The sequence below is a fragment of the Spermophilus citellus genome (assembly GCF_964194105.1).
Source record: "Spermophilus citellus genome assembly, chromosome: 7".
Lineage (NCBI taxonomy): Eukaryota > Metazoa > Chordata > Mammalia > Rodentia > Sciuridae > Spermophilus > Spermophilus citellus.
In genome coordinates this window covers 161,772,146-161,914,046 of record NC_138188.1, presented here as the reverse complement: position 1 = coordinate 161,914,046, position 141,901 = coordinate 161,772,146, and the positions used below count along the sequence as shown (strand labels likewise).

General features: G+C 52.4%; 2 protein-coding genes across 2 annotated transcripts; one reads left to right on the top strand and one right to left on the bottom strand.

The window, feature by feature from the left end:
- The first annotated feature begins 21,583 nt into the window (after positions 1-21,583).
- On the top strand, positions 21,584-42,950 carry LOC308653713 (interferon-induced GTP-binding protein Mx1-like). The gene is made up of 14 exons (XM_081302384.1): positions 21,584-21,689; positions 23,823-23,959; positions 26,124-26,316; positions 27,867-28,004; positions 28,716-28,870; positions 29,727-29,865; positions 30,405-30,603; positions 32,359-32,437; positions 34,440-34,562; positions 34,949-35,090; positions 37,681-37,839; positions 39,459-39,535; positions 40,127-40,351; positions 42,400-42,950. Exons 1-14 carry the CDS (start codon positions 21,656-21,658, stop codon positions 42,628-42,630), a joined length of 2,031 nt encoding a protein of 676 aa, XP_081158510.1. The 5' UTR covers positions 21,584-21,655; the 3' UTR covers positions 42,631-42,950.
- An 8,885-nt stretch (positions 42,951-51,835) lies between these two features.
- Positions 51,836-131,949, bottom strand: BACE2 (beta-secretase 2). The gene is made up of 9 exons (XM_081301474.1): positions 131,255-131,949; positions 92,634-92,722; positions 83,672-83,888; positions 80,385-80,513; positions 78,991-79,125; positions 76,877-76,978; positions 73,472-73,621; positions 70,179-70,347; positions 51,836-55,256 (listed from the first exon to the last, which is right to left on the bottom strand). Exons 1-9 carry the CDS (start codon positions 131,552-131,554, stop codon positions 55,003-55,005), a joined length of 1,545 nt encoding a protein of 514 aa, XP_081157600.1. The 5' UTR covers positions 131,555-131,949; the 3' UTR covers positions 51,836-55,002.
- Positions 131,950-141,901: the final 9,952 nt, after the last annotated feature.

Here is a 141,901-nt window from a genome sequence, read left to right as displayed (position 1 = left end):
TGCAGGCTGGGTGCTGAATCCACTTTGTAACTGGCACTGAGTAGAAAGGAGACATGGGTTCATGCTGCATGTTCTAAAAATGGTTCTTTGCCATTGCATTGGAATTCTGTCCACAGCCATCTGCTACAGAGGAGGGATGCAAGCCTCTCACTCCCTGCCCTCCATCCACACCCTCTCCTCCTCCCCAGCAGCACTCAGGGCTTCCTATCTTAGGGTTTCTTTTTAAAGAAATTCTGTGCATATTCTCTGGATGCTCACCCTAGGAAAGAAGCCCCTCTCCAAGGACTAGTGTCTGCTAGATTCACAAGCACATCCCAGGGATCCAGTGCTCAATAAATATTTGTGAATGAGTAGAGGAATAATTACTAGTTCCTTAAAAAGTAATAAAGGGGCATGAGCCCTGGGAGACGAGGTTTATTTGCTGTCTGCTGGTGTGCAGATGTCACTGTGACTGATGCAGGGCTGGAGTGAACAGAGACAGCAGAGCAGCAAAAGATCCCAGTGTCCAGGTGTCCAGGACCCCATGGAGCTCTGGCATTGCTTGCAGCTCAGTTGTGATGGACCTGCCTATGTAGGGGATACAGATGGCCTTAGAGATGGCTGCTGCGCAGGGTAGGTCCTGTCCCTCATGCCCATTTCCACTTTTCTAAATTGTTGTGTTTACTTTCATCCTGACAGATTAAACTTCCAGACTCGGCAGGGGAATATCCTCTAATGAGAGGTGCTGGGGGACCATGTGTCCTGGAGAGTGCTGGATTCCCATTCTCACACCTGTCCACATGCCCCTGCCTCTCAGCCTCTCAAGAATTCTAGGAGAGGGGCTAGGGATGTGGCTCAAGCAGCAGCGTGCTCGCCTGGCATGTGTGCGGCCCGGGTTCGATCCCCAGCACCACATACAAACAAAGATGTTGTGTCTGCCGAAAACTAAAAGAGAAATATTTTAAAAAATTCTCTCTCAAAAAAAAATGTTAAAAAAAAAAGAATTCTAAGAGAGACAGACCAAAGGCAGCCTGGGAGGCGGACGGCTCCCCCTGCAGAGTGCCTGGAGTCCCCGCTACTCCTGAGCTCTGGGCCACACCCTTGGTGGTCAGGAGCTCTCTGCATTTCCGCCCTCCAGGGCCTTCCTGCCAGCGACGTGCACAGGGCTTTGGGATTGTAAAGCTGTGGCTCTAAGTATGCAAGGAAATCGCTTCCCCCTCTAGTTTCTGGACTTTTCCCAGCTTTTGGTGGGCCATACATACAAGTCTGAGCTTTCCTAAATCCCTTTGGCTGCCTGGAGACCCCTGGTGGAAGATGGAAGGAAGAGCAGGAGGTACTGGCTGAGCTGGAACTGACCAGGCTTGAGTAATTCAGTCAGACAGGGCTCCCTGGGAGTGGACAGCCGAGCAGGGCCACCACCCAGCACCACAGGGGCTGCCTGGTGGAGGGAGGTGGCACTCACAAGCATATTTTCTTGTTTCACCTGGTCCCCTCAAAAGTCCTGTGTTGAAGCCCTAACCCCCAGCACCTCAGAAAGTGGCCTCATGGGAAACAGGATCCTGTGGTGACATTAAGGTGAGGCTGGGTTAGAGAGACTGGCCCCCTAGCCAACACCACAGTGTCCTTCTCAAAAGAGATTTGGACACCCACAGCAAGGGACACACCACACAAGGACAGAGTTGCGCTGCCCAGAAGGCGCCTCAGAAGCTGGAGGGAGGTGTGGGGCAGGTCCTACCCACACCCACAGAGGCAGTGCGACCCTCACACTCTTGATTTTGAACTTCAGCCTCCAAGACTGTGAGAAGAGTTTTGTTCTGCACTAAGTATTTGGGGTACCTTGGAACACAATTGCAGGAGACCTGATAGACCTACATTTTGGCACATACTATACTAAGAGACCTAATCTGTTCCCCCAACACACTTCTCTTTGGGAAGAGTTGGCATCAATGTCCCCCTGTATGCAAAAATCTGAAGGCACAGTAATTTAACAAAGTGGTACAAGAGGTGACAGGGGCTTTTCTACTTGGAACATGGGTCTGAGAGCATGGCACCAAAGCACCACTCAGACCCTGTGAGGACACAGGACATGCTTGGGACAATCTACTGCAAGGCAATTTGTGATTTTCTATTCAGGAGATTAATAGAATCTTAATATGATTTCCTGATATTGTAGAGATAAAATAAGTCAATGGATGCATTTTTGAGGGCCACTTTGCCTAACAAAGGGAAAGCAGAGGTGTTTTACAGGGACCCTTGTTTTCTCTTCATCCTTCCTGAAAGGCAGGCACCTGGGAGGTGGCTGCAGGGAGCAGAGTGGGTGGGGTGCAGGACACGGACAGGACAGAAGGGCCCAGGGAAACCTAAACAGCAGGGACTTCCTTTTGTCCCCCAGCAGAGGGAAGGGCTTTCCAAGAGATTTTCCTTTTAAGAAAACATCATCCATGTTGATACCTGTTCTTGTTCCACTTCTGATTTATCCCGCAGTATCTCTGTCACACAGGCAGCTGCCTGGTGGCTCTTGACAAGGCCCAGCAGGTGGGCTCCCAACTGCCTTGAAGCCCAAAGCACGCAGGGGGACCCTGGAGTCACTTGGTCCTGTTCAAAGACAGGCCTCTGATTCACCTCCTCAGGTCTCACTGCTCTTTTGTTCTCACCCTCCCGACCTTTGCCCCCTCCTTGGATGCTGTCCCCTCTTTGGATGCTGTCCCCTCCTTGCTCACCTCTGCCCCACCTCTGACTCCTCCTCTGCACTTAGGCAGACCTGGCCGCTGGCCTCATTGGCTCTTCGTCCTGTCTTTAAGTCGAGGCCAGGTGCTAACTGAGACAGGACCTTCCCTGAGAGTGCCTCTGTCCACGCAGGGCAGGGCTTAGTAGAAGAGAAAGAAGGGCAAGCACCCTCAGGGAGAGCGTGGGGCCTCTGAGGGGAGACAGACAGCTCCCTGCTCTGTGCCCCAGCTTTTATGTGGGAGGATGGAGAATGGTGAGAGGGTCCTGCCCCAGGCCACCTCTCCGTTCTTGACTGACAGACTACACTAGCTACCAACCTGAAGGCAGCTCTTAGCCATCTCGGACTGTCCAACGGGTGCTCATCAGAGCGGGTTTTACAGAGCAGACATAGCTTTACCCTCCCCTGTGTTATCTACCTCCTTACTGTTGGAAGAGGAATGGTTTATAGGGCTGACATCAGGCAGGGATCCCAGAATAGCTATTTCATGAGACCCTGAGCGCCACCAACACAGGGCTGCTGATTAACTGATTTGCTTTATACTAAGTATTTTCTTAAACTCCCGACCCATTGAACACGTCTAATGGCTACCTAATATGTGGGCTCCAGGACTTTGTATTTGTGCCGAGTTTCCAGAAGCTTCCATCTGGGGATAGAAACTTGGAGAACAGTGTTTAGCACACTGCAGGGGCTGGTAAACACAAATGTTCTCTGGTCATGGTGTGTGTGGGGGGGAGTGGGAAGGGAATCCCCTGTTCCTGAGCCTCATTCCCCCTATCTCTGTGGGAGACGAAGTTGCCCCTGCACCCATGCACCCTGGCTCCTGGAATCCCTCTGGATCTGCGTGGACCCCTAGTCTGCACTGACAGGTGCTCCTGAAGACGCTCAGAAGACAGACGGCTGGCCAGGCACAAGCCACACACCTGGATGCCCCAGCTCCTTCCTAAGTGCACCTCCCTAAGCCACGGGAGGCAGGGGCTTCTCTTCTCCCCCATGCCCTCACCCCCATTCCTTAGCCTTCACACATTCACCCCTTGGAATTCCAGCTCCCTCTTCCCTGGAAGGCAGAAGCTCCAGGCTGAGTGGAGGCCTGGACTGCACCCCAAGGACGGGGCTCCAGCCAGCCTCTGAGCAATCCCATGAGATGACACTGCTGGCCCTTCTGTGTTTCCGGTTCCCAGAGCGTGGGAAACTGTCCTTGGCATGAGGACCAGTTCTGAACAAGGAGGTGCTTTGAGGTCTGGTGGCAGGTGGGGCTGACGGAGCGCCACCTGGGGCAGGAGGCTGACCGTGGGTGATCTGGGGCCACCATGACCATGTGGCTTTCCCCTTAGTGGGAAGCCCCGGGGGTGGGTGCTGGGCAGAGGGGCTGCCGCCCCGGCAGGGAGGCGCAGATCGAGGCTCCCTTGGGAAGCGCTGGACAGGAAGGCACCTGGGGGAAGTAGCTGCAGACAGGCGCCGCCTACAGCAGGAGGGACACGAGCCCCAGGGGCCAGCAGTCGGCGACCGCCGCTGCAGAGGGAGTGGGGCTGTCGGAGTGGGGCTGTCGGGAAGGCGTCTTTCCCGCTGCTCCGGAGCTGGGCCCCGGTCGCCTTCCCTGCACACGCCCCGGCAGCCACTGTGCGGGCAGCCAAGAGGCGGCGCAGAGCGAGGCGCCCCCAGGGGCCGCAGCTGGCGCCGAGTAGGTGAATGCTGCAGGCGGTCGGTGGAGCTTGGCCGCAGCCCCGTGCTCTGCCGCGCCTTTCTTTAACCAGCCCAAGAGATTGTTTCGCTAGAACGGCGAGAGTGACGAAGTGACGCGCTCCCCAGAACTCAGGGGCCAGCTGGTGTCGCCAAAAGCTGAGTGGTCATCCATCTCAGGACAGCGGGAGAACAAAACCCTTTGGCTGGGCCTATCTCTTTAGCTATTGTGAGGGAAAAGTGTCTTCTGACAACTGTGCGACCGGGTCGTGTCCCCCCCACCCCCTACTCTCCCAGAGGTGGAGACTTCCAGGTTCCCAAAGCTTTGCACTGTGCAGAGCACTAGAGGATGACAGGAGAGGACCCTTGCCCGGCAGTTGCTTGGGAACCCCACAGGCCTTGCACCTGCATGGGCACCTTGAGGGGACCATATAAGGAAAATGGCACTTGTGCGTGGGGCCTTGTGGAGAAGTTACTTGGAAAAAAAATTCTCATGACCTCTTTTTAAGCAAACAGCAAAAGACCACCTTTGTGGGACACTCCCAGCTTGCCTTCCTGCCCAGGGACATTCCCCTCCTCCCAGCTTGTCCTGCAAGTGCTTGTGGTGTTTATCCACTTGTATCCCATCAGTAGAGAAGAGACGGAACTCAAGATCATGATTATTGATGGAAAATGTGCATCTGTGGTGGCATCAGTCTTGGTGAAGGTTTGAGCAGATCTCAAGGAGAGTCGGAGGCCTCAAGCTGCAGCAATGGAAGCTGATCTTTCTCTTCCTGCCCCAGGAGCTGGAGCTGGTTGATATGTTGAATATGTGGTGATAGGTGACATGATGGCACCCTGTCTGTCCTGGTGTAAGGATAGTTTATTGGATGACCATAAGAGAATCAAGACACACTGAATTCTACCACGCGGCCTGCGCAATGGTTTCATTAATGAGGTTCTAGGCATAAAGTTAGTTAGAAGAGATCGAAATAAAACACACAGACTCAGTTACCTTATTTATATTGCTAGGTCCGAGACGGCTCCCCTCTCTGGTTCCCACCTCTAGCCGCCCAGCAGGGCAGCGAGGATTACTCAGGGCTAGCAGGAGAGAGAGAGAGTGAACACACCTGGGAGTAGCCCTTTATTGGGGAACAAGAGATTCAGGGGAGAATTCCATCCAATGAAGGTTGAGGGGGGGCTGCACTCCAAGGTCAGGGTCAGTGATTGGGTCCCCGGGGTCAGTGGTCAGGCACACCCCCACATGGATGGGCTCTCTCATCAGGAAAGGGCCGGGAAAGCTCCGACACAGCCAAAGCGCCTCAGGCCCTTAACGGGAGTCACCCAATCACGTGTCAGAATGGCTTCCCACACTGAATCATGCTTTGAAGAGAACACATGAGGAATTCAGTAAAGGGACTTCATGATGTCTCTGGTCCCTGCAACTGGCAAGTCCAGAAAGAGGTCAGATTCCAAAACAGACTGTCATCTGGGCTGTTGTTAGGGGTGGCTGAGGGAAATGCATGTTGGCTTAAAGGAAGAAGGAAAATGTTGGGAAAAAGTAAATTCTTGGGACATGGCTGTAGGATTGAGATCTGATCCTGAAAAGAGAGCGTAGCCATCAGTAGCATGCAAAACCCAGCCCACACAGAGGTCAGTTGGGTGGGCATCACCAGAGCTCCTTTATTCCTTTCCCCATTATCTCCAGTACAGACTGCCACTCTGGGCCATCCATCCACCTTCTTTTTGGCTCTGGATGCTTTCTGTTCAGCCTCGGTTCCAGGTCAGCTGGGTGAGCGCACCCACTGCTCTGGGCCTGTGGACTGTGGTCGTAAATACCTGCTTCACCCCTGAGCTTGACTGCTCTGCGGTCACAAGAAAGTCCTGAAGCGGCCCCCTCCCAAGAGGCCTTCAGAGTTTTTTCCTGGCTGTTTCTTCCAGGCAGCCCCGTTGCCAGACAGGAGGTCGGAAGGAGTGTGGATGTTATTTCCTTTTGCTGAAGACTTAGTATAGAAGGTGAACCCCCACAGTGTATCATTACAGATGCTCGTAACAGCAGAGCCAGGGGTTTGGGAGATGCTGCTGGTTACACAGCACGTCCTGTAATGATCTCATGGGGAACTGCCCTGAGTGGTCTTTCAAGCTATGCATAGCAGCCGCTCATCACCTATCTCAAGTATCTCTTGATGCAGGAGTTAAGGTGCTACCTTCTGCTTACAGGGCAAGCAGAAGTTGTGTGGCCGGTAAAGCCAGCTGTAAAACTTGAGGCCAACACAGTTGGGGCTTTACACAGTCAGACAAGTTCAGCCTCAGTGTCTGGTGTTTTTTTGTTTTGTTTTGTTTTGTTTTGTTTTTTGTGAATGTTGGTAGGGATTCAGACTACGCAATGTCTGTGGTAGAAGAAGGAGCCTGCAGTAGAACAAGTCCTACAGTCTCTAGAACTGCGTCTTGCTGGCTTGGGAAAATCCAGAATTGGAAATTCAAAATGCTGTTTCTGCTGAACAGGCATCTATTTTGCCTCATAATAGAGTCCAAAAATATGTGATTATAAAGGAAAAAAAAGATAGGTCTCTGGGTGTTATGAAATGGGTTACCTTTAATAGTTTTCAACAGATACAAATTAAAGTTTGGATTTAAAATAAAAACCAGAAGGATAGGGATGGAATCTATAACACTTGGGAGGGTTTACTGAGAGATTTTACAGAGGTGTAGGCAGGTGTGCAGAAGCAATAAGCAGAGGGGCTGGAGACAGGGGGAGCAGTGTGCAGAACCCCAGAGGTAGCACTGCCCAGGGCCCCAACAGGGGGCCATCAGCAGAGGGCGGCCATCCCCGCCTGCTCCCTGGTTCCTTTCTCCTGTCAGTGCTAACCATTGCCCAACCCAGCCAACACACAGGGCCAGCAGGCATCAATACTGTCCTCCAGGGCTGATCCCAAGCACAGAGTGGGTGGGCTGCTGGAGCGCTTCGGGGGTCATGCACAGCCCCCAACAGCAACCCCCAGGCCAAGGCACCAGCCCCACGGTTCCCTCCTGGCCACAGGCATCCTGATCCTTCCATTCCAGTGAGACCTGTCAGAGAGCTGTGGGATCTGTCACCCTGGGAACCTGCTGTGGAAGAGAGAAGAAGCACAGGATGCTTGCTCTTCTTTCAAGCTTGGGTTCTGTAGTTTGGAAATTAAGACATCAGGGTGGGCAATCTGAAGAGTCTGGATGCCCAAAGGTATGCATGTCACACTGGGAAATCCCCAGCAAGAGGGACAACCCACCTCCCCTCCCAGGCCAGGGGAAATCAGCAGTCCTACTTGGGACCACCATGGCTCCTGCACCATCCTACCTTTCTAAGTGGCTACACTGGTAGGTGATGATGTGGGGGCTCTTCCTGAGTGTCTCTTTGACCTCACATGGAAGCTTTCCTCTGGAGGTCTATCCAGAGGATCACACCATTGATTGGGAGTGGTTTCTGTAATGTACATACCACTTTATGGAGATGCAGAGCGTGGTGCAAGAGAGGACCCTGATGGAGCTGACCATGGTGGTAGAAGAGGACCCTGCAGGCTTCTAGGAGATGAGAAGGGAAAGAGGAATGTCTCATACATGTACAAGGTCCTGGAAATGTATTATCTTCCTTTTCTTCTCAGAATAGAGGGCAGTGACCTAGCTCTCATGAGCCATTGGTGGCCCCAGGGGAGGGACCTATGGGGGCTTTCTCCCCTCCCAGGGCAAGGTCCTCTCTTGAATCCATGGAAGGTGCACAGGTGGATTCAGAGAGACACGACTCTCTTCATAACATACACACCTTTCTTGGTGAATGTGAAGATATACTCTCAAATAACAACTTTTGGTAATAGGAAGATAAAACTGCTGAGCTGGGTGCCTAGAACGCTTCAGAAAGTGGTAGACCAGATGGTCAGAACCAAAGGAATTAGAAAGAGTATCAAAATAGCAGAAGACAACCTGGACAACACAAAATGTCACACAAAAGCAGTGACAATTCAGTCTTCAATCCCACGGGAGTGGGAAGACGTGGGGAAGAGAGTGGGAGAAGACAGAGAGGGGAGATGAGCAGCTGTAGGAGGTCACCCAGCACAGCAGAGCCGGGCAGGAACCTGGACTCTCCCTCCTGTGGGCAGCACGGAGTTCTTCAAACACGGTGGACAGAGCAGCGCTGTGACAACCAGCGCCCTGGTGCCTGGCACCCAGTGGGCACCCAAGACCCAGTGTGAAATAAACTGTGGGTGGGTGAATGGAGGGAGCGTGAGTGGGAGGCGCTGGCCAGGCTCCATCAGGAACCACAGAGGAAGGCTGCAGGGGAGCTGGGGGTCCCGCCAGAGAAGCTGGCCCTTCCTCGGGAAGTTCTGAACACTCCATCAGCAAGACACGTGCCCGGCCCCGAGGGTAAGAGGTCAGTTTGTGAGACCCAACTCTGTTCTTACCATCTCAAACCCCCGCAGAGTGTCTCTGCCAGCACTGTCTGCAGGGCAGGGGCCTCAGGCCGATGGGCAGGAGGGTTCCAGTGCTCGCCTGGACCTTGGCAGAGGAGGTGGAGCCACGGGGAAGATTTCAGGGGACCCTCAAGCAGAGGTGATCCTGGGCCTGGTGGTGCTGATGGGGGTGACAGTCACACAGCATGTGTCTTTGAGGGAGAAGCACTCCTTAAAGGGCACTTGGGCCTGTGTCCTTCAGCTCCGTCGTTAAAACAAAGCACCGGTGCTGGGCCATGTGCAGGGAGAGCCCCACCAGGGACTGATAACATGTTCCTCCTGTGGGGCGAGGGTTTCCCTGGAGTCCCAGGAGTCCTCAAACCCTCCTGGGTCACCTGGCCCCTTAGGTGGCCATGTCCTGCCTGGGTGGCCCAACATACCCTTGAGGTGGCCTTCTGTCCCCAGGGCCAGTTCTGCCCTCAGCTACCTTCCTCTCACCGTAAGAGGAGGTGATTGGTGGCATCTCCTTGCAGTCCTGGCCACAAGCACACGGCTGGCCCAGGCCCTGGCTCCTGAGGTGACGACAGCACAGTGGATGACTTTCCCTTCTCAGGAAATTCCGGTGTCGGCAGCACACTGAGAGGTAGTCAGTGCTGGTGCAGGGACACCTGGAAGAAGCAGGGGCTGGTCCCATGCACAGAAGACAAGAGGAAGCCAGCGTGGAAACCAGACCCTGGCTCCAGCCTAGGAGGGACAGAGGTGGTGCTGGCGGGGGCCTCTCCCCAGCCAGGGCAGCTCCAGAGGAGGACTCATCCCTCGGGGGCCCAGAGGAGGATCCGGGTGTGCTCTGCAGTCCCTGGAGCCCTGGGCATCCACAAAGCACGTCCAAGCCCAGGGCAGCACAGGCAGAGAGCCCCGGCTGATGAGGCTGCCTGGGCTGATCCTTATTGAGGGGGGGACAGGGGGTGGCCCTTCCCACCACACCACCCACTCCCCGGTCCCTCCCCCTCTCTGGGACTTAGGCTCCTGGCATTTCCCTTACAGCTGGCTCTTCTTTCTCAGGACCAAAGAGGAGAAAGGAAACTGAAAGGGAACGAGAGTTGGGCAAGAAACGGGATGTTGGCGGGGAGGGGGACCCAGTGGCTTCCAGTCGCCCTGGAGGGCCCAGGAGGGGCACTCTGCTGCTGTAGACCAGGCTTCCCTTGCCACCCTTCACACCAGGGACATGGGGACTCTTAGGGGCAGGGTGTGCTTCATGCCAAGGGCAAGAGCCAACAGCCAGGACCTGGTGGTGTCCCCTGAGGGGTCCTCAGCCTGGTAGCAGAGGTCAAGATGCTGTGATAGGGCCATGCTGCCTGGGGTGAGGGGCACCTGGCCCCGTGCCCTGCCTGCTCACTGGGCATGTCCTGTGGGAAAGCCTCCATCAGCAAGTGCACTGGGCCTGGAGGAGGACGGCTGAGGTGTCCAGGGCTCAGGGCCTGGGAGAAGGAGTGCCCCTGGGCTAGACCAAGTTCATGTGTGTGGGGGGGAGGGGTGCAGTGAGGAAGTGTGGGGGGGGCCCCATGGGACCAGCACAGTCAGGGCCTTGTGCACCATGCTGAGCAGAGTGCAGGGAGCTCTCCCCAGGAGTGGGACACCCTGTGCCGTTTGAACAAGGGCCACCAGCTTTCCACAGCGGTTGGAAGAGTGCGTGGGCTTGGAGGAAGGGGGCTGACTTCACAGAGCCCCCCTCAAAGGGCTTCCCTTAGGAGCTCCGCTCTCCCCTGTCCCTGGCGAGCCCAGTGCAGCCCAGGCTGTGCAGCCTGTGGAGGGCAAAGGAGGAGCAGAGAAATCGCCGCCACTCACCCAGGGCTGCATGGGCTGGAGGATGGCAGAGGGTCAGTGGGTGGTTTGGCCACTACTAAGGTTCCCCTGCAGAGACTGGACAGGCCAGATGTGTTTTACGGGAGGTAGGCAATCTCCTCAGAGGGCAGGACCCAGCCTGTGCCAGGGTGGAGCCACAGGCCCACACCAGGGAGCACTCAAGACAGCAGAGTCACCCGTGACCACGGAGCACCTGCTGCAGGTGTGCCAGGCTCAAGGTAGTCTCTGGGAAATGCAAGTGTGACCAGACCTTGCCCTGTCTCCACAGAGGTGACACCTCATGAAGGACGTGGTCATCTCCCCCACTATCACCATTGTCCCTCCAGATGCAACGGAATCTTGGCCTGAGTTTAGACCGCTAGGGGCCCAGAAGACACCTGAGCCAGCTTTGGAAGGGGCTTCGAGGGACAACTGCACAGCCAGGCAGACTTTGCATGGGTCTTGCCAGGGAGGGGACTTTCCAGGAGTCTGTGAGCACAGGGCAGCCCAGAAGGAGGACCTTGCTAAACAGACCTCAGGAGGCAGAAGCTTATGTGGTGGGCAGTGGGTGCTGGGAAAGGAACAGAAGTTCCCGGCATAGGCAGGGAGGCAGTTCTCCAGGGCTGGGAGTTTGAAGTTCTTTTGATCGAAAAGAGAGACCTGGCATTTATTTAGGAGGGAATACCTCCACAGCAACTTGGGTGGGAGGAGCTGGGGCTCCTGAGGGCAGGCGCTGCCTCTTGATCTTAGCAAAGGGGCAAAGGTGCAGAAGGATGCAGGTGAGGGGGCCACAGCCCTCCCTCCCAGCTAGGGACCTGCTCCATGGACCTCAGTCCTCTCCTGTGTGGAATAGGAGTGAGAATCTTCCCACTGGGAGTGTGCTCCTGGGGTGAGTGCCTGACTCCTATTCCTCTCTGAGGCTGCTGCCTAACACGCTGAGTCAGTACCCATGATCTGGGTCCAGGTGGCGGCCACTTCCCACTCTCTGGCAGGCCCTAATTCACTGTCATGGTGTGCTTATAAAAGTGATGTGGTTCCCGCACCAGAGACCGGAGGGACCAGGCCAGTGGGGGAAGCTCAGGGGCACAGACTGAAGGAGGCCTGCAGCACCAGCCAGAGGGGGGTTCCTTCAGTTTGGACCCGGGCTCCTTGTGGTCCTTCCTGTCACAGTCCTGGCTAAGCTGAGACTCAGCCCAAGTGTCAGTCGGGGGCTTTTATGAACTTTCCTTGCCATAGTCTGGCTGGGCACAATTCAGGAGCCACTTGTCAAAAGAAACGAACTTTATTTTTAGAACCACACAGGCCAAACAAAACAGCTCCTCAGGAAAAACCCCCAGAGCCCAACTGCCACCACTGGCTTCCCAAAAGCCTCTCACACCAAAACACAAGCCTCCCCCACTCCCACAATCCTCCTGCTCTTGAGGCCGATCGGCTGGGTCACATGGGCGGAGCCAAAGAAGTCCCCCAATGAGCAGCTCCGTGGTCTGAAAGGGCAGGGAAACAGCCCAATGAGCATCACTGCAGAGGAGCCAATCAGCTAGATGTTGCTGGGGCCGCTGTGAGCCAATCATCAGCTGGCAGTCTGAAGGGCAGGGAAACAGCCCAATGAGCATCACTGCAGAGGAGCCAATCAGCTAGATGTTGCTGGGGCTGCTGTGAGCCAGTCATCAGTTAGCAGCTGGAAGTTTGCTGGGGCCCTTTCGGCTGTGGCTCTCAACATCTCCCCCTCTCTGTTTAAACAACAAGCTTGTGGCTTAGGGACCGTGCCTGCCTTAGGTTGTCCAATAGTACATATGGTCCTTACCCATTATCGGATGAGCTGACCTCAAGGCGTCAGCCTCCTGTCTTAGGTTGGTACCATTGTAATTGGATCTTACCCGTCACTGACTACCGGTCCAGTATACAGCCACACCTGTGGAGAGGTACCAGCAGGAGGGGGGGGGGTGAGGTTCTTTGCCTCACCTCTGTTGGCCCCCAAATTTTAGCTGAACGATCATGACAAGCAGAAGGGAGGAAGATACACCAAGACAATTGTCGGCTCCTTTTGGAAAATTTGTACCACCGATGACATCATCAGTAAAAATACCCCAATACTACCACAAGTCACTGCACCAACAGATAGTTCACAATGCATACAGGTGAGTTCACAATGCATACAAGTGACACATAGTTGGGCTGTTTGCCATCCCTTTCCATTCATATCTCTGATCAGGACCTTCATGATTCAGTGCAGGGATAGTAAATGCAAAACGTGGACTATCCTCAGGATGAATTGGAATTGAAAAAAAAACAATCTTTAATATCTATAACTAAAACATACCAGGTTTTTGGCAAAGCAGACAATTGAGAAATCCCTGATTGAGCAGGTCCCATAATAACCATCTCATTATTAATGGCTCTTAAATCTTGCAATAATCTCCATTTACCAGATTTCTTTTTGATGACAAAAATGAGAGTATTATGGGGAGATACAGAAGGTTGTATATGTCCTTCCACTAATTGTTGTTTGACCAGTCATGGGCTGCTTGTATCTTTTCTTTAGTCAGGGGCCACTGAGGAACCCATACTGGTCTTTCTGATTTCCAAGTAATTTTTATTGTCTCAGTGGCCGTTTCTGAAAATCCAACCCATGTCTGTCTGTTCCTTGATCTATTTGTATTGGTGCTGCTATAACTTGTTCTTGTTTTTCTAATCTTTTTCCTTTCCTAAAACCTTGTCTAGCCATAATAGTGGGTGCATTTTGATTGATGTTATTTGTTAATGTCAAACCTAATTGATCTAGGACATCTCCTCCCCATAAATTTACAGGAAGATGATCCAATACATATGGCTGTATAGTTCCTTCACATCCTTCAGGATCCTTCCAATCTAATACCATTGCACTTCTATGGGGATTAGTCACCACTCCTAGGCCTCGAAGCGTTTGAGTGGCTTGTTGTAATGGCCAATGTTTTGGCCATTCTTGACGAGAGATGATGCTAAGATCTGCACCTGTATCCAGTAGCCCATTAAATTCATGTCCTTGAATATTTAGTTTTAACATGGGGCGAGAATCTAAATTTAAAGAAAGCATAGCCCAATCTACACCTGTGGAGCCTAATCCCTTGGAACCTCTTTCTACAGCACAACTGGAAAATTTATCATGTAGGCTTGGTATTATTAGTAAATGTGCTATTCTATCTCCTGGTGAAATTACAGATGTACCTCTTGGAGAACTGGCTATAATTTTTATTTCACCTTCATAATCAGGATCAATTACCCCAGGACTTATCATAAGTCCTTTTAGAGTAGAAGAGCTGCATCCCAATAATAAGCCTACTGTTCCTTTGGGAAGAGGTCCTTTTACCCCTGTGGGAATGATTTGTACTCCCATCTCTGGAGTTAGTACTGATCTGGCGGAGGCACAGATGTCCAACCCTGCGCTCCCTCTGGTTTGTCTGATGAGGGATCTGATGGACAATGTGTCCTGGGCACTACCCTGATGGGGTTGCTGGGTTCCTCCAGTGCTCCGTATATTTGTGGTTTGGGCCCCGGAGCATTGGGCACCCCTGTCCATTTTTTGGCAATGGAGCCCGATGCCTTTCTCCACGATATCGTGGATAAACACCTGGTCCTTGTTCGTTTTTTGATAATGGAGTACCCTCTATGGTGGTTTGAGAACGGCATTCATTAGCCCAATGTCTCCCTCTATGGCATCGTGGGCAAATACCTGGTATTCTACTCCTTTGATACCTAGTTTTGTTAAACCCTCCTCCTCTGGGGCAATTCCTTTTAAAATGTCCTGTTTGTTCACAATTGTAGCATGTTCTTGGCCTGGCATCTAAAGCCTGTTTTACTGCAGCTGCCACGACTTGCTCTTGTTCATTAATGTCTCTACATAATTTAATATATGTGTTTAAATCTTCATGTTTCCATGGTCTAATGATATCTCTGCACCAACGATTCGCTTGGTCATAAGCCAGTTGTTTTATTAATGGCATTGCTTGTTCTGTATTCCCAAAAACTCTGGTAGCTGTTTGAATAAGCCTATCTACAAATTCAGCGTAAGGATCATTAGCTCCTTGTATTACCTTAGATAATTGACCTTGTAAACCTCCATGTCCTTGTAAAGTCTTCCATGCCCTAATCGCCTCTACAGCAATTTGTGAGTACACGCCAGGATCATATGCAATTTGTTGCTGCTGATCCTCATAAGGTCCCTTTCCCAACAACATATCTAGATTTCTCTGAGGATAACCAGCTGCTGCATTTCGCCTAGCCGTCTCCTTGCAAAATTCCTCATTGGCAACCTTCCATAACAGGTATTGACCTCCATTTAGCACAGCTTTACACATATTAGCCCAATCTGCTGGCGTCATGTTCAAGTTGTTAATGGATTCGACCAAGCTTACAGTGAAGGGTGCTTGAGGACCATAGGTTGTTACAGCCTCTTTTAGCTGCTTCACTGTTTTGAAATTTAAAGCATGGTAAATTCGCTGTCCTCCTACCTCAAAAACAGGACATGTTAATACTTGAGATCCTGTCTCAGGATCCCAACTATCAACTGCGGGGGTTGGGGGCCTCCCAGCATATGGAGGTGGCCTTGTTAGTTGGATATTTACATCCTCTGGTGATAGAAAGGTGTTAGTAGCAGTCTCCTGTAGAGGTGATGCTGTTGGTTGGACCCTTACACCCTCTAGTGATATAAAGGTGTTAGTAGCAGTCTCCTGTTGTAACTTTTCCCCTGATGGCTTTTTCTGCTTTACACTTTCTTCCTCTGTCTGACTAGCTCGAGAGACCTTCTCTTTCACTTGAATCTTTTCCTCTGTCTGACTAACTCGAGAGACCTTCTCTTTCACTTGAATCTTTTCCTCTGTCTGACTAGCTCGAGAGACCTTCTCTTTCACTTGAATCTTTTCCTCTGTCTGACTAACTTGAGAGACCTTCTCTTTCACTTGAATCTTTTCCTCTGTCTGACTAGCTCGAGAGACCTTCTCTTTCACGTGAATCTTTTCCTCTGTCTGACTAACTTGAGAGACCTTCTCTTTCACTTGAATCTTTTCCTCTGTCTGACTAGCTCGAGAGACCTTCTCTTTCACTTGAATCTTCTCCTCTGTCTGACTAACTCGAGAGACCTTCTCTTTCACGTGAATCTTTTCCTCTGTCTGACTAGCTCGAGAGACCTTCTCTTTCACTTGAATCTTTTCCTCTGTCTGACTAACTTGAGATACCTTCTCTTTCACTTGAATCTTTTCCTCTGTCTGACTGGCTCGAGAGACCTTCTCTTTCACTTGAATCTTTTCCTCTGTCTGACTGGCTCGAGAGAACTTCTCTTTTACTTGAATCTTTTCCTCTGTCTGACTAACTTGAGAGACCTTCTCTTTCACTTGAATCTTTTCCTCTGTCTGACTAGCTCGAGAGACCTTCTCTTTCACTTGAATCTTTTCCTCTGTCTGACTAGCTCGAGAGACCTTCTCTTTCACGTGAATCTTTTCCTCTGTCTGACTAACTTGAGAGACCTTCTCTTTTACTTGAATCTTTTCCTCTGTCTGACTAACTTGAGAGACCTTCTCTTTCACTTGAATCTTTTCCTCTGTCTGACTAGCTCGAGAGACCTTCTCTTTCACTTGAATCTTTTCCTCTGTCTGACTAACTTGAGAGACCTTCTCTTTCACTTGAATCTTTTCCTCTGTCTGACTGGCTCGAGAGACCTTCTCTTTCACTTGAATCTTTTCCTCTGTCTGACTGGCTCGAGAGAACTTCTCTTTTACTTGAATCTTTTCCTCTGTCTGACTGGCTCGAGAGAACTTCTCTTTTACTTGAATCTTTTCCTCTGTCTGACTAGCTCGAGAGACCTTCTCTTTCACTTGAATCTTTTCCTCTGTCTGACTAGCTCGAGAGACCTTCTCTTTTACTTGAATCTTTTCCTCTGTCTGACTAACTTGAGAGACCTTCTCTTTCACTTGAATCTTTTCCTCTGTCTGACTAGCTCGAGAGACCTTCTCTTTCACTTGAATCTTTTCCTCTGTCTGACTAGCTCGAGAGACCTTCTCTTTTACTTGAATCTTTTCCTCTGTCTGACTAGCTCGAGAGACCTTCTCTTTCACGTGAATCTTTTCCTCTGTCTGACTAACTTGAGAGACCTTCTCTTTTACTTGAATCTTTTCCTCTGTCTGACTAACTTGAGAGACCTTCTCTTTCACTTGAATCTTTTCCTCTGTCTGACTAGCTCGAGAGACCTTCTCTTTCACTTGAATCTTTTCCTCTGTCTGACTAACTTGAGAGACCTTCTCTTTCACTTGAATCTTTTCCTCTGTCTGACTGGCTCGAGAGACCTTCTCTTTCACTTGAATCTTTTCCTCTGTCTGACTGGCTCGAGAGAACTTCTCTTTTACTTGAATCTTTTCCTCTGTCTGACTAGCTCGAGAGAACTTCTCTTTTACTTGAATCTTTTCCTCTGTCTGACTAGCTCGAGAGACCTTCTCTTTCACTTGAATCTTTTCCTCTGTCTGACTAGCTCGAGAGACCTTCTCTTTTACTTGAATCTTTTCCTCTGTCTGACTAACTTGAGAGACCTTCTCTTTCACTTGAATCTTTTCCTCTGTCTGACTGGCTCGAGAGACCTTCTCTTTCACTTGAATCTTTTCCTCTGTCTGACTAGCTCGAGAGACCTTCTCTTTTACTTGAATCTTTTCCTCTGTCTGACTAGCTCGAGAGACCTTCTCTTTCACGTGAATCTTTTCCTCTGTCTGACTAACTTGAGAGACCTTCTCTTTTACTTGAATCTTTTCCTCTGTCTGACTAACTTGAGAGACCTTCTCTTTCACTTGAATCTTTTCCTCTGTCTGACTAGCTCGAGAGACCTTCTCTTTCACTTGAATCTTTTCCTCTGTCTGACTAACTTGAGAGACCTTCTCTTTCACTTGAATCTTTTCCTCTGTCTGACTGGCTCGAGAGACCTTCTCTTTCACTTGAATCTTTTCCTCTGTCTGACTGGCTCGAGAGAACTTCTCTTTTACTTGAATCTTTTCCTCTGTCTGACTAGCTCGAGAGAACTTCTCTTTTACTTGAATCTTTTCCTCTGTCTGACTAGCTCGAGAGACCTTCTCTTTCACTTGAATCTTTTCCTCTGTCTGACTAGCTCGAGAGACCTTCTCTTTTACTTGAATCTTTTCCTCTGTCTGACTAACTTGAGAGACCTTCTCTTTCACTTGAATCTTTTCCTCTGTCTGACTGGCTCGAGAGACCTTCTCTTTCACTTGAATCTTTTCCTCTGTCTGACTAGCTCGAGAGACCTTCTCTTTCACGTGAATCTTTTCCTCTGTCTGACTAACTTGAGAGACCTTCTCTTTCACTTGAATCTTTTCCTCTGTCTGACTAGCTCGAGAGAACTTCTCTTTCACTTGAATCTTTTCCTCTGTCTGACTGGCTCGAGAGACCTTCTCTTTTACTTGAATCTTTTCCTCTGTCTGACTAGCTCGAGAGACCTTCTCTTTTACTTGAATCTTTTCCTCTGTCTGACTAACTTTAGAGACCTTCTCTTTCACTTGAATCTTTTCTTCTGTCTGACTAACTTGAGAGACCTTCTCTTTCACTTGAATCTTTTCCTCTGTCTGACTGGCTCGAGAGAACTTCTCTTTCACTTGAATCTTTTCCTCTGTCTGACTAGCTCGAGAGACCTTCTCTTTCACGTGAATCTTTTCCTCTGTCTGACTAACTTGAGAGACCTTCTCTTTCACTTGAATCTTTTCCTCTGTCTGACTAGTTCGAGAGAACTTCTCTTTCACTTGAATCTTTTCCTCTGTCTGACTGGCTCGAGAGACCTTCTCTTTTACTTGAATCTTTTCCTCTGTCTGACTAGCTCGAGAGACCTTCTCTTTTACTTGAATCTTTTCCTCTGTCTGACTAACTTGAGAGACCTTCTCTTTCACTTGAATCTTTTCTTCTGTCTGACTAACTTGAGAGACCTTCTCTTTCACTTGAATCTTTTCCTCTGTCTGACTGGCTCGAGAGACCTTCTCTTTTACTTGAATCTTTTCCTCTGTCTGACTAGCTCGAGAGACCTTCTCTTTTACTTGAATCAATATGTCTTCTCCTTCCTCTACCTTTGTCTGAACTGAAGGCTTTGGACTAAGCAAACCAGATACGAACGTCCACAATGGCAATGTGCCAACTGGCAGAGTCCCTGGGTTGTTCTTTTCTATTCTTTTTAAATCTTCACCATGATGGTCCCACTGTGATATATTTAACAACTCCTCCTTAAAAAGCCATGGGCTACATTTTTGTATTGTATCAACGTATGCCCTGACTGCTCTTGATTTTACTGGGATGCCTCTTTCCTCTAACAATTTACTTAACAGTCTTTCGGTTTGTTTTTTACTAATTTCTGATTCCGTATTTCTACTATAGTACAACCCAACAAGATGACGCCAAACAAAACCGAGATAGAATGAAATAAAAATGGAACCATACAAAATCATTATATCAGCCTTTCTATCCTCCTGAAATGTCCATCCGTCCTTTCTCCCTATCTGTTCCTCAGACGGAAATAGTTTTTCCTCAGATGTGAGCGGTTTTTCTTCCGTCTCACTCATCTCCAGGGACAGGCAACTTAAAACAAAAGTGAAGCAAAACAAAAGAGGAATCTTAGAATGGCTACCCATCCTCTCGCCCTGCCCTCAGGGGCGAGCAGTTTACTGACCCTCAGTGGCTCCCCGTGGGAGCCACCAAATGCCGCAGTCTGGCTGGGCACAATTCAGGAGCCACTTGTCAAAAGAAACTAACTTTATTTTTAGAACTACACACGCCAAACAAAACAGCTCCTCAGGAAAAACCCTCAGAGCCCAACTGCCAACACCAGCTTCCCACAAGCCTCTCACACCAAACACAAGCCTCCCCCACTCCCACAATCATCCTGCTCTTGAGGCTGATTGGCTGGGTCACGTGGGCGGAGCCAAAGAAGTCCCCCAATGAGCAGCTCCGTGGTCTGAAAGGGCAGGGAAACAGCCCAATGAGCATCACCGCAGAGGAGCCAATCAGCTAGATGCTGCTGGGGCCACTGTGAGCCAATCATCAGCTGGCAGTCTGAAGGGCAGGGAAACAGCCCAATGAACATCACTGCAGAGGAGCCAATCAGCTAATGTTGCTAGGGCCGCTGTGAGCCAATCATCAGCTGGCAGTCTGAAAGTTTGCTGGCAGATGGAAGTTTGCTGGGGCCCCTTCGGCTGTGGCTCTCAACATTTCCTAAAAAACAGTCACTGTGGTTTGTAGGAGCACTGCTGCCCAGTTACCCAGAGTGAGATCTGCGGATATCCCAAAGGCCTGCGTGTTGGCACCTATGTCCTGCAGGACCTCTGTCACTGTGCTCATGGCCAGAAGAAGTTGAGTCTCTCTTAAGTCTGACTAGAGGTAAGAAGCTCCATGGGCTTGCAGGCTTCCTGGGTGACCCTGGGAGAGGGAGAGCTTGGGGTCTACCACCTAACACCTAGCACGGGTGGACCCTGTGTAGCCAAAGGACTTCAGCCCAGGCAGATGCGGGCTGCAGAGCTCCCCTGGTTTCCACAGACATTTGAGTTTCTGGGAACCCCATATAGGAGCGGGGGAAGGTTATGTGGAGTGGTGGAGGAGTGATGATCCCTAATCACAGCAGACTTTGGGGGACTTGTGGTTTGGAACCGTCAGCTGAACTAAGGGGTGTGGAAGAGGGGTTCCTCAGTTCCCCGAGGGAAACGTCATTCCCCTGCACCGGGAGCAGGAACCCCCGAAGGAGGGCCAAGCTTGCTGGGTGCCACCCCAGGTTCTCCCATCCTTTTCCAACCTGGAGAAGTCAGAGGGCAGAACTGCAGGGAGGCCTCCCAGCCCCCAGAGAGTAAAGGGGCAGGACGAGATGCACTGGGAGATGTCCAAGGGTGCCGCTACCTGGAACACAGAAAGGTGGACTCCCTGCTGCAGTGGGGTGGCCCCAGGGAGTCTAGTCAAAGGACCATCCATGCTGCCATCAGTGCCGCAGGCAGCTCAGAGCATCAAGGGACAGACAGACGTGGGAACCCGAGGTTAAGGGACTAATTCTATGAAACGGATCCACTGTGCTGACCCCCACTGCGCTGACCCCCACGTGCTTTCTTTTCCAAGAAGCCATTTACCTGCAGCCCTGCCTGGCCTCAGTGGACAGGATATGTCACATTCCTCAGTAAACTACTCTTAACTGTAGGAGAAATGCAGGCCCCAAATAGTGTGGATAAGAGGAACCCAAGTTACCCCAAAGGAGGGGACTTTTGTGAGCAGATCCTGAAACTCTGAGAGACAAAGGCAGTTCCTCCTAATCATAAAATCTGTAAGAATGTACGGTTAAGAATCCAAGTAGAACCTAGAGTTCCATGACAGTGGGGACCTTAGAGTCACCTTGCTGTCCTATTATTAGTCAATAGTCAAGAGAGGACCTGTGCAGGGCTTTTGGAACTCCTCTGGGACGCCCAAACTGAAGTGCAGCAGAGGATCCTTGTCTCTCTCTTCTCTGAGAGCACCCATTCTCTCTCTTGAGACTGTTCTCTTCTTTCCCCTTCAATAAATTTGTCCTGTTATTCTAAGGGACACTTAGGAAATCTTTGGGACTTGATCAATAAGAATCAGGGTTTGAAGAGGGCTCTTTGCAGCTGCCTGTATAGCAAGCCTCCAGCTTCTCCTAAAGATCAAGCTGCCTATCAAGATCCCCACAAGTTTTTCTGGAGACACAGCAGGGTGGCCTGGCTGGAGCATCTCCTTTCAGCAAGATCCAGGAGGAGGAGCTCTGCAGGGCAGCAGCCTGATCTGGGTAGGAATCAGTTTCCGTTTCCTTTCTGAGCCTGGCTCCACCTCCAACTCCACCTCCCAGGCTGGGCTGCAGAGGGACTGTCTCCCTTGGTTTTCCGGGAAGCAGGCGGGGTTTGTCAGAACCACATAAAGCCTCCCAGCTGGACACTGCCTGCACTGTAGCTGCACAGGGACAGGTGAGTGTCCAGAGAGGCCTGGGAAAGCACAGTGCCCAGGGGAGGCACTGTGGGGACTTTGCTGCATGCAGGGAACAGTGATACTGACAGGAGCTGCAGGTGAGCTCAGACCCCCTCTCATTCTAGTTCCCACCAACTAACTCCTGCTGAGGCTCTTGGGTGGAGCTTGAGAAACTGTCCCCTAAGCAGCAGTGGCTTTTCCGCTGGTGTTGGTGGGCAGGCAGAGGGATGGGGAGTGCAGGGGTCGCAGAGGGACTCAGGCTAAGGCTGAGCCCTGAGAAAGTTTCAGACCCAGGGCTGCTGGGGTGCGAGCCCACCCCAGCTGCTGACCATGGTCTCGGTGGGTTGTGTTTGCCCGCTAAGGAGGTGCAGCCAGCAAGGCCAAGTCCAGGAGATCCCTGGAAGGGCAGAGGAGCCCTCAGGGATCCTGCAGGAGGTTCCCAGGAAGGGGTGGCAGAGACTGGCTTGTGCACAATGCCCCTGCTCCAAGTCCTCCCCAGCCGTGGACTTGAACTTGGAATCCCTAGGATCCTGGGGTCTTGGGGGTACAGAAGGGTGTCAGTGGCAGACTAGGTTAGGGGTCTGACTCAGTTTGCAGAGATGCCTTGGGTGGGCCTGGAGGGGTGGAGAGTGGCAGGAGTCCTGCAGACTGATAGAGGACTCCAGGGCCTCGGAGTCCTGTCCCCCAGGAGGTTGGTGACCACGAATTGCTCAGATGGGGTACTAGGAATGAGTGGTCACATTGTAAGTCAAGGTTTTCCTGGGAAGCCATCAAGTGCTGGTAGCCACTAACTGTCAGTCCCAGAGGGTTCCAGAAGAAAAACAAAAAGGGCAAGTAGCCCTGGGAGGGCTGTTTTCAAACCTAGACAGAGCCGCCTTGGGAAGGTGGCTGGTTCTCAGTGCCTTAGGCTGTCCCTAGAACTGCTGGGCAGGGGGTCCCTTTAGGCTCCTGAGGGAGGAAGGCTCTGAATCCTCCCTGCGTTCCCTGTTAGCCTTTGGGCTCTGAGCTGAGGATGCTGCCTCACATGCATGAGCCCAGCCAGCAGGCTGGATGGCCCCTAACCTGCTGTGGGCACTGTGCCCAGCAATGCTGGAAGCTGGCACCTTGGTCTAGGAGATATGTGCAGGCTCCCACAGCCTGAAATCTGGAGTGGAGAGGCAGCAGCCTCCCACCCAACCTCACAGGACAGTAGGTGGCCACAAGGCAGGATCCTGCCCTAGAAAGGAACACAAAGAGCCCTCAGCACCTGGACAGTGGCCCCTCCCTGACCCTGAACTGTGATGACAACAGAAGTCCAGGCAAAACCCAGTCCTCTGCACAATGTGACCACACTACCCTCATGGGCCCTGCCCAGTGGGGTCTACAGTAGTGAGGGAGGAGAGCTAGGGAGGAGAGAGAGGCAGCCCAGCTCCCTTTCAGTCTCCCCCCAAACACAGGGTGCAGTACGTGCACCTCACGAGCAAACGTGGGCTGAGAGCTGTGGGTCATGACCATGAGACTCTACCAAAACCCATGGTGCTGGATTTGCTTGGTCCAGGTGCACACGGCAGCTGGAGGCCCAGAGCAGAGAGAGTAGAAACTGGTGGAATAACTGAGATTTCCTTTCTGTGAATCCACCCTGATGATCAAAATGACCCTAGAAAGGTACAAAGTGTGTGGCTTGTTGACAAAACACACAAGACTTAGCTCTCAGGAATCTCCGTAGGAAACAAACCGAGGGAGGGTGTATATACCCAATGACTGCTTTGTTTGCTCAAAGCGAGTCCGTGGTCATGGAGAGCAGGCCAGGGACCCATGATGTCACCTGATGGTGTACTAAGGCCCACTGAGGCCGTCCTGGCCCAGTAACATGGTGATCCAGGGGGCAGATGGAGAGGGTCTTCTCTGTGGAGCCAGGGACACTGTAGGAACCCAAGCTCTCAGCCCACGTTTGCTCGTGAGGTGCAGATCCTGTTTCCAAAATAGGTGGAGGGCGGTTGTTTCAAGAAGAGTTCTGTGGATGGACAGACTCCATAAGTGGCCTCTGACTCCATGACCTTCCTTATCACCCCACTCCTACCAGACAAAAGGAGCCACGCTCCCTTTCCAGAGGGCCAGGGAGACTAGATGCTGCCCTAGAGGCACACAACCCTGGGGGTGGGCAGAGGCTGTTGTTCTACAGAGGCCTGGGCTGTGTTCTTTACCAAGGGCCAGGGCTTCCACCTTCCCTGACTGGCACATCTCCTGTGAAGTTCAAGGTGGACAGGAGACAAGGAAGAAGATGAGTCCTCCTCCATCAGAAGACAATTGTGCTCATCCTGCTGCTGTGGAATCCAACCATCTCTTCCCAAATGGAGATGCTTCCACGGCAGAGAGAAATGAGGCATTGGTAAGTGGCTCTGTTCAGAGGGATGTTTATTGGGGGAATTTTGACCCAGTAACAGGAAGATGGCTGTCACAGTGGGTGTGAGTCCTTCCCATCCCCACCCTAAGACTTATAACCCAGCAGGAGGGCGTCTGGGAGGGAACCCTAAGCAGGTGCTGTAAGGAGAGGAGGCGTCGGTGGGCCTTCCCCTTTGCCTGTGACGTCAACACTGCTGCTGACACCACTGGACAACTGTTGAGTGTTGCTGAGAAATGGAGTCCAGCAGAGCAGGCGAGAGGCCAGCATTTCAAACCCGGAGTAGAAAAGACCCCAGCCCCTCCCAAGGACCTGGCTTGAGCTGCCCTGACTCCTCCCCAGGGCCTCGAGAGCGAGTCCTGTTGTGATCCCTCCTTAGAGCTGGGAAGCTGGACTGCCGAGGGAGGGGGATGTCACATCACCCGGCTGAAAGGGCCAGTGTTGGGACCAGTCTCCAGGGTGCCCAGTCCTCACCCCATGTCTGCTTCGTCCCCAAAAGCTCTCCGTTCTGCACTGTGGAGACCACGTGGCTTCCCTAGGGATGGAGTGTCCTCGTGAGACCTCCACACTGAGCCATGGTGAGACAGGGGGCAGCACAGTGCGCCCTGGGTGTGGATCCCAGCCCTGTCCCTACACCAGCCCGTCTCATCCCCCTGGTCTCCCAGAACAACATGGTGCCCAGCCACATTGAGCTAACCCACTTGGTTGCACCTGGGCCACAACAGAGCGTGCCAGGACCCAGTGGTCCTGCTCCAGGAGGGACAAGACTGACTCAGTTCATGGTGTCAGAGGTTTCAGTTCATGACAACTTACTGTGACCTTGAGATGTGGTGTCAGAGCATGGCAGGGAGCCTTGCCACACACGGTGCTCCCCTCAAAGGCTGGGAGACAGAAGAGAGAGGAAGGACTGCCCCACGTCTCCCCAGGCCGCACCTGTGAAACTGCACACTGGATCCCAGTAATTCCAAGCTGGGAACCAAGGCTTCACCACATGTGCCTCCGGGAGACAGGTCCAGATTGTAACCTCTGCTCTCCCCACCTGCCTGGGAAGCAGCTGGTCTTTTCTAGTCTGGGTGAGGGTGTACGCCTGTGAACCCCACGTCCACTTCAAGGTAAGAGTGACGCTGGTTCTCAAATGCGCCCCCGGCCACAGCATCCGCAGAGCCTGGAAGGTGCTGGAACTGCAGGTACTCGGGCCCTCTGCAGCTGAGACCTGGAGAATTAGAGACGTAGCATGGGGCCAGGATCAGCGTTGATGGCCCGGGGGTTGTCTCTGGCCCTCTGGAACCGTGTGCTCCCGGAGGCCACCTGCACAGCAGTGTTTATCACTTTTCATAATAACATGATTTTCATGAACCAGCCCAGGGGAGAGTGCAGAGCAGAATGAGGTTGCCTTGTCGGAATCCCACACTGGCCATCACATCCTGGCCAAGGCACGCAACTTCTAAAAAAACCCAAAAAAGAATAGCAGCCTAATGAATCCTCCTTAAAATAGAACAGAGTCACTGGCCTGGTTCCTGCCTGCTTCTAGATGAAGGCCAGGTGTGCTGGCGGGAGACACGCTGCCCCTCCGTCCCTGGGTCACCCACCGCCCAAGCCATGCTCATCCCGCTTCTTTTCAAAAAGAGGTTTTGGGTGGGTCTAGAATCCCACGTTCCTGGGGTTTTCTGAGTGTGTTAAGCCTGTCAGAGAAGGAGGGTTCAGCCCAGGGTTAGGGCTGTGCTCAGTAGAGTGGGAAGCCTTGGACTGAAACCCAGCACCAAATAAACCAACCCGCACCAGAAGCAGTGTCTCCCCACCTGGTTGGTGGGTGGTAGGAAGCTGCTGTCTAGCCCATCTTTGGTCCTCTGTAGAGAGTGTTTCATGTGGTGGCCACTTTTAGCATTTCCTCTTCAGCCCTGTGCTACAACAAGTTGACTCTAAGGTGCATGGATGTAGTTTGTTTTGTATTTCCTGTTTTGGGGTCTTTATGAGGGTTTTGGACCTTTGATTTATGTTTTGCATCCAATTGAGGGGTGCGTGCACGACTGCTTCAGGTATTTCCCCCTCCCCTTGGTGGGATTCCAGGGACCCTGTATTACTCCTGTCCACATTGCCATCTTTGGTGGAGCGCGACCTGCACATAACACAGTGTCCTCTTGGCCTTCTCCAGGGGTCCGAGTTCAACCTCTGCAGGCAGTACGAGGAGAAGGTGCGCCCCTGCATCGACCTCATCGACTCCCTGCGGGCCCTGGGTGTGGAGCGGGATTTGGCCCTGCCTGCCATCGCCGTCATTGGGGACCAGAGCTCGGGCAAGAGCTCTGTGCTGGAGGCTCTGTCGGGAGTGGCTCTCCCCAGGGGCAGTGGTGAGAACTCATTTCTAACTATTGTCCTCGGGCACCTGGTGGCTCCCAGAGCAGTTCTGTTTTCTCCACAGTCTGGAGGCTGCAGGTGGAAGGTGAACGTGGGTTCTCCTGAGGTCCTTCTTGTGGCATTTCCAGTGACAAAAATACTCAAGGTTAGTCCAGGAGAACTGGGCTGCACGGAATAACCACACAAGAGACAAAGGGGGCTCCTGTGATCGTTTCTCTGACCTTAAGGGTCCTCAGAAAGAGAGAGCTAGTGTGTGCTGACCCCTTTTATTGGGGAGAAGCCATTCAAGTGAGGCAAGGGGTCAGGTTTCAGGGGTTTGAGTCTCCTGGCAGCAGGTTGGACTGACATCTAGGAAGGCCACACCCAAAGGCAGAGCAAGCGAAGGGGACACACGAAGGGAGTTTCCATGGAACATTCTATCCCAAACAGGGCAAGGGGGTAATATCACAAAGGAGCAGGTGAGCGTAGCTCGATCCGTGGGATGCAGGAATGTGCGCGTATGCTTGAAAACACATTCTGCTACTTTGATGATCGGGGCAGCCATCTAGGGTCACTACAAATGTGGCCAGATCATTACAAAAGTGACTGACATGGCCTCAATAGACAGGGGAAGGAAAATGCTGGTCACATCAGCATGACAGCCCTCACACCTTCTGGGCTTGCAGCTGGCCACCTCTTTACTGTGCCCTAACCTCACGTGGCCTTTTCTCTGTGCAAATTTCCTGGGGTCTCCACCTACTTTTACAAAGATGCCAATCACACGAGTCAGGACGTTCCTGTTGTGACCCCTGATGACATCTATCAACTCTAATTGACTCTTCAGTGGTCCCATCTGCAAACACAGTCACTTCGGGGTGATTGGCTCAGCCTGTGCATTTGTGCATTTGGGGTGAAGAAGAGCTCTCTGTCTCTTGCACCGTCTGTTGCACGCATTTGTGGATTGTATGGGGTCTGCAGTTGGTGGAGAGTCTGAATGGATAGTGTCCCTGCCCAGAACATAGTGCACTTGGGTGTCTTTCCTGAGCTCATCACACCAGGTTACTGGCCAGCTGGGGGACAGTGATGGGCACTCTGTAGAGTGATGCGTTTGACTTGCATGGACAGGGGTGCCTGTGAGAGCTCAAAGGCTGAGCTCTTAGACAGCCAGGATTCAGAAAGGGCTTATAGAAGCTCCTTCTGTATGGGAATGTGGCCTGGGAGAGCAGTGAGTGGGGGGTGGCTCAGGAGCAGGCAGGGCTCTTTGCCTGTGTTTGGGAGTTTGTCACCTGAGCTGAAGGCAGTACATTGGGTTGAAACCCCGAAGTGTTCATGGGTTTAGATGAATGAGAGAAAGTCACTGGGGTGACTGTTCCAAAAGCTCATGTCTGAGGTCACCACAGACCCGATGGCCAGGTGCACGAGAGGTCACTGCAGGGTTTTGAGACCAGAGGCTTCTGCCTGGGCATCTACCCTGATGATGGCATAAACCTTGGAGATCTGTTGGTGCATGGCCCCTCCAGCCTCAAGAGCAGAGCAGAGGACTGACATTAGCGTGGTCTCCTAGGTATCGTCACCAGGTGCCCTCTTGTGCTGAGGATGAAGAAGCTGGGGCAGGAGGATGAGTGGAGGGGCAAGGTCAGTTACCTGGACATGGAGTTGGAGCTCTCAGAGGCTTCACAGGTGGAAGAGGAAATCAACAAAGGTGAGTGCCCGTGGTCTTGCCTGGACACCAGGCCCAGCTAGTGCAGAGGGTCCCCGTCTCCCCTGCCTTGGGCCTGCTCCCTCGGGAGTCCTCCCTTCACCCACCCCAGGGCTACTGCACTGCTCTGCCTCATGTTAGGGTCACCCACACGACGTGGGGACCTGGGTACTGCAGGAGCCGGGAGCTGCCTCGGCCACACAGGCCGACGTCATTATCTGCAGCCATGTCCTAGACTGTAACAGACATTCCAGAGAGATGGTGTCTACGCTCAGAAGCGCCAGGTGGCCCTCAGGAACCTTCTCCCATTCTAAATGTGTCAACACCGAGCGGGGTCCAGAGAGGAGCAGGCTCCCAACAGAACTCACCGGTTCCTGGTGCCCTAACGAGTTCCCAGCTCTGGTCTGGGTCCCCTGATGTCCTCACATTCCTCTCTGTGACTCTCCTCCCACACCCAGGGGAGGGTCACGGCATGCCATCAGGAAGGGCTCCAGGCCGGCCCAGTGGAGATGTCCCAGGTCCCTCTAGAGACAGTCCTGGGCACAGCAGGGAAAGAACCGAGGAACCTCTTGAGGAAACATGGGGTCCAATCTCCAAAGGGGAAGGTGCTCCAAACCTGCTGCCCCCAGGACCCCCGAGCCAGAGCTGCTGTGGCAGGCTCCCGAGATGGGGCACCGCCCTTCAGCTGCACCCCGTGTCCTCTCCTCTCCACAGCCCAGAACCTCATCGCCGGGACAGGGAAGGGCATCAGCGATGATCTCATCAGCCTGGAGGTCAGCTCCCCCAGCGTCCCGGATCTGACCCTCATCGACCTTCCTGGCATTACCAGGGTGGCTGTTGGCAATCAGCCCACTGACATCGGGTGCCAGGTGAGACTCCAGCCTCCATCTGCCTGTGCCCCGGATGAGGGGGCGCTGCAGAGTGCAGCCAGGAGTCCAGGTCCTGGTTGAAGGGGGCGTGTGGAGGTGAGTGGCAGTGGAGAGCCAGTGTCACGATCCCCAGTGGACGGAGACGACCGTGCAGACAGGCAGCTCCGTCCTTCCTGCCTGTGGGAGCACAGCCTGCACTTCTGTAGCCCCCACAGAGCATGGTCGGAGCTGTGAACGCTCCTTGAGCATTTCCGACATCGGCGCATCACCTCGTCCCCTTCCTTAGAGAAGAAGGGACTTTAGGCCTCAGAATGCAGGAAGGCATCATCTCTGTGTGTTCAGCCGAGTCTTGGTTGGGTCACGGTGACGTTTTCGGTTGCACACACCCTGCCATCTCTTAGAGGGCTCCTAGTGGGCAGAGAGGGTGAAGGCGCAGAGGAGGTCACATCTGGCCTCCATGGCTCTCACCCCAGGAAGGAAGACTCAGGAAGCGAGTCAGGCAGTAGGTCTGGTGTCTTGCTCTCCACTGGGACCCTCAGATCTGAGGCCTCAGGGACAGTAGGCAGCCACAGTCTCACGGACTTCCCTGACCTGGGGCTCCACAGTCCGCAGGCACCGCAGCCCTGAGTCTGGCTTGGCAGAGCCTTGGGGTTGAGTTTGCTGGTTCACTTGACCACGGGTCCTCCTTCGGGGAACCGGTTGCAGACACTGAGTGTCCACCCAGTGTGTCTCCTGCTTGTCCACCCCAGTGTGTCTCCTGCTTGTCCACCCTAGTGTGTCTCTTGCTTGTCCACCCCAGTGTGTCTCCTGCTTGTCCACACAAGCGCTGGGAAGTCACGGCCTCTTTTTCCTATAGATTAAGGAACTCATCAGGAAGTATATCCAAAAGCAGGAGACCATCAACCTGGTGGTGGTCCCCAGCAACGTGGACATCACGACCACGGAGGCGCTGAGCATGGCGAAGGAGGAGGACCCTGATGGAGACAGGACCATAGGTGAGAAGCAGGGAGCCGACGGTGGGACCACATCCCTGAGTCCAGGGGAGAGGCTGGCTGGCCAAGGGTACCTGCATGTGGCTCAGGAACCCCCCCAGGTGTAGGTTACGTGTCTACTGGGTCTGGAGGAAGGGAGCCACGTTGACCCTTATTGGCCACCTCATGGCCTCCTGACACATGTCCCTTTGGGAAGGCGCCCTGGGCTCCGAGGGCTGGGCAGGAACAGGAAGGACAAGCTCCCAGTTGAGATCTCTGGAGGGAAGCCAGGCTGGTCTGTGCATGGTGAAGGATGGACAGAACACAGCCTGTCCCTCCATGGGCCTGGGTGCAGGAGTGGGGAAGGGCCACCACTCTAGCATGGCCCTCTGTCTCCCTGAGGCCTTCCCTGCAAGTCTTTGTGGAGTGGGACTCCAGCTTGCATGTGGGTTCTGTAGGGGCCCTGGTCTGCTGTCACCTGGGCTGGGAGGAGGCCTGGGGGCTGGTTCTTCCCCTCTGCCGTGGGACACTGCACGGTCTCTGATCCCAGTCCCTGGCTGCAGGAATTCTGACGAAGCCCGACCTGGTGGACAAAGGCACCGAAGACACCGTGGTGGACGTGGTGAGGAACCTCGTGTGCCAACTGAAGAAGGGCTACATGATCGTCAAGTGCCGCGGCCAGCAGGACATCCAGTCGCGGCTGAGCCTGGCCGAGGCCCTGCAGAAGGAGAAGGCCTTCTTCGAGGACCACCCTCAGTTCAGGTTGGTCAGCTGCACTTCCCCAAGGCCAGCCCCAAGCAAGGCGGCCGTCCCTGCCAGGGAGAGTGGCTGGGCTGAAGCAGGTGTTGGCAGTGCGTGTGTGTGTGTGTGTGTGTGTGTGTGCGCACACATGGGAGTGAGTGTGCGTCAGCCTGTGTGCCCTCGGCACTGACTGCAGAGCTGTCCTGAGAGGAAAGGGACGCACAGAGCGTTGCCCCCTAATTTAAGGGAATAAGGAGGCTGCTTGCTGCAGTCATCTAAGCGTTTGGTGCTGGAACCAGAGTAGAAACATGGATAGAACAACAGAGAAAAACGGAGAGCCCAGGTCGGACACAGGTGCCTGCATGTTTGACACTGACCAACGCACAATTCACGGCAAGGAGCCAGAGAGGTCGCTGCCATTCAGGGGCATGGGGTTGTGTTGACATCTGGGGAAGCCTGAGTGGGGTCTTCCCTAACTAGCAGACCAAAACGGACATCAGCTGTAGTTAACTTAGCCATGAAAGGTGACCATGCGGGTCCCTGAGGACCTTGGCCCCGGCATCTGCAGTCGCAGGTGCAGAAGTGCCTGTGTCCAGTGAGGCCTCTTCAGAAGGCAGGACTGACTGACCCGCTGGTGGGATCTCAAGGAAGAGCCAGGTGGAGTCTCAGCCTTATGGCCTTCAGTTCCCCGGGAGGCTTCAGGGCATCCCATGGAGTGACAGGATGCCCCAGGTGCATGCAGAGTGGCAGCTACAGTGCGTTCCACAGCAGCCAGAAGGTGAGAGACGCCCAACATCCGAGGAGCTAGGAGCGCAGAAGCCGGTAGCTGTGGGCAGGAGGTGGACGCTCCCGTCCAGGCTCACAAAGGCAGGAAGCCCCCTCCTGCTGCCACATCGCTGGCCCTTGAAGACACTGTGCCAAGGGAAAGACTGTGACACCAGACTAGGCCGTGTGTCTGCACTGGACGAGGTCCCTGGAGCCAGGAAACTCACAGCCACAGGAGAGGAACTGGCCAGGCCTTGGAGGAGGTGGGAATGGGGCTTGGCGGTTAATGGAGCAACGTTCCGAGACAGGAAAGTTCTGGAGGTGGGAGGTGAGCCACAGAGTCAAAGTCTTGGTGTCTCTGAAGTGTGCACTCTAAATAGCTAAAAGTCAAACAACATGGCATGTTTCACACACGTTAGGAAAAATGGATGCTTGTGGACAGTCAGGCTTGGTGAGGGTCTCCAGCCCCTGCCGCCTGCCACCCTCAGGGACTACAAATGTCAGAGACCTGCAGTACCTCACCCTGTGGGCCCAAGTTTGGCATTACAAGGAGACTCTGTGGCCTCCCCCTCCACGTGAACATGGTTGCAGTTCTCATCCCGGGGCAGCTGTGTCTCTCGGCTCCCCAGTTGTCACGTGTGTATGTAAATAGGCACCATGTTTGTGTGCAGTCCTGTCCCCACAGGTGCTGTGTAGTCACGCCTGTTACACACGAAAGGGTGTGTGTATGCTACGGAAGCGTGTCTGAGGTGAGCATGTGTATGTTTTGGAGACCAAATCTGTAGACACATTTATTTGATGAGCTGGAAGGGACAGTTCCAGCCCCTGTGGACATACCCGAGCTGCCCACAGGCAACCATGGTTGGGTCTGATCCAGCTCTGAGCATTGCTTGGGTACCAGCTGTATGCCCTTGTGTTCGGTTGGAAGCGCCTGAGTCTGTCCCGGCCTGCACATGCAGACTCTGATGTGCTGTCCACGTGACCACGGGTGTCCCTCTTGCTCTCTCCCAGGGCTCTGCTGGACGAAGGAAAGGCCACGATTCCCTGCCTGGCGGAGAGACTGACCACTGAGCTCATTGCACACATCTGTGTAAGCAGACCCCATGTCCTCTCTGAGGGGTCCCTGGCACCCAGCCGTCCACAGTGCTGGGCAGGTCCTGTACCCAGACCTCTCAAGGCTTCTCGGCACACATCGTGCTGTCTTTGCCGTTGGTGACTCCAGCACGAGAAGCCTTGGTGGGGGACTCTGCTGCCTCACACAGCAGATGTGGGTGGCACCCTGGCTGTGAGTCCGTCTGTCCTGGGGTGTGATTGTGGGTATCCTTAGGAGCTGGGTTCCCAGTGGGTCTCCAGGGAGAAGAGTGTTGGCTGCTGTCGGACCTGGCAGAGTGTCCCGCTCACACCCTGTAATTCTCAGCAGATGGGGGCCCTCAGCCAGTGTGGACTGGGGCAGCAGCCCTGTTGGAGAGCTGCCTCCCGTGTGGGCACAGATTCTCAGTAGAGATCTTGCCATGCTGCCCAGCACCAGCGTTCAAGGTCTTTCCCAAAGTCCCAGGGTGCAGGTGGAGAGCAGGGTGATGTCTGGTGGACCTGGTCATGAGGGTGGCGCTCTCTGGGCCAGCGTCATGCAGAAAGAGCTCATCCCTGAGCTGACTGCCCACTTAGAGCTGCCTGGGACTTATCTTTGCCCCTGCACCGGGTCACACTCCTAAACCCAAGCTCATTTTTCTTAGCGAGGTCACCGCCCGGGAGGCCCAAGGTGAGTCTGAGGCCCATCAGCTGGCTTTGGACTCTGAGTCTTCCTCCTCACATTGCCAGTCATGGGCGCATGTGAGGGAGGCTGCTGAGGGCCTGGCTGCACCCTCCAAGCTGCAGGGGCGGGGACCTGGGGGCAGCAGGTCACCTTGTATTTTATTGTATTTATTTTTCATTTTTAAATAGGACATTTGCATTTATTTCTGATTTTGCTTCAGACGTGAGGTGATTTCTTTACATATGAAGTATAGCAAGTATATATAAAACAGTTAATAGACACTTATATACCAACTTGGTAGATTTTTTGGCATTTGCTTCAGATTCCCCTCCTTTTTTAACCAGTCCATTGTTTTATGTGTTGTTTTTACAATATATATATATGAGGATGGAGTGCATTTTGATATATTTTACATACGTGAAGTATAACTTCCCATTCCTGTGGTTGTAATGATGTGGAATTGCACTGGTCATGTATTTATGTATATGAATGTAGTAAATTATGTCCGATTGTCTCTAAAGTAGTCCCTATTCTCACCTTCTGTTTCTTCCCTTGATTCGCTTTTGTTTAAATCAATGAACTTCTCTTTCCCCCTCCCTCCTCATTTATTGGGTGTTAGCATCCACATATCAGAATGTTTGGCCTCTGTTTTGTTTTGCTATTTTTTGGATTGCCTTATTTTACTTAGTAGGATAATCTCCAGTTCCATTTCGTTAGTGGTCAATGCCCTGATTGACTCTTCGCTATGGCTGAGTAATGTTCCACTGTGTACATACACCACATTTTCTTTATCCATTCATCTGTTGAAGGGCACCTGGGTTGATTCATAGTTTGGCTATTGTGAATTGAGCTGCTCCAAACATTGATGTGGCTGTGTCCCTGTAGTACGCTGATTTTAAGGCCCTTGGGTATATAAAGCGGGTAGTGGGATAACTTCAGCCACCTGTTAGGAACAGAAGTCCCTGCTAGCTTCTCCCTGCTGAGAACAACATCTAAATGTTGAGGACTCTCAAGTTGTTCCAACTGCAGACAGTGGATCTGTCTGCACCCCTGCACCACCAGAGCTCGTGGAACATGATGCAGAAGCAGTGGCACCTCGGTGGCTCCTAGGTGGCCAGGAATCACGTTCAGTGGGCATCTCTGTGCGGCTCCTGGGCTTGTGTGCAGGAGCAGGCTGTGGGCAGCCCTGGTGGAAGGGGATGCCCAGAGTGTCTCTCTGCACAGGAAAGTCTTTAGAGGACATCAGGATGTCACATGTGCCTTGCAGCTACTCTGGTGAGCAGGCCTGTGGCCTCGTTTTTATTCCCAGTCCATATTGTATATCCCATCGTTTTCCCAGAAATCCCTGCCACTGCTGGAAAATGAAATAAAGGAAAATATCCAGAAAGTAACCGAGGAGTTGAAAAACTTTGGCGTGGGCGTCCCAGAGGAGGAGAGCGAGAAAACCTTCTTCCTGATAGAAGTGAGTGTTGCCCGGGGCCTCGTGGGGCAGATTCCACCTGGTGTCCACACAGGGACGCTGAGCCTCCTCTGCTTCTGTCCTCACTCCCATGAGGCTATCCACGGCCCTGTGCCCACTTGGTCCTAACAGGGACAGGGTTGAGGCAGTGGCAGGGAGTGGAGGGTGTGTGCAGGCTGGGTAGCAGGGAGGGGGTCTCAGTCCTCTCCTCCACTGAAGGTGACAAGGGAAGGGTGGGACTTCCTGGTACCTGAAATACCTCACCCCCTTTAATCCAGAGTCGCCCAGGAGGGGGAAGGCTCATCCAAGCCCAGCACCAACAGGCCTGCAAGCAGCCTGGCGTCTGTTATTTGAAGATCTGCTCACACTGATGTTGTCCTTATTTGCAGAAAATCAATGAGTTCAATCAGGACATCAATGCTATAGTACAAGCCGAGGAAGTTGTAGGGCCGGAAGAAATGCGGCTGTTTACCAGGATGCGAAAGGAGTTCCACAAATGGAGTAATGACATCGAAGAGAACTTCCAAAAAGGTGAGTGTGCTGGGTGTGTAAAAGCAGTGGAAACCCGCGGCTCACTGTTCTGGGTGTGTGAATGCCAAGATCCAGGCGCCAGCTGATTGGGTGTCTGGTCTCAAGATGGCGCTGTCTAGTTGTGTCCTCAGAGGGAAGCAGGGGCCAAGCTCCCCTGACCCTGTTTCTAAGCGCAGGCATCCAGATGTTGGGGTGGAGCCCTCAGGACCTGAAGTCCCACTTTTAATGCCACCACATTGGAGAACTTCAGCATGAACTTGGGGACACGTTTGGCCATGTCAGTGAGTCAAGGCCTGGTCATAGCAGGAGCCTTGGGCTGAGTCTGGGGGCAGGTTCCAGTGGTGGGGATGCTGGAGAGGCAGCTAGGAGACAGCAGCCCACCTGCTGGGCTCCATGCTGCGGGCCGAGGCCATGAGCCTTCATGACTGATGTCCAAGGTTACCATAGAAGAGGGGGAGATCTATTGGCCCCAACACTTCTTAGCCTCTAGAAGAGATGCTGCTCCCCAACAGTGAGTGGAGGGACATGGTGCATCTGGTGTCCTAGAACCCCACGAGGGTACTGCTGGCACAAGCCTGGCCTCCTGTGGCAGCAGAGAATGAAGATAAACAGCCCACTGGACACCACCAGGAATCCGGGGAGGGAGAGGGCAGTTCTAGAACGATCTATCCAGATTTCAAGAGGCTGAAGGAAGTCATAGATGAGTTGATCAGGGTGTAGCAGCCAAGCACAATTCCAAGTGACCTGCTGTCCCTCGAGGACCTTGATGTGGGTCCACTCTTCACCTCCACCTTCCAGAGCTTCAGAGCAACAGATTTCCTTGGCTTTGAGTCTCAAGCTGGGAAAGTGGTGCTCCTCTCTGGGTAGGCCACCTGTGGAGTCCACGGGCCGACGGCGTGGAGGGGTGGGGACTTGGGGCAGTGCTCTTTGGAGAAGCCCGTGGAAGGCTCATTAGGGGACAGCGACTTACCTCCTCACTGTGTCCTCTGTTCCTACACTGCTCAGCCCTGCCATTCCAGGGAGCAGAGGCTGTCCACTGCTGTGGGTGCATCGGGGTTAGGGAGGGACACCTGCCCATTTCCAACAGGGAATCCTTTGCAATCTCACGGGGGTGAAACGCAGTGCGTGGAGTGTAGAAGACAGAGCTCTTGAGACTCCATAGTAACACCCGAATAACCCAGTGAGAAAATGGGAAGAGACCCGACTTCAGGAAGAACACCCAGAAATGCCCAGGCACCTGAAAACCACAGGGTGACCGCTTCACAGCCAGGGACGGACACGACCCTCATGAGCTGCTGGTGGAGAGGGAGGTGGCACAGCTGCTTTGGATGATGGCCAGCAGCTCCACCCCTAGGTCCACACTCCAGGGCCCTGAGACCCATGTCCACACAGGAACTGCAGAACAGGGGTCCCCACAGCAGCCCAGGTGTCCTCACATGGTGGCCTTGGTCCATGTCCTGGTCTCGTCTATGGTGCTCACAGGAGCACCCCTATTTAAAACCATTGCGTCTTACAGACCCTGCCCACAGCACGGTCGCACTATGAGGCCTTAGGTGGTGGGACCCCCACCTGCATTTCCAGGAATTTCCCCAAACCACACAAAACTGTGCGATGTGAAATTCTCAGTCCCGGGCCCAACGCGTGACCCATTCTGAACATGGCTGGACCTTGGACACACCCTGTAGGTGCAGGAGGCAGTCCCAACAGGCCACATGCACCTGTGTCAACACCTATGATGTGTCCACAGTGGGCAGAGCTGTCGGTCAGCCAGCAGAGTGGTGGTCGCAGGGACTGGAGAGAGGGACCAACTGGCAGGGACAGTGACAGCCTGTGGCGTCTTCCAGGGGAGGACTTCTCAGCCTCTAGAAGACATAGTGGTGGGGTCCCAGATCAGTGAGACACGCCGAGAACCATAGGACTGTCCACTTGGCAGAGTGAGTGGTACTGCCTGAGAACTGATCTCAAAAACAATTTCCTGCCAGGAAAATCCCTGAGCAAACAGCCCCCAGAGTCCATCCTTCCAGGTGGGAAGCTGAGCCCCTCTGAGGCTGCATCCTGAGCGTCCCCATGGTCAGGCACCTTGGGCAAACAGTGTGAAGAGAAGCTGAGCATTCTGCATAGTGGACAGTGTCACTGAGCCTCCGTACAGCACCTGAGGTGCCTGTGCCCTCTTGTCCCCTGTATGACGGACACATCCTCTGTCACCACAGCCCAAGAGCACCTGGTGGGCAGGTGGCTGCAGCTGATGTCAGGGTCGTTGCTGCCCCCAGAGGCCCTGTGGTCCTGGTTGGGGAGGAGATGTGTCGTCCTCTCTCTCTGGCAGAAGTGGGGCAGGGTGACACAATGACACAGGCCAGTGCTTTGTCCAGTGGACCTTCCCTGAGACCCTGCGCCTGCTGTTCCTCTGTGTGACCCCTGGGGGGGCCTAGGGACACCACAATGGCCATCTCCTTACTACAGACCAGAGGGTCATCCATTCCAAAATCGAGGTTCCTGGGAATTCGCTTCTCCCACTGAGGTCTTCAGAAGACCAGGAAGGGGGTGTCGCCCACCCGCGGGGGGCTTACCCACAGCCCCTTTCCTCCTGTAGGGCATGGAGTTCTGCGTAAAGAGATCAGGAAGTTTGAAAACCAGTACCGTGGCCGGGAGCTGCCAGGCTTTGTGAATTACAGGACGTTTGAGACGATCATAAAGGAGCAGCTCAGATCCCTGGAGGAGCCGGCCGTGGACATGCTGCACACGGTGACGGGTGAGCACCATGCCACTTTCTGGCCTTCACTTCTCAGGCAGGGAGGGGGATCGGAGCCGGGCTCAGGTTCACAGCCATTCCCGGGGTTTTCTCCCAGCAGCCCTCTCTGCCCCCCAGACCCCAGCCTGCTGTTGGGCTCCATTCTGACACTGCCACCCCACTGGCTAAGGGCACGGTCCCCCAAACTGTCCCCAAGAGTATGCGCCCATCAGGAGCACATCCCTGCCTGTCCCTCAGGCCCTGCCCCGTCCTCAGGTTGGGGCGTCCCAGGTGATTCCAGGAACAGGCTGCCTGGCCCCTGCTGTGCGTGGGGCGGGTGTTGAGGACCCCGGGCTTGTGCCATGGCGGGTGGCGTGGGCCTCAGCTCAGACGCTCAGAGGTGTTCTGGAGGCCTCCCCACCAGGGTCTGGTGATGACTGGAGCCCCAGCCCCACTTCCCTCCCCGGAGGGTGGGGTGGGGTGGACATTGCAGCTTCTACAGCTGGCTTGTCCTCCTGGTGACCAGCCTCATCCTGCATCTGTCCGTGCCCACAGAAATGTTTAGTGGGGCGAGAGACGCTCCTATCAGGCAGGAGGTCCCCAGGCTCCCAACAGGCATGTCAGGGCTGGAGGCCTGGCTGGGGTTCCCTCTGCTACCCTCCCCTTGCCCCACGGCCCTGAGCACAGCCCGTCCAACGCTCTGTGTGTTGGCTCCTCTGAGAAGCGGGGTTGGGGGAATGGCCATGCACCCAGTGAGGGCCTGGCACTGCCTCGAGGGGCGAGTGGGTGCGGTGGCATTGCTGTGGTCAGGGAACCAGGTTAGAGCCCTGAGGGCAGACCGACTTTGTCCTCTCTCACCCCTTCCTGAAACCATCTCCCCGAGGTTTGGAGAAGGCCTGATGTGTCCCCTCCTCCCTCCCCGCACACCCTGCCTCTTCATGAAGAGTGGTCAGGAGGTGGCCAGGGGCCAGCTGGTGGGCAGCCTCCCCGAGCTCAGCAGGGTGAGTCCCAGGAACCTGGCCTGCTGGGTGGCGTCCCCACCAGCACCCTCGTCCCTGCAGAGCTCCGGCCTATGGTGACCCTGTGGTCCTTGCAGCAGGCGCCGCAGTTACCCAAGAGAAGTGCAGTCAGTCAGCATCTCGGGAGCTACTTGGGTTTCACAAAGCTGTGGTTTGGGGTCAGCTCAGACTATTCAAGGGTGACGATCTGGTGCTCTGGGATCAAGGACGATCCCGGGAATAGGAAGAACGGGAATGTGTGCTCCTAACACGAGAGCGATGGCGGGAATTTCTATGTAGTGAGAATCGGCTCTTGCATTTCGCTTCAAATGAATATCGTGGTCCTGCAGATTCTCTGGACAGCCTTCAGGCTGATGTGACAGTTTTATCATTAAGGATGACTAGAATCCTGGTCCCCACAAGCCACATTCTTTGAAACTGAGCTCAACGAGTGTTCTGTGGAGTGGCGGCCAGGGCTACTGAGCGAGGTACCCCTCCAAGGACCTGAGGGCCCACTTCTGCAGGTGCAGGGGGGGGGGAGCAGGCCTGGCCCCTGGCCTGTCCTGTGTCTTGGGCTCTGTGCAGGCTGCATGGGCCACCAGGGCCGCCACCACTGTGGAACCTCTTTTTCTCTTTGGTCAGATATGGTGCGAGTCGCCTTCACAAATGCTTCAGAAAAGAACTTTGCTGAATTTTTTAACCTCCACAAAACTGCCAAGGTGAGAAGAAGCCATGGTTTTCAAAGGCTGACCCCAGGCTGGCGGGGGACCCTACCTGTTTCCTCAGGCCGTTCCCGGCCTCTCGTTGGCTCTTGGAGAAGCAGATTTTCCATCGGGCGGGTGGATCCTCTGATGAGGCCACCAGATCAGGTTGGAGCCAGAGGAGGGCTGGGGAGGGAGAGAGCAGGCAGAATCGCAGCCTGTGACTCTCAGGAGAGAGGCCGCTTTGGTCAGGTTGGAGGTCACCAGGTGGGCGTGACCCCAGCTGTGGCCCTCAGTGAGAAGCTGAATACAGAAATAGCATCTGTGGAGAGTGCGCAGAGAGCCAGGAGTGAAGGAGACCCTGTGCCCAAAGGATAGGCGTGGCCCAGAGCCCAGCAGGGCCACCTGGGGAGAGGGCTGCTCAGTGGGCCCAGGACCCCAGGGCTCTGACCTCAGCTGGGGTCAGGCCTGCATGAGCAGGGGGTGGCCCAGGCTGCCCCAGGCAGTGCCATCCTCACCTTGGTGACCCAGGCTGTGGGGATGCTGATGACCTACTACTGCCCGGGTGACTTGGTAGAGGGAGGTTGAGCTGTGTCTCTCTCCCCGCAGTCCAAGATTGAGGACATCAGGCTGGAACAGGAGCAAGGAGCGGAGAGGTGGATCCGGGTTCACTTTCAGATGGAGCAGATCGTGTACTGCCAGGACCAGGTCTACCGGGGCGCGTTGCAAAGCATCAGGGAGAAGGAGACCAAGAGGGTGATGTGGAGTCAGCATGTCTCTACAGAGGAGTCGTCCATGGCTGAGATCTTCCAGCACCTCGATGCCTATCACAAGGTGCGTGTGCAGGGTCTCCATCCTAGGGGTTTCCCTGCTACCTGAGAACCTCTCTGTCTATGGCACGGTGGCTGTGAGGTGACCATCAGCCAGCTCCACCTCTCAGCCCTGGGTGAGCCTCCCTGGGGGCAGCTCCACCTCAGGTAGACAGAAGTGGTTGTGGCTTAGAGCCCTTGGTAATCTGGCTTCCACTGGCTGTGTGGCTCTGGCCAAGCTGCTTACCCTCTCTGAGACTTGGATTCTTCTCTGTGCAGTGCTGTCTCATGGAGAATGTTCCGTGAGAGGCGTGTGGGTGAGTCCCCCAGCACAGGGTTGGGATGGCTTGGCAGCTGCACAGGGACCCATGTCCTGGAAACGCCTGCTTGGCCTGGCACTGCCTTTGCTCCCCACGTGAAGTCACAGGTGCAGCTCAGGCAGAGCTTCTGGGGCCTGAGTATCTGCAGAGTGAGGTGCTGGCCCTCCTGGTTTCCAGACCCAGCCCTCTCCACTCTGGGCTGCGGTGGGCAGAGTGTCTCCGTGTGCACCTTGTACAGCCCGCAGCTCTGCCTGGATGGCCTGTGCCTGGGGGGCCCAGGGGCACTGTGGCTCGTGGCCTGGCGCAGCGCATGGGTCCGGATGGAGAGTACCCACGGAGCGCAGGGCTGGCGGACAGGGCCCAGCCCCAGTCCCTGCAGACCCAGGGCTGCAGACCCAGAGTGAGCCGATCAGGGGGGGCAGGAGTGCAGAGCCCATCCATCCCGCAGCCCCTGGCACCTGTGTGCTCAGGCTGCCCCAGTGGGGCACAGGGAATTTTGGGAGTGGGTGAGGTGTGACAGAGCAGAACGGCTGACCACCCTGTGGGAGCCTGCAGCCTGCCCAAGGAGCAGCCCTTCTCTAGGGTCTTGTGGCTGCTCCCAGGTGACTCCGTGCGCTGCAGAGCTGTGCTGAACCTGCATGTTCTTCTGCACAAGGGCTCACAGGCTGCCCACGGCCCTGCACCTGGCCCCTCGCACTACTCCCTGGAGTGGGTCCACTCAGTTGCCAATAGCAACCTGGCTCCCCCAGTGACTGCCCAGTGTCCCACATTAGGGTGCAGCACAGGAGTCCGTCACCTCTTGACAGCACCATCTCTTTGCAGCCTCTGCTACCACAGGGATGTTGCAGAGGTGACCCTGTCCACAGCCCAGGCCTGTGGAAGCCTGCAGTGCCCGAGCCAGGTTCTGCAGGCAGACAGGACCAGAGGGATATGTCTAAGAAGTCAAAAATTGGCCAATGACTGTGGCCAGTGACTGTGGAGCTGGAAACTGGGGCCAAGTGAGCCGAGCCCGCGGCTGGGGTTTCCTCTTGCCCTGAAGGCCTTTCCCTGACTGGACAAGGCCCACCCACAATATAGAGTCATCTTCTTACTTAGAGCCAGCTGACTCTTGCATGCCCAGGTCCCAGCATGTCCCCGAAGGGCCCCTTTGCCCGCAGCCGTCCCCTCCTGCACAGCAGCTGGGGCTCCCACCCGCTCACCCCAGGCGCCCCATGCTCTGCTCCCTCTCAGCCTCCCCTGCAGCAGCCACTGGGTGCTCCTCGCCTGCCTGGCGTCTTCTTCGCTGGCATCTGACCACACGCTTCATCTCCTGGGCCATCCCAGAGGGTCCTGCCATGCACCCTGCCTCCCAGGGAGGGAGACTGAGCCCCAGAGAGGTCGCAGGACTTGCCAAGCTCCAGCACCTGCCGATTTCCTGAGGTCGGCCTGTGCAGAGGAGCTGTCAGGGATGTGGAGACGTGGTTTTGTGCCAAGTGTGTTGCTGCCTGGTTAGGAATGTCTGCCTCTTCCACGAGGACGAGCCGATGGTCAGGGAGGCTGGGAACACTCGCTCCAGCTCGGTCTTGGACACCTGTGGGGTGGTTCTCTGTCCCGTGCAGGGCTCCCCCCGTCCCCAGCACAGAAGCCTCTGTCGGCACTGAGCCCAGGCGAGGGCCTGCACCCCCAGTCTGGGTCCGTCCAGGGTTCCTGTGGGGAGGTCAGCGTGCCCTGCTGGCCTGGCCCTCGCCTCCTGTGACCTGTCCCTTCCTCCCAGGAGGCTCACAACCGCATCTCCAGCCTCGTGCCCTTGATCATCCAGTTCTTCGTCCTGAAGACGTTCGGCCAGAAGCTGCAGACGGCCATGCTCCTGCTCCTGCAGGACAAGGACGCCTGTGGCTGGCTGCTGAAGGAGCGCAGCGATACCAGCGACAAGAGGAAGTTCCTGAAGGAGCGGCTCTCGCGCCTGACCCAGGCTCGGCACCGGCTGGCCAAGTTCCCTGGCTAAGGCTGTGTGCACCAGGTCCACAGCACAGGGAGGCGGCCCTGGCCTTTCCTGGTGGCTCTGTGACGACTGTCCTCCAGCAGAGAGGGAGCATGAGCCCGGCTGCCCAGGCAGGGGCTCTGCTGGCCCCTGGATGGGGGTTGGGGCTCTGGGAGCCTGTGATTCCCAGTGGTCAGAGGAGAGCCCCCTGAGCTCGGCCAGAGGGCTCAGCGCCCTGCCAGTTTCCTTCCTGATTTGTCATGTCCTGTCAGGAGCCATGTCTTGCTGTGGATGGGAGGGCTCGTGGTGGGTGTCCACCTGTCCCTAATAAACCCTGCTGCCCGCACTTCTCTGACAGGCTTTGTACCTGGGGATCCCTGAGTATGGCAGGAGGAGGGGCCTTGTGCCCGACCTGCCCTGAAGCTGCCCTCCCCAGGGTCTGGGAGGACAGAGGACAGCAGCGTCCTGCTGATTCCTAGAGCTGGCCGGGGAGGGGGAAAGCTTGGGAAGACAGTGACCTCAGGTTGTCACTGGGACCTGCTGGGCGCCTGGCCTGCAGGTGAGGCTCTCTGGGTCCTGGTGGAGAGGATGCTCTGCCAGTTCTGGTGAGAGGTCCTGGCCGAGAGGGCGGCTGGTGCGGTGTGTAGGACGGAGAGGCCCTGTGTGGCCAGCAGGGAGACCCATGGGCAGCCACGAGCCACACCCACACCGGAGCGTCCATGCTGCTGCTTGACTTTCATCCCCTGGGGCCACCAGGATGGAGGGCGGCCGTGCAGCAGTGCCCCGGGGATGGGGGCACCAGTGGCCTTGGCCCTCGGAGGAGCAGGGCAGCTCTTGCCTTCAGGAATGCCTGAGCCCACACAGAAGGCAGGGACCACCCCAGGCACGAGGGGCAAGGACCAACCAGCAGAGGGACATTGTCTAGGCCACTCAGGCCGACCAGTCCTGCTGTCCTGGGTCCCTGTGCAGCCACAGCCGAGTGATCTCCCCTAACTCTGCTGCCCGTTGACAGGGAGGGACTCAGGCCACACTGGACGCTGCCTGTCAGGGGCAGGGTGGGTCTGGGTTATGCCCCTGCCCCTCCCATGCACACCCCCACCCAGATCTCTTCTGACCATGAAGCTTCTTAATCCCTGGACGGACGGAGTCGGGTTCACCTCCAAGACGGGATGCAGGAGGACTGTGGGCTCCGCATAGTCCGCAGCTGTGGCAGGCGTCTCCACGAGGTGGGGGCTGCCTGTGCCCCTGCAGCAGGCCCCGGAGCCCGGGAGCTCCAGAGCTGACCGCCGGCTGCAGTGAGGAAAGGACTGCACCAGTTCATGAGGCTGGGCGGGCAGGGCCACTCCTTGTTTGGTTTTTTTGATTTGGTGCTGGGGATTGAACCCAGGGCCTTGTGCATGCGAGACAAGCACGCTACCCTCTGAGCTGTGTCCCCAGCCCCAGTGTCACTTCCTAATGGCCACAAGTCTCTCTATCCAAAGAAACCACTTGTCCTCTCCCTCCAGAGCCACCCCCAGGCTCTCTCTCCAGAGACACCCTCAGGCCTCTCCCTCCAGAGACACCCCCCCCCTGGCCTCTCCCTCCAGAGACACCCCATGTCCTCTCCCTCCAGAGACACCCCCAGGCTCTCCCTCCAGAGACACCCCATGTCCTCTCCCTCCAGAGACACCCCCAGGCTCTCCCTCCAGAGACACCCCCAGGCCTCTCCCTCCAGAGACACCCCCAGGTCTCTCCCTCCAGAAACACCCCATGTCCTCTCCCTCCAGAGACACCCCCAGGCTCTCCCTCCAGGCACCCCAGGCCTCTCCCCACCCTGCCTGGGAGCAGCCCTAAGGCTGATGCGTTCGCAGTGGCTGCTGTCCTCTGGTGGCTGCCGCCCTCTGGTGGCTGCTAGAGTCATTGCCCATGGCCAGGTCCCTTGCTGGGCTCTGCCCAGTCTTGCAGGGACTTGCAGTTCTGTGGGACAGAAATGGAATCTGAGGTTTCCAACCTGACATGGACTCTGCTCTGCTGTGTGCAGTTTTCCTGGAGATCCCTGGAGGATGTGGGGGGGAGGAGTGGAGTCTGGCTCCAGGGAAGGGCAATTTATCTGGAAGCTAAGCCTGCTGGGACCCCGCCATGTCCAAGATGTGCCATAACACACCAGAGTCCCCAGACTTTCCTGACAGGTCATAGGCGGCCAGGGGTAATGTCCTGACCCTTCCCCTGACTCCTCACTGGGTGGGGCCTGTGCTCACTCCAGGGCTGGACTGTCCTCTGCCACCCCACACGGGGGTGACCCCAGCTGCTGCCCACTCCATGGCAGCTACCTGACGTCCACCTCCTGTGCAGAACATACTAGAACATCAAGGATGCGTTTCATGACCCTCACTGAGGGCAGCTCTGGAATGGGCCCCACAGGGTGAGCAGAGGCAGGAAGGGCCAGAGAGGGCTGGACGGAGGAGAGTGGAGCAGCTGGTCTCTAGAACCCGGCTGGCCCGCTGGAGCTGGACCAGGCTGGGGAGGAGCTGGGGCCGGCGTGAACCTTGCTCCCTGACCCTCTGGACTGGGCTGTCCTCTCCCGTGCCAGGGCCTCCGCCCTCAGTACGTCCTCCTGTGGCACAGAGCTGGTCCCCTACCAGCGTGGGGAAGCCCCAGGGCAGGCTCAGTCCCTTGAGGAAGGAATGCATCCCAGGGGCAGACCCTCCCCCAGGCGGCCATGAGCCCCAGAGGCCTGAGGTTGGTCTGGTTCCCCTTTATCCTCCCCCGGAAACAGCGCTCCTGGGAGTGCAGGGGTTTCAGATGGTCTGAGTCCCAGTCCCAGCGGGGGGCTCCAGGTGGTCTGTGGCTCTTGGGTTTGTTCCCACTGAGCGGGTGGCTACGCTAGGGATGTTCTCTGTGTGACTTTCCAAGTAGTGAAAGTCCCTGCTCCTGCCTCAAACACTGGGCGCAGCCGGTGAGCTTGGTGCCGGCCATGCCATGCTGTCCAGCCCTGTGTGTGCTTGTGGGGCCGTGCAGGCCAGCTCTAGGTCAGCTCTGGTCACAGCCTTGGTTCTGGAATCAGAGCTGGATCCACTGAGCCACGGCAGAACTAGAGCAAAGGGCTCCAAGCTTGCCAGGGACCTGAGCTTTGGGTGACTGTCCCCAGGGACTCTGCGAGAGGTGAAACCAGCACTCATGCCCAGGCTGGGCTCAGGCTCGGCCAGCTGCAAGCTGCTGCACCGGCTCAGCCCGCCCCCAGCTCCCTGATGGGCAGCTGGGTGGTTCAGGCCAGGCCACTTCCTGGGGGGGAGCAGCGTTCCCGTACAGGAAGTCACTCTCCTTGTCTCTGGCTATTTGTGAGTGTGTTGTGACCAAGAGCCTGAGAGCCCTGCCCCTTTGGAGGAGTGTGGATCAGTGACCTCTGAGATGCTGGATGGCCTGAAAAATCACAGAAGGCTGGCAGGGACCTCAGGGGTCAGGGCGTGTCACCTGGAGGATGGGATCGCGGGCGCCTTGCCACCTAGCTTTTAGGTGGCTGATCATATCTAGTGACTTCTCAGCGTGCAGAGTGGACACTGGCTGGAAATACAAGAACCAGCCCTCCACAGGGCACAGTGATGCTAGCCTCTTGTAAGGACAGCAGAAACCTCTTCCTTCTTGAGTCTGAGTACGTTGGCAGAGGCCTCAGAGCAGGGGCTGAACACAAACCCAGCCTCTGACCACTCCAGCCTGGCCTGCCCTTGGCTGGACTCATGTGGGGATGCTCAGCCTGGCTTCTGGCCCCTCTCTGCCTTCCCCGGACCCTTCAGATTCTGTTCTAGCCCCATGGCTGGCAACGGGCTGAGCTGGGCACCTCAGGGACACTCTCCAGGTCATCTCCTCCTGTGAATGCTGATGTCCGCAGCTAAGGCCCTGGGCCTAGGTCGGGCCTTCTGAGCACTGCCCCTGGTCCTGGCCCTCCTTCAGCCCCTGAGACCTTGGGGACACGAGGAGAGGAAGAGCATGTCTCTCACCAGTGCCAGCCTGGAAGGAGTCAGGACCTGAGACTATGGGCGGCCTGTTGCCCCTGAGTTGGGGACACTCAGGGCTCTTCCAGCAGAGGGGCTCAGGATGGCAGGGCAGGATGGCAGGGGCCTGGGGTCACCCTCTCCATGCTTCTTACCCTGCTGCAGGGTCTGGGGACCCAAGGCCCCCAGACATTCCTGCACCCCTTGAGTTGGGGGCTGCCTGGGGCCCTTGGGAGGTCCCCATGAGGGGGGCGCCCCATCCGACTCTTCCCTCTGCTCCCTGCCCCTCACCACAGGGTTCAGTTGATGTGGGCGGAAGGTGACTGGCCAGCTGAGCCAGCGGCTCCAGTGCAGAGGGCAGAGCCCCGAGGAGGGTCCTGCTGGCTTCTGCCACCAGCACCTGCGGGCACCAAGCCTGCAGCAGGAGACATCTGGCCTTGGCTCAGGGAATCAGAGAACTCAGTGGGAAGGGGGTTGACTCCCTTGGGGCCTGGACCTGCCCACCATCATGGACATCAGGGACCGAGTTCAGGCAAGGGCTCCATGCTGAACGATCTGTTGGAACCACAGAGATCCCTCTGGGTGCCAAGTGGCTTCAGAGATGGGTGGCCAGGGATACCCTGGGGTGGGAGCAGATAACATCCCTGAATGGCTGAAAGGCCATGGCACTACATGCAGGGCCACTCAGGGAACGGGAGAGACAGCAAGGGGGAGGGGAAGGGGCAGGGCAAATGGACTGTGGTTTCCATGGTGGGTGGGGGGCAGAGGTGAGGTCAGCAGGCTGAGGACAGGCTGGCTCTGGGGCAGAGGCTGTGCTCATTGTCCAATACTTGACCTGTGTGTCAAGGGCAGGGCTAGACAGTGGCCTGAGTGTGAGAGCCCACAGAGGTGGTGGCTGTGTTTGGGTTTGTGTTTGAAAGGGAGGCTCCCAGGGGTAGCTTACCATCTCTAGGTATTAGCTAGACTCCAGACCCAGCGTGGCCCAGCCGTCAAGGCAGTTCATACAACCTGCTTATCTGGATGAGATGTGTGTGCTGGGCTGGACGCCTTTTGCTTTCGTGCTTGGTACCTTGGTGTCATGCTTAGGGTCTTGGCTTACGGAAGGTCACCTTGCAGGGTGGCCTCCTCCCAGTCCCTCCTGTTTACCCTGGTCTGTCTTCTCTGTGCCCCTGTCTTCTACCCTGCATTAAAAAAAAAAAAAAGATTTTTGGTAACAGTATGAACAACAGGGGTTGTTCTGAAGGTGAAATGTCACAGCATGTGGCCAGAATTTGCTGCTCTCGAACTCTGTTTTTATCTATTCATTTGTTGCGAATATTTTCTCCAGTATTCGAGCCTCGTAGCATTATGGCGTTTGCAAATCTTCAGTTTTTAAAAACAATCTTCCTTTCGATTTCTCACTTTTAATCTTATAAAGGCATAGTGGTTGTGATCATGGGTCTGGTAATCAACTGGGCCATCCCAGGAAGAGCCTGGAGACTTTCTGTCACCACTCTGGGCTTCAGTTTCCCTCAGCCAAGCAGATGTTCCCAGAGAGCATTTGGAGAGTTTGGTCTAAACACCTAGGGACCTTTTGGGAATAGAGATGAGTAATTGGGGGTAACTTTGAAGACTGACTACATAGCTAGCCAGCTTACTTTTCAGATTCTCTGGTAGCAGAGTTAAGAGCTTGGCATCCTCAGGCACTTTTGGGAATATAGCTTACACATACACACACTTGATAAAACCTGCCTGTGAAAACTGTAAAAAAAAAAAAAAAAAGAAGGAATTTTAGGAGCACAAACCTGGACCACCACACTTCCCAACAGCGCCACCTCGTGGCAGACACGTGGGATCACGCCTGTGAGGCCGCCTAAGGTTCCGTGTTGTATAGAATTCCATGCCTGCGAGGGCAGCTTAGAGAGGGATAGGAAACCCAGGGATCTTCATGGCTCTTAGAAAGTACGTGTCCTATTCGTTTTCTCCAGTAACTCTAGCGACGCCTTCCAATCAGGCCTGAATAGTTTGAAATTGCTTTCCCCCTTTCCCTTGGGTACACAAAGGTGAGTAACGACCCTATTTTGAAGGGCGGTCTTGCAGCTGAATCATAGCTCTGGATGAGGTGGCCTCACTCACCAAGTGTCTCTGCTGTGCCTGAGAGACTAGATCACTAAGCAGGATCCTCATGGCACAAACGAGGCCTCAGGCTCTGGGGGTGGGGTTCAGGAGGCAAGTGTGGGGTGCAGAGGGAGTATAGCTTTGGAGGGGGACAGAGCTGGCTTCTACTCCTGGGGCACACACTTTTCTAGCTGTTTTCCTGGACAAGTGCCTGAGGGCTGGTTTCCCATTGGTGACCAGGAGAATGCCACCTCCCTGCAGGGGGTTGTGGGAGTGACACCTGCCTGGACATCCCCAGTCCCATCACACCAGCCTCAAGACTAGGTAGGACCGTCCTGCCCAATCCCTGAGACCAGTGAGTGGTGTGTCCTCCATTTCTTTTCTGCAGGCACGCCCCCTCCACTCCCTGTGTGGTCTTCAGATCCTAAAGGACCTTATTCTTTCCCCATTTGGGCATGTTCTGCATCTTAGTCATTGAGCCTGTGACCGCCCCTCCACTCAGCTCTGTCTTTGCTTTGCAGAAGCCCACGTGGAAGCAGTGGCCATAACAGCCCATGACACACCACCCAGTGATCTCAGAAGTGGGGCCTGAACAACTGAAGTCCGTAAAGAAACAAACCCAAAATACCCCAACCAACCAACCAAACAAACAAAAAACTCACACCCAACAAGTTAGAGTTTTATTTATTCAAATAAACCAATATATTCTATTTCCTTTTCAGTGGTCTATATCTTAAATCAGTGCAGCATATAAGTATAAAAATAAGGTCATTTTAGAAAACTCCATGTTTTGCACAGCAATCGTTTCTACATTTGTCCACGGCCGCTGAGCCCCTTCGAAGATGGAATGAATATCTTCTTGTTCAAATCACAACTATAATTAAAGTCAGTGTGCTGGAAATGGAGGAAAATTCCAAAAGGGAAATATAAAATCATTTTAAGCATTGCCAGAAATACAAGTTACACTTAGGAATCATGTGTTAAAAGATATAAATCTGAGATATGCATAAAATACATTTTGCCAGGCTCTACTTTTGGCATCTGCTTAGAATTCAGTGCAGGCTGGAAGCTCTTCCACCAGAACCCTAACGGCCACTGCCCACGTGGCAGTGAGCCCGTCACTTTAAGGAGAGATGAGTGGCCCCTCCCAATGCCCCAACACAGGCATTTTAAACCTCAAGAATGGTCAACAGTAAAGATGAACAGAAATGGTAGAAAATATGTCATTTTAGATCCCATGAATCTGTCATTAGCACGTGACAGATCCCGTTCATTCTCCGAGTGCTCACGTGTACCGAGCAATTGCTACACCAAACAGAACTTTCGCCCTTGCTCATGACCATGTGTGACATCGCATCCACAATTAGGAAACTGTGGTGGGGGGAGGTGACCCCCAGTTCCATACCCCTAGCAACAAAGAACACAAAATTGCATACAATTTGTTAATAAATTTTATTGTGATTTTTAATATTGATTAACAGATCCTTGATTAGCAGTTTCCCCCACCCCCTTGATCTCAAAAGAAGACAGCCTTTGAATGCCCTCTGAACACTTTGCTTTGAGAGCCCAGCTCAGAGACGTGAAACCTGTGAAATTTCTCTTCCGTGGAGCCCCAAGATGTAACAGGTGGAAACCTGCTCACATCAGGAGACAGCTCAGAGTCCGCAGCTGGCCTTTACCAGAAAGAAAGAGACCTGGCCATGGGGGGACACTGGGCTCCTCGTGATACGCCTGTCTGTGCCTGTGTTGTGAACAAAAACTTGTCTCCCAGCTCGTTGGAGACCCCAGACACACATCAATGTCAAAGTGGGGCTGGTGGCAAGAGAGGCCCAGGTTGCTGGTCTCCTTCTAGAGGCCCCGCTGTGAGCAGAGCCATGTCACCTGAAACCAAGTCTGCACCCCACACCCAGCACCTGGGAGGACACAGCAGAGTCACAGATCCACACCAGCAAGGTTCTGTTCGGGCTGTGACGTGTGGGGCTCTGTGGGTGCGTCCTGTGTACGGGCCAGCCTGGCCCCATTCATCCTAAACACCACACCTGTACCAAGGGACGGGCCTGGCCCATTCTCAGTGTGGCCCTGCCCCATGCTAATGCTGGATGGGACTGAGGTTCCCTTTGGGGCCTCCTGGACCTGCTAGGGCTGCTGAGGCTGGGGGCCACCCTGGGGGCAGGGCTCGGAGGCGGACAGCAGTGACCTGAGGAAGGACCTGGCTTCCCTCAAGTTCTTCTTTCTGGAAGTGTCTGGGAAAGGAGTGTGGTCAGAGTGGCTGGGCTGGCCCGAGTCACTCTGTTCTCGGGGAGGAATATCCAGGCAGCAGCTGCCAGGAGCCCTTCCCAGGAGCTCAGACCCCATAGGTAACCTGGCAAGGTCCCCTGGCCTCTTGACCCTGCCTTCCAAAATCCTCAGTCGTAGCCCTGGACCTGCAGGCTGAGGCCTGGGTCCTGCTGGGCAGTTTGGGCCTCTCTATTTACTAGAACAGGGTTCTAAATATGGCTATAAAGCCAGTTCCTTCAGTCTCATGGCTCCTCTCCTGCAGTGACCAGTCTGAGAGGACCCTCTGGGACATCACTACAGCGCGGGCAGGGCCAGGACCCTGAGAGCACCCTGGGACAGCAGCCCACAGTGTCTTGGCACAAATGCAGACTGTGGGTCCACCTCTCTTGTGGCTCCTTCCTGTTCCGCCCTCGTCCCGGAGTCTACCAAACACCGATGACCCTGCACTCTGTCTCTGGAGTGGACATCCCTCCCCAGCTTGGGCAGCTCCCAGGCTACCAGCCCACCTTGTCTCAGGCCATTAATGCTGATGGGAACACGATCTTGAGTATTCTTGCAATCTGGGGCCTGGATCTCTAAAATAAATCACATCTCCACAGATCCAGCAACTGTGAGAAAGAAACCTGAGGTGGCCGGAATGAAAGCCCGTTTCCTGAAGGCGTCCAACCTGCTTCTCTGTCAGTCAGCACACTGGAAATCGCATCATCCCCTCCCCCACCCCCAAAGAATTTTCCCAGATGGCTTTTGAATTGATAAACAATCACAAGTTCAAGTCTAAAAAATGTTAAGCCTAACAGAGATTTGTGGAGTTTATCTAGTACTAAAAATCTAGTCTCTCCCTTGGCAGACCCCACAACTGTACCTTTTATGGTGTTGGGCAGTTTGTCTTTAAAAAAAGAAAAAAATCTTAGGGTAAGTTTTTTCCCTGAATGGTTCCATAATCAATTCTAAATAGTTTGTGCAAGAGAAAACATATTAGGTTTCTACCTAATTATCTGATTTCCACTAATAAGGATAAAGGCTGTGAAACCCAATTACTCCTGGTTATGAAACACAGCTTGGCACTGACTTATTCCTGGGGACATGGGGCGGCAGGAAGCCAGAACTCAGGATGGGACCCTGTGTGGCAGATCCACCAAATGGGATGTAGCATGAAGAATTCAACAAACCCCCATTTTTTACTAAATAATTAAATGATTCCTTTTCTTTCTCCTGTTAAGGGAGAGAATGAATCCCCTAATTGCAGCTGAATCCCCAAATCTATGGCCCCAAGCTCCATGGCGTCCTTACCGCTGTCTTGCTGGGAATGGCTCCACAGTTCTGATCACTGACCCCAAGGCTATCTCCAACTCAAACCTCTGGGCTTCAGGATGAGCCCTGAGACGACCTTCTCCGGGCTCAGAAGCACAGTGTTGAGCTGGAGCACCTGGGGTCTTGCACAGGGCATGGCTTCTTCAGTGCCAGGCACTTGTTTTGGGCTCAGAAGAAAGGCAATAGGGCGTGGGACATGTGCCAGCGGGTCAGATACCAGGCACTCATGGTTCCTTTAAATTCCCAAGGGGGAAATAGACTCAACCCCCACCTCGCTTCTTGCTGTATTTTATAAATAGTTCCAGTTTCCGAAGGCAGGGCTTCGCTTCAGACTTCTGAGTAAGTTATCAAGAAGGAAGCAGCACACTACTTAAAATAAGCTGGTTCATGGAGAACCTGCTCCACTCTGAAGCTGAGGAGGCTTCTAACATGCAATCGCTCAGTTGCTCCTTTCAGGCCAGGGCTGTTTTCCAGAACCTTCCATGGTGAATTGCAAGGTAAAAAATGACACCCTCAAAGGGCTGCAGCCTCCCTTCCTGTTCAAAGCAAATCTCTCTGCAGGTGTGCCAGGCAGTCTCAATTTACATAACTTGAGGAGGTGGGTGTCACTATCACAGTTTGGACTCAAAGTCCAATTTTCAGCTGCAATGCATGCCAGGAAAGTGTCCTAAATTCAATTGTCTGTTCCACTCTTGTTGCTAAATTATGCTTTTGTAATTTAAGCATTCCCATTAAATTGTCACATCCAATGGCATCGGAGATGCAAAGGTAGGGAAATTAGATGCTCAGCAAAGAGCATTATTGCAAACTCCATCCAGGGCCTCCGGGGAACCTGATTTGTTCGGCTTCTGTATTCTGAGAGCTGTGCCTGCTGATCTGCAGTGGCAGAACCATCCCCACTCAGAAACCAGGAGAGCAAAGAGGAACAGACGGCACCTGCCCCAGGACCCACAGCCCAGCTGCCGGCCACACCCTGCACCCCTCCTGTTATTTCAGGGGTCAGGTTTTTTTCAGCAAAGAGGAGGTGCAGTCTAGGATAACTGGCTTCATTTTGATACAAAGAGGCCCACAAAACAGGAATCCATGGAGAAGTCATCGGGATAAGAAGTGAAATCCACTGCCAGAGATGTCTAGCTCTGCAACACATTTTGAGATGGTTAGCAGAGGCCAAGACAAGAGCAGGCGAGGACACTCCTCTCTCCCCTCTGTGTACTCAGCTTCCTCTCAGATCCAGCTCAGCTCTTCCCCCTCGGGAATCTCACAGAAGATTCTTTAGCCAGCATCTACGAGCTCACCACGACCTGCCTGGGTGGCCCCCATGTCTCTTTGGCACGGTCATGTATTTCTCAATATGGAGGTGACTCAGGGACCTCATGAGCAGAACAGGTGGCCTGAACGTCCACACACACAACAAGAACACTCCTGCCGGGGAGGGGGGTGCTTAGCACTGCTGATAGGAATTCTATAATACACCGAACCCGCCCCAGTAGCACTGCAAAGTGAAGAGAGAAGGGAGACTGGCTTGGGACCTTCTGATTGCATCAGGTCACGTAAGCCGGCTGCAGCGAGTTAAGGCTCCACTTCTCTTTGGCAAAGGCCTCAAATGAGCGACAGCAAGTGGGGATTTCCCCCCAAACAAGGACTCCACTAAACACCTGTCACCAAAGGCCAAATGCACAAAGGCCGACGGCCAAACAGCTCTGGTTGAGTGCATCCGGGCAGTCACCCTAAGCCCCTTGGTTCTCAGAGGGAAGCAGATGGCTTCAGAGCACAGGGAGAGTCAGAGCTACTCCGCGTCCCTCCCCTGGCTTCCCCTGCAGTGGGTCAGAGCGTGGGCCTTTAGCCACTTCTGTTTCCCAGAAGGGGGCCAACCAACCCACTTCCAGAGAAGACCTAGAAACAGAGACAACTCTGCCATCAAAGTCGCATTTGTCTCGCTCCTGAAGGCCCTGCTAATTGAGCTGTGCAGGAGGAAGGGTGTGTGGTCCCGGCCAGCATGGCCACAGAACCAAGCTCAGTGGACCCTTCTCACCTGGTGGGATGAGGACTCTGGCGGGTGAGGACATAGCTGGCATCAAGCTGCCCCACCCCACCCAGTCTCAGGACCCTGGGCAAAGTCATAGAGGTAGTACTTTAACTTTCCACCAACAATAGCACAGCTTCATTGGGTACAAAAGAGCAGGTCCCCTTCACCTGTGCCTCAACAGGAAGGAAACCCCGTGTCTCAGGAGAGGCTGGTGAGGGCTGGGGCCATGGCTCCTCCTGCACCATGTTGCAAAGTCTTCCAGTGCCACCCAAACCCACGCCAAAGCCTGGTGCAAAATACCCTTAGATACTATTAATACAAAAGCTCCCAGGAAGCTAACAGGGTTATGAACCCTCTGCACACACATTTTTCAAGAGGTTAGAGAAAGAAAGCCAGTCATGGCTTGCCTTTTTTTTTTTTTTTTTGATGGCACACCTGGTCAGTTTGCAGCTCCGTAAAGCCTGAAGCCCGATCCACTCCATTTTGGTTTAGAACGAGGTGTTTTTTATTACCATTTTTCTTGGAAGTAGGAAAGAAGAACCGGAAGCTTTAAGATCAAGAATAATCAAGGTACAGTGAATCTGGAAGGCATGTGGGAGCAGGACGAGATTCCCAACCAACGCACAGACGAAGGAGCCTGGCCTGACCCACGCGGCACCGTGGACGCGGAGTCCTGTGGAGAGCCAAGGTCAAGGTCAGAGAGTCAGACGTGGCTCTTCATTTCCAGCGATGCCTGACGAGAGAGGACTCATCGTTGACGACCTCAGGGTCGCGGGGCGTGTGCTGGCACTGGAAGGGGATGAGCAGCAGGAGGATCAGGATGAGGAGGATGACTCCGCACACGCTCATGAGGGTGTAGGAGACGATCCACAGAATGGGGTCATTCAAAGCCTGGGCGGGGACACAGTTGCTGGCTATGTCTTCGGTGGAGAAGGGCCCCGAGATCTCAGACACTGGAGCACCTGCCATCTCTGGGGAGACAGAAGGGGAGAGATGCACGGCTCTGAGCTCAGCGGTCCCCTCCAGCAGAAAGCGCACGGAGGACCCCGGCTGCCACCTCCCTGCAGCACATTGGGGTCCCAAAGGCTGGGATGTCCTAGTGCTGGGAGCCGGGAGGCTTTGGGACAGTGTGCCTTCAGGGATCCAGGCCCGCACAGCAAGGGCAGCACCGTCCGAGGTCTGCAGGAGCTGGGGCCACGGAGAGGAGGGGAGCCTGCAGAAGGGCATGCACAGCCACAGCCTGCAGTGCCATGGTGGGGACAACACCTGGGCCTGGGCCTGGTAGCCAGCTAAGTGGCGTTGCTGTGTGTCCTCAGAGGAAGAGGAAGGGGGCGGGAATTCTAGTGGAATCTACTCGTGCCTGCCTGGCCCACGGCTGTGTCCTCTGCAGCGCCAGCTGGAGCTCACGTCCCACCCTGGCGTCCGCCTGGCTCAGCACACCCTCCCTGCCCCACTCGTGTCCCACGGGTGGATCTTCAGCATCTGGGGGACCCCAACCCAAAGGATGCAGCATCTAGTTCACGACACGTGGTGACAAGGAGAACCACAGGGAAGGACACTGCTGTCAAGACTCAATGACAGAGAGAGTGCCGGAGCCCTGCAGGCGGGTCGGGGCCACCTCCCCTGTCGGCAGCGCTGAGCCCTGAGCTCCACCCTGAGAACGACAAAGGAACAGGCCTTGCTGTCCCTCTTTCCTGTTTAACTGCAGAAACGACTACTCAGCCCCCCAAATAACACCGCCAAGCATCTAATTTTCCTGTGATTAGAGCCCCAAGATCCTGGGGCTGAATCTGATCCTCTCAATTGAGGAAAGAACAAGTCAAAATAATAATGGAGTAACGGTCTGAAACGAGGGAAACGGCCCTGGGTCCTTTGTAAAGAAGGTACATTTTCTGGCTAGTGGACTTTTAAGGGCCCAGGCAAAGATGGGCAATGAGGAAGGCCTGTGGGCACGGCCCTCGGTCACCCCAAGCCCTGGGTGCCCACAGCAGTTGTCAGCCAGGACATCCTTGGGCCAATCCCCTGCCACTTCCTTTTGGACATCAAGTTTCACTGGAACATGGCCACATCTGCTCATGTGTGAGGTCCACGGTGCTCCGGTGCTCCAGTGGCTGGGCAGCCACATGCACCATGAATCAGCAACACCTAAGGTCATCAGCACCTGGCCCTTCCTGGAGGAGGCTGCCGGTCGTGGCCTGTACCACCATCAAGACACATATTTACTAAACATTTTAAATAACTAAAAAATAACCCTACTCTTTACTATGAAGACAATATATGTTTATGATAGAAAGATCTGAAAACATAGGGAGATAAAAGCACACTCATCAATTCACCAGTTAGAAATAGCGCTGATATCATAGGGCGCCATCGTTTTCTACACACTGATTTTTTAAAACCAGGATGGGACTATGTGGTGGTATACTTGTTGTTTTGTAAACTCTATTTTTACTTTACATATGATATATATATATTTAATATATACACTACCTATATTAAAATCACATCTTTTACTTTTTATCCAGGCTATCCTGCTGACCACACACACACAAAACCAAATTACGGGTGTATCAGATTGTTGACCAGTTTCCCACTGTGGCCTTCTCTGTGCCTTCGGCATTTGCACCAGTGTAGACAGGATGCAAGAAAGGTGGAGCCTAAACCGTTGTTCATATTCTCAACTTCAGAAAGAGCGCCTAGAAGTAAACTCAGGGCCAGCATGCTCACTTTCAAGCTTCTTTACACCTGTTGGCAGAGCGTCCACAGGGAGCCCAGTGGGCATGAATGCCCAGCTGCATGGCGTGGAGAGCCCACTCCTCTCCCCACACAGCACAGGAAACAAGGACGACGGTTCCCCACCTGGCTTCAAGACACTCACCGCCCTTGGCCTGTGAGAGGGTTGCTGTTGGACAAAAACGATTGACCTTTTATGTTTTATCATCGCGGATTTGTAAGAATCCTTCTCCAGTTGCCCGTGTCTTCCTACAGCAGGTCACCGTGGTGTGTGTGCACTTGTGTGTGTGTGCACACGCGTATGCTTACTTTACAGATGGAGGAGCTTGGCTAGTAAAAGTCCACCATATCCAGCATCCAACAAATACTGCCAAGTGTCTGAGTCCATTCAGGCTGCTACACTGGGTATCAGAGACTGGGGGCAGGCTTTCCAACAACAGACATTTATTTCTCACTCTTCTAGATCGGAGAGTCCAAGGTCAAGGCCCCAGCAGATTCTGTGTCAGGTGAGGGCTTCTTGGTCCACACGCGGCTCTGCCTACTGACTGTGTCCTCATATGCTGGGGGTCAGGGACCTCTTTGGGATCACGTTAGCAAGGACCCTAGTCGCATTCCCAGGGTCCCTGCCCTCAAGTACTATCATATTGGGAATGAGGTTTCAGCATACGAACTTTGGAAGGTCACATGCAGTCTATGCCACCGAGTATGCAAAGAAGCAGGAAACACCACTTAGAGTTCATAAAAAGAAGCAAGAAAACAATTTATAACAAGAAAACCAATCAGCTGAAATTTAGTAAGAAATGATACAGACGACAGCATCAGAGGACACCACAGCAGTTACTGTCACTGTACCTCCTGGGGAGGCTGGGGGAGCCAGTGACATGCCAGAGAGTCCTGAGCCACATGGCCAGGTGCAGTGAGGATCTGCTTCAGAGGAGACCTACTCACTTAACGACATCACCATGAAACTAGGCAAAACAAAACCCAGAGGACACCGAAAGCTAAATAGAATATCAGTTCACCAGGAAAATTCCAAGGCACTAAATTACATCGGCAGAGAATTCATAGGAAAGGAAGGGATGGGAGACAGGAAAAATAACTGAAGAAAAATAACCAAAATTTTTCCAAATTTGGTGGAAACCATAAACCACCAACAGAAGAGGCTCAAGAAACCCCAAGCCTAAGAACAAGGAAAGAGGACCCTAGTGAATTGCCAAAAACAAGAGATAAGCAGAATATCTTAAAAAAGGAAAGAAAATAAATGATACAAGCGAAAAAACAGGATAAGAATGAGAGAAGACTTCAGGTCAGAAACATGCTGGAAGACCATGAAGAAGCATCTTTGAAGGACTGGGTGAAAATCAATTCTATTCCCAGCAAAGAAAAAAAAAAACTTCCAAAATGAAATGCAATAAGGATGTTGTCAGGTTCACACAAGCTGAAAGAGCTCATCACGAGCAGATCTGCACCAAGTCCTTCAAGCAGAAGAGAAGGGCACTGGGTGGGAAGCAGGCTCTGTGTGAAGGGATGAAGAAAACCCAAAGTGGTCACTCTCTAGCGTGTTACAAGAATCCTCATTTCTTACTTGGTTTTTGTAATTAGTTGATTTATTTATTGTTGTACTGGGGACGGAACATGTTAGGCAGGTCCTCCACCACTGAGCTACATGCCCCAGCCTGATTTTTATTTTGAGATGGGCCTCACTAAGTTGCCCAGCCTGGCCTCAAACTTGCTATTCTCCTGCCTTGACCTCCAGAGTCGCACACCATCACTCCTGGCTCACTTTAAATATGGAATACTTGAAGATCATTGGCCAATTAAAGCAAAAACAATGACAATGTCCTGAGTGGTATACAACATACAATAAGAGGAAGGACAGGAGGGGAAGTGGGTCTTAGATTACACGAGGGTTGCACTGTGAGAAGCTAGGGGTGCACCCTGTAAACCTCAGAGCAACTCCTCAAAGAGGTCCAGCTAGCACGGGAGCCAGGGAGATACAAAGAAACAAACGAACTTGATACAAAAAGGGCTGTAGCCACATCATAAGAGGGGGAACAAAGATCCAATGACACAGAAAAAACAAATCCAGGTTGAGCACTCCCACTATGAAGACTCCAAATCTGTAATGCTACAAAATCTGAACCTTTTCAAGTCCCAACATAAAGCCACAGTGGAAATGTGTACACTTGTGCTCACGTGAGAGGTGCAATCCAAAAGCAGGCGCAACAAATACACTGCATATAATGACCTTTGAGGTGTGCAAATAAGGTGCAGAGGAAATTTAAGTGGATGTCAACTTTAGACTTGGATCCCATCCTCTGCAGACACTCGAGGTATCCAGAGTATCTTCATATTCCAGAGTATGAAGACCCTACAATCTGAAGTCCTTCTGGTCTCATGCATTTTGGATATGGAATACTCAGCCTGTAGCAAGAAAGTAGACTGAAACAGCCCTGTCAATCATCGCCAGGAGACTGGCAACCTTTTTTCTGTCATGGGCCAGACAGAAAATATGTTAGAGTTTTTTGGGCTACATGTTCTTTTTAATTTTTTTTCCCCTAACTCTTTAAAAATGTAAAAACCATTCTCACACAACAAGCTCCACGTCAGATCTGGCCCGCAGGCTGTCATCTGCCAATCTCTTGTCTGAATGCCCCAGTTAAAAAACGGAGGTTGTCAAATTAGGTAAAAAGCAAGGCCCAGCCCTACGCTGCCAATAAGGAACCACTGTCTATGCAGAAACCCAAATGTGTTAACAGAGAAAGGGTGGAGAAGGGTGTCCCCTGTGGATGTCACCGAAGGAAGCCCAGAGGGGCTCTGCCTGCCTCAGGCAGCTGGAGCCAGGGAACTGCAGGAGGGAACACAGTGACTCCATGAGTCCTAGCAAAGGTCCTGCTCGTGCCCAGGACAGAATCACCCCGAACATTTTTGGACCTAATAACAGAGCTTCAAAGCCCATGGAACAAGATCGACAGGTCCACAAAAGCAGTCAGAAATGGCAAGGCCCCTCTCTTAGAGGCAGAGCAAGGACATGGAGGTGACAAGTCGTACAGAGGACCTGGGCCACCACCAGCTGAGAGGACCAGCTTGGGACTATGCAAGGGTACAGTCGCAGCAGCAGCATGCGCCTGTTTCCAACAGCACACAGGCACTGACTGTCATGGACCGAGTCCTCGGTCACAAGACAAGCTCCAGAACATTTAAAAGGGTCGATCCCTGTAAACCATGTTGTCTGACCACAGTACAATTGAATGAGATGTCAATGACAGAAAGCTATCTGGGAAATCTCCAAACATTTGGAAACAAAATGACACATTCCTCAAACTATAAAAACTCCAGAAGGAAACACAGGAGGAATTCTTTGTTTGAGCAAAAAACATTTCTTACAACACCAAAAAATACAATCTATGAAAGAACTTCTCTTCCAAAGACAGTACTATGAGACTGAAAGGGAATATCTGCAAGTCACATTTCTGATAAAGGACTCACATCCTCAAAATCTAAAGATCTCTGAATAACGAGGAAAAGTACAAAAACGGACAAGAGGATTTTTAAAAACTCTATATCACAGAAGCTGAGTGAATGGTCAGCAGCACAGGAAAAGGTGTTCAAGACGATTCGTCATTAGGAAAACGCAAATTAAAACCTCAATAAGATGATGCTAAAGACCTATTAAAATTAAAAAAAATGGCAATATCGGATGTGGGCCAGGAAGAAGGGGGGCCTGCAGGGGGACGTACTGCGACACAGCCAGACTTTGGAGAACAGCTGGGCAGGCTCTCAGGAAGTGAGACACACCTGTCCTGTGGACGACCACTCTCCTCCTATGTGTTCCTACAGGAGGGTTTGCACACCACTGACAGCCGGTTGACTCGGTTGTCCTTCCAATAAGACTGATGTGTTGGGATTGTGATCGTCCCCATTTTACAGATGAGGACACTGAGGGTCACACAGACCACAGTTAGGCCAAGGTGCCCGGCTCACAGTGGGGGCTGGGGTCTTTTCCTGGACTGAGCAGGGGTGTGAGCCCCTCCTGACATGGGGCAGCAGCAGACCACGGCTCCAGTCAGCTCTGGGTCAGGAGGGGAACCTCCGGGCACCCTATGGTGTGCCTGCCACTGAGCTGTGGGGGGCAGGGGGCCAGGTGGGCTCAATGCACTTTTTTTTTTAATATTCATTTTTCAGTTGTCATTGGACACGATACCTTTATTTATTTATTATTTTTATGTGGTGCTGAGGATCGAACCCAGGGCCTTGCACTTGCTAGGCGAGTGCTCTACTGCTGAGCCCCAGCCCCAGCCCTCAATGCACTTTTTTTGTATGCTAGTTTCAACTTATTACAGTTTCCTGGGATGTGACCCCTGCTGGTGAGGGGCACAGGCACTGAACATTTTTAACTGAATACCCCAGTTAAAAAACGGAGGTAGTCAAATTAGGTAAAAAAGCAAGGCCCAGCCTGGTCCCAGGCAACTTTGTTTATAAAGTGAAAACACTCGCACTGGAAACAACTCAGAAGTTCACCAGCAGGTGAAAGGAGGTAAACAAATCGTAGTACATCTCTATAACCCAGCTCTGCTCAGGAATAAGAACGCGTGAGCGGCTGGTGCACTGAGCAACCGGGGCTCGAAATAACCGCGGAGCGCAGGAGCCAGGCAGAGGGATGCGTGCTGTGATTCCATTTATAAAAGGTTCTAGCAAGTGGAAAGTAATCTCCAGAGACAGAAGGTAGGGGCGGCTGCCAGGGAGGGGGTGGCGGAGCAGGGCCAGGAGGCAGGGAGCACAACCCAGCACCTGGCAGCCTCCTCCACAGGTGACAGTGTCGGGCACACACGCGTGCAGGGCTCATGGAGCTGTACCTGTCAACAGGACCTGTTTTGTTTATACGAATCATGTCTCAATAAGATGGCTGAAAAATCAAAAGAAAAAAAGGCAGTCAAAAAATAGATCTTCCGTACGATCAGCCATCACACTTCTGGGATACGTCCCAAGGAGATGGAGTGGGCGTGTCGAAGACGCTCCTGCCTGTGTGGGCTGGCGGCTGCACTGTCCACAGAGCTGGGACGTGGGGCGAACCCCGATGCCCATCAACAGAGGAGCAGATAAAGGACATACGGGCACAGACGCAAGGGAGCATGACTCAGCCACAAAGGGCAAGGACGTCCTGCTGTCCACAGAAGAAAGACGTCCCGTCAGGTGGAACCAGCCAGGCACAGAAGGACCCGCTCACATGTACTCTCTCGGGTGGAAGCTAAAACATGTCCACCTGAAGCAAAATAGTGGTCGTGAGGGACTGGGGTGGGTGCAGGGCGGGGCAGGGTGGGAAAGGGAGGCTGTATTTGATCAGCACCTGCTGTATGCAGGATGGAAATGTTGCACAAACCCCATTAATAGGTACAAACTTTTTTAAAAAGCATGTCAAAAAGTGACACATGGGACCTGATCACATTTGGGTTAAAGAAACAGAACCAGCCTCAGCCAGGCCAGGTCGGGAAGACAGGCTTCAGTACCGTTCTTCAAGCTGAACGCCTGAGTCACACTTTTTGTACATGACGGGTGTGTATAAGAGAAACAAGAAGATCCCAACATACACTTTCCATCAACACACACATGGTTACTTTTATAGTAGTCATAATGGTTTTGGAAACAGCCCCTGTTTAAGGTTGTCAGACATCAAGCCTCGGCTGCAGACAACCGTCTTCTGCCCTTTGCCACAGAAAGCACAGCTGGGAAGAAGTGGATTTCAAGTCACTTCTAGGGGCAGTTTCTGGAAATGCCGTCACTGATGGTCTGCATGTTTCCTACACACCTGCCGATTCTACAACCAAGAGACAGATTTTAACCCTGTCTGTGGGTTTACAGACCAGAGATCCAGGCACACAGTGGGCAGGAGGGACATGGGCTCTGGGGTTGGCCTTCCGCCATGCAGACCCAAGCTCCCACTGTGAGCCGGGCAGTCCTGGCTTAACTGTGGTCTGTGGGATCTGAACTACCTCCTTCACCCTGTTTCCTCATCTGTAAAACAGGGACAATTACAGCCCCTACAGGTCAGTGTTGTTGGGAGGAAAACCATATCAACTGATGCTCAGCGTTTAGCACAAGGTGTGGGGCAGGGTGGGGCTAGGCCACTGCCTGCTGTTACTATTTTGTTATTTTTAATGTCTTGGGTAGAAATTTTGATTCGGGCCCTTTTGTCTGTCATCCCCCAAAGGTCAGGACTGGGTTGATAAGCAGCTCCTGGGGAAGTTCTATGTCAGCAAGCACAGAGATTACAAGGGTCAGATGTCCCCGTAACATACAGCACAAAGTGAACCACCCCACGGGCAGAGAGGGCATGTGCATGGAGCTGGTTTACTTGGAAGAGTAGGCTGGAATGACAGGGGTTCTGGACCCAGGACCCATTTCCTTTGCCACCATGTGAAAGCCAGGTGTCCTCTGCTGCAGAATGAGGGGTGACGCCCCACCTGTCCTTGGGGTCCCCTGGTCTTGGTACCTTTTGATCACATTCTGTGTGGATAAGCAGAGGCTTAGCTCTGAAACTCTGCTCTTAGCAACCAAGTTCCCTATTTTTAATCACAGGACTGTACCAGACGATCCACTCCGACCTGTGGCAAGAAAACCTTGCCGTGAAATGACTGCCGCAATCCATGATGCGTTTCAAGTTGGACAAGCTGAAAGCTATACAGTTCTTGGGTGTGAAATGTCTCAATCTATAAAAAGAGATGGATGGTATTTCAGAAGCTTCGAGGCACTGAGATAACAGAGTTGCAGACTTAGCACTACTACTTGCCCAGCTGCAGCCGCCAGCCCAGGCCGCACTGCCGCTCCTCTCCTCCTCGGGTGGATCTGGGGGAGACCGGATTAGCGGTTCCCTGTGGGAGCAGAGGTGGGGGGCAGGGCAGCAGAAGGGAAGCGTCTGAGAACTTGTCCAAACACTCATGGCTCTTGCACCACCGGTGATATGCCCTGGCTGAAAATGGAGTCGAGGTCAACTGTGTGGTGTGGGAGAGCTTCCAGGGATTTCTAACCAAGGAACCTCCACTGCTCCCTGATCCCAGCCCTTTCAGGGAAGCCAGACCCTGTAAACCAAGAGTCCTCTTACAAAACAAAGATAAAAGACACTGGGAGAGAAGGGACGCTCCTAAAGATTGGGGCTCCATCAACTTGATCAGTGTAATGGTGGCACCTGCTCCTATTACAACACAGCCATAAGGATAGAACGTTACCCCCGATTTTTATCTACTTTACTTATTTATTATGGGGTGCTGAGGGTTGAGTGCAGGGTTTCATGCATGCCAAGCGTGTGCTCTACCATTGACCTACCCCCCCCCCCCCGCGATTATTTTAAGAGACAGGGTCTGGCTATGTTGCCTGGGCTGTCCTGAACTCCTGCCTCAGCCTCCTGAGTAGCTAGAAATACAGGGGCATCCACTACCCTCAGCTCTCCCCCAATTTCCAAATAAGTAGCTGAGACCAGAAATAAAAGCCCTTCCTTGACCAGAAGTAGGTGCTGCTGCTGGGATCTCAATGCCCTGAACACTAAGGAGTGGACACCTGGGCTGAGACGCCTGTGAAAGTCTAGCCCATTGGTGGAAGGGGACGGGGAATCTCCACCATCTCGGAAGCTCGAGTCGGCCTGAGGTCTGCAGAAGGTCTTGGGGAGAAGGGCAAGAAAGAATCTCCCATGAGAATTGGAACCCTCAAACCTCCACCTCAAGCATGGTTGGAGTCTAAATTCACACAACTTAGTGTAGAAACCTAGAAGTTCTCATGGTCAGAGGACACTAAGCAGTAACCACCACAAAACGGTTTTATGGTGACCTGCTCACAACCCCAGGCACACTGAACTCTCCCAGGAGGAAAATTAGCACTCCCACCAAAGAGGAGCTCAACAAAAAATTACAAAACAACCGAACAAAAATGTCCACCATGAGAGGAAAGTGTCTCCACAAAAGTAAGACAAACTCTTCATCAATGAAAGAAAAGTAGAAAAATGGATGCAGAATTATACAAAAGCTGCATTCGAAATGGTTAACAACTCAACAAAATACCAACAAGATCTTCTGTTTAAATAGTTGATTCAAATGGTCATAAAACAAAAGAAAAATAAAGAAAAAAGAAAAGAGAAGCTTTACACAAAAGAATAAGGAAAGGAACCAATATTAATCAATGAGCAAGAATAGGAAATCCAGGAGTAAAGATCCATCTTCCAGAATTTACTGGAATTTGATGTGTAATAGTTGTGGGATTTCAAATTAGTAAAGAAAAGACAGACTGTTTGATTAATGTTATAAGGAACAATGGGATAGTCTCCAGAGGGAGGCCGTTTAATCCGTATATCCTACATATATTCTATGCAAGGTAAATTAAACATAAAAGTTGTTGAATAAATTAAAAAAAAACCTTTTAGTGAGAAAAGTTATTTAAAAGGGGACAGTCAACCCAACTGTCTTAAAGCAGAAGACTAAAATGTGTAAATACACAAAGTGAACATTTATTACATTGAAATACATTATATGGAAAATTTTAAAAATTCATGATTGAGATATGAATTCTAGGTTTTCTTAATTCCCCTTCACAGACTTTCATAAGAAAAGTCTTTCTAAGATTCTCTTATGAAAGAGAATTTTCTTCAAGAGAAAGAACTGCAGTGTAGTGTTCCACTGAATGAAAAGTCAACCATTTGTTTAACCCACTCTCCTTTGATGACTTGTTGGCTTTCTCTTTGATGAGAAGGACATGGGAGTACCATTCTGTAATTCCTAAATGATGTATTGCTTTCATTCTCTTATGAACAAAGCTGCTGTGAACCTTCTGGTCAAGACTTTGGGTAGACGTCCACATTTCTTTGCATACACCTGGGATTAGAACTGCTGAGTTATAAAACAGGCACATGTCTGATGTTAGAAGAAATCGTCAAGCAGTCTTTCTATTCACACCAAACACTTCCAAGAACTATGAATCCCTAAATTTAGGATTAAAAAGGAAATTCCACAAGCCTTCCCCATTCATCACGCTCAATGGTGATGCATGGGAAGTATTCCCCTTAAAGACAAAAATGACCATTATTATCATTTCTATTCAATACTGTCTCAGAAGGTATCACATAATAAACATAAATAAAATATGTGAAGATTATAAAAGATTAAAATGTATTATTTTCAGATTATTTGAGTACCTTAGTGGAAAATCCAGTGACTCTAAAATAAAATAGGAACTCTGTGATGTGACTGGATAAAAGATTAATGTAAAAAAAACTGCATACTTATATAACAACCCACTAGAAAACACTATTTTAAATCATCCCATCTACAGCAACAGCAGGAACTAAGAGGTGCCTGGTACATATAATTTTTATGGGGGGAAAAATCACAAAACACTGCAGTACACCATAAAAGAAGAACTAAACAAATGAAGAAATTTAGCACATTCTTGGGGCAAGACTTCATATCATAAAAATAGGTATTCTTCCCAAATTAACCTATAAATTGAAGGCTGTGCTCACCAAAATACCATTAGAACCTCCACCCATCTTGACAAAAGAAACAAAAGGACAATTTTAAATAAGAATAAGGAGAACTGCTCGTTCATGTGACAAAGATGTTCCCTGTAGTACTGTGTGTACTTGCAAATATGAGAAACAACCCAAATGCTAATCTACATGAGATTGGGTGAATAATCTGAGATTATTCACACGCGAAGATATGATATAGCAGTTAAAACAAATGTCCTGGTACTCATATCAATATGGAAAATCTAGAAAATCTAATGCAGAACTGTGAAATCAAGTTAAAGTATATGCACATTACCATAGCATTCACAGAAATTGAAAAACAGAAAGAAAACAAAAACAACCTCTAACCAGCCAACATGTTTGCCATAAGTGTGTGTTAGGCAGCTCTGAGATGCTCCCAAAGTACCCCGCTTCCTGGTGCCTAACCTGTGCAGTCCTCTCCCACACGCAATAGGGTTGCTGGCCAATAGTGGGGGTGGAAGTGATGGCATGTCACCACTGAGATTAGGTCAGAAAAGGACTGTTTCCACCTTGGGCGTCCAGGTGCACACCTTGGATCACAGGTGCCCTGTCTTGAGAACATTCATGGTGAGGAATGGGGGCTCCTGCCAATCACCGTGTGAGTGAGCCTGGAAGCAGCATCTGCCAACGTCACAACTGCAGCTTGTGAGAGGAAACCCTGAGTGGGAACCAGCCAGCCCACCACGCTTCCCTTCCCGACCCTCAGAACTGTGCAAGAAACAGCGATAAGGAACTGATAAGTCTTGGGGAAAATCATTATGCAGTCTACATTTATACATAATGTAAAGTACTTATATATCTAGTAAAATGGTAAATGTGTGGCAATTATATTTATCAATTTCAGGATAAAGGGTAACTCTGGGGAAGGTGTGGGAATGAGGTATTGGCTTTGCTTTTTTAAAAAATTTCTTCACATTTTTGAAGAACATATGTCACAGGGTCAACATGTTAAATCTGGATGCTCCACAAGTGTGCCTGAGGTGTGTGGGGTCAACCTTCTGTATACGTGGGTTCTTCCTCTGTGGAGTCAACCAACACAGATTAAAAATATTTGAAATAAATTGAGTCTGGACTGACCAGGTACAGACTTCTCACCTTTGTTCCCTACGCAGTGCAGCACAACAACCACTTATGTGGACTGACACTGTACCAGGAAAGGATGGTTTAGAGCATACGAGAGTGTGTGTTCAGGTTCTGGGCAACGGTACACCAAGGGACTGGAGTGCCCACAAGCTGTGGCATCCTCCAGCGGTCCAGGGCTAATCCCCCACAGACACTGTCATTTTCTGACATTTAAAACATCTATCTACTCCTTAAACATTTTATAATTGAAAATGAAGGATTTTTAAAAAGGAAAGGCAGGATAACCATTCCATTTATTAGAGCTCTATAGAGCACCAACAGCTCCTTTAATTGCAGCCCTGAGGGATGCAATTACTTTAATGGCTAAGTAATTTGCATTGAAGAGGGGACCTAGTCAGGGTATATTCCCACAGCCAGCATAATCAAATGTTTAAGTGCCAAAACCTTCAATCCACTTTAAAAAAGCAACAACACCAAAAATCTTATATAAGAGCACCTAACAAATAATTCAGGAGAAAAGCAGGAAACGGTGTGGTCCTGCCCAGAGACACTCCATGTTAAGCCATTTCCAACAGCGATTCACTTGGGAAACTCACCACCGCTCCACTCCGAGGTATTCAGCAAAGTGGACGTGAGGACAGCTGTCGCCTAGTATCCGTATTTAACGAGAGAACAGAAATGGTGTGCAAAACTGCTTTAGTTCTTAAGATCCCCTCAGTCAAAAAGAAGTAAATTATTCACAGTTGGAAAATATGGTGGCATTTCGGGCCGTGTGGTCCCACTCACCCCCACACTCAGCGACACTCACTCAGTGACAGCCTAACAGGCGGAAGTTAATGCACATGGAAAAGTGGACGTCTGATCTCAAGGGTGGAAAACACGGCCAATCTCGTGGACTTCAGGTCTGCTCACCTGCACCAAGTTGATTAAGTGTGCGTTGACACCTAGCAAGGTGCCCCGCCAGGTACCCACGCGTCCCAGACTGGGGGTTTATCATACAGAATATGTCCAGAGGTAGCTTTTCCTTTTAATACCGCTCTTCTTGGGGCTGGGGTTGTGGCTCAGTGGTAGAGCACCTGCCTCACACACATGAGGCACATGAGGCACTGGGTTTGATCCTTAGTACCACAGAAAAATACATAAATAAAGATCGTATCCATCTACAACTTAAATTTTTTTTTTTTTAAATATTGCTCTTCTTCCATTCCCCAAATTGTTGAGCACTTTGAGAAACACTGGTGTGCTGTCAGAGGATGAGAAGAACCACTCCCCTGCCCTAATGACCAGGTTCAGACTACGGTTTAGGTATCAAAACCCAAACTCCCTCCCTAGCAATCAGCTGTGATCATGTGGCATTTACCTTCCTGGCCTCTCCACGTTCTTCAGCTGGACTGGAACAGAGTGAAGGTGCCTATGAGGCTCCTGGGGGCCGGTCCAGCATCCCTCCCTGTCCCTCAGCTCTGTCTCATGATTAAGGCTTTTCCCCATCAAGTCAAATTTCCTTTCCTTTCACAACACAGAGATCTCGTACTTCACTCTGAGCCCGTCTTTGCCTCTTCTGCTCCTCTCTGTTGTCAGTTGTGGTTCAACCCCAGGGATCTACAATTCCTCTCTCCCTCGGCATCTAACCAGCACAACATCAGCATTTCACTGTCTCTGACTCCAAGGCCAAGGCAGCCCCGATTTTTTCAGCCCTTTGAACTCCAGGTCTGATACGCTGCAGCCATCCTGGCCACCTACCTGGGCAGACTGTCCGTCCATGAGTTTCCCGCAGCTCAACTGTGTGCTGGCTCCTTTGGCTGGCCTCCTCCTGGCAAGCCTGGACTGCTAGCCGCTAGTGCCCCATCCACCCTAAAGCCAGGTGCTGCCTGAACTCCCCATCAGAGCAGCCTGCTCAGCTTTCATAGGAAGACCTGCCAGTCCTCAAGCTAGACTCTGCAGAGCAACTCGCTGGGTTGCCCCACACCACCCTTCAAATAAGTTTCACAAGAAAAATGAGCTCCTTGGTCTTATTATTTTAGGATTTTGAGAAAAAGCAGTGATAGGTGTTTATTTCTTATTTCATAATGAGGATTGTGTTGAGGGAAAAATATACACAGCTTGTATATGAATGTTCTTCTTTATGTTCCTTTAACTGTCAAAGACCTGTAATTCAGGGCCTGGGTGCATATGGTTCAGTGGCAGAGCATGGGCTTAGCAAGTGTGAGGCCCTGGGTTTTATAGGCAGCACCCCAAAAATAAAACACAAAACCTTGGGACTCAACACCAAGGCCCCAGGGTGGATATGTATTCTGGGTGCATGGCCACTCTCACTTTACCTGAGAGGTAACTATAGTGACTCTCGGTTACTGAGCACTTGCCCTGTGCTAGCACAGGGCTAACACTGGACATGGATTATCTCACTGCATCTTCCCAACAACCCGGCCACCCATTCTGCTCTCTGGGTGAGACCTGATGACCGAGGACAGGCTTGACCTGCCCTGCAGCCCTGCTTCCCAGCTGGTGCCCTTACACTAAGTGCCCGCTTAACATGAGGAGCGCTCACCTGCGCATGGGCTGGCAGCAAAGCCCACCCTCTTCTGCGCTCTGTCAAAGACCACGTAGAAGCCTTCCATCACGGTGGCACCGATCACCAGCGCGTTGGTGGAGGAGGAGATGCCGAATCGGTAGCACTCGTAGTTCAGGCCAGCCCCCATCATGGGCTGGATGTAAAGCTGTGGGGGAAGAGGAGAGGGAAGAAGAAGAAACGGCACCAGTCGGACGACGTCACAAAACAGTGACGGTCACCGTAGGTTTGGAGGCCCCCATGGTGAAGGGGAGCCACAGAGAGACAGATGGCAGCATAGTCCCTGCCCCCAGGAGACAAGATCAAAAGCATAGTGACATCCATGCTTATGGAAAGGAACAGAAACATGAGGAGACACACATGCCACCTGTAACTTACGCAGAAGGAGTCTGTCTGTCTGTCTAATCAGACCAACATGGAGAGGGGGGCCTCACTGCACTTCCCATGTGCAGGGAAGGTAAGGAAAGGCCCCCGAGGCAGGAGGTGACTGTCCTCAGGGTTGTCTGTAGGTGGACATCCAGTGGCTGCTGTTCTGGGGAACCGTCCCTGCAGTATGGCCCTGTCATTGTTGGACTGTCTGTCTGCAGACCCTGGCTCAGGGCCACAGGAACCACACCTCCTCCCTAGATGTCACCACCTTGGCAGAGGGTGACTCCGTGGCTGTGTTGAGTGAATGATGGTGCCGAGCCTGACCTGAGTCCAAGGACACTGATCTATAGATGCGACCAAGCAGCTCCCTAACACTGGGCAAACCGAACTTGGATCTTTTACTCGGTCCTTTCTGTGTATGTCCCAGTAGATTTTTCCAAGCCATACATCTTGTAATATTGGGAAGCTTCAGTCTTGCTGGATCTCAGAATAAACTGTCTGCCCTAAACTAAAATAGCACAAATAGAAAAACTAGTGGTATTTAGGCTGAAAGTAAGTACATTTTTAAGGTTATGTTAAAAAAAAAAATCAGAATTGCCCTGTCAGCTGACACTAAAGTATGCTATTATTTTTTTTAAATTTTATTGGTGCATTATGATTATACATAATAGCAAGATTTATTATGCCCTATTTGCACACATATCATAGATATAACCTGACTCTGCTGCACTGGTGGTCATCTGCCTGCCTATGATTGCTGAGGCCTGAAAGCCCCACCCTGAACCTTTGTAGCAAGAAGCCCTGAGGATGCCCTGGGTGTCAGTACAGAGGCTGGCTGGGCAGGGCCAGCTGCTCAGGAGTGACTCCCCACGTAATCCCTGATGGGTACAGCAGCAAAGGGAGCTTCCTCCCCCAGCAAGGAGGGGGACCAAAGGAATAGTGAGTGACCTGAGAACCCAGGACAGCAGCAGGGAAAACAGATCTGTACATGAAAATGTGAGCGGGTCAAGGTCAACCCCCAAAGTCTCCCATCTCCAAGAGGGAGTCACGGTGAATTCTCACGAGGACACAGCAAGGGCTCCTTCATGATAGTCCTGTGTGGTCCGAAGCTTGGTCCTCACGGCAGCTTCCCCACTAGCTTCAGCTCTTGTGGCCAGGAGGTGCCGTGGACAGAGAGTTCTCTGCCTGCCTGCGCTCCCCACATCTGCTTCTCCCAGGTCCTGGGCTCTGTCAATCAACCCTCATGCCCTTATTTACCACTTCTTGCTCACCTTTGTCCTCAGGCTGGCTTTGGACACTGGCTACAAACCACACTGATGAGACAGTGTCCACGTATTGCAGTTTGACTGACCAGTTGTTATAAACAACACATTATTTTAAAGATGCTGAAAATCAATCTTTCTAACAGCCGTCTATGCAGGGCGCTCATCCAAGGTTATCTGGAAACGCCTTTGGTAGGCGTTACTCCCTCTCCCTCACAGTGAGAAAGAAGGGCCAAGCCACCTGCTCCAAGTTACTCGGGATTCAAGGGTGGTGCTGACGGTGTCACTTAAGCCCCCGTGCCTGGCCTGTGTGTCCTCTGCTGAGCTGCTCTCCTGTGGCTTTCTGTCCTGCCTCCCAGGACCCCGGGATCTGAACACAGGAACAAGTGGTATTGCTTTCTCCTTCAGAAGTCAGTCCCCTCCCGATTCTCCAGTCCCAGCCCTTATCTCCCATACACAGATCACAACGAGGACACTCCTGTGTCAGCCAGCAAGCACTTTCCCTCTGCTGCCTGCCAGTGTCCAGAGGAAGGCCGTCTCTAAACCTCAAGGTGCTCATCTCCATCCCCCAGGAATTAATAATCAACAGAGAGGAGACATAAGATGACTTTTACAAAGAAAACAGAAGTCAAATGGAAAGAGGAAACAGCACAGAATACATCCTAAATAGATGACCCCACCCCCGAGGAGTGGACTGGCAAACATGCAGCATGCGTTTGAAGGGCAAGTTCACAAAAGGGTGATTCTGTTCAGCGAGTCTCAACAAAAGCCGGGCTTGTTTGAGCTGGGTCTTAGAAGATGGGAGGAATCTGCACACACGGAGGAGGAGAGATGGGCTCCCAGGACCGGCGCTGGTGGAACTCAGGCCAGGAGATGGGAGAGGCTGAGGCACCCCATGAGGGTCGGGGGTGGTGGGAATCGGCTGCAGAGGAGGAACCAGCCTGCTGGGGGAGCTGGTGGTGAGAGGATCTGGGCTAGGGCTGTGGGTCTGGGGAGGGGTTGAGGGATGCTGTCTACTCAGGCTCTCAAGACAAAGGAGTCGGTCTGTGGCTACTGGAATTACAGTAAAAAATAATGATGCCTCCATCGCCGAATAAAATGGTGTGTGGCACATGTTACAAAAGTGCTACCCTTCTTCATGGCCACCCTCCACAATGTGTCTCCGTGGCTCCTCCTACTATGAGGGGCTTCTCTATTCCCAGCCCTGGAATCTGATGACCTTGGGGTCCTTTGGAGGGTACTGAGGAGGAGAGGGCTGCCAGTTCTGAGCCCAGAGGTCAGGGGTCACAGCAGGGATCCTCTCCTTAGAACCCAGTTGCAATGTCAAAGTCAGGTATGGAATGCAGAAAGACACATGGACCCACCATGCTGCCCACCTGGCCCCCAGACTATGCTTAAGGCTACCCTCCAGCCCCCTGTTCTGGGGCCAAGGAAGCCCAGCGCCCGCTACTGACCAGAGACAGGTGAGCCAGCATGGCGGAGACCAGCAGACCTGTGGGCTCAGCACCAGTGTGTGCCGGGGGGAGAAGGCTGTCCAGTGGGGGGGGTGTGGCACCTGTAATGCACGGGCCTCTGCACAGAGCCCCTGGTTCTGCTCCTTTCTGTAGGAAGCACAGAGGGAGCAGAGGTTCGAGTAGGTACCTGAGGCAGGATGGTGATGCGGAAGGATCGGCTGGAGTTCTCCTCCCTCAGGTAGATGGAGATCTTAGGAAAGTAGGACCAAGGTGTTTCAGAATTCGCCCAGCACGCCAGCTGGGCCCCGCTCCAGAACCCGTCAGAAAATTCTGGAATCTAGACAAAACAAGATCCTGTGAGAAACAGGGAGCAGTCTCGCGCATCAACAGGAAACAGTGCCCGGCTTGCCTGGTCCCCTCGCCAGACGCCCACGGGCACAAACAGCATTTCATGTGGACAGAGTGGCAGGGACTTCAGCCCCTTGGGGGTGTTGGTAACAATGAAATAATAATCGTAAAAGCTGCTCAGACTCACGGAGCGCTCTTGAGCGTGAGCGCTGGGCTTATGCAGCGGTAGCGACTTGGCCTTCAGCCCCAGCCAGGTGGCCACTGGACCCCTTCACTTGGCAGATGAGGCAACCAAAGCACAGAGAGGGGCCGAAACTGCCCCGGGCCACACGGTGGTGGGCGGCAGCCCCTTAGAAGACAGAAACCCTACTGTGACCCTCAGGGCCCTTTTGGGTGTTGCTGCCCCCTGGACTCCTGACCCCCGCGAGGGCGGGGACCTCGCAGTCCTCCAGGTCTTGGCTCAGGTGCCACCTTGTCCCTGATCCTCACGGAGCGCCCACGGCCACCACTGCACACCTGTCCTGCAGCCTTCCTCCCCAGGCCCTGAGCCTCGGACACTTCCTGGTGTGGTGCAGCTCTGCTTCCAGCCCCAGAGCCTAAGCCCTCTCTCCCTGGTCCCCTGAAGTCCTGACGCCTGCGTAGGGATGAGGCTCAGGGGTGGGGGGAGGAAGGCACCCAGGGACATAAACATGGCCACCAGCTCAGGGTGCCCCCTTGTGCCTCACTGGGAGCGGGAGGGGCGGAGCCAGGTCCACCTGTGCGGATCCTGCAGGTTCCTTACGCTGTGTCTCTCCCAGCAGCCTCCCCTCCTCCACCTGGGGCAGGACCAGCACACCCGACGTGTGTTGAGGCAGAGGTAGGAGAGGACAGAGGGAGTGAGGGGGATGTCTGTCCAGGGAGCTGAGTATGAGCTCTGGGCCAGATGGACACACCCCGGGAGGGGCAGCAGGTGGGAGCCACAGCTGGAGTCCTCACCGCTCAGGGAGGAGAGTTTAGGGAAGGAGGACCGAGGTGAGCACATGGAGGCACCTCATCCCACCCCAGATCTCCCCCGAATACAGACCCACCCAACACTAACTCAGCATCCCACCTGAAGGACCCAAGCCTAGGGACAGGGCCCAGTGTTTTTATTTCCTTTAACTCTCTGAATCCAGCCCTCTCCTCACTAGAGAGGAGACAAGGCAGCAGAGCTGGGAACAGGCACCTAGCAGGGAGAGGAGCGGCCAGTCCTTGGGCCCGACCCTCCAGGACGACAATGCACGCTGTGGACTCTCTGCCCCTTGGCGCGGAATGAAATCAGAGGATAATTTTAGACAAGGCAAGCAGATGCCGTCAGCTCACTCCTTCTCCCCAAGTGAGTGGCTGCTGAGCACGGCTGCATGCTCTCAGGAGGCTCGCGCCCCAGGCCCACAGAGCCCAGGCAGTGGGACGCCTGCTGTGGCCACCCACCGACCCTTCACACTCACCCTGGGGACACTGGTAAACATCAACCATTCAGAGCGCCCAGCCTGAGGAGACCCATGACGATTCCGCGGGCACGTTCTTGCTGTCTAGGAAACAGGCACAGCCCTCCTGATTTAAGGTGGGTCTCATGTCCCACAAGCTGCCTGGCTTCTCAGCACTAAAGCTCTGACGTGGCGTTCCTGGATCCCACGGATGCTGAGCAAGCTGGTCATGGGCTCTGGTCTCTGCTGCAGCTGCCAAGATGCCCCTCCCCCCGCCGAGTCACACCAGGCTCCACGTCCTCCCCGTGTCCTTTCTTGCCGTTTCCCTCGTGTCCTGTGGACTTGCTGCTCTTCCCATGCAGCTTTAGACTTTGGAAGTTTTGGTTCAGGACAATTGGACCCCCTCTTGCTCCCCACGTTTCTGCTATAAGCTCCAACAAAGTGACAGTTATGCATCTTCTTATCAGTCCATCCTGGTTCCATGGCAGTCCATCACCAGCCCCACGTGACCACCAGCACACCGGCTTTGCATGGAAATGCTCACTTTTGGTGATCTTGCAAAGACGGCCTCAAGTGCGCAGATGCCACAAAAAATACTTACAAAGTCAGAAGCGGTGTCCAAACAAGTCGTAGTGGTGCCTCGTTGGGCGTTTCATGGAAGCTCTCTCTACCAAGTGCTGACCACACACCAGCTCGGGCCATTTCACCCAAACTCCCACAACAGCCCCAGAGAGGAGAAGGCGGAGGCTCTCTGAGGGCAGCTCTCTCCAGGCACCCAGCCGCTGAGTGGCAGAGGCTGGACCCCACCAGATTCCGCTGGACCCCAGTGCTATGTTCTGTCAGGTGCTTTTTGGCCCACCCTGATGTCCTGACTGTCCAGACAATTGGGGTGACACTGAAAGTTCCAGCAGCCAGGTCCCAAATTTAACTACCTTTCAGAGCATGGCCATGAAATAATCACTAGTTTGGCCAACTGACCTTTGTCCTCTGTGAAACAAGTCATTCTTCCCCCAGAAGTGGGGGATGAGATGCCAGCACACGGTGGGTGAAGGCCAAAGAGGGGTGATGTTCAGGGCTATTTGTCCTGGCTTAAAGGCCACACAGGCACCCTCGATTCACCGTCACTTTAACATGCAGTCATGCACCCAGTGACAGCATCCCAGCCAACAACAGCCTGCACCTACGAGGGAGGTCCCGGGAACCACTTCAGAGCTGCCTTCAAGTGACAGTGTGGTCAGTGTGGCCACCGTGCAACGTTTCACTTCTCCCACGTTGGTGCTGAAGCTGGGGTACACCCCCGTCCTATGAAAGCACATGATACTGATAGCAGTAAGAAATGACCGTGTACAGGAGCCGCCTCGCAGGGCACGCGGCCACTGTGCTCCTGACTGCCCTGCGCCACCAGACTCCTCTAGGTACGCGCTACTGCGTCTGCCTGGCCCAGCGAGGCATCTCTCAGAGCACATTCTGTCCTCAAGCGACAGGGGACTGCGGTAGTGTCACGAGTACCGCACCTGCTGCCCTGCGATGGAAACCCCAGGCAGAATCGACCGTTCTGAGCCAGCTCCTCGGGGTCAACACGAAGGCGTTACTTACTGGCCAACATCAAGCAGAACGTGAACTTTGTAATAATAGGTTTTAAGAGTCCACCCTTCAAAACCTTCAGCGCACACAGAGTGATAGCTCTGTCACCGTGCTGCTAGACTCTGTCACAGTGCTACTCCGGGCGTGTGATCAGCACCCAGTGCCCCTGGCACTGCACGAGCCCACGGGACTCACCATGGATGTGCAGGACTCACCATGGACGTGCGGGCCACGGCCTCCACCACCGCGTCGAACACCTTCTGGGGCAGGCGCAGCAGCGTGGTGCCGCTGTCCACGATGGCCTTGTCCGCGTTATACTAGAAGGGAGGGGGCATCCACATCAGGGCACGCTCCCACCAGCATGGCTGGACCTGCCGCATGGAGCGGCCCCATGCCCTCTCCCAGGACCCTTGACCCAGCACGGAGGGAACCCTTTACTTTAGAGGCTGACGTGACTTATTAAGGCCACTTCTGCAAGCTGCACAGATCAACTTTCTACTATCTACTCGTGGGCGAGGAGGACCACCCCCCATAGCTCGCCATGTTCGCATTTGAGAGGAGACTGACAGGACAGGACACCCGTGGTGGGCACTGCTGTTGTTTGCGTCTGGAGTGCCCCGAGACCCACCTGGGAAAGGCGCCCTTGGCAGGTGATGGGAAGTTTAAGAGGTGGCACTTGCAGGAGGCACAGGTGACTGGGGTGTGACCTTGCAGAGGATTGTGGGACCCTGGTCTCTTCCTGGCACCCTGCTTCCCAGCTTCCTCTGTTAAATACTCCCACCATAATGTGCTGCATCCCCACAGGCCCGGAAGCAACAGGGCAGTCGGTCATGGACTGGAATCTCCAAACTGTGAGTCAAAATCAACCTTTCCTCTTTTTAAGTTGGTCACCTCAGTTACTGTCATGGGAAACTTACACATACACACACACACACACACACACACACACACACACGCACAGCAGCCAGCCCTATCCCCACTGTCACATTCTTGATGTGACAGAGGAGAAAGGGGATCAGTGGGCCAACCACAGAGAGGCCACTACATCCACTAGGAACCCAGCTGAGTGACGCTGCCTGGGAAAGGAGGAGGCATGGCCAATTTGACCCTCCTACTTTACACAAGTCTGTGACTCCCATGGCCAGACATGCAGTGAGGTCAAAGGAAGTGAGCAGGAGGAGTGGAGAATCTGGAGAAAATGAAACGAACCGACTAATTAATATTATTTTCAAACACTTATTTTCAGTTTAAAAACTAATGTGAAAGTCAACTCTGCTTGCTCCTAAAACTATGTTTTTGTACCTGTATGAAGAGTGAATACATGACAGTCCTGTAGGAGGCTGAAATGTGGCATGGCCTGGGCGTTGTCACTTGCTCTTTTGAGGGATGGCAGCATGTAGGACACGCAGGACAGAGCCCAGGCCTAGGAATCCAGCCTCAAGAGAGGCGCTGTGCGCTCTCTCTCCCTCTCTCTCTCTCTCTCTCTCTCACATACACACACACACACAGGCCCGCTTATGGGTCCATCGGTGAATTGTTAAGTGTGAATAAGTGCCTCTGACATGAACACAGATTTAGGGCTGGGACTGAAACACTGTCACAACAAAACACAGTTGTGTGAGCCTTGGTCCCGGGGAGTCTGCACGTGAGCACGGGTGGAGGAAGGTGTCGGTGACGGGCAGGGAGCCTGGCGGGCAGGAGCACAGGAGCCACGGGGTCTTTCACAGGCCGTGCTGAAAGGCCACAGCACTCATGATGTCACATGTGCCACGAAAAAAGCCACAGAGCAGTGAGAGGGTGCTACACAGAGTCACAGCTGTGTGTCCCTGGGCCTGTCGCGTCTGCCTCGCACCCCAGCAGGCAGGCTCTTCCTTGAGCAGGAGCTGTGAGCTCAGGGGGGCGGGGATCGCTTTCAAGGGCAGGGCTTGGCCACACAGGGCAGATAAAGTATATGGCTTTTTGGGGTTCGGTTTGGCTGAGTTCTGTCCCCTCCGTCCCCCATTCTGATAAAAATCTGCTTGTTTCATCCTCCGCAGTGGAGGTCAGGGACCCTCAGGTCAAGGCACGTGCAGAAGGGTATAGTTGGCTCTGGGGCTCCTCACTCCCTGCCTTGTGCTAGCTTTGCCCCATTAAGCCAGGGGGTCTCGGGGGCTGGAATTCATGCACTAAATTACCATCCACAAGGCCCTGTGTCTTTTCCCATAAGAATCTCCTGAACTAGCCTGTGACATAAGGCACCTTCTGACTTCCTGTGCAGGCTCCAGCTGTGAACGCTGAAGCACACCAGGCCCAGGCCCCAGACAGGCATGACAGAGTGGCGGGTGCTCACCTCTTTGCAGTCCAGATTAAGGCTCTGGCCTCCGATTTCCAATTTCAGAATTTCTATCTGATAATACCACTCCTCCTTTATGGGGGTATACCAGATGTCTCCTGTATACAGACTGGGTTCAATTCCACCCAGGACCTGGGGAGGAAAGTACAGGTGTAAGAGGAAGAGCACAGCCAACATTTCCACCTAGAAGCACTCGCTCACGGGTGAAGCCTCACTGGAATTAGCACTTGTTCTTTATTGTGATGTTGGGAAGCAAATACTGATGCTTCAAAGTTAAACGGGGAATGTCTGAGGGCCACAACTGCAAGGTCACACGGAGCCATGCCCTGGTGTAACCAAGACCCTTTGGCAGGGTCCTTATCTAAGGAAAGCACACACGACTCCAGCTTCGCAGCATTGAGACCCCCACCCCAAACAGATGCAATAAGATACCTAGCTGCCCTGATGGATGGCAGCGAGTCCCCTGGAGGGCAGGGACGAGGAAAGCAGAGCACAGGGGCGTTCCCAGTCACAGCATCAGGCTGCAAGTGTGAGGCTACCCTGTCCCCTGGGAGCAGGGAAAGAAGCGCTGGGAAGCTGGGTGCAGTGGTGCACACCTGTAATCCCAGCGACTCAGGAGACTGAGACAGGAGGGTCATAAGTTCAAGACCAACCTCAGCAACTTAGCAAAACCTTGTCTCAAAAAATAAAAAGGAGGGTAGCTGGGGACACAGCTCAGTGGTAGAGAAACCCTGAGTTCAACTCTTACTTTACACAAGAAAAAAAAAGACAAGACAGGAGTATTGGGAGCTGGTGACCATCAGCCGATGACAGTGGCTGGGATGGGTGCTGAGCATGCCTCTCAGGGTCAGGGCAGAGGGGGTGGCCAGCTCTCCCTGAGATGGACCCTCCTTGTGCATCTTCCTGTCCCCTGTACTCTAGATGTCTGGGTGCAGGGTCCCCCAAGGGAAGTTCTGGCTACGATGTATCTGTATGGCTGATAGTCTGGAATGTGTTTCCATAGAAAACACCTGCTCCCTGTGCTGTGTGCACATGTTCCTGTCTCCCAGGGAGGGCATGGCCCCCACCTACAGTAGACCCAGCTGCCACCTCCCCTCCGCTCCTCTGTGCCTTTCCTCTCCCTGAAAGCAGTGTGCTTTCAAAGGTCAATAAGGACAGAGTGAGTGGGATCTGGAGGTGCATATTTCTAGATGGTGGCATGATTAGGAAGGATAAAATAATACCCAAGCTTATCCATTGTTAAAAGCTTCTATAACAAAGAGTATCACAATGTTATAGTACCTATGTGTGCCTATGTGTCTAAAATTTCTCATCTAGTTTTTAGTAAAGCTGAAATAACCCCATAAATTTGTGATTTTTTTTTCATCCCTTTAAGACTAAAAGATACCCACAAGACTACCTCCGTTGGTACCAGATCCAGCAATTGGCAGTCCCGCCCCACACATCTGCATGGAGAAGACGTTGGGGATCTTTGCTTGAGTCACCAGGGAATCGAAGAAGGTCTTCAGAGAGCTTGATGGCTGAGGAGGGTGAAAAGAAGGACAGGGCTTCATGAGTCATGGTGGAGACGAAGGCCGCCCAGTGTGGACACCAAGCACGGTTCACGGTTCTTTGGGTCTTTCAGATTTGGAGTTTTCCAGCTAAACCACAAACATGCTTGTGATTAGGTGCGGAGACCCCCAGTGGCGCTTGCTCCCGTGTGGGGCGCGCCTTCTGGAAGACCTCTGCTGTGAAGGAAGACAGTGCTTCTGGGAGTGGTGCAGACAACCTCAGGTTGCTCACCACGGCCTCCAGAGGGGGGCGTGTGTCCACGAGGAGGAAGTGGAGTTAACCTTGGACACTGGAGGGTGGCAGGGAACAGTGTCTCTAGGAGCTACTGCAGCTGCTGAAGCTTGACCCATCTCCCAGCAACTGCCCTACATCAAGTGACTAGTGACTGGTCCACCAGGCAGCGAGTCCCCCGCCCAGGCCCAGCCAGCTGGACTCTGGCAGCATCAGGAGAGTGTCAGTGAGCCTCGGAGTTAACAAGGCTGGTGACTGAGGGGAAGTGGAGGTGCTGGGGAGCGAAACTGGCCAAACTATGCTCACGCCCGAGTAGGTGACAGGGAAACCCACTCTGAGGTGCAATTACAATGCAGCAATTAGAAAAGGACCTAAAAAGACAAAGCCCGGTGATTCCCATTGCCAAACTGCAGCAGGCCTGGCTTGCTCTGTGTGTTGTCATACAGCCTTGGTCCCCACTCACGGCTACGCATGCAGAAGAGGGGTACTCTGCAAACAGCTCCACGTCGGGGAGCCAGGGCATGGGCATCCATGCAGAAAGTCACTGACTACAGACCTGAGTTTAGACAGCCGGGAGGATCTAGATAAGCCACTCGGGGGTGGAGGGGTCAGTTTTGGATGCCATCACAACAATGAGCTGCAGAGGCAGAGGCTGAAGGCGTCCTCTGACACCTGTGGTCATTCGGCAGGAAGGGTGGCTCACTGAGTGCAGAGCTGAGATCGCAGTTCTGGAGGCGTGAGGGATGAGTTCTGCCTCCCACTCGCTCAGTCCACCCACATCTGGCCACCAGCTGGCTACCTGCAGCAGAGCTACAAGTCCAGGGACACAAAGTCCCTGCAGGAGGGTGGGGTCTGGTGGACTCTGGCCTGCCTTCCTGAGAGGCAGCAGAAACAACACCACCTGGGACTGAGGCTGGGCTCCACCCTGCTGACCAGGGTCACGCCTTGGTTTCCTGTCTGTGACAGCCATCACCTGCCAGGCCTGTTCTGGGACCTAAGGGGACCCATGATCAAGGCTCTGTTATCATTCTGCCAAGCCACTCTCCACTGGGACCCTGCCTCAGGATCCCCCAAGGGATTCAAAAAGAGGCAGTTGCTCAGGACCAGCCCCAAGGGAACATGGTCTAGTGGGTGTGCAGTGGTAGCTGTCGCACACAGCCTTGGTAGGAGCACTTGGGGCTGACCAGGGACACCACACACTGTGACCTCCACTGAGTGCTCGACACCCTACTCCAGAAACACTGGGTGCCTGGCCCACACCACTGTGCTGGTCCTTCCAGATGGGCCACTTCCTCCGTAGCTCCCATTACTGGCTCCTCCAACTTGGGGGCATGAAGCCAAATGGTCAGTCATCTTGCAATTTCATAGATGAAGAGAGCAAAGGTCATGTGGGGGGTCTGAATAGTCCCCCAAAACCCCAAAGTAGTTTGTTCTCACAGAAGTTTTACACTCTCTTAATTGCAGATCATTGAAATTTACTCTATCATCTAGAATAATTTGCATAAAACCAATCATGCTCACATCTTTCATTTCCAAATAGACACATAAAGATGAGATGTTTTGCCCTAGGTCACACTGTCAGTGAAATTGGATCTACTAAGTTTCTACCCGTCTGCAATCTAAGACGTTCACCTCAGGTTACTGTGGCCGCTCTGCAGAGAGGGTGAAAGGACACGGGGTTCTGTGCTCTGAGTGGAGGGGTCAAGCCTCTCTGACCTAGCCCCCACAGCTCTAACATGGGAGACCCTGGCCTTACGAGGTGGGCATCACAGGACACAAACCTCAAGTGAATGAGCGGCTTGTGATGTTCTCCCTAGGGCCTGACAGGCACCCAGAACCGGGTCAGCCTTTCTCCTTGGGGAGTCCTGGGTTGGCACTAAACCTGTCTGCTCCACCACACACCATTTGCTAATGAATGTGAACAGGAGTAACGATCCCACAGGGTGGGCAAACTGGCCTTCCGCTCTGGATCTCCAAGGGCCCACAGGGTCTGTTGCCAGGGTAATGACCCCTCCTTCTCACATGCTGAGCTCTGCCTCTAAGTCTAAGGCTGCACCACGAAGCCAGGTGTGGGGCCCAGGGCCAGCACCACAAGAGATGCCCCCTTCTGCTCTTCGCGAGCCCACGCAGACCCGCCTGTCTCCGGGAGCCCAGGGCACACCTCTGCTATCTAGCCCCGATTGTTCTGGTGACACTCCCAGGGAGAAATCCGCCTTCCTCCCTCCCTCTTCTGCACACCATTATTTCCTGGGGGTTGGCCCCAAGTACAAATATTTGCAGACATCCAATTCTGTCCTGCCCATGATGTGAAGGCCATGATGGCCCTGAGAGCGAGGTCCCGATCTCCTGGCTCGTCACTCCTTGGAGGGGTTGGCCATCCCCAGGGCACCTCAACATGTTCCTGTTCCAATTGTGTCCTGGGAGGCTCCCCCAGAGGGCGGGTGATGGCAGGACAGGAGGGCACCTCCACCTGCTGATGTCCCAGGATGCCCCACAGGCCCCTGTCCATGTGCCTGTGTGAACTGAACACATGCATGTTTTCTTTCAAATCTGTTTTGGTAGAAACTCCTGAACCAACTCCATAATCATCACAATTCAGATTCTGCTGACGCCTTTTAGCATCAGCACTAAAATAATCAAAAAACAAAACCAAAAATGTTCATGTTATGATTAAATCCTGCAGGGAGGTTCCCAAGAAGTGTGCCATTTACCTTTAATTTAAAAGTGCTTGGACCTGAGTGTGTGAGCACTGGTCTGTTTCAACAGTGGGGGGGATTCTCACTGGGTACCCTCAGGGGCAGTCCCCGTCTCTTAGCCCTTTAATGGCTGGTTATCAGACTCTCATCCAAAGTTTACTAACTTAAATAAATGGCTGAAATCCCTGGATTTGCCTCACCTTGGCCAGGGTGGCATAAGCAAGTCCAAGTATTCCATTCCATTTGATCCCAGGCAGAAAGAAATTCTCTGACTTGAAAATAGTGGCGATGTTGACAAGAAACGAACTATTGAAGCCCTTTGGGATGCTGACCACATCCTCTCCCATGAAGCCAGTCCAGCTGCCCTGTGTGTACTTCACAGTGACTTCGAAGCCCTTGAAGCGGTAGGTGCTGGACCTGCAGAAGGAAAAGAAAAGTCCATTGTATTCCGTGCACAGAGCCAGGTTCCCTGACCCACAGAGGAGAGGGTGGTCACTGTGGACAAGCAGCTGTCCCCGTCGCAGCCCACTGTAAGCAGCTCTTCATGATCAGGAGTGCCAGTGCTGACCAGGTGACCCTCCTCACCAGACAGGATCAGTTGCACTCTGATGACAGGGTGTGGTGCCACGTGGAAGGGCGGGTCTGGGTCATCCTGTAGCCCTCAAGTGTCCTTCTCCGTCTCCTCACCCCGACCCACGAGTCCCTTCAGCCTCCAAGAACACGACCAGATCTGGGCACCTGCCTGGCCCACTGGCTTCAAAGGGACACTGGATGCTGCTCTGTGACACAGAGGTGCTGGCAGCCCATGAGGAGGCTCTACCAGCTCTTCCAGCAGTGACTGAGGCTCAGATTCACATGACCCAGGTGACAAAGACCAAGCCCCCTCTTGGGAGTCCAGGTCCTTCGTCTTCAGAGCCAGCCTTGCCCCTGGAGTCACCAGCCCTTCTCAAGGCTCTCCTAATGCCTCAAAGCTGTTTACACTCATATCTAAATGGTGGCACCACCAAGAACCTGGGACTCATCTGAACCTGAGGACCACAGTTACTGACAAAGAGTAACATGAACAGGGGCAGGCGATGGGCAAGACAGATGGCAATGCCGTCCTCTTCAGGATCAGCCAGTGATCTGCTCGGCATGTGAGCACAGAGCACTCCAGGTAGCATGAGAGTGAACTGGAGCTTCTCCCCAAGATGGCGGGAAAGCAAGGGACTCCTGGTGAGAGAGGCCTCTCTGACACCAGGCACTTACATGAGGACACGGATCCTGTAGCTCTCTGGGGAGGCCCTCTTGGGGAGAAGAGAGCGGGTGTTAGAGTCCTGGGTGTCCAGCCCTGCAGTCCTTCTTGTATCCACATGAGTCTGAAAACTCTTGGGCTATAGGAAGGAACCCCAGGAATGACTCTGAGCAGATATCTGGACATTCAAGCCAGAAAATGACCAGGTTCCTAAGACAAGTGTCAAATCACCAAACCAACAACCTTAGAGGGCTCTTCTTCCTGCAGTTCCACTCCACTCTGCTCCAATAAAAAGGCTGCACAACATCAACACAAGCTAACATGTCTTTATGTAGAAGCTAATGCAGTCTTGCTTGGGGTCAGGAAGAAGTTAAGTCAGAGATGACATGATTCCATATTTATGCATATTTATTTTTCATGTATCTTTTACGCTATACAAATGTCAACCATTTTTAAATATTTTTAGTTGTAGATGGACACAATCTCTTTATTTTATTTATTTATTTTTATGTGGTGCTGAGGATCGAACCCAGTGCCTCACACATGCTAGGCAAGTGCTCTACTACTGAGCCACAACCCCAGCCCAAATAATTTTTAATTTGTTAATCACAGTTCTGAGAATCTGACCCTGAGGATGTACTCAGGAAACGGAGACGGTCATAATGTTTTATTTATAATAGGAAACAAACCAAAGGCCTAGTAAAAAGGAAATAGTTCAATAAACTATGGTGTATTTGTATGAGAGATTATTATGCAGCAATGAAAATATGGTTTTTCCTACCATTTAAGTGTCAGGGAAAAATTAGGTTGAAAGAAAAATTTGTCTCTGTGGCAAAATATTCAAAACTACTTATCACAGTCAAATATTAGCAGTGGCTGTCTCTGGGTAATGGGTTTGGTGGAGAGATGCCCATTCTTGTCGTTGAATCCTTTGGCAACTTCTGCATGTGACTTTCAGAATCAGGAAAAAATGTTATTTTAAAAAATGTCTGGCAAAGAAATTTCAGTGCAGTTTAATTTATTCTCACTTTTATGATGGAGAATAAACTCTGACGGGTGTTGAATTTTAATATCAGCTAACCATTTGAGTTCCCTCCACTGTGGCCCTAACGTAAGAGAAACACCTCCTGAGGAGGGGCAGGCGCAGAGACAGAGGGTGAGGGCAGCAGAGCTGGGCACCCTGAGTCCCGGCTGCCCCACCAGAAATCGCCATGGAAAGTGCAGTTGGACCTTTAGGCATGAGTATCTGAGGATGGGTGCAGTGCCAAATTCCAGGGTTGGTGCATGCACACAGTCATGTTCAATGCTAAGAAAAACTCTGAATTATTCAGTCCCTTTTGACACTTTGAGGTCATTCCTCAAGGTCAGGAACACCACTGCTGACACTGAAATGCTTTGAGAGCACGGTTTAGAAAGGAGTTAGCCCACTTTGTTCATTGAAGAGCCCACAGAGAAACGTTGCAGGCTCTGCATTGCACACGAGGCCCGTCACAGCTACTCAGCTCTGCCACCTTAACGTGGAAGCAGCCACGTGGTATGTGGAAATGGCTGTGTGGCTGGGTGCCAATAAAACTTTAGATTTATAAATGCATCGGCAGGTCAGGTTGGGCCCAACAGTGACAGTTTGCCAACCCCTGGGCTAGCATGTTAGTTATCGTCCCCAAACAGTCTCAAGTGCGGTGGCCTCCTGGGAAAGGTGTTCTGTTTTTACTGCCTCTGGTCTGTAAACAACTCCTTAGGCTAGGAACCTGAGCCCTTCTGGACGCTGGGTATTAGGCGTGTCTTCTACAGTTTCCTGCCCAGATTGCTGGCCCCTGACATTGTTCTGGATATTTCAGTGTCATTTGCGGAAAGGGAGTGGCAGCTAGTTACAGCGCCTGGGTTCAGGTACAAGTTCAACCCCCCACAAGCCTCCAGACCTGGGCCAACTCTTCAACCTCTCTGTGCTTCAGATTCCTCAACTGAAACATGGGGTCCTCCTATCAGACCCCCTGGGGTTAATTATGTGGATTACAAGAGTTAACACCACGCAGCATTTAGAAAAAAAACCCAGAACATGACAGGTACGTAACCAAAATAGCTGCTATTATTATAATTATCTAATCACTTGCTACCTTCTCCAATCTATGAGCTACTATTAGAAAATTCAAGAATTATGTTCCTACAGAACTACTAATACTGAGGACCCCGAATTATCTCATTCTAAGTTCCAATAACCTCATGGAAAGGGGCAGCTCTTGCCCATAGGGGGCCTGGCTTTGCTAAGGAGGTTGGGGTGGTGGAGGAGCGGTCATCCCCCTGAGCAACAGGCTTCTCAGAGGGTGAGTCCCTCTGTGCTCTGCACCAGTGTCAGAACCGGCGGTGGTGACAGTGATGTTCTGCTTTGCCACTGCCCAACGTGGCAGCAACACGTGGCTACTGAAACTTGAAATGTGGCAGTAGTGTGACTGAAGAACTGAGCCTTTGTTTCACTGAGCCTTAATGAATTTAAGCTTAAATGGTTACATGTGATCACTGGGTACTCTTGCAGAAACACAATTCGAGGTAATGTGAGAAAGAAGAGTAGTTCTAAGCCCTTCTCTCTGGGTTTCTTTCACTAAACCTCAAAGAATGGAGTCCTGGAGAAGAATCATAAGCAGCTCTATGGATTATTAGCATAGGATTTCCAGAACTTTAAATTACACAAAAAAATTCTTCTACCTTCATTTTCTAACATCCTAATTCTTGGCACTGAATGGCCAACTGATCTGTTCATTAATTAAATATACCCAGAGAGAACGCCGGGTGGGCTTCTCATATGTAATGTCCATTCCAGTGCTCAGAAATAACAATCTGTCAGGGACAATCTGTGGGTGGCAGGAAAAAGTCCAGTTACAGCAACAAACACACTTTGAACCAAACTCAGAAGACAGTCTGCCTCCAAGAAGAGAGCTCAGGGGACTCAGGATTAAAAAGCAAGGTCAGTCGAAGAGGAGAGCAGAGCTGTAGAGCGTCTTATTGTTTTAAATGAAGCCCACCAATGCTTCCAGAAAACAGAAAAGAGAAGCCGGAAGGGCAGATTCAAGGCAGCTGAATCCTTGGGCGGCTCTGGGTCCCCTATACCAGGGAACGCTGGGTCTCCTGAAGAATTCTGCCTGAGCCTCCCTGGGGTTCTCCTGAACTTTTCAGGGTTGGAATCCACCTGTGGGCGGGGTGGCCTGGCCCAGATGACCAGAGGTCCCTCGCTCTCTTCTGTAAGTCTGGAAGTTACCAGAAGGAACAGATGGAACCTGTGAGGTTCAGGGCAGCTCAGCAAGCCTGCCCAGCCTCCTGGGTCCCCAACAGCCCCTCAGCAGTGACCACTACTCACAGGCCTCTAATAGAGCCAGTCCCTCCAGGAAAGCACAGGCGTAGGAAAGCACCTAAATAATCAGGCAAACAGATCTGTCACTGTTACAGGGAAAGGCATTTGATCCGTGTCCAGTCTGGCCTCTGTAGAGAAGGCACCAGGTGCGTCTTGAGTCCCTGAATCCCACTTCCAGGCATCAGTTACAGAGAACAGTTGGCTCCTCGCTACACCCTCTCTGTGGGCTTTGCTTACATGCAGCCCAGGAGCCAGGAAATTTTAATGGGAATATATACTGAATTTCCTGACCAAATCAGTAGAGGGTCGAGGGGTGAGTATATTGGCTTTCCCTCAAGCCAACAGGCCAGAGGCTGTTTTATTGGCTAAAAAAAAGTACATTAAAAAAAAAAAAAACATACACAATTCTTTCTCCACTGCATAGTCATCCACTGGAGCACTCGCGACCATGGAAGAAGTTCTGACAGAGACTAGCTATGCCAATGACTCACGGCAGCCCGACCTCTCATCCCATAAATCAAAGCCACCTTGCCCAAAGCGCCAAGCCAAACCTCCAATTACTGTAGAGTGCTTCAGGAGACATTAAACCTGAATGCCCAGAGACTGGGGACTTGAATCAGAGGCTCAAACCCAACCAGAAACCCTATTACAGCTGAGATCAGAGGCCCGGGCTCACACTGAAACCTCACAGCGCAGGGGGCCACATTTCAGAAAAGACTCCTTTGTCCAACATGCAGAAGGGAAGAGAACACGCTCTGTGCTCCCACTGAAGAAGGGCTGAAGGTGCACCGTAGGCCCAGGCCAAAGTCGGGGGAATGCATCGGACAAGCTAGCCTCACAGCAAGTCATCGAGAGAAAACACCGGGATCTTGAAATAATGGATCTGTGTCGGCCACATGCCTCCCAGAAGCTTGGAAAAAGAGAAGGCGAGGTTAACACGAGCCCCAGAGGGGACTGACCTGCAAGGCCAGCCTGGGACAGGCATGTGGCCTGGGGCACAGAGCCCACCAAAGGTCACAAGTGTGAAGCTTCATGTCTGACTCGGCCAAGAAAAGAAGTGGCCTTCGAGCCCTGCTGAGGAGCCGTCTCCTGAAAAGAGGCAGGACCAGGGCAGGAGGTTTGGCTGCAGTGCAGCTTTGAACAAGTAAACTCAGCAGTACCTGCTGGCAGGCAGTGGTCATGGGCCAAAGTGACCACTGGGGCAGCCCAGGGCTCTCCCTGGACATGGGTGTGTTCTTATTCTGTTTTTATCTACTCACAAGAGGAGAAGCAGATCAGAAACTGGAGTGGTCAGAGAGCCGATGGCAGGTCTGTGTCCTCTGGTGGGATGAGCAGGAGGCTCGGCCATGCAGGGAGCTGTGTGCACCTCAGGAGTTTGCTCCAAGTCAGGGGCAGATGGCCAGAGAAGCCCAGCCTTTAGGTGGGGTAAAGGGACCCATCTGCCACCTGAACGCCAGGCTGGCTGTGTGCACAAAATCCACTTGGACCAGCCAACAGGGAGGTTAGACAGATGTGGCCTCCTGGGGCCTGATGAGAACAAAGAGCACAGCAGAGCCCAGGGGAAGGACGCCCGGTTGTGTGGTTGATTAACCATGGCTCATGTATGGAGGGCAGTACATGGTTTGGCGGTGGTGGCTGTTATTTACCCCTGGGTGGAGGCATTGGCACAGGGCCTGGGTGGAGAAGCCCATCTGACTTCTGTGGATCTGGCAATTGTCAGCTGCCAAAGAACCCCATCTGCCTACAGTCTAGAAGTGACCACCACTGTGTGAAGTCTGCACGTTTAAACCCGGAAGTGACCATGCACACTACCCCGACCTGGCTCTCCGGTCTCTCTACTGTGACTAATGTCAACAGATGTATGATAAGGAATGAACTTATTTGGGATGTGAACCTGCTCGGGCTTGTTCCTCCTGCCTCTGTGTCCTGAGCACCCCACCCAGGGGAACCCGAGTCAGTGTGCAGAACAGACCAGAACCTGCTCAGAATGACACAGGGCTGGACAACTTTGTCACCAGGAGCAGTTCTCAGTGAGGAGGACACCATCCCCTGTGGGAGAGTGGTGGAAACTCTGGGGGCATTTTTGGCCACTGGTGGGCCAGCATCAGGCACAATGGCTATCCTAGAAGCCCTTGTCCCTCATCCCTGTCCACATTCTGAGCCCCTCTGGGCACGCACATGGGTGAAAACCCACCTGAGCCCCAGATGTGCCTCCCTTTCACATACACACTGAGTATTTTCTATGTGGGTTTAACAGAAGTTGGATATTAACTGCTATGTAAATAAGATGGCAGGTGATAACTTTTTCTTTGAACTTCACCAGGATTCTTCACCACGTAAGAAACAACGTCAACAACCCAAGCTGCGCTGCGGGTTGGAGTCTTACTCAATCAGCCCTGGTCAGTCTACACTGGGTGATACGCAGCCACAGTGGTCCCCACACAGCCTCCAGGCCCTGCCCCCATGGTTTCCTAGTATGCTCGAACCACAGGTCACCTTCAGAGACAATGACTACCTTACTACACATCCCTTTCCTTCCTTCCACCCGCACAGGTGTTTATTTCCTGAAATAAAATAAAGCTACTGGTGTCTTGGATTTGGGAATGTTCACATACCCACAATGAGCTACCTCAGGAATGGGAATCAACTATAAAATTAAAGTTCACTTATTTGCACCTTGGACATGTAGCCTGAGAGTCATTTTATACAGTATTTCTGGTGCACCTGTTTTGACCATGACCTGTCACCTGAGTCCAGGAGTGGACGTTTCCGCCTGTAGCATCATGTCAGTGCTCAAGAAGCTGGTGGACTTTGGAGCATGCCAGTTTTTGGACTAGGAGTGTTCCACGTGTGAGCTCCATAGGGCCATTCAGAATTATGTACGTAGGTTAAATTATATTTCCTGGCTGCTTTCATTTGGAGTGACACAAAGCACTCGTCACGAGGAGGGTGTGGGGTGGAAGGCCCGGGCCTGCTGTGCAGAATCAGGAAGGTGGGTGGGCTGCTGCCTACTTGACTTCCCAGGCCATGTGGATAAACATGGGAGGTTTGGAGCAACCTGGCGTCCCGTCCCACGACGGGGCCACCCAGAGTGAGCAACTGGAGGTGGGAGCTATTTGTGGGCAGAGGACTTGGATGAACCTGCGTCTGAACGGGAAAGGACAGCCATGGCCCCTTTCGCACCGAGGAACACCACCCACTTCTATGCGTGTTCGTGGTTACAGCACAACTGCTGGCACACACTGATCTTCTCGTTCCTCAGGCCATCACGGGCCAGCTAGTGTACCCTAGGAAATCTTACAATATGTGGAGTCGCGTGCTGCGCTCTAAGTTCTTTGAGGGACGGGTGCCACTTTGTTCTGTGGCTCTGTGGGGCTCCGCATGCACTGGCCACCGCTCCCCCTACAGCCAGCAGCTGCAGCTGCACACCCTGGTCGCTGCACCATTTCTGCCCCACAGGGGAGCCGCAGCGCAGCCACACAGGACTGTTCTGGGGGCGTTTTCTTTCCCCTGCCGAAGTCTTACTTTATTAAGTCGCCAGGGTCCTCAGAAACCTCGAGCTCTTATTTCCCTGTTTTCTGGCAGCTAAATCTGGGCTTTAGTCCTCGGAATAAAGACTGTGGATAAGGAAAGTGAGAGGGGCGGAGAGGCCAAGGGTCCGCCAGCAGTTCTCAGGCTATGGGAGTTCATGACCCTAAGAAGAAAGCCCTGGCATGTCGGCAGGCTGGCTCCGCCTGCTCCCTTTGAGCTTCACAAAAACCGACGTGAAGTCCAAATGTGGACAGCATTAGAGCAGCTTCAAGTGTCCAGAGGACGGGGACTCCAGATCCAAGGCTCTTGCAGAACTGGAGGGTGACATGAAGCCACTGGGGACCCTCCCTGCACCCACTCAGAGGTCCTCTGGAGCCAGTAGTCCTGGCCCCTGCACTGGGCACAGCTTGCTATTCCAGAAACCTCCACCCTTCTCACAAGTCCATCCCATAGCTGCCCTGTGGAGCCCCTCAGTGCTTAGGTCATGTGCTTTGTGCTCAGCACCCTCACTCTTTCTAAATGAGCCACTGACTTCTTTCCCCAGATACCTCCCCACAGCGATGTTCCTGAACTGTACCCTAACTGTTCTGAACGACGGGGCAACACAGAGCTGGCTTTGCATGCTTACCCCTGCCTAGAATGGCCCCTGCCTGAATGGCCACACTCTCACATGGTGCTCCTCTGCCCACACCTCCCCACGCACACTGACGGCTCACAAGCTCTGCACTCTGTGTAAGTGCAGAAGTTGTTTCACTTGACAATGCATAAGGCGACCCTCCTGTGGATGCACCGAGGCTACGTAAGGGGGATTGTGTGATGGATTCCCCTGAAGAGAAATACGCACATACATACATGTGCATCTACACGTATACATGCAAGTTCAGGTACACATCCAGACACAAGCACAGATGACGAGTGTGCGTGTGTACACATACATGCACACACACACCCTGAAAGTGAGTCAGTCTTCTGGCTGGTTTGTTCCAGTATATTCTACATGCCGATTCATGTGGTGTCCCCACCCAGCCAGGCCCGCTCTGGACCCATCGCTTACCTCTCTGCGTCAAAGTAGGTGTCTACGTAGGAATGGGGGGCACCTGCCACGGCGAAGTTACTGCTTCCAGTGTCGACGAGAATCTGTAGCTTTTATTTTTTTAAGGAGACAAAATAGAAAGTATCATAAGGCAAAAGCTTGTACTGACTGGGGAGGCTGTTGTAAACCGAATCAGACAGAGTCCACGAAGAAGCCTGCAGCAAGGAGCGGCCTCCTCAGGCACACACAGCCTTGGAAACAGCCCTGTAGCCGCTGCATCTCCCTTCAGGCCGCTGGGACTGGCTAACAAGGCCGAGCCTCCTCCAGCCCCCAGCCCCAGCTTGTGCCCTGGTTCCCTGGCTGGGACACCCTCTTTCTGCCTTCCCAAATCTCTGGGAAAACCGGATCCAACATGGCCTCTCTCCTCAGCAGCCTCTTACTGGCCCCCCCGCCCCTCTGCAGATGTCCCCTGCAGAGTGCCCGGGGACATCTGCCCCAGTCCTGCTTTTGTAGCTTGATTACAGTATAATTTCTGTACAATAAAAATGCAAGATCTGAAATGCGTGTGAGACTATGGCCATACCACCCTGAAGGTGCCCAATCTCGCCTGAAATGCTCCGTGAGGGCTGCCACAGTATGTCCTCAAACCAAGATGCAGAACTTCTGTTGTCCCTGAAAGGTCCCCTTGGCGCCTCTTCCCCAGAAGCTGCCACGCACGTTCTGACTTCTATTACCACGGAACGGCTTCAGATGCTCCTGAAGGTTCTGTGAGGGCAACGGGGAGGTGCTGGGTTTGCTCTCTTGCTGGGGTCTTTGCTCTTGGAGTCTCCGCGGCAGTGGGTCTGCTTCTCTAGATGGGGTTGGCTGGTCTCCAGTTGAAGGCTGGTGTGGGTGAGGCTGCTGTGGACGCTCCTGGAAGTCTTTGGACAGATGCTTCCATTTCTCTTGGGTAAATACCCAGGACTAAACCTACTGGGTCACAGGGTCAAGATGCTTTTCTAGTGTTTTCTAAATAAACTGCTGAGCAGCTCTCCAACACAGACATACCAAGATGCACTCGCATGGCAGTGCGCCAGGGTCCACTCTGCTTATTTGCTCCATATCCTCCCCCAAATCTGGTGTTGGTGGCCTTTGTTTTTGCCACACCAGTGGAGATAGTGGCATCTTGCTGAGGCTTCCTGCACCTCCCCAGTGACCAATGCTGTTGACCTGCTGCTTGTCCACGGTTTGGCCCATGTTCCCAGTTAACAATGGCACGAGGGGAGGAAGGGTAGGTTGCCCCTCTTTATGCCCAGCACTATCCCAAGTGCAGACACATGGCCAGCTGTGTAGAGAGTGAACAAAGACTCTAGAACACAGAGTAGGTAGATGAAGCCCAAAGGCTGAACATCAAGTTTAAACAGCTAGAGACAGGAAACAGAACAGGCAAGCTTCTGTCCAGCATTATCTCATGGACAGTCTGCTGCCTTGGCCAATACCCTCAGTTTTGCTAAGTCTAGAACTTTCTATGCCCCCAACCCCCACTTATTCGACCCAGCCACAGAATTTGGCTCAGGTTCAACCCCTCCTCCTGGAAATTCCTCCTTCCCCTTGGACTCTGGAACTCCAGCCTTCCTGAATTCTCCTCCTGCTTCTGCGACTCCCCACGCCCCTGCTGCTGGATGGAGTTGCCCAGGGCTCAGCCTGGCGTGGCTTCTGCCCTCTAGACTCACACCCTCGTGTCTGTAAAGGCCTCCTCTCGCCCCTGAGCCCCAAGCTCACAGCCAGCCCGTTCCTGGCCCCAGACTCCAGGCTTCACCGGCCCAACACCTGCATTTGGGGTTTCACGGCCTTCCGGTGTTGAAACCCCAACCTCACACCCTGAGTGGACATTGTCGGGAAACAGGGTCTTCCCGGAGCTGGTCAAGTTAAGGTAGCATCCCTAGGGTGGCCCATCCAGTCGGACTGCAGGGAGGGGAAGGCCCATGGAAAGACAGAAACACGCAGGAGCTGCATGTGACAATCGAGGCAGGGGTCAGGGCTGCACAGCCCCAGGACACTGGGACTCACAGCCACCACCAGAAGCTGGAAGAGGCAGGGCCGGCTTCTCCAGGGCCTCAGAGGGAGCGAAGTCCAAAGGAGCACCAAACAAATCTGCATTCATGTTTCCCTTGGTAGCTGGGGGATTGCCTCCAGGACAACCTGCAGGTACCAAACTCCAAGGAAGCTCAAGTCCCATATACAAAGTGGGGGAAGCCACACACATCTTCCTGCATATTCTAAATGCAGATTAAATGACTTATTAGACGACTTATAATACCCAGCAGGATGTGAATGCATGCAAAGAGTTGTTAAACTGCACCGCATAGGGAACAACGACAGAACGTCTGCACATATTCAGTACTAATTTTTAAAATATTTTTGATCCCTGGTGGTTTGAATCCTTGGATGTGGAACCTAGAAATGCAAAGGGCTGAACTGAACTTGGAGTTTGGTGGAGAGGAACTGGTGGATGCTAAGAAATCATCTTACGCATTGAATCATCAATCAGAGGTTAAAACAAGTGGGTGCGCTGGACCTCATGGTGTACCCCTATAATCCCAGTGGCTCAGGAGGCTGAGGTAAGAGGATCACAAGTTCAAGGCCAGACTTGGCAACTTAACGGGGCCCTGAGCAACTTAGTGAGACCCTGTCTCAAAATAAAAAATAAAAAGGGCTGGGGATGTAGCTCAGTGGGTAAGCACCCGAGGTTCAGTCCCCAGGACAAAATAAACAACAACAATAACAAAAACAAGTGAAGGAGACCCATCTGTAGCTCAGTCTTGCTGAACAAATCCCTCCTGTAGGGCCAGGTTCCCTTTCCTTCCTGTTCATAAATACTAAATTTTTAGGGGCTGGGGATATAGCTCAGTTGTCTCCCATGGGCTTGTCTCTCATGCACAAGGCCCTGGGTTCAATCCCCAGTACCCCCCCCCACACACACACACACAAGACTAAATTTTCAGAGGCTCACCTCCAGGCATGTCGGACTTGCTGGGCAGTTTTTAATTCCTTCATCTTTTAAGAGATGGTTGACCCCATACCCACCCAACCACACACACATTTTTCTTAACCCTATCATTTCCTGTATCTCGGTTTCTGTTTTAATGTTTCTTACTTTATTGTTATTTTTTTAATCTTTACTTTGGAATTCCCTGGTTTTTAAGAATTCTTGTAGTTTGCAAGCTTTGTATCCATTTTAACTCGTTTTTTGTCTTACAACTTTACCTGATGCCTTTAACCTCTTGTCTTGATTTCACAACTTAGAATGTCTCTGTGGGCTCCCCACTCTGAGATCTGACAAAATTGGCACACAGCTAAGCCCGTGACGGTGGGTGTTGTAAGATAAGGAGGGACGGGGCACACGCTGGCTCACACCCTGTTTGTTCTTCTGGGCGGCTGTTTACCATTTCACGCGGTGCATTTGAGCGCTCCTGCTTTTACCTGCCTGGCATTTCAACCTCCCCTGTCTGCCCACCTTGTCGTCCTTGGCCCTCCTAGATGGCTGTGGATCTCTACCCCAGGCGCCTGTCCACGGCTCACACTGCTGTTTGCGCCCTCTCAAGAGTTGCTTGTGACAATCACCTTTCCCACCACTGCTCAGTGGTCACAGGCAGTCGCAGGCCCAGGCTGGCTCCCCCATATCCCTCATGGGAGCTTCTGCTGGGCATCCTGTGCCCCCCCCCCAAGATAGCCATCTTCTCCGGTCCCTTCCTGTTTGGGACACAGCGCCAAGACTCTTACACTTGAAGAAGGGTTGCCTGGGCTCTACACACCTGAGTCACGTGTTCCTCTGAACAGCATATATATGTTTCTCTAGTGTTTTTCAACACCAAGTACTTGAGGGAAATCTGAGGACTGTTTTATTCTTTCCTTTTCCCCTGGCGCCTGGAGATTGCTTCCTTGGCCTCGCAGTTCCATGGTATCCGTCCGACTTCACACTGGTTGGCTGACTCAACTTTCCCGGACAAAGGGGCTCAACTTTCCCATTGGTCTTCTAGGGCTGCCGTAACACATACCCCTGCCGGGGCGTCAAAAAACAACATACGCCTATTCTCTCCAGGTTCTGGAGGGGAGAAGTCCAAACTCTAGGTGTCGGCAGGGCTGAGAGCCCCAGAAAAGCTCTAAGGGGGGGGGGTCCCTCCTGCCTCATCTGGCCTCCAGCTTGACCAGCAACCCTTGGCATCCCTTTCACTCTGCGCTGACAGATGCCGTAAATGGATGTGGACACCTGTCAGTGCGTCATACTGTCCATCTTCGAGGTGGGCCTGTCTCTGAGCCTCCTCACTGCCTGCAGAGCTGGCTTCCATGACTCCTTTGTAGCCAGCTCAGGGGTGACTCAAGAGCTGAGGTCCATGCGGAAGAGTGAGGCCTGGGGTCTTACCATTGGAATGGGTTCCAAAGCACCCTGTCTAGTGCCAAGGCTACTGCCTGACCAGCAGACACCAGTGGGCGCTGACACGGACTGACACACTCACGTCACATGGCCCTGTGTCCTCCTCCTCCTGTCCACGTCCTGAGTGTAAATGTTTCCTGGGGGCAAGATGAGCTTTGAAGCTGCGGGGTGAAGGGGTTTGGGAGGGTGAAGACCCACAGAGCCCTGAACCACTTGGGATCCCTTCCTGGGGCCAATCCAGGAGTCCCAGCGTTCAAGAGGGCAGTGTGCCTGAGAGACAAGGGATGTCACCACCCTCGAGGTTGACTCCTGCACACGGTTGCAGAGATTTTTCTTGGTCATTAAAGCCACAGATAATAAAAGCCATGGGATCTTGAACAGGAGCAGCTGTCCCCCAGGCCTGCTGTCAGTCTCAGAAGCATGCCATGTCACCCGCGTTTCCCGGGTCTCTCTGGCAACCTCGCACCCAGCAGCTGCAAGATGCGGGCAAAATGCCAGCATGGCCCGGCCACCCAGCGCCCGTGGGCTCTGCCAGGCAGACGGGCATTCCACGTCCACACTGGCGGCTCCCACACCCCAGGCCTGGCTGAGGCGGCAGCAAGACTATTGTCCTCCATACAATAGTCCCAGTGCCCAGGAGCTTTCTGGGCAGACGTTCTGCCCTGCTCTCCTGGGTCTGGAATTCCTGCCTCCCACCTCATAAACAGGCTTGTTGACACCCATCCTTGGCCTTGCTGCCCCTTTGCAGAGGCAGGGAACGCAGCACAGAGACAGTCAGACCCAAGCGTGGGCTGCAGTGCTTCACACTGACCATCTCTTCTCATTGCCCAGGAGTTTGGGACAGTCACACCTCCCTGAGATTTCCTCAGAAGTCAGTTTTCAAGAGCATTCAGTCCAGAGCTGTGGCCGTGTAAGCAGGCCACCAGGTGACAGGTCATTCTTACATATTCAATCTGAGGACAGAAGTCGTCCCAAATAAACAAAGCAGGCTCCAAGTCAGGAGTGGATGAAAATCCAGGGGCTGACACCCCCAGGCCGTTCCGCAGCATCAGAGGCAGACACCTTAACACAGTTTGTGCTCCCTGAGAGATGCAGCCCCACCTGCAAGGAGTTCAGCGGCAAAGGGAAAAAGACCATCAACACCCTACAAGTTTCCCAGGATGCACTGAAGTACCTGGGGCTCCAAAACTCAGCCTGTGGGCTTCTTCCAGAACCCTCATCCTGCAAAACTCAGGCTCTGTCACATGGCCCTGTGTCCTCCTCCTCCTATCCATGTCCCAGGGATTTCTAAAATCACGACCTGCATCTTTGGGTTCACTTCATGTGCATGCACTCCTACTGTACACACACTTGTGTGCACACCAGCCCAGCTCTAGACTACATCATTCAGACTCCTAAAACGATACTGAAGTCACAAATTCAGAAAATGCTTTCACACATTCAAAGCGTGACCTAACCTGACTCAGAAGCATATAGGACATCATGGCATCGGTACTTTATAAGCAAGAAAACCAGCAACCGGGAGAGGTGGGAAGGTCCAGCAAGATCTGAGGTCTTGCCTCCTGCCTGCTACTCTCCCACACTGTGCAGCCTTCTGCAAAGCCCACCGCTCCACTTCCTCTGACACAGTGGCCCATGGGGAAACCTGCGTCCACCAGAGATGGGTCTGTTGTTCCCATCCTCGTTGACTTTTTTTTTTTTGGTGGGGAAGGGAGGGGTACCAGGGATTGAACTCAAGGGCACCTGACCACTGAGCCACATCCCAGCCCTATTTTGTATTTTACTTAGAGACAGGGTCTCCCTGAGCTGTTTAGTGCCTCCCTGTTGCTGAGGCTGGCTTTGAACTCATGATCCTCCTGCCTTAGCCTCTGGGATTAACAGCTCATTGACTTTTCATTCCTTCAATCCCAGCAGGCTCAGAGGGCCTCTGCAGGCAGGGGTGGGTCCTTCCTGTGCAGGGCCCTGGACAGGGAGTCAGAGCAGTAACAGGTTGAGTGTGTGTGTGTGTGTGTGTGTGTGTGTGTGTGTGTGTGTGCTGGGGGCGGGGCCGGGTGTCCTAGCCCCTTTGGAGTCCAAGATCCAGAGGAAAAAACAACTTTCCCCAGGCACTTGACCTCTGAAGCTGTGATCCAGACAGATTAGGAAGGCAGAACTGCAGGAATTGAGCAAACTCACTTTTTTGTCAATGTCTTAGAAGCAGCAAAATCCAAAGCAAGCTCCCTCCAGCCACTGCTCTCTTTCCGGCGACCGCCAAGCACCCACCAGCGGGCCACCATGGGTCTCAACCTCTCCCTTCCCTTTTGGTCAGCAACCTGCCAAGATGGAGCTTCGACATACCCTCCAGGGCCGACCAAGCTCACCAGCAACCTAGGGTACCCTTATCCCATGGTCGTCTGGCCTGATGGTGGCCCTGGTCTCCTGTGAACCTTCAGAAGTACTGCTGTCCTGTTTTCCCTCCTTCTCTGTCGCAGGGACTTCTTCCCCTGCCTTAAGTAGAGAGGGTTCCAGAGGATTCCATACCCCGGGGGCCTACACACCATTACCACACTGGAGCCCAACTTCTCCAATGACAGCCCCTGCACAGGGTGCCCGCTGTGACAGCAGGATGCACACGTGGGCATCTCTCTATCCCAGTGCTTTGGACAGTGCCAGGGCCTAGTAGGTACTGAGTAGAGTTGTTGAGTGACTCAGTGAAAGTCAGGGCTGAGAGCCTTCCAGGGAGGGAGACAGCAGGGGGCGCGCATAGCAGGCAAAGGAAGGCTGTCAATCCACTTGTAAAGCAATCTGCAGGAGCACCTTCCAGGTATGGACAACATCTGAGAGGGTGGGAGACCTTGGATGGCTTACTCTAGAAGACCAGAAGGAAGATGTGAAGACCCTCCTGCCCCGCAATAGCAATCTGTCGTTATGGTACTTACTTCTCTAATGTGCTCCCTGAATGAGATTCACATAATCAAGAGGCAGAGCTGACCATCATGCACATGGTATGGCGGGTGGGCCCTGGATGGGTCACACACACAACATTCCTCTCAAGCCCCTAGAAGCCGGTCTGCCCTGTGTCTCAAGAATTCCACCTCTGCTTCCTGAACCGGAGGGCTGGATGCACACATGCCTTGGGGTCAAACCATACCCTGCTACCTGGAGCCCGTGCAGGGCAGGTTCCCCCTCACCTCCTCCAGGAAGTGGGTGAAGAGGGTAACATGTGCAGTTTTAGACACCCAGGTGGAAATACAGTCAATAAAATTCAGTTGTTGGTGACCACTGTGCAAATTCATGACATCCCAAGGGACATACATCTCCAGCCAAGGAAATTGGCTTATCCCGGAGCAATCTGAATCTAAGGGATTCTTCAAGAAGGTTCCTTTAGGGATGTGCTTGGGCACATGCCTGGCCCTGCTAGACAGAGCTTACTCAGCTTTATAAAGGCATGTACAAGGGGCCTGTTTGCTTCTTTTTATACAATTATAAACACCTTGCCTGAGTCTGGGTTTTGCTGCTACTACAGAGTGGGAGAATTATAAGCAAGGGGATTATTTGATGGACATGGCTGTGGAGGCTGAAGTCCTGGATGGAAGGGCTGCATCTGGTGAGGGCTGTCTTGCTGGGTCACAATCTGGTGGGGGCTTCACACGGCAAGAGAACCCAGTTGCCAGCTAAGTACCCCAGCCCTGGCCTGAATCCATCCCAAGCACAGTCCTCCACACCTCGGCACCTCTGGGAGACCCGCCTCCCAACACCATCGTGAGCTTTAGCAGGAACGTTTGTTCCCAACACGTCTCTCACCCTTTCTGCCAGGATGAGGGCTCAGGACAAGGCACACATAGTGCCTGTCTCTGTGACCTGACAGAGTCCCATGTCCCACAGACAGCCTCCAAGAGGAATGTGATCCACACGTTCCTGATTTTTGGCACCCCTGAATTCTTTCATTGTCTCTAATTCCTCCAAGTTGCCATCTCTTCCCTCAGTGAGCTTTGAGGGCAAAGCCTTTTCCTTAGTCCATTTTGGATGATCCCCCAAGTCAAAGGGATGGACCTCTTCGACTAATAGGAATTCACTAATCTCTTGTTCCTTCAGATGCAAAGTATTATGGTTTGGAGGTGATATGTCCCCCAAGAGATCCTTTGTCAATGCAGGAAAGTTCAGAGGTGAAATGACTGTATTGTGAGAGCCATGACCCAATCAGTCCATCCTAGTGTGAATGGGCTGACCAGGGTGGTCACTGTAGCAGGTGGACGTGGCTGGAGGAGTGGTGGCTGGAGGGGTGGTTGCTGGGGGGTGCTCTGGAAGGCTGCATCTTCTGATGGCCCCTTCCCCCTCTCTCACCTCGGACCCAGAGCTATAGGCTGTGACCTTGAAATCATGACCCCAAACAAACCTTTGCACCCTTCACATGTTCTGTTAGGTATTTTGGTCACAGAAATGAAAAGCTGGATAAAACAGGGCATCTACATGGGCTGCACTGGGAGCAGAGGGGACACAGGTAGAGAAAGCCAGCTGGCCACCTCCTGACGTGTGCAAAGAGGGTTTTCGATTTTCGACAATCGGCTAACCTTAGTTAACTTCCCAGTTGCTACACAGATAATCGCAGGCCCACGTCCTGAACTCCCAGCACAACCCAAGTCAGAAGCAAGAAGAGACAGAGGTCATGGCACCCATCTTCCTTCACACTCACCCCAACCTTGGCATCTTCTCGGCTGCAGGACCGAGCCTGTCCAGCACCTAGGGCAGGCCTGGAGTGGCCAGGGGTGAATGCTCCTGGGAGCAGCCTTCAGCCCAAAGCAAACTTCTGGTGCAGGAGGACCTTCCTCAGGCAGGCAGCACCCAGGGTGCCCTGTGTGGTCTCCTGAAGTCCCTGGTGGTGCCGGCTGCACAACCCACTCCTCCCTGCCTCCCTGCCCACCCCTGGGTGGAGAGAATCGAGAGCCTTAGGTCTGGCCAGGGTCTGAAGGTGTGTGCCCACCTCACCCCAGCCGGCTGGCTTCAGCAGTGGGCCCCCTAGGAGGTGACTGGGTCACTAGGGCCGCACCTGACAAAGGTGCCCAGAGAGCTCTCCCCTGCCACCTGAGGACACAGTGAGAAGAGAGGGTATCATTTCTGTGAACCAGGAAGCAGCCCTCTCCAGAAGGCTTGCGGAAGGCTTCTGGGTAATCTGCCGTAGCACTTCTGAATGAGCTGATATGCTCCCTGAAGACAGGTGTCACCTCACTCAGAGTCCCTGGCGGAAACAGGCAGACAGTAGTCCGGAAGCCAGGAGCCTCCCAGGGCCAAGAACTCTCACGAGCTGCAGAAACCTGCACACGCCTGCACCTGTGTCCCAGGTCCTCCTAATCTTCAGCTGACACACCGAGCAGTGGCCCTAAAGCCACCTGCTGATCGCTGCAATAGGTGAAGTGTGGCATAAGGGACCAGCCGGGTGACTCAGCTGGTCGGTGATCAGCCTGGGATTCTCAGACACCACTCTTTTTCAGCCGGTTAATAGATAGGAAAAGTGGCAGATGATTTAAATAATGGCTCATTTAACACGACGGTTCCTAATTGCATTAGCGGCCCATCTGCTGGAGGCAGCCAGCGCCTTCCGCCCGCCACACGGGCTGTTTGCCCACAGTCCCTGCACGTGACAGTCGGCACTGACTTCCTTCGTTGGGTTCTTTCAACACCCGATTCCAGAAATGAGTCTCCTTGACTTAAGCACATTGAAGGAAGCAAAAGTTAATTGCCACATGCCATTTCTCCCCAATCTAAAATTAAGGTTGTGTTTTATCAAGGAGGGGAAAAGATCATTTTCAAGAGCCCCACTTAACATGAACAGCTGTCCCAGAACTGGGCTGCGAGGAGGCTGACGCACTTGATTCTGGCTGGCAGTGCCAGCACGTGCAGGCTCGTGTGTGGCCTCCCGCTGCAGCGGGGCTCCTCCAGAAAAACACGCGCTGGGAGACACAGGGTCCCAGCTGCTCTGGGGAAAACCACAACCCCCAAGTGGATGCAGAGAGGGACGCAGGCTCAGCTGTGGACTCTGAAACATGGTCACACTTGCCACTGGGTGCCCAGCATGGGCAGGTGCAGACTGGCTGCAGAAGTTGAGGTTGAGTGCAGGGGCATTTAGGGTGCAGGAGATGCCTCTGCCAAGAACCTCCAAGGTCACTCAAAGCCAAAACCAAACCCAGCTCAGAATCCTCTGGGAGGGGAGCCCTGCTACCCTGACGTTGGGACCCTTCCCAGGTGAGAGGAGAATTAAGGAGCAGGGGAAGAAGATCCTCTGAGTTTGCAAACTTTTCAAACAATTCATCTTGGTCAATAAAAGTGTAAATGACAAATCACTAAGATGGAGGGAGGGCAGTGTGGATTCTTATCCCAATCCTGAAGCTAATGGCCTTAAGTATGCTGGCAACATGTCCATTCATGGGATTCATAAGATGACAGATTCAAGTTCATTTTCTAGCTCTAGTCCTGGGATATAGCCTGCTAACACTCGCTAAAGAAAGCAGGGTTGTGTGCAAAAACACTGGATTTTTGGTTATGCTAGCTGAATTCAAACCCAAGCTCAATCTGCAGTTGGCTGTGCAACCTTTGAGGTTTATACACCCTACCTGAGTCTCAGTGCTCTCCTGTCAGCTGGGTTAATGGTTGTTGCTCTGAGCAGCACCTGAAACCTTATATGTGTCATGTCCCTAGAAATCACCTGGCATATGAGGTTTCAATTACTCAAAGAAGGGCAGGTGAGGATGTCTTCCCAGACTGATCTCTTAAATATTTCATTGCTAAACCCAACCTGGGCCAGAGTATTGTCAGCCCTTCATTCTTCCTCTCCCTGCCACTAGTCTGGACTCAGTGGGAAGGGGTGCGCACAGCACTTCGGACCGGGCACAGGACGTTCGGTGGTCCTGCCAACACCTGGTCCTCATGCAGGTGATGCTGGGATGGACGCATGACCTGGGGGAACAGCTGGGGGTGACCACAGCAGAGTTCCGTCCAGGAGGGTACAACTGAAGGGCCACACAGACAGCCATCTCGATGTCTGTTTTCGGCCCTGTCTTAGCCAGTGCCCACAGGATCCCCTGGTGCCCAAGCTCCTCTGATCCCTTTTCCTTTCCCTCAGCCCCCATTTCTGAGAGCCTGTGTGTCCTGACTACCCTGATTACAGTGCCTTTGTGGAAGCCACTCCTCCCCACTACTTCCTGAGTGACCCTGGCAGCTTCCACAAAGGTGAAGATGAATACATGGGTGGATGAAGGGGTAGGTGGATGGATGGGTGGGTGGATAGATGGGTGGATGGATGGGTAGGTGGATGGATGAGTGGGTGGATGGATGGATGGATGGATGGATGGATGAATGGATGGATGGATGGATGAGTGAGTGGATGGATGGATGAGTGGGTGGGTGGATGGATGGATGGATGGATGGATGGATGAGTGAGTGGGTAGATGGATGGATGGATGAGTGGGTGGATAGACGGATGGATGGATGGATGGATGGATGGGTGGGTGGGTGGATGGATGGGAGGGTGGATGGATAGATGGGTGGGTGGATGGATAGATGGGTGGATAGATGGATGGATGGATGGATAGATGGGTAGATGGATGGGTGGGTGGATGAATGGATGGGTGGGTGGATGGATGAATGGGTGGATGGGTAGATGAATGATGGATGGATGGTGGAGAAATGAATGGATGGGTAGATGGGTGGATGGATGGATGGGTGGATGGGTAGATGAATGAATGGATGGGTGGATGGGTAGATGAATGATGGTGGATGGGTGGATGAATGAATGGATGGGTGGATGGGTGGATGGGTGGAGGAATGTGAGGATATCAACATCACTGAACCCATTTTGCCCAGGACACTCAATTCCAGGTAGTTGGAACTCTCTGGCCTGGGGTTTCTCAGGGCAGGATGTCCTCCTGGGTTTGGTGAGTTCTGGGCCTCACAACAACAGCTTCTTCTTGCGTGGCACCTGCAGCAGCCCTTTTCCCCTTTGGTTGCCACAGCAGTGTTGAACTAGGCAGAGGATGAAGTGGTGGAAGTGTGAGTGGAGCAAAGCCCCCGTCCTTTCCTCCCTCTGGCACCGGTGCCCCCACTGTGGCTTGCCACCTCCCATGCCACTGTACCCTCCTCCACTGTGGCCACAGCAGTGCCCAGCCCCGCAGCTCTCCTCTGGGAGCGGGGAGTGATGCCTAATGCTGTGGATGATGAAGACATCCCACACAGACTATGGGGACAGCCGCACAACTCTTTGTTCATACGAAAAGCCACCAGGCTGTGCCCTTCAGTGAATTCCAAGTGATATGTGAACTTTATCTCAAGCTTTAAAATAAATTTTAAAAACAAAAATTAGGGCTGGGCTGTAGCTCAGTGGTTAAGCATTTGCCTGGCACGGGTGAGGCGCTGGGTTCGATCCTCGGCACCACATAAAAATAAATAAATAAAAGAAAGGTATTGTGTTCATCTACAACTAAAAATATTTAAAGGAAAAAAAATAAATTACACACACACAAAACTCAGAAACCTCCTCATTGTCTCTGCTGAACAAGGGGCACCGGGGTGGCCTGTGATGCCTTCCCTCCCGGGAGCGCAGTCATTTCCCATCCTCCCAAGGAGGCAAGAGTTTTCGAGTCACTAGGGATTTAAATACCTCTCCACCCCTGAGAAATCGCGAGAGATGCACCCTGCATGTGCCACCCAGTTCCTCCAAGAGTGGGTAGACACACCGAGGGGTGGGGAGAAAGAGAAAGCAAGCCCTAAGCCACCCCCCTTAAAAGCTGTGGCTTCTTCTGGGCACACTGGCATACACCTGTAATTCCAGCAGCTAGGGAGGCTGAGATAGGAGGCTCACAAGTTCAAAGCCAGACTTAGCAACTTAGAGAGGCCCTAAGCAATTCAGCAAGACTCTGTCTCTAAATAAAATATTAAAAAATGGACCGGGGATGTGGCTTAGTTATTAAGCACCTCTGGGTTCAATCCCTGATACTAAAACCCAAAACAAAACACACACCTGTGCTTCCCAGGCCTGTCTCCTCCTTCTGTGTGATGTGCCTCGGGTTGCTTCACTGATATCCCCAGGCCCCCTCATCCACACAGGCTGCAGAGAATGAGGCTGACAGCCATGTGCAAGTCCTCCTCAGCACCAAACCAGCCCCCTGGTGCCCCAGGGTCGGGACTGTGGTGCCAGGCTGCCAGGCCAGTGACCAGCAGAGCAGGGGTAGAACCAGACATAGGGGCCCTCTCACCTTCTCACCAGAGCCCACAGAACCATTTGCACAACTGAGGAGCTGTCCTACCTGGGGAGTGTCCCACCTGGGGAGGTACTAACCCAGGGAGCTGTCCCACCCAGGGAGCTGTCCCACCTGGGGAGTGTCCCACCTGGGGAGTGTCCCACCTGGGGAGGTACTAACCCAGGGAGCTGTCCCACCCATGGAGCTGTCCCACCTGAGCAGCTGTAGCACCTGGGGAGCTGTCCCACCTGGGGAGTGTCCCACCTGGGGAGGTACTAACCCAGGGAGCTGTCCCACCTAGGAAGCTGTCCTACCTGAGCAGCTGTAGCACCTGGGGGGCTGTCCCACCTGGGGAGCTGTCCCACCTGAGGACCTGTCCCACCTGGGGAACTGTCCCACCAGAAGAGCTGTCCTACCTGAGCAGCTGTAGCACCTGGGGAGCTGTCCCACCTGGGGAGGTGTCCCATCTGAGCAGCTGTCCCACCTGGGGATCTGTCCCACCTGAACAGCTGTCCCACCTGGGGAGGTGTCCCACCTGAACAGCTGTCCCACCTGGGGAGGTGTCCCACCTGAACAGCTGTCCCACCTGGGGAGGTGTCCCACCTGGGGAGGTGTCCCACCTGGGGAGTGTCCCACCTGGGGAGTGTCCCACCTGGGGAGCTGTCCCACCTGAGCAGCTGTCCCACCTGGGGAGGTGTCCCACCTGAGCAGCTGTCCCACCTGGGGAGGTGTCCCACCTAGGGAGTGTCCCACCTGGGGAGGTGTCCCACCTGGGGAGTGTCCCACCTGGGGAGCTGACCCACCTGGGGAATGTCCCACCTGGGGAGGTGTCCCACCTGAGCAGCTGTCCCACCTGGGGAGTGTCCCACCTGGGGAGTGTCCCACCTGGGGAGCTGTCCCACCTGAGCAGCTGTCCCACCTGAGTGGGTGTCCCACGTGAGGAGCTGTCTGCACATGCTGCATCATCCTTGGGGCTTGGTTCCCTCCGAGTCTAGACATGGAAAGACTGAAGCGGGGAGCGAGGCTGAAAGCTGCCTCCTGTTTTGAGTTTCCACAGGTGAGAGCCCCAGGTCAGGAGGAGCAGGATCTTACTGCATGACAGGGGGCTGGAGACGTCCACTGCTTGGACAGCGTGCTCAGGGGAGACCAGGCAGCAGCCGGTGGAGGTGAAGAGAACAAGCAGCGTTCTCTCCATGCAGGACGCCAGGCTCCTGCAGACCCGGGGGGCTGTGGAGTTTCCGGAAGCCTCCGAGCTTCCAGTCTGCCTCTGGGCAGGATGTGGACCCACTGATTACAGTCACGTGCAAGTGTCACAGGCTGGACTTCATTCATTTATTCCAGAAAGACAAGGCTCCTTTTCCCAAGGAAAGGACAGGCCCCACTAGACCACGTCAGATAAAGCAGGCATTGAGAAGAAGCCTGGTCCCCAGGGCTGGGCTGTGAAGGAAGGACATGGAAGCGTTTCTACCAGCCTCCTCCTACCCAGGGACAGCTGAAGCCCTGGGGCCCCGAGAGCCTGTCCTGCGTTTTCAGGGCTTGGGGAACCTGGTGTGCACCTAAGACACAGCTCTGCCTGCACAACTCCCAGGGCCCCCAGATTCCCCTCAGGCGTAAGTCTAAGTCTTCACTCCCCCCAAATCTCTGGAGCATCACTAAATGTCCCCTTTGTCAAGAGCTAGAAACTGGTTGAGAAGCCACATCAGACCTGAACTTTCAGTAAAAGGACATGGTCAACTTCACCCTGGTTCCCAACATTCCAATGTTGCCAATGTTTTTAGTGAGAGTCAGAGAGAGAGAGAGAGAGAGAGAGGTGTGGGGGAGGGGGGGAGAAGGGGAGGGAAAGGGGGAGAGGGAGAGGGAGAGGGGTGAGGGGAGGGGGAGGGGAGGGGGAGAAAGCACACTTACCTGCTGCGGCAACAGGAGAGACTTCAGGTCACTGTGTGCACTGGTCACTCGCCCCTATTCTAAGTATTAGGTGTCCTTTATTACTTTTTTAAATTGCTGTACAATACTCACAACAAAACTATCATCTTAACCACTTTAAATGCACAGTTCAGCGTCCTTCAGCCACTTGGTGTATAGCGGCCACCTCACCTGCAGAGCTCTTCTGACCTAGTGGAGCTGAAGCTCTGCACTATGGCCTGCCCCACCCCCCCCAGCAACTGTCCCTCAGTTGACTACTCGAGGGACCTTGTGTAAGTGGAGTCGTGCAGGAGTGGCCTCTGTGGCTGGTTTCTGTCACTGGCACCGTGCTTCCAGGGCTCACCCACGTGGTAGCCTATAAGGGATTTCCCTCTTGAGGTTCAATTCCACTGCATGTTGCTATGGCCTGGGTGTCTCTGTCCCCATAGAGGTTGGAATCCTCACCCCTAAACTGATGGTATAAAGAAGTGGGCCACAAATAATGGGATGATTGGTTTTATAAAAAGACCCAAAGAGCTCTCGTGAGGTGCAACAAGAAGTCTGCAGCCTACACCCCTGGGAAAGTGCTCTCTGAGACCTGACCACACTGGCATCTTGACCTTGGACTTGCAGGCTCCAGAAGAGTGAGAAATTCATTCATACTGTTCATAAGCCACACAGTCTAACAGCTGTTACAGCAGCTGAACTAAGACATATACACATCTTGTTACTCAATTGTCGGTGAGTGGACACTTGGGCTGCGCCCACCTATCTGCTATTGTGAAGCATGATGTGAACGTGAGTGTGCAAATAGCTGTTTGAGACTAGACTCTCCTTTTGATTCTTTAAGGGAAATTCGTTTTTCAATGAATACTTAGCAGCCGCCAGGTGCCAGGTCACAGGGATGAAGGGAATTTGCTTCTTCCTGGCTTCCATGCCTCCCTTTTCATGACAGGTGCCCATCCCTGTTGCTCTGACTGTGGGACAGTGGGGGACGAAGCACAGTTCACACACGGTCTATCCACGATTGGGGAGTTGAACTTCTAAGCTCTCTCCTCGGCCACTCAACACCCGTGAAACAGTTAACAATCTGTGTTCATGAAGGTATTCTCAAGGCACCATCACCAATCTGAATACGATGGAAAACACAAAAGTGGTAGGGGGTAAATGGAGAGGTGGGCTGCCAATCAACCATCCATTATTCTGAATTATGCACAAAGATGAGTGGATAATGACCTCGCTGTATTTAAAAATGGCCTGCTGAATGGCCTTGCGAGGAGAGCCCTGGGAGTTGATTTTATCTATGAAAATACATTCTCAACTACCGACTATGATTAAGGGCGCTGAAAACAGGAGATGGATGTAAGCTCTCAGGGTCACAGAGGCAGGGGCACCTCTTAGCAGCGTGGGGATTACACAGAGTGCTGATGGCCATGGCTGTAACCCAGGGCCACCAGAATTCACCCCCACACGGATGCCGGGACCCGCCTTTCAGTGAAACCTTAAGATCTGAAACATCATCTCCCATCACGTCATCTCCCATCATGCTCCTCACCCCTCTGCTCAGCCCCACCCGGAACGTGTCACACAGAAAGGCTGCTGTCTGTCCCCTTCTCTAATTCCAGACCAGCCACTTAAGAAGCAGGCTATTTCTAAGCAGTTCCTAAGAGGCTTTGATGTTTTTTTCTTGTTAAATCCACGAGAAAAAAAAAAAGTATTTTAATGGGCATATGGCAATCAAAGACACCACTCTCTGCCAGAAAGATCTGTTAAAGGCCTTCCCAGTAAATTCTTTTCAGGAAAAACATTAAGTCTCTGTGCACTTTTGCATTTTTACAAAGTCCGATACTTTGAAAGGACGCAGACCTTGGAGAGAATGAAAGAAATAGCCCTCTTTTGTGTCTCAGCCAGTGCAACACAGATGTTTTCCTAACCACAGTAAAAAACAGTCACATAGAGATCTTCCAGAACATTCTAGAAACAGAAGAAACCCAGAAATCTCCACAGACCCCCAAACACAGGTGAGAACCCCGTGTGCCAAGTGTCATGTGTCTGACGGGCAGCAGTACCACAGATCCTGCCCCTCTCCTTGGGCCTGGGCATCCCCAATTCCGCCTTCTCTGCAGTGGCGATGGTCCCTCCTCTGCCAGGATCATGCCCGCCCACTTGCAGAGAGCATGTTATATCCCCTTAGGAAGGGATCAGGGCAAACTCCACTCACACTTGTCTTCCACTGTAGAAAAACCCCTGGAAACAGCCCACAGGGCTCCCAGCTACCAAATCCTCTGTCCACCACCCCACAAAAATGGCTCTTCTCTCCCTCACGTGCCAAAGCTTACCACCAGGCCCCCTCTCCCTGGTCATCATGGTTGGTTCATGACCCGCTTCCCTGGCTTCCCTCAGCTCCCAGGAACCCACACATCCTGGCTCTGCTCCAGCCTCCTGGCCGCGCCTTCCCGGGACCCTCCTCCCCACCTCCTCTAAGGTGCAGGAGCCCAGGCCCATGCCCGGCCTCCCCTCCTCTCCACCTAGGCTTGTGCACATGGCGTGCACCTGCTGTCCTGGCTCTAATGCCACCTCTGCACATGGGCTCTCAAGCTGGTGTCTGTCTGGGGCCTCTCGTTTGAATACCCAGCTGCTCCTGGACAGCTGGTCTGAGTGTTAGGGAAGGCATTTCCAAAACCACAGCCTACCCCTCAACCATGAGACTCTCCCCAACAGGAAACCCACTCCCCTTTCCTGGACCTTCCCTCCCAGGATCTACCTACAGGGCTTCCCTCTCCTGGGTCTCCTTGGGGTCCGGGAGATGAGTGCTCAGGGCCTTCTCAGTGGGTGCCCCTTCTGCCTGGAACACCTTCCCACTCATCTCCCGCCCTCCTCTCTGCCCCGGGGCTTCTCATTCCAGAGGCCGTCTCTGGCCTTCTGCACAAATTAGCCACCCTTCCCTGCTCCTGTACTCTGCCCGGCCTGACGGTTTCCTCACAGCCCCTGTCCCCGTCCCTACTGTAGGTTTCCGATATGCCACTCTAACCTGAAAGCTCTGCGAGGGCAAGGACTCCTGGTCACTGCCCATTGCTGTGTGCTCCCTGTCCACAGCAGGCCAGGTGAAGGCCAAGGGCACCTCTGACTCTGTTGAATGCTGTCGTCACAGGCAGACAGAGCTACTGCCTTACGAATCAACAACTAGACTAGGATTTATCATGAACATGATAATTAAAGACTTGACAGGAGATCGGGGTCGTCATCTTGTCCTGGCTGATAACTGGAATCACCCAGGAACTTAGGGAACGTGTAGAAAAGCATGGAATCCCCAAACCAGGGGGCGCGGTCTGGAATCCAGAATCTGTTTCTCAACGAGGTTCTAGGTGACTGATGACCAGCAGGTGTGGGCACGGCTGAGAAGCCAAGGAGGGCTGCTCTGCTGTCACTGTCACCGACAGGTGACCACATTTGTCCTCAGTCCTGGGTCACGGGGCTGTACTCATGTATGCCCTAGCATGTTACAGCCTCTTTCACGACACCTTCCTGTTCACTGTAAGTCAACAGTATGTAATGAGGACCTACCTGAAACAGGGCGATGCTCTTCCTGGGGACAGATACCTCAACAGATATGCCTGGCCAAACACCTGACTGCTCCCAGGGGTTCCCTCTCCCACCTGGCAGCCTACTGGACAGTGTCCTGCCCAGAGTCCACACACCCCGTCTGGTGGAGGGGCAAGCCGTGAATACCCTGGAGCGCTCCCCATGTTGGGCATGGTGACACTCCTACCCTGCCGCCACCTCAGCACTGCCTCGAGGTCCCATTTGAAGTCAGTGTCCTTCAACACCCCACCCACCAAGCATCTACCTACAGCCACACGCTGTAGGCCTCAGGCAACGAGGGACTCATAGGTGACAGGGGTCCCCTAAGATTATTCATGGAGCTGAGAAGTCCCATCCCAAGACGTCAAGTCGCTGGGTGCAAAGCCTCGCATGCTGTGTGGAGCTGGTGTGGACAAGCTGTGCACAGGGTTATGCACATTTCGTGCCATTGATAATAATATATATTAGCTGTTACCAGTTTACTTATTAATAGGCTCTACTTCCATCATTATTGAGCATGACTCTTCCACTTGTAACAAAAAAGTTCACCATAAGACAGTGTGCAGGCAGCAGCCATACCCACCTCGTGTTTGCAGCCTTGCTGGATTGTACCAAGGGCCACTGGAGCGACTGACCTATGCCATCTGAGCTGCATAGGTGGACTCCAGGACGGTCCCACAGTGATGGAATTGCCTAACTAAGCCTTGCTCAGAACTCATCCCTGAGTGACACTCGAGTGCACGGTTCCTGTGCACGTCTACTCAGTGTGATCCACACTACGACACACTCAACAAAATCTGTCACCGTCCTGGCTGGTCACTTAGCATGAAGACCTTTGAAATAATTCATAGTGAAAATCACATCACGCATTTTAAAATGTCCTAAAACATTAAAAATTATTTAAAAGCTGACCTCAGACAAAGAGGAGATTTGCACGTAGAGATTTCTCAGTGCTCCCCACCCCCTGCCCCAACCAACCCAGCACCTCCACTGGTCAGCCTTCAGCAGGGTCTTAAAACAACTATATTTTAGTTTTAATCATTGTCAATGATCCTAAAAAATGCTGGGTTTACTAGTTTGAAAAATATTGATTACTGTTTAAAATGGCCAGAATTAACTCAAATTTTATCTCCTCCACTGCAGAATAGATCTTTGGAAAAGGGCATTAAGTGCAGAGTTTGAAATAACATTTCACCGCAGTTTACCGAACTCTGATTTATACGGGCAGCATCCTGAGTCTTGCGGAGGGCAGACAGCTCCCGTGAGCCTGCCTTGCTCTCCATCCACCGCCCAGCTCCCAGGCGAATTGGAGGCTTGAGCTGGCCTCTACACCTTAAATCTTCTCTCCCCAAGGAGGCTGCCAGGGTTGCAGATCAATGACCTGCCAGGCGGAGAGGCAAGTAAGAGTCACAGCAGAAAACCCCAGCCTTTAAGTGCTGGATTTTGTACCAAACACTCCGGTCCTCTTTGTTTTAAGAGTTCAGAAGCGTGGACAGCTCTGGGATAACTGGCTTTAAGCAATGTCATAATTTTCTGATTCACCTGAATGTCACGATTTTTGCCCTAAGTGGAGGTATCTTGATTTGTGAAAAACAAATTGACTTAACCCTCTTGTTCCCCTTAAAATTGGCTCTGGGGTGGCAAGAGCTGGGTTGTTCAGTGAATTCCTATGATGTTAACATGCAGTTGTTGGAGAACCAGATTCATAGGACACATTTTCTTATGAATCCAGAAAATAAAGCCAGGTGGGACGTCACTGTATGGGACCGGGTGTGCACCCCATCTGTCTCGTCCTTCCTGCCAACATAAAGTTGGAATAAGAAGACTGCGGGACCTAGTCACGCAGCATGGACAGACCCGGTGTGAGGATGTACGTATGATGACCGCGGCAGCTGCAGGGGGAATGCGGCAGCCCTGGACCTGGCCAGCGGCTGGGGAGAGTGAGGGGAGTCAGCTCCGGCCGAAGACCAGATGGCTTAAGCAACAGAAGTTCTATGCTTTCCAGTTCTGGGGCTGAGAGTCCAACACCAAGGCAGGGGCAGGTGGCCTCTCCCCGTGGCTCACAGAGGGCCGTCTTCTTGCTGCCTGTCAACATGGCTGTCCCCTGTGTGCATGAGCCTTGTGTCTCTCAGTGTATCCTAGTTTCCTCTTATGCGAACACAAGACAGACTGGAGTGGAGCCCAACCCCTGAGGACCTCATTTTGCCTTAGTCACCTGTGTAAAGACACCACTGTGTCCAAACAGTCACTCCCAAGGCACTGTGGGTTAGGACTTCAACTTGGGAAATTAGGAGACACAATTCAAGCATGATGGGGTGAGGGGTGGGGGCTGACCTGGTGCAGGGATGAGGCCCGAGACCTGGCAGCCCACGTGGTTTCAATCACTCCAAGACCCCAGGGGCACGCACACTCTGACATCCAACCCAGAGAGAAAAGAGGCGATGAAGAGTGTGGATTCCAGTTTCTTTGACTTCTCACTGCTTGAAGTGTCTACAAACCAACAGAGGCAAACTGAGGCCTGGGCTTAAGGATCCATAGGCCTGGACAGACTCATCCCCGTAGCAGTGCCCACCAGCTGTGTTATTCAGAGCCCCACAGAGACAGGAGCTCCCAAGTTACTCAGGAGGCCTTCAGGAAGGGGCCATTCATGCAGGTGTGGCTGGGGCAGTGGTGGGGACCATCCCCATCACCTCCAGAGGGGTAGGGCAGAACAAATGGCCTTGGACTCACTGGGCCAGGAGAGAACTGGCAGGAGCTTGGAGGGACTTCCATCAGAGGCTGGGGTCATAAAGGGACATGCAGGCTGCCAAAGTGGGGAGGGCAGGGGAGTAGGATCTACATCACCTTTTCTCTGGCCCCAGTGAAACCAATCAGAGGCCAGAAGAGAGACCCTGGCCACACTGTGAAATCTGGCAGTTTAGCATACTATCCAGAGGTCATGGCTGGGGCCAGCCAACCTTTCCAAATCTTGGCTCTGCTCCCATGGACTGTGCCACCTCAGCAATGTAACCCATGGGTGCCTCAGTTTCCCCGCCTGTGAGATGGAGATGAAGACTTGATAACTCTCATCCCCAACGCCCACCAGTAGGTAGCCCCAGAAAATTCATCAGAAGATAATACTTTTCTCCAGTTTGTTGGTTAAAAAATAAATAAATAAATAAATAACCTAAAATTATTTGGAAGATTTTTACATAGTTAGACGTTATGTTTCCATGTTAAGGATTTAAGGTGTTTTTTTAGGCAGCAAACAGACACTGCCGTTGGTATAAGTGGAGTCACAGCGACGTTCACAGATCCGCTCGGGACTTGCAGAGGGTGGCCTCGTTGTGCTCAACATCCTTGTGTGCTCTCACCACGGCTTCTCTCTCCAGTGCCCACCAAGGAGTGGCACTGCTGGCCGTTCGTCACCACAGTAACACTCAGAAAACCTGGAGCTGACTTTCTGGGAACTGAGAGCGTGTAACTCACCTTCAGAGATCTTATTTTAAAAAACAAACCATGGGCTGGGGATGTGGCTCAAGCGGTAGCGCGCTCGCCTGGCATGTGTGCGGCCCGGGTTCGATCCTCAGCACCACATACCAACAAAGATGTTGTGTCTGCCGAGAACTAAAAAATAAATATTAAAAATTCTCTCTCTCTCTCTCCTCTCTCACTCTCTCTTTAAAAAAAAAAAAAAAAAAAAAAACCAGATCGATGACATGCTGAAGGCTGGAATGGAAGCCAGAGACAGGCTACACCAAAGGCACCCAGGGGACAGCAGCTTGGCTCACTGAGTGCAGAACAGAAGAGTCCCCTGGACCCCAGACCTGCCTGGTGTGCAACAGCCGCTGGTGACCTGGCTCCCAGCAGGTGGGCCTCCGGAAGCCATGGGTGCCCACTACGACTTAGTAAAGCCTCGTTCCTGATTATCTTGGGTAAAAACAGATGCAGACATATGTTCCTCCTACACCCCAGTGGCTCATTGGGTGCTCCCCAGGATATGTCCACCCCAAGTTTGGGGACTTCTGTCCTAGGAATTCCCCTTCCTTGATCAAAGCTCCTACTTGTGCCATAGGGCACGTTCCTGGATGAATGGCAGGACAGTACCCTCTTCCTCCACCTCTCTCTTCCCTTGTAGTGTATAGAGAGTCCTCGTTCCTTCCCGGGGTGCTCCGTGGTGTCAGTGAACTGGTTAGCTCACTCAGTTCCCTCTTGTTAAACATGTGGACTGTTCCCATCTCTTCTGTTACCTGTAGTAATGGGAAAAAACCTTGCAAACTGCTTTTAGTATCCTTTCTGCTTTAACTTTTGTATAAACTTAAAGAAGTAGATTTCTAAGTCAAAGGACAAATGCATACATACTTCTGCTACACATTTCCAAATCTCTGTCCATGGGAATGCATGATAGGGCATTTCAACAAAACTCTCTCTTGCCAAATAACTGTCTTTGAACATGCTCTGTAAATCACTCTTCTCCACCCTTGAATGAAATCTTTGGCGAATACTACATTGTCACAATAGCTTTGTGAAAATATATTTATTTTTAGGCATTGCAAGTCCAGTCCTAACTACTACCAAAACTTCCTTTTGACATCGTCTTTGTTCATTTTGGGTTGTTTTAACTGAATACCTGAGGCTGGATAACATGCAAAGAAAAGAGGTTTATTTGGCTCACGATTCTGGGAGCTGAGAAGTCCAAACACAAGGTGCCAGAATCTTGTTGCAGGAACAGGGTGGAGGGGAGGAAAGGGAGCCAGCTGCAGGCAGAAGAGGCATGTGCTCAAGCCAGGAAGCAAGAGCCTCGGCAGGGCCAGGCTTGCTTTTTCATAGTCCACTCACTCCACAGGCACTAATCCACTGCAGGGAGATCAAACTCACTGTGGGCCCACATCAATTCCTTCACCAGGGTGGTCCAGACCCCACCATCTGCTGCTAGGTTCCCCTCTTTCGAGACCATTAGGATGGGGACCAAGCTTCCAGCTCAGAGTTTCTGGGGTACCCAAACCACAGCAGGAATCCAAGGTGACGGGCCTGATTCAGGCTCCAGGTCTGCAGTAGGGAGGGGGTAGGTGGCTGTGCCACTGCTTCCCCACCTGGCTCCCACGGGGCCCTGGGCCTCTAGCACAGGCACCGGAACGGGGAGGTGCAGGCTCAGCACAAGTGCCTTGCATGGTGTAACACTGGGTGAGGCTGGTGTCATGACCCGAGTACCCTAGGACATTCAGTGGGTGCTTCTGAGCCACCGCCTGGCCCGACACTTCCACCTGCAGCTTCCTGGTGTGGACAAGGCCTGCTGGGCTGAGTGGCCACCTCCCTCCCTACTCACTGGCACCTGCCAGTCAACTGAGCCAACAAGCACTTTCTGTGTAAGCCCAGGTGGAAACTCCTGGGGGTCCCCTCTGCTGCTGCTGGGTGACAGCAGCTGCTATGGTCGTGTCCCCAGAAGAGCATGTGTTGGAAACCTAACCCTCAAAGCCACATGCTGAGGGTGTTCAGAGGTGGGTCTTTGGGATCATGAGGTAGGGCCCCCACGATGGCATCAGAGGCTTTATAAGAAGAGGGAGAGACTGAGCTGGCATGCCTGCATATCTCCCATGTGACACCTGGGTGCTGACGCGAGGTTCTCGGACCTCCCAGCCTCCAGAAACAAATTAAATAACCCGTATTCTTTACAAATCACCCAGACGGTGGTGTTCTGTTACAGTTGATGGTACCACTGAGCCGTGAATTAGAAAGACCAGGACAGAACCTCAGACAATATGAAAGCAAATGAGCACAGCTGTGTCCTAATAAAACTTTATTTGCACAAACAGGCAGTGGCCATATTCAGTCCTGGTCTTATTCTCCCCACCTCCCGTCTGTCCCTTACAAGCTCCCTGGGTGTTCTTCTCATGTGAGGTCCCTTTAGTGATGACCAAAGTCTAGATCCTTCTCACAGGATCCACACTTTCCCCACGGGAAATAATGCCTTACAAAGAAAGACTATAGCAGCAAGTTTTGAGATGTGTCCTTCCGTACTTGGGGAATTTTAAGAACAGAAAAAGAATAGCATATTTCCTATTTGTTAGTTTTCCCCCAGAGTTATGAGGGTGCATCAACTGGAATTTTTTTGGCTAAAAATAAACAAACAAAAAAATGTTGATTGAGTGACTAGAACATGCAGGGATTTATTTTTCTCCCAGGGATGCTGGTGTTAGATCAACACCTCAGAGGCTTGGCATCTCCACTGTCCTCCTGACCTCTCCCTTAAGGTCAGATGTGGCTGTTCCTGATAGAAGCCCGTGTTTTCACTAAAGGCAGAGTGGGAGGAGCATTACCTGGCATCCCTGCCCCTGGAACAGGAAAGCAAGCTTCCCTAAGTCCCCAGGAGAGCGCCACTCAGGGCCCACAGTCCACAGCCACTGTAAAAAGTCCCAGGTCTGCAAGAAAAGCTGGGAAGGTGTTTCTGTCAAGTCACCCACTGACAAGGCAAGGTCACATGCGATGAGCATCACGGCGTGGGTCCCACAGGACACGTGCTCAAGGCCGTGTCCGCACACAGCCCTGAATCCCAGCCTCAACGCCTCTCTTTCCAACGTGAAGGGCCAGCCAGTAACCAGGTCATGGCGGGGAAAGTCTCTGTGAGTTAGAAACCATGGCAGGTGCAGAGAAGTGGCACTCAGAAGAGGCAGATGAGAGACAGACAGCAGGAAGAAATGTCACACAAAATCATCATTCGTTTCCCCGGACACAGAGAAGATAAGCAACTCTGAGCTGTGAGATGGACAAAAAGGGGCTTTCAGGGAAGAAGAAAGTGCTCTTGAAAACTCAAACCACTACGGCGGCTGAAATGAGAGAGCAGAACCCAAGAGACAGAGACGAGAGTGGGAGAGGGAGGCGAGAAGGCCCGGCGTCCACACCCAGGAGTTCGACAGGAGAGGACGGGGAGCTCCAGGCTCTGCACCAAGCTTCCTGCATTTCTACACTGCAAAGACTCCCCGAGCGCCCAGCACAGAAAACAAAACAGAAGAAAAACCCAGGCTCAGACAGTGGAGAACGTTCCCAACGCCAGGTCCAAGAACGTCTCAGATGTTCCCAGAGGGCCAGGAGCCAGTTGAGACCATGGGAGAAGAGCTTCCAAACGGAGGAGATGCTGTATCAGAGAACCAGGACTGCTGGGCTCCTGGGGCCTAGTGGCTCCCCCAGGGGGTGGGGACCTGAGCTGGTGACAGACCTGAGCTGTGCCACGCCCCTGAACCCACGAGGAGCCCCCACAAAGCTGGGTTGGAGCGTGAGGCTTGACCTGGAGGTCCTGGAGGTCCTGCAGTGATGCTGAGGGTTTCCACTCCTGACCCCCAACCCAGGACAGCGAGTGCGTGTCTGCAGAGACAGAGACAAGCAGCCCCGTGAGGCACCAGCTCAGGGGAGGAGCCCAGCACATCGCCGGACTCCACAAGCACGGAAGTCTCTCCTAGGGACACAGGAGCAAGGAGGTGGACAACAGAAGATGCATGTGCCCAAATGCTCGTGTATCTACTAATCAGAGGAGGGCGACAAGGACGGCAAATGCTCCTAAAATCCGTGCATACAGCCAGTGTCACTTAACAATGGGGATATACTGAGCAATGCATTGTCAGTCGATTGCATCATTATGGGGACATCAGGGAGCACCTGCACAGACCTAGACGACAGCCCACGGCACACCTGGGCTAAGTGGCCCAGCAGTTCCTCTACTGAACACAGAGGCCACTGTGGCACCATGGTAGGTAGGTGTAAATCTAAACAGAGACTCAGGAAAGACAGTAACACAGTATTAGAGATAAAAAATGGTACACCAGTGTAGGGCTCTCACCTGAACGGAGCCTGCGGGGCTGCATGGCTGTGGGGAGGTCCTCAGTGAGCCGTGAGGCGTGGCAGGGCCTGTGCGCCACCGCAGGCTGCTACCACCAAACACGCGAGCTACACCCAGGAACAGGGTAAAGTGGTCCTTTCCTCCGCATCCTCTCCAGCATTTATTATTAGTTGTGTTCTTGATGACGGCCATTCTAGCTGGAGTGAGATGGGATCTCAGTGTAGTTTTGATTTGCATTTCTCTAATTACTAATGAAGTTGAACATTTTTTCATGCATTTGTTAGCATTTGATTGCTTCTTTTGAGAAGTGTCTGTTTAATTCATTTGCCTATCTATTAATTGGCTTATTTAATTTTTTGCTGTAAAGTTTTTTTGAGCTCTTTGTATATTCTTGATATTAATCCTCTTTCAGAAGAGTAGCTCCCATTCGGTAGGTTCTCTCTTCACATTCCTCATTCTTTCCTACGTTATGCAGAAGCTTGTTAACGTGAAGGCATCCCATTTATTAGCTCTTGATATTATTTCCTGAGCTTTAGGGTCCTATTGAGAAAGTCACGCCTGTGTCTAGGAGGTGCATGGTTTGTGGTCTAATTCCGAGGCTGTGAGCTGACTTTTGTGCAGGGTTAGACGTAAGCGTCCAGTTTCGTTCTTCTAGACGTGAGTAACCAGTTTTCCCAGCACCATTTGCTAAACAGGCTGTCTCTTCTCCACTGTATCCTTTGGCACCTTTTCAAGGATCAGATGACTGTGCTTGTGTGGGTTGTGCTACACTTTTATACGACTGGCGGTGTAATAGGTTTGTTTCTACTAGCACCACTGTGAACGCTGAGTAACACGTTGCTGTGTCACACAGAGTGGTGACAATGTCACCAGGCGACAGGAATCCTTCAGCCCCATTCTCACTCTACAGGACAAGCATTGTATGCAGACTGCCATTGATCACGCTGTCATTCTGTGGAGCGAGACTGTACTTAAGAACCCATGTTACGGAGAGTACAATAAAACCAGGGCATAGTGAATTCTCATGTGCAAAATGCTCTGGGGCCATCCTTTGGTAAACGCGTGTGTGGATCACAGGATGCTCACGGATCTGGGACTTGCCACCTGTTTGTGAACACGCAGCTGTTCCAGAGGTTTTGAAAGTCCTTATGGTCCCAACACTCAATTTTCAAAAGCGATTTTGTGGTTGTTTTAACCTCAAGCACGGTCTCCCTTTGCCCCACCCCCATCTCTTGCTTGGTACCATACACGTCTTGAAGCCCAACGCATGACACAGCCCTGAGAGGCGCGCTTCCCAAGAGGCGCTCCGGGTTAGGGACTGAATCCCGCAAGCAGGTCGTGATTTTGAAGGACAGTTTTAAGACTACTTCATGACAATGGGGCTGCAGTGATGCTCCTGAGTCACTCATCAGTGGACAGCAACTGCTGTTTCCATTCCTCAAATGTGGGCCTCACCTGCACCAGCCATGCAGGCACCGGGAACCTAACATGCCTGTGTGCCGTGCCCTGCAGAAGCACCATGCTGAAGGGTTAAGCCTCCTCCTCACACCCGTGGCCTCCCAGCCTATGACAGGAGGGGGTGACAGTACCCCACAGCTATCTCCTCAGCAGAGCCCCTCAGCAGAGCCTAGCTGAATTGATCTCTCAGAAACCCCTAGGGATGAGCCCCTGCTGTCTCCACCTATTACTGTCTCTATCATACCCGGTCCCTATCCATGACTCCTTAGGTCTTCTCCTAAATAAACCACTCACACTCATACCCTCATGCCTGTAGGCAGGGGAGCATAATGTCTGCATACTCTATTCTCACAAAACCCAATCTCAGAGCACACTTTAAAACAGACAAAGACGAGCTTCTGCCAAGGCAGGTGTCTCAGAGGGGCCCCACACATGCGCCCACACTGAGTGCCTCCTGGGCATGGTCTGCATCTCCAGGCTCATCCTGGAGCTGGTTGCCCCCAGCTTCCTGGGCCCGGGCCTTGTCTGAGTCTGACTGCACCTCTCAGTGACATCTCCCCAGCACCCATTCTAACTCTTGACGTACAACACCCGTGGCCAGGCTGTGCTGTGACATGGCACTTAACCAGAAATGCTGTGTGCTTTCTTCACAATCCATCTTCCTCCCAAAGACCATCTTTGTCTGGTTAACTGCTGTACCCCTCAGCTCAGAATGGGCTTGGTATACCGTAGGTACTTAATAGACATACTGAATAAAGGAATGAAAGTAAGCCCAGGCTTCGGAACTAGTTCAAAATTCTTTTTCCTCTTTGGTCCCCAATCACTTCAGTTAGCAGGCACTGCCAAGCCTTTCAGGATCTTGCTGTCAGGAACAAGGAAGGACAGGACAAAGATGGCAGCAATCAGCAGGTGTCCCCTCTGCACCTCCCTGTGCCTGTGCAGTGGCTCCCAGTGGACATTCCGCCCTTGCGCCTTGGGCATGTGTGCCAGGCACTAGTGGGGGCTTCTCACTCCTCACTGCTTTCACTTTGACCAGATCCTTCTCTGGTGGGGGCATCATATGTGCTGCAGAATGCTGAGCGGCACCCCTGGCCTTCACCTGTCCAGGTGGCATCACGCTATTGGTGAAGACTCAGATGTCTCCAGGCAATGCCAGTGTCCCCTGGGCAGGCCGTGCTGGCCTCGGGCTGAGGACCACTGTTAGGCCTGTCTGCATGGAGGTGAAGCTCTATTCTCACCTCTGCAGGAGGGCAAGGGGGTGCAGGTGGGGCGACAGAAGTCTTGGCTTTGGGATGAGCAAGCAAGACTGAGGTTCCTTCGGGACACAGACCCGGAATGTGAGTGCCTAGCCCTGTTCCGTTTTGTGTTGTTCTACTTGTCTCCCCAGCTTTGTTTCCCGGCTCTTGCCTTTTGCTGAGCTAAGATCTGGGAAGCCTGTACCATGCGGCATACCACCCCAGCATATCTACCCGGTGCACGCCTCACAGTAGCAGTAGAGTGCATGTTGCTTTATCTGTACAATATCTGCCTTCTTGGAAACCACTAGGGAAACGAGGAGGCCGAGGCCTGGCATGGCTGGCCTCAATGCAGACTGGCAGAGTAACCCCCTGGAGCCCTCTCCTCATTGCTGTGACTGATCTGCTCTTACTGTGACCCTGGGAAGCAGGCTCAACACTGCTGGACGGGCTCTGAGGGACGGCATGATGTATGTTGGAACACAGGTGTCTACAACAGCTGTTTTGCCAGGTGAGCTGATCTGCCCTCCTCCGCCTGCTGACTCTCAACCTCTACTTGGGATCCCACGCAAGTGGCTGATAGACCCACGACTTACAAGGTGCTGGGCATATGGCCAGCCCTGCAACACAAGATTTAAATGGGCTCTACCTGCATATACAGGGGCAGCCCTCAATTTTCCCCAGGAAGGACATTACAGAGAGCACAACACCTGCTCTTACCACATTTCCTTTTTTGCTTAGCAAAAAAAGACCAGACCAGACCACCCTCTAATTAAAGGGAGGAGGCGGCACAACAATGTGTTTCTGGAGTTTTTGTAACAATATCCGGTTGGCAGCTGAGACAGCTTCCTCAGGGTAACAGGGTAACCACTGCCCGGCTGCTCCCAGGTCCCATCTGGTCTGCAGAGGGATGTCTGTTACATTTCACAGTGAAAAGAACCACACTGTGTTGAGCACCTCTGGTTCATGTTCACTTTGCTTCCTGATAATTCATTTTTCTGGATTCACAAACTTTTGCTCTGAGACAGGTTGGAAATTTCAAAAGGTAGCCTTCAGCCCCGAGACTTGGAGACTCTGAGCGGCACTGCCTCAGGACTTGAGCCCTGGAGAAAGCCTTCCTTGTTTCCAACCTGCCCAACACCAGGAAGCTTCTGGAGCAGTCCACCTGAGAAAAGATTCTCAAAGGGCAGAGAGGGAACCCCCAGCCAAATCACATGTCTAGGAAGGTGACAGAACAGAACTCTGCGTACAGGCCCCACTGGCAGGGGCTCTGGCCTCCATCACAGCCCCCAAATAGTGTTCAAGTGCAGCCCTGGACGCTGCTCTGGGGGCTGGAGGATGGCTCCTAGGTCAGAGCTGGAACATGCAGCTTCTCAGCCCAGGTGCGGAACCTCATCCTCTAAGTGTGGACTGGGTCCCAGGAACCTCTGTTTTTAACCAGCTCTGCAAAGTATTCCTCGTCCTCCCATGGTCAGTTGATCTGGGGCAGCAGTGTCCCCAGATGTGACCATGAGCCAGCAGCAGGCCCCTCCCCATGCCAGGACACTGACTGAGATGACTGCCCTTCAGCAGACCCTGGGTTCCCTTCTGCAGAAAGTCAAAGCAGCACTCATCTGGGGGTGAAAATGAGGGCTCAAAAATGCTCTCCAGTAGAACAGAGCACAGCAGTGGGGTCTTGGAGCTTCTAGAAGAGATCTCAGGTCGTCTGGTCATGTACCTGAACTTACAGGTGAGGATAACAGCAAGCAGATTTGGGATCTGCACCCAAAGCCCCGGATTCCTAACCACTGCGCACACCACAGTTGCTTCTGCTTCCTGATGGATTTTCTGATGGAGAAACACCTATGCGTTTCCTTGGAAGGCACAGCATGCAGTGGAGAGGGCCCAGGAGCTCCATGGAGGCCTCTGGAAGCCACCCCACCCTAGAAGAAGCTTTCCTTCCAGCAAACAACCCTCCCTCTGGTCAGAGCTCCCGAGGTCCGACAGCCCGGCCGGAAAACTTGGATTCCATGCCTTCACCTTTTCCTCCAGGGTGTGTCTTCCAGAGGCTGCCTTAGAGGTCCTCTTTGGGTTCTGGCAGGGGGTCTGTGTGACTGGCACAGACCTGCTGGGTCTCCCTGGGTCTCTGCCCACTGCCAAGGCCCTTTCCAGAGCACTCATTTTGGAGGATCAAGTAGTCTGCAGTGGGAGCATGAGGCTGTCCTGGCAGCCAGGATAAGTCCTCCTCCTGCCACCCTCCGTGGCGTGAGGTGGCAGAAGTGTGCTCTCCCTGGCCTTTTACGGCTCCCTGGAATGATAAAGCTGGCCTGGGCAGCCCCACTTGCCAGGCAGACAGTCCTCTTCATCTTCCCCAAATGGCAGAGCTGGGAGTGTGCACTTCTAGGTACAGGTATATGATGTGCCACATAATAAAAATCTGAACACATCCACCCTGAAGCCCGTGTTGGATAGCAAGCACCAACTCAAAGACGACCGGCTCCTTTTGTTTCCCTAATGTGGTTATGTCTGCACTCCCAGAGCGCTTTTTCTTCTTTTGAGAATTCTAAGAACAAAGAAGTGTCCATTTTTTATTGAGTAGCAATAGGCAAAATAGCAAATAGTCCAATTGGGCCAGGAAGGCACCCAGGGGAGCCACGTGACAGCCTATCCAACCATCCTGCCCTCGTGTATGCCTGCGTGCACGCGCGCGCACACACACACACAATCTTACAGAATATGTGACACACGCTCTGCCTCACACTTCACCTGTAAGTGTGCATTCACAGCCAGAGAAGTTACAGAAGCCATTATGAGCCATGTACCTGCCTCACAGGTAGGTTATTTTCCAGGTGGTATCCACTGTTACAAAGGAACAAAGAACCCCAGTGTTTACCGAGGCTGGGCAGCAGAGCAAGGTGACCAGGAGGTGGGAGCCATGGAAGACAGCAAAGGAGCCAAGCAGGGGCAGAAAGCCATCATTAGTCATAGACAAGAGACTCGTGGATGGGATGCAATAGTACCCTGCTCATCTGTAGGCCAGACTACCCAGCTCCTGCTGCACTCTGCAGGAAGGTAGTGCAGGAATCAGCAGCCACCAGGCCATCCACTGCCTCAGCCTGGGTGGACCTTCCAGGGGATAAGACTTGACCTGCTCTGAGATACAAAATACATCCCAAGGCATACTGTCAGATGGCTTGAGGGAGAGAGAAATGAACTGCTCCTCACAGGTGCAGTATAGTTGCATACCTCCACCATAAGGAGGAATCACTAGCCCGATTGTTAGTTTTATATGATGTGCCCCCTCCAAAAGTCATGTTGGAATTTAATCCCCCCTAGGAGACAGGAAGACGTGGGACTTTAAAAGGTGTTCAGGGCTCTGCTGTTGTGAATGAGTTAATCCAATTCTTGTGATTAACAGAGAGGGTGACATGTTCTCTCGTTTTTACTTTGGTTTTGCAGTATTGGGGACTGAACCCAAGACCTTCCACATACTAGGCAAATGTCCCACTCTAGCCCTACCCCCACTGAGTTATCCTGAGCGAGTCTGCTAGAGCAGCCATTTGGTTAGGTCTCTTGCCCTGTGATGCATGTGCTGCCCTGAGACTCTGCCAGCAAGAAGGGCATCACCAAGATGTGGCCCCTTGATCCAGGGCTACATATGTGAGCCAAAATAAATCTCTTTTCTTTAGAATTTGCCTAATCTGTGATATTGTGGGTAAAAGCACAGAAAACAGACTAAGACAGGAATAGCTAAACTTATCCTTCCCCTTTTGGTTTTCAGTAAGCAGCGATCAGCAATCGTTGCTGGAGGAAGCAGGCTGGAGGAGCAGAGTGCCCAGCGCAGGACGATGGGCTCAGTCAGCCCACCTGCAACACAGGGAAGCGGGCAGTAAGACCACGGGAGAAGTCCTGGAGGGGCCGGGCTGTCTATTTCATACTAAATATATCCTGATTTAGCAGGTGCCTCACAAAGTCTTTAAAACATGAAATACACAAGCTTCAAAAATCTGTGTTGTTCCTAACAAGAGTGTTTTATTAGTCAGAGGTATTTAAATATTGCTGACCCAAGATTGCACAAGTTGGATATATTTCTGCCATTATGCACTAATTTCAGCAATTCTAAAATGAGGTGGCAACATGATAAGAGACATATTAAAATTTTAAGCGATTACTCTCTAATGGGGAAACCAATACAGAAACAAAGAAAAGCTGCAGAAACCCTCTCTCCTCCTTTCCCATCCCCCAGCGCACCGCCTTGCCGTGGGCTCCACATCAGTCCCACACCAAAACCACCATTTGCTCACTGCTGCTAATGAACATTACACTTGAAAGACTGAGTGAAGTTACTGACAATTAAAAAGTGTGAGAGAATAAAACCTACTACAGAAAGGTAAACTCATAATGAACTTGTGGGCTAAATTGTGTCCTCCAACATGACACAGATCCCATGGCACTTAGCAGTAGGAGACATTCTAAGACATGCATCATTAGACAGTTTTTTTACTGCGCAAGTATCACGGAGTGTGCTTACACCAACTAAGACAGCTACAACGTCACCACACCGCACAGGGTCATAGGACCACCATAGTATATGCCATCTGTGGTTGTCCATGGGGCGACTGCATGTGCTGAAGAACTGTCCCTGGAAGCTCTTCTGCAAAGTGGGTCCATTCAGATGCCTAAGATAAAGTCAGGTAGTCTGATGGCTAGGTCACTAAAAAAATAGAGGAATTTGGACACAGAGACACAGAGGGGAAAATGTCACAGAAAGATGGAGGCAGAGGTTGGAGCAGTGCAGCTATGAGCCAAGGACCCCTGACAGCCATTGACATCCAGAACAAAGAAAGGTACCTCTTCTGGGGCCCTGGGAGGAGAATGTCCCTGAGGATACCTTGGCTGAGAGAATAAACTTCAACTGGTCCAGTCTCCAGCCAAGGGGTTTCTCAGGGCAGCCTGGGTGGGGACGCGAAGCTTGGGAAGATTCACCACTTGCCCACAGGCACAGGTGTGACATAGCCATACCCAGGCATTCCCAGAAAAATGAAGGTGACTCTTTTAAAAGGTTACTGTAACTAAAATCATACAGCGCAGTGGCACAGGCTGCAGACTGGAACAGGCAGTGTTCTTGGATGAGCACCCCCGCTCTCTTCCTCCCTAGGACACAGTCCTGGCTCGGAATCTCAGATTTCCCATCTGAAAGCAATTCAAATAATTGCTGGACGCGCAGGATGTCATGAGAGTTCACTGAGGTGAGCTGGGCAAAACCCTTAGTGTGAGGGGCTGAGCACAGCTTGGTGGCAGAGCCCAGAGCCCTGGCAGGTGCCTGGAGCTCCATCCCCATCCCCTGCAGCACCAACCAACCAACCAACCAACAAAAGGTCCATCATGGTGCTGCACAGCTCTTCATACTGCAGTGACAGTTTCTCCAGATCTGCACCCCCCCAACCCTGCCACCGCTCCATTGCTCTGAGCTGATTCCTGGGCCTGCCTTTCACATCCTCTGTAATTGAGCCTTTGATAAATTCCTCTGCCAAAGCCCGCAGGTTGCTGCTCTTCACCTGAAGGAGCCAATGGCAGACTAGCTGTGACTTTCTTGCCATCTGTACCTCTATATCTTATACATTTGTATCTTGCTTTTTGTCTTTAAGAGTTTACCACCTTAGATATTTGTTCCACCAAATGTCCTCTTGCCACCTTCCTTTCCCTCCGTCAGCTTTGTGATTCAGGGACCCTGGATGAATTACTGGGAAAAATCCGAACTTCAATTCTATAAGCTTGGAACAAACTTTCAATCTAAAGTCTCCCAAACAGTTATCAACTAAGAGGCTGATATCCGAACACATGCCCCCAAATGATTTCTTGGCTGTTTATATTTGAGTGCTTAAATATGAAAACAGATTTCCCGGCTGTTCATCCATCTTAGTGGAGACAACAGAAAATCTTTCAACAGAAGCCCCAAATGCTTTCATGAAGCCTCTATAAAGTGTATGGCTGCAGACCTTTCCTATCTTCATCTGGATTTACTGTGTTAGCATGAAAGATTTTTTTAAATAATGGAAATTGCTATAATTATAATCACTTTAGAACACCATTATTATTATTAAGACCAAATTGCATGGTTCCAGCAGATGCTGGTTCTCCTGTTGGAAAGAAGTCACATAATGGTATCAGTGTGCAACCCGGCTCTCATCTCCATGCCAACGTGGGCCAGCGCACGGCTGTGCCACTCTCACTTGGGTTTCTGGGCAGATGTCTATGACTCCTCACAGAGTGGTGGGCAGAACAATGGACCCCCAGTTGTTGATTAAAGCCTTCAGGGATCAAGCACACTCCCAAGGGCTGGCTTTCCCACAGGAGACAGGGATCTGCAAGGCTCAGCTCCTATCAAACTCCTCCCTCCGTTCCTTTGGCACTGGTTCCTGGATCCAACTATGCACTGTGTTCTTCTTCAAGCTTTGCCCTAAAGGAAGGAGACGATGGGGCAGCTGGGGGGTGGGGAGTCCAACTGCAGTTACACATTAAGTCACTAACACCTTGAGGTGTGAGCTTGCAGGACCTCTGGCTGGAAAGGCTAGTTCAAAACCACAACCCAAGAAGTCAGGAGGTGCGAGGGGGAAAGGAACAGGATGTGGCTGGTGGCTGGGAAGCTGGGTTCTGGAGTCCAGCTCCCTGGGTTCTACTTCAGCTCTCTCTCTCTTTCTTCCCCCGTTGCCCTCGCAAGTCACTCAGCCTCTCCAAGTTCCAGATTTCTCATCTCCCTGATGCACATAAGAACTTCAGGGGTAAGAGGTTGTGAGGATTCCCAGGAAAAACACACTTGGAATATTCCGCAGTGTCTGTCAGGCACGGGGCCCTCGGACACTATCCATGTCTATGAACTCCTGAAAGTCCTGGTTATTTATTGCTTGAATTTATAATCCTATTTTTCTTTCCACCTAAGCAATTTTTATTTAGGTTTCAGAGAATCAGCAGAGAATAAATGCATGACTCTTGACCATTAACAGAGTGGGAGGTGGCTGGAGGGCAGGGAGGATGAGACCACAGTCAGCTGAGGAGGCTTAGTGGCCCATGAGGGGTGGTTCAGAAGCCACCCCGCTGCTGCCCTCTTCGGCCAGCTGCGAATGCCCTGCTGGTGGTCAGGACATCTCAGGGCAGGACAGGAGTAAACAGGATGTATGTCACCAACACCTAAGGGTTTACAGTAGGCCTGCAGAAAATGATGTACATGGTTTTTTGCTATAAAGCAGCTTATCACTAAATCAAGCCAGGAAAGAGGTCCCAGATATTTCACTCCCCATCAATTTAAAAGTTATATCTGTCTTTATAAAACAGCCTGCCCTGAAAACATGCTACTGTTTGAGAAATAACCTTGATCCAATCACCTCTTTGGCTATGGTACAGATATGAGCACAGGCGCTCAATGTGTTACATTCTGTTAATTAAATTAATTAAACTTCATTTTGAAAGAAAGGTCATTGAATTAATTAACAAAAGCAAGCTATTACTTATGAAATCTTTTTATTTTTTATTGAGAAAGAGCCCAAGAAGTATTTTTTTTCTTCTCAAGACTTTCTCTTGCACTTTGCTCTGGAAGGAGGGCTTCCAAGCTTCCTTCATCTCAGCCCTAGAACTGCCAGCATTCACTGTATCTCAGTGAGAAGTCCCTTCTAAAGACAACGCTAGCTTTTTTTTCCCCCCCCAAAAAAGGTATAAGTTTCTCAAACAGGGAATCATTCAGGGCTTGTTCCAAGAGATTTCACAGGACACAAAAAAGTCTATCCCATGTCCCGTGGGATCTTGTGAGAAGCAATTCACAAGGTTCCCACCACCACGTGGTGTCCTCATGGGCCACTAAGCCTCCTCAGCTGACTGTGGTCCCATCCCCCCTGCCCTCCAGCCACCTCCCACTCCTGCAGCCACAGAGAAGGCTCACCCCATTCCAAACAAGCAGCTAGAATGGGGGCTGAGAAAAAATAATGCATTTTGAAGGTTATTTTTCTTTGTTAAACTAATTAAACAACTACAGAAGTTGTTCAGTCATATTTCCTTTTTTTAAAAAAAGAACTAGCATGGCATATCTTTCCTCTTTAAGTCTTGAATAATTTAATTAGAATTATACAAAAGTCATGAATATGTTCTATTTATGGGCAATCATAGCAGAATTAAAACCCAAATGACAATGTTAAAAATAAAAATAAAGTATCTTTACAGCGTATGCAATGAGGGGCTCTGAAGGGAACAAGAGGTCAGATCAACTCCTGGTAGGCTTTTTCCTTTTTATTTTCTTAAGATGTCCCTTACTACCAAAATATATTAATAAATGAACATCCAAGGAAGAGAAAAGGAAAGCTGTTGGACTGGAGTCTTGTTCTGTCACCGCCTGCTCAGCCTGCACTTCACACCTCCCAGCCACACGCGGGGAGACGCGGCTCCGTGCGCAGGGGCAGCCAAGGAGCCAACAGACCAACTCACAGAGAAAAGGGGCCAGAGGAAACGCAGCTCGCTCCGCAGGCGACAGCGAACCACTTCGGAACCTGGCTGCTTTTAGCTGAGCTCATGTACAAATCCCTTTAAAGGGTACTGCAGCTTGGATGCCGGCCACGAGCCTCTTTAAGCAGCATGTGAGACAGCGTGGGGGGCAGGGGACAGTAACCCGAGGTGATTTCTCCCAACCCATAGCATCTCGCCCCAGGCCCCTGCTACCTATCCTGCTGGAAGGAGGTGTCATTCGCGTGAAGGAAATCGCGCCGGAGGCGCATTACAGGTCTCTCGCGGGCCAGCCACACCGGAGGGCGGGGGGTGCTAACAAGTTCCACTCAGCGGCACTTAGGGCACGGCCAGCCATCCCTCGCCTCGCCAGCGCGCGGGCGTCCCCGCTCCCCGACCCCCAAGCCCCTTTGAGCTCCCCACTCTTCTCTCCCCTCCAGCTGCCGCTTTAGGGGGCACCTCCCCACTCTGCCCCGAGCCCCTGAAAAGCCCGCGGTTGCAGCCAGGAGGACGACAGGGACCGCGGGCGCCGGGTCCGTAGGGCGGGCGGGAGCCTACTGACCTACCTTCTGCGGGGGAGTCCCAATCAGCATCTCCAGGTAGTAGCCGCGGCCAGAGTCCCCCTGCAGATTGTCCACCATGGCCAAGAAGTTGGCATTGACTCCAGCGGGTTCCAAAGCGAGCGCCAGGCCATTGGCGCGGGCCAGTGCGGAGGTCACGGGCTCTGGGGCGGGCGAAGCCGGGTGGCGGGTGGCCGAGGCCACTTGGAGGGGCAGCGTGAAGGGCGCGGGGGCCAGCGCGGGGGCCGCGCGAAGGAGCCACTGGGCCAGCAGCGGCAGCAGCAGCGCCCTGGCCAGCGCGCCCATAGCGGCGGCGGAGCCGGGAGGAGAGCCTGCCGGTGCGGCGCGGGCGGCTCAGCAACTTGGCGGGCACGCGAGGCTGAGGGGCGGCGGGGCAGGGCTGGCCGCGCACCGGGCCGGCGGCGGCGGGCGGCGCAGGAGGGGCGGAGGAGCCGGGGAGGAGGCTCACAGGCGGCGGCGGCGCCGGAGCCGCCCCAACCCGCGCCTCCAACTTGAGCAAGTTCTTCGCCACTGCCCCCTCTGGCGGGCGCTGGCTGCCCCGCAGGGGCCCCTCCCGGTGCCCAAGGTCAAAGCGGGGCGCGAGGGCCCCCGCGCCGGTCCTGCCCACTCGCTGGTCTCGGGCCGCGCCTCTTCCCCGGGAAACTCGAGTCCTGAATTTCCTCGGAACGCGCTCGGGAGGCTGCGGCCAACGGATGTGACGAGGCTCATCTGATATCAGAGGGAAAGTTTCAGGAACCCTTAAAGGGGCAGCGAGGGCCCGAAATACCCCCGGGGTCCCGCGCGAGAGCGAGCCCGCCCTGTCCCCTTACCCTTCTGCGGCGGGGGCTGCTGGGGTGACTTGGGGGTCAAGGAAGAGAGCAGGGAATTGTGAAAGAGCCGCGAGGCTCCCAGCGAGTTGGAGCCTGCGCTCCCCCTCGCCAAGTGCATCGCCGCCGGCGCCGGCTGCTTCTCGGGGCATTTCCCGAGCGCGGACTCCCCCGCCCCCATTCCTCTTTCCTCCTAGCGGCGCGTGAGCCGGGTGTGCGGGAGCGGAGGCTGGGAGAGCGAAGCGCTGGGGGAAGCAGGCGAAGACGCGAGAGCTTTGCAATCCTTTGGGGTGGGGGGCTGGGCTGCCGTTTGCTGCCGATCGGAGCCTCGCCTCTCCTAAAGCGCCTTGCACTACCCGCGGGGGAGCTGGCGCGCGCCACTGGCTTTGAGTCTGGGCTTTCGGTCCCAAGCTCGTCCTCATGCAGAGGAGATCCTACTAAGGAGTGCTCTCCCACTTCCCCCAGGGGTCCCTTCAATTCATTTAGTAAGTTGGTATCAGAATCCAAAATCAGGGCTGCCGCGTCTACGCCCTGCCATTGAAACCCCATGCCTCCTGCCGCCTGGCCTGGCAGGTTACCTAATTTATAACTTGTTCAGCCCTAGATGCCAAATCTGCAGAAATGCTCTCATACAAGCAATGAGGCTTATTTTATTTTAGATACTGAACGCAGAGGGTACAGTTACACTAACTAAAGCCATTGATTTCTACCGAAACAAGGAATAGAAAAGTCTTTCTGCCTCCTCCACCTGAGTTATGTTGGCTGTTTTCAAAAAACACACAAGCCCATCTTCAAACAGTGGGGAGGTGGAAGCCAAGCTACCGCCCCAGGGCAACTTCCAGCCAGTCTGCTCTAGCTTCCATATTAATTCCTGTCTTCCCAATGTTAGCATCACATCTTGCTCTGCAAAGGACCCTTATGTCAGAAATCTTCAACTGTATTGATTTTTAGATGACTTTAACTATAAATCACATTTTCCCCAAACTATAGCCCAACTGTAACAAATCTCCAGCTATACAAAGAACAGCCAAGTTGGAGCCTGTGATATAACCTAAATTGAAATTCCCCATAAATCTGCATAGTTATTCCAGACCTTTATATTCATATATTCACATTTCAAATTCAAGGTTGTAAAGGAGGTACAATTTTAAAGAAATGATTATTTATGCTCCCTGGTGTCCAGTCTTGAGGGTTGAGAAAGACATCCAGAGAGCTCTCAGAAGACTATAAACCTTGTGAAAAGCACATGGAATTTATTAAGGACATTGATATAAGGGTTACGTGATGTATAAGCCCAATATCAAAGACATTTGCTTTCTGATAGTTAAAAAGCACAAGGGGAAATCTGTGAGAAATCAAGTGTAATTAGAGTTTGTACTTGAAACTCCAGAGTCCATGGAGCGTGAACATTCCTGAGCCCTTGATGGTGGGGGATGACTGAGGTTTGCAGGTGGACAGGCTCTTGAAGATGTGGGGAAGGAGTAGCACAGGCAGTGTGGATGAGCAGAGCTGCCTTGTCAGGGGAGAAGACAAGCCAAAGCCACAGTCTATTGGGTCTCCTCAACTGACTGCTTTTAGGAAGGTGTCAGAATTCTTGGTCCCTGTTGGGGACTAGGGTGCTGGCTGGATTTGAGAAACAGTAGTTGTACCTTCCAGGTGTGAGCATCGAGGGGTGTTTGGCAGTCCTTTCATGAGGGAGCATTGGTTTTCCTTCATCAACCTTTTCCTATTGATGGACAGACAGTGCCGGACAGAGCAGTTGACCCTCCCCTCCTGGCAGTACCCCAGACTCCTCCTCCTCCTTTCCTCCTCCTCTCAGCCTCTGGGAGCAGCAGACCTCCCTGCTCCATTTGGGAAAACAAGTCTACAGTTAGAAGCCCTCCCTCCTTGAAAGGAGAACATTTGGACTTGAGTATGTCTGTGGAAGGCATTGGGTAGGGAGGGTCTCCCCTCCATCCTGAGGGGCAAACCACGGACTCCTGAGAGGAATACCTAGCTGTCGGCCAGAGGAGCTGGCATCTGGTAGCATTGGAGTGTTCTGTGGGTGTTCATTGGCTCTTACCACTTGCCCCAAGTTCCTGTCATAGGAGCTCTTTGCAAACTCTGTGTCAGGACTTCTTGACATTCTTAAACATTATCAAAGGCCCCAAAGAGCTTTGGTTTACATGATCCTAACTAGGCATTCAAACTAGGAATTCAAACAGAAATTTTAACAATGTGTCATAATTCATTTAAAATAACAATAATAGAGGGGCATAGAGGTGCATGCCTGTAATCCCAGCGGCTCAGGAGGCTGAAGCAGGAGGATTGAGAGTTCAAAGCCAGCCCCAGCAACAGCGAGGTGCTAAACAACTCAGTGAGACCCTGTCTCTAAATAAAATACAAAATAGGGCTGGGGATGTGGCTCAGTGGTTGAGTGCCCCTGAGTTCAATCCCTGGTAACTCCACCCCCTACCCCTGCAAAATAACCCAAATAAAATAACAATAATAAACCATTACACAGAGACACAACAAACATTTTAATGGACACTATTTTCCAAAGAATAACTGAAAAGAGTGGCATTTTTTTACATTTTGGCAAATCTCTTCTGTGTCTGGCCGCTTCTGCATCTAGGCTTGGAGCCCTCAGCTGTCCTGAAGCCTGGGAGACATTCTACCCAACACTCGTGAAGCAATGAGAGTAAAAAGGCCCATATTTCAGTGTAATCATGAAAATAAGTTTGAGATAAAGGACCCCCCAGAAGGGCCAGATCCAGCTCTTTGAGAACGACAGTTTTATACTGTCTTTCTGTTGTGTCTTATGTCATTGGTGACATAATGGATGAAACCTTTGTATCAGGCACTGTCACTCCGACTGGTAGGAAGAGGTAAACAGGGTCTGGTCCTGGTTCTTACATTGGCAGACTAACTCAAGGCTTCTTGCTTCTTGGTCTAGCCCAGTAGCTCCCTACTTTCCAAAAGGACCCCAGCTGCCTGCCGGCCAGTGAAACTTATCAAATTGCTCTCTACCTTCTGAAACTCCATTTTCTGCCTGCCTTGTAGATTCTTCTCTGAGACTCTGAACATGTGAAAGTTCCCACTTCTTATTTCGTTTAAACCTTTCTTGATCTCACTCCTCTGCGGATCACTGCCCCATCTCCTCCCTTTTTAGTCACTGTTCCTGAAAGTGTCCTCAACATTCCTTATCAACTTCCTCCTCCCCCTAAAAAGCTCCACCCACAAGTCCACAGGAGACAAGGACATTTCTCAATCTTTGTTCTTACCCAATCAGTCCACCTCAGAAGAATACGTCTTGTAAAAGGTACATGGAATTTATCAAGACTGAGTCCCTGGTACCTGGTGATATCACTCATTTTGTGACCATATTAGAACAGGTTCTGTGCTGCTTTTGCAACTTCATGTCTGTTAAGTATTACTGTGGGTGGGTGGGTGGGGGGGGGTCTTGCCTGCAACAATTCCCTAGATATTCCAGTTCCCATTCTCCTGGTTTGGGGCAGGGGTCCAGAACTGCCATATGTTGATGTGCCCCAGGTGAAGTAGGAATCTGAGAGAAATGAGCTACCACTGTCAGACTGAAGAGACTTTTTTGAGGTCCTGAATTGATTTGGAGATCTCAGTATGTGTCCTTGAGGTCTTTCATATTGTAAGAAAGCTGGTCTTCACTGTGTCTCCTGAGAAATTTCAGAAACTATGAACATCCCTAGTACTGAAATGAGGGTTGCTTTGGGGGGAAGGGCACTCAACCACTGAGCCACATCCCCAGCCCTCTTTTGTATTTTATTTAGAGACAGGGTCTCACTGAATTGCTTAGAGCCTTGCTTTTGCTGAGGCTGGCTTTGAACTCACAATCCTCCTGCCTCAGACTCCAGAGCTACTGGGATTACAGGTGTGCACCACTGCACCTGGCTGAAATGAGGGTTTTTAAACTTCACTTCCCTCCAGAAGGAAGCTAGGTTCCTTGGACAAGGCTGGGTTCCTAAGCGGAGTGAGCAGACCCTAGAACATCTCTTTACAGCAGGAATCAAGGATGCTACTAGAGACTCTGTCAAGAGCTAAGGCAAAACCAGGACAATGTACCCATCACTAAAGCAGTAACTGCAATGGCTCAAAACACGTCCGTTATGTTGAAATGTATTTGTTCATAATGTTCTTTTTAAAAGTACATTGATTATCTTTGAGAATGCTTGGGAACCAACTCATTATTTTTAAAAGCTGGCGAAGAAAGAGGAAGAATGGAACATTTATTTTCTTGACTTTGCTGTACAAGCTACACCTTCACGTAACCAAATAATTGACAACAGCAAAGTTCTCTTTACTAAGTGAAAAAGGAAGGCTAGAATTAGAGTACTGCCATTGCAGACCCTCGTGAGTTAATGGATCTAGGTACTGAGTATCAGAGAGAGGCCAGGGGAGGAGGGACCTACCCAAGATGGAAATTCACAGTGCTACCTGTGACGTGTTCTTGCCCCCAAAATCAAACCTGAGTCTGGCCAAGCCTGTACATCAGGATGACAGTATGTCTCCTGGGGCTTGAATCTGGCCTGTTGCTTGTACTCGTGAAAGAAGTTTTATGGATACACAGCACACTCAGGGGCTTAAGGAGTTGTGACAGGGACTGTATCACCCCCAAAGCCTAAAATGCTTAATGTCTAGTTTTCTCAATGAAAGTTTGCGAACCACTGCTCTGGGTCAGAAGGGTCCCAATACCCCCTCAGTCACAGGGACCTTATGTGGATGATGTTCAGAACAAAAACTGACAAAGTATTTATGAGACAATTAGAGATTTAAACAGTGTTTGGATGATGTTATGATATTATAGTTAACATTGTAAAGTGTGTTATAATGGTAGTGTGTGCACGTGTGTGAGCATGTGTGTAAGAGTTCTGAGGCGGTGGAGACATGTGCAACTGTTTTGGGGTGAAGTAGGTGGCTTCACAGTCGCCAGTTGGTGGGAGTCCTGGCAGTGTGCCCTGTAAACCATTTAACCCTGATGACCTTGTCGGCCCCTCGTTGCTCCCATTTTTGAAGATGAACCAAGGCATAGAGTCAGTATTTGGTGAGTTGTAGGAACAGAATCCTGGGTCTGATTTCAGTTCCTCTGCTGTTTGACTCCTTTGATGTAACCTTTCTGGAAGTCCCAGAATAGTCCTGTGGGAGAGAACCCAGGACACTTCCTGTGGACAGGAGACACAGTTTCTGTTGCAGACAGCATCCCCTGGCACTAGTTGAACAGACTTGTGGAGTCCCCCGAGCCAGGCACGTGTCAGAGTCAGGCCCACAGGGGTGAACAACACCCAGGAAGTCCCTCAGAGATCGCAGTCCAGCAGGAGACAGACAGAAGGGCATTTCCTCTTTAGAAACCCCACCCTGACTTCCACGTGAAAGAGTTGGGTGGAACAGTCAGAGAGGGGACCCCTTAGAAAGTGACCGTGAGGATCTGGGAGACTGGTGGCGATGGCCACCGACGGGGGACCTAGCATCAAGTGTTCAGAAGGCTGGATCCTCCTGACACAGGGAGAAGCAGCAAGAGACTGTCCTGCTTTGGGAATGTAACAGGGCCACTTTATGCTTTAAACACAACCCTTGCTGCTGTGCCACTGCGACTGGTTTTTTAAATAGACCTGTTTCTTTCTCTTTTTCTCTCCCTGCTCCTCCCTAATGTCAGGGGAAACAAGATTACCTTTCCTCCCCATCCTAGGCAGAGTTATCTGTCCCTGAGCACCCACCCTCCATAGGAATGAAGGAATCCAGACTTTGGGGAAGATCTCAGAAATGACTGTCCCCCAAATTAACAAGTGAATGACAACCCTGGACTGAGAACAGGTGGGATGTAGCCTAACAGCCTCCTGCTCCTGCTGAGGGGCAGAATCACAGCCTCTGTGTTTTTCTTTTGCTACCAAAGCAATAAACCTTCTTTTTCCTTTTACTCAAAACCGTGTCTTCGTTACTAGGTTGGCATTGGGGACAAGAACTGAGCATCCTGTCTTGAGATATCTGGTGGTGGCCAGTTATCAGAGCAGTGTCACAATCCTGTCTCGTTCTGTTCTCAAGCAGTGGGAGGTGACACGGGTGTCCCCATTTTTAAACAGAAAATGAGGCACTTGAGTCGGACCTCCCACCCCACCCCAGGGTCCAGTGCTTCCTGTCCTTTTCCACTGGTTCTCCAAAACTCTGAGGCAGCCTTCCGTGTCAGCTCTCCATCATGGTGACAAAACACCTGAGGTCATGAGCTTGGAGGAGGAAAGATTTATTTAGGCTCCTGGTTTCAGAGGTTTTGGTTCATGGTCAGCTGGCTCCTGGGCAGAAGCGTCATGACAAAAGAGCGTGGTGGAGAAGAGCTTCTCAGCTTGTGCATCCAGGAAGAGGAACAGGAAGGTGCTGGACAGTGAAGTCCTCCACTCAAGGACCCACTGCCTCAACCAGGTCCTCCTCCTGCAGTTTCCACCACCCCAGGAGTCCGTCCAGCTAGGAGTGTCCCTCTGTGGACACTGAGGCAGAGCCCTTGGTCAGGCACCTCCCTGAGCCCTACTTCTTCACGCTGCAGGCTGCCTTGGGGACCAAGCCCTCAACACATGGGCCTCAGGGTTCGTTCCAGATCCAGACCCTGAGAGCACCACATGCCCACATCACGGGAGGACGCGGAGGCACACAGAGTGACAGCTTGTCCAAGACCACAGCACGTAAATGACCGACCCAGATTTGAACCTGGTCAGCGGGGTTCTGAGCCTGTGTTCTTTTTCTAATCCATGTGGCCTTCTTAAAATGACTGATTAAGCACATTTCGGGATAGAGGGAAGTAAGCACTCACCTCTGACTTCTAAGTAACAACCTTCCCTTGTGCATTGCAAATGGATTCCCATTTACAAAAAGCCGTGCGCTCTTTCCAGACACATGGGTTGAAATAAATAGGGCCACTGGTCTTAGAGTACATCAGCTGGGTCCCCTGCTGGGCAAGCGCTGCCCTCCCACAGCACCCAGAACATTTCCACCTCTCCTGCAGCTGAGAGCCACTTGCCCAGGACCTCCAGGTGAGAGTGGAATCGCCTTTGGAACCGTCAGCATCCTCCTGGAACTGGCTGCTTTCTCTAGTTGAGTTAAAATCATGGGGACTAATTAACACAAACACCAATGTCAGCAGAGAAGGAGGCCCGGGTGGTGGATTCCGGGCATTGGGGTCCAGCCGCAGACTGCCTCACTGGGCTGCTGGGCATCTTCCCAAGAAAGACAAATTCATGCCTGTGCCTGTGAAAATCTTTTTTGACAGGGACCAGTTGGAGAATGGGACTGTCCCGCTGTATGGATTTATGACTTCATTGGAGGGGGGAGGGAGTGAAGGAGGAGGAAGTGAGGGAAGAAAGGCAGGAGCAATGCCAGTCACCAGACCTGCACCCCACATGCGCTGCCCAGCAGGTCCGGTCTCAGCAGGTCTCAGCTCCCTCTAGAGAAAGAAGCAATGTAGGTCCTAGAAACAGCCTTCTATAAGCTCAAGGCCCAGAACTGTGCTTCCCACCAAGTGCAGGGCCCAGCAGCTTCAAGGTCTTGGGGTGGGAGCTTAAGGAGGGGAGGGAAGGACCTCCATAGACAATTAGGCAGGGTCCTGTCTGTGCGTGGAACAGCCACTGTAGCCTTTGACCTCAGATTCCTTCCATGGGTCGCTGCTAGGTGGTAGAGGGCATAGGGCCTGGCAGGGCCTTCTCAGACAGCAGGGCCAAAGGGCACCTAGGTGCTGTATTCCACTTTAGGAAGGAAGTCCAGGAGCAGCAAATTGTCCAAGCATGCCCAGCCCCATGTCCCTTCCCTTGACCTTTCAGAGATGCTGCTAAGGTCCCACCAGCAGCTAGAGGCTGGAAAGATGGTGGCCCCTGCAGCAGCTGTGGAGAGCTGACGGAAGTCCTTCTATAATTCCACCAGAGTCTCCCAAGGAATCTGTTGTTGAAAACTCAGTCCTTGTCCCTGATGTCAATCCAATAACGAGGACACAGTTTTGGGAAAAAGGAAAAAGAAGGTTCATTGCTTTGGTTGCAAAAGAGAAACTCAGGGGATCCTGTCCAAGAGGCTGTGATTCGGCCCCTCAGCAGGAGCAGGGGGCTTTTAAAGAGGTGATTCAAAGGCTACATTCCTCTTGTTCTAGGTCTGGAGCTGTAACTCACTTGTTAATTTGGGAGACTGTCATTTCTGAGATCTTCTGGTGCCCTCCCCAAAGTCTGAATTCCTCTGTTCCTCTGGTGGGTGTGTACTCAGGGACAGATAATTCTGCCTAGGGTGGGGAAGAAAGGTAATCCTGTTCCTCTGAGATTAGGGAGGAGGAAAGATTAGAGAGGAACTGGGAGTGAGGAAGATAAAGAAACCTGTCTATTTTAAAAATCAGTTGGGCTGGCAGAGCAGCAAGGGCCAAATCAAAGCATAAAGTGGGCACTGTTGTAAGTTTGTCCAGCCTCTGCAGAGCCACCCATTGGTTCAGAGTGGCGGGCACAGAGTTGGGTGACAGCCTTTATAATGCCCCGTCCTCCCTCCCACCTTTGCCCCACACCCCAAGGAAACTCTGCCTCCCGCAGAGAGCCACGCTGGCTGCCTCTGGATCACCCAGAGCTTCCACTCACCCCATGGGCAGTCACCAAAAAGCCCGGCAGCCGAGCCTCAAACAATTCCAATATTTTGCCCCTTGAGAAACTTCATAAGCTATTGTACCACAAAATAAAACATTTTGCTGTTAAAATGAACAATTATGGCATTTGCAGGTAAATGGATGGAGTTGGAAAATATTATGCTAAGCGAAGTAAGCCAATCCCAAAAAACTAAAGGCCAAATGCTTTCTCTGATAAGTGGATGTTGATCTATGATGGCAGGATGGGGCCTGGGAAGAATAGAAGAACTTTGGAATTAGGCAAAGGGGAGGGTGGGGAGGGGCTATGGGGGAGGAAAGAAGGTGGAATGAGATGGACATCATTACCCTAGGTCATGTATGGTTGCACAAATGGTGTGTCTCTACACCTGTACAACCAGAGAATTGAAAGGCATCCTGCTGTCATGTACAACTAAGTAGAACAAATAAAAATACTAATAATAAATTAAAAAATGAACAATTGGAGCTCAAAAGAATTATTGAGATAAAAACATGATTATTGAGCATAAAAAGAAAACTCAGGAGAGGCAGTAAGAGAGAAGAGATGGTGTCAAACTGTGAAGGACAATGGCCAGTGTGATCCAGTTCAGGGAGGGCTCAACCTCAGGGACAGAGAGGAGAAGTGGTGGAAAGAGGGCAGCGGTGTAGGACAGGGGTCCAGGAGCCCTGCTCTCTCACTCACGTGGTCTCAGAGGCCAGGAGGGAGCCGCAATGGGGGCAGGGAGACCAGAGCCAAGAGACAAGAAGTCTGCTGAGTGAAGACAGATGGCCACGCTTGCAAAAGGCTGGGAAGAGTTTTGAAGACATTTAGGAACTCCAAAGACAAAGAGGAATTGTTTAACTTTCTTGTCTGGCTGGCCCGGAGCCACTCCAGAAGATGGAATGGCAGCAGCCAGCAGGACACCAGAACAGGGTGAAGAGAAGTTGGCCCAGAATCTGTCCCCAGCCAGAACGGGAGTGGGTGGGAACGGGAGGAAGCTCAGGAGGCCCTTCAGCAGAACCCAGGGTGTGAGGGCCCGGACGAGGAAGGCGAAGCCTGCCAGATGCATGGCCTGCAAACCAGGACGGGAATCTGAGTGATGTTGAGGGACCCCAAACCCAGTGAATGCACTGGTTGAGGACTCCCAGAACTGAGGAGTGGGTGTGAGCAAACAATCACAGAGCAACGGAGAAACAGTGTTCCAGATTGTTTCAACCAGTTCT

Excerpts from the sequence above, each read along its gene's own strand:
- LOC308653713 (XM_081302384.1), top strand. The coding sequence starts at position 21,656 with ATGCAGGGAACAGTGATACTGACAGGAGCTGCAG. Across the intron at positions 21,690-23,822 it reads GATACTGACAGGAGCTGCAG|TTCAAGGTGGACAGGAGACA; the intron begins GTGAGCTCAGAC and ends TCTCCTGTGAAG. Across the intron at positions 37,840-39,458 it reads CATGCTGCACACGGTGACGG|ATATGGTGCGAGTCGCCTTC; the intron begins GTGAGCACCATG and ends CTCTTTGGTCAG.
- BACE2 (XM_081301474.1), bottom strand. The coding sequence starts at position 131,554 with ATGGGCGCGCTGGCCAGGGCGCTGCTGCTGCCGCTGCTGGCCCAGTGG. Across the intron at positions 92,723-131,254 it reads TTGGGACTCCCCCGCAGAAG|CTACAGATTCTCGTCGACAC; the intron begins GTAGGTCAGTAG and ends AAAAAATAAAAG. Across the intron at positions 80,514-83,671 it reads CTTATGCCACCCTGGCCAAG|CCATCAAGCTCTCTGAAGAC; the intron begins GTGAGGCAAATC and ends CACCCTCCTCAG.